The sequence below is a fragment of the Pristiophorus japonicus genome, unplaced genomic scaffold (assembly GCF_044704955.1).
Source record: "Pristiophorus japonicus isolate sPriJap1 unplaced genomic scaffold, sPriJap1.hap1 HAP1_SCAFFOLD_427, whole genome shotgun sequence".
In the NCBI taxonomy this organism is placed as follows: domain Eukaryota; kingdom Metazoa; phylum Chordata; class Chondrichthyes; family Pristiophoridae; genus Pristiophorus; species Pristiophorus japonicus.
Window position 1 is genome coordinate 179,373 of NW_027254168.1, and position 143,299 is coordinate 322,671.

Consider the following 143,299-nt stretch of genomic DNA (forward strand, 5'->3'; position numbering starts at 1 on the left):
CCGGCCAACACCTCCCCAGTCCCAGCTTACATCTCCCTCAGTCCCAGCTAACACCTCCCTCAGTCCCAGCTAACACCTCCCTCAGTCCCAGCTAACACCTCCCTCGGTCCCTCCTCACATTTCCCTCCTAACACCTCCCACAGTCCCAGCTAACACTCCCCCAGTCCCAGCTAACACCTCCCTCAGTCCCAGCTAACACTCCCCCAGTCCCGGCCAACATCTCCCTCAGTCCCAGCTAACACCTCCCTCAGTCCCGGCCAACATCTCCCTCAGTCCCGGCCAACATCTCCCTCAGTCCCAGCTAACACCTCCCCCAGTCCCTCCTCACATCTCCCTCAGTCCCAGCCAACACCTCCCTCAGTCCCAGCCAACATCTCCCTCAGTCCCAGCTAACACCTCCCCCAGTCCCTCCTCACATCTCCCTCAGTCCCAGCCAACACCTCCACAGTCCCGGCCAACATCTCCCTCAGTCCCGGCCAACATCTCCCTCAGTCCCTCCTCACACCTCCCTCAGTCCCGGCTAACACTTCCCCCAGTCCCGGCCAACATCTCCCTCAGTCCCAGCTAACACCTCCCCCAGTCCCGGCCAACATCTCCCTCAGTCCCAGCTCACACCTCCCCCAGTCCCGGCCAACATCTCCCTCAGTCCCAGCTCACACCTCCCTCAGTCCCGGCCAACATCTCCCTCAGTCCCAGCTAACACCTCCCTCAGTCCCAGCTAACACCTCCCCCAGTCCCGGCCAACATCTCCCCCAGTCCCGGCCAATACCTCCCCCAGTCCCGGCCAACATCTCCCCCAGTCCCGGCCAACACCTCCCTCAGTCCCGGACAACACCTCTCTCAGTCCCGGCCAACATCTCCCTCCTCATATCTCCCCCATTCCCGGCCAACACCTCCCTCAGTCCCGGCCAACATCTCCCCCAGTCCCGGCCAACATCTCCCCCAGTCCCGGACAACATCTCCCTCAGTCCCGGACAACACCTCCCCCAGTCCCGGCCAACACCTCCCCCAGTCCCGGACAACACCACCCTCAGTCCCGGACAACACCTCCCCCAGTCCCAGCTAACATCTCCCTCAGTCCCAGCTAACACCTCCCCCAGTCCCAGCCAACACCTCCCTCCTCACACCTCCCCCAGTCCCGGCCAACATCTCCCTCAGTCCCAGCCAACATCTCCCTCAGTCCCGGCCAACATCTCCCTCAGTCCCAGCCAACATCTCCCTCAGTCCCAGCCAACACCTCCCTCAGTCCCAGCTAACACCTCCCCAGTCCCAGCCAACACCTCCCTCCTCACACCTCCACCAGTCCCGGCCAACATCTCCCTCAGTCCCAGCCAACACCTCCCCCAGTCCCGGCCAACATCTCCCTCAGTCCCAGCCAACATCTCCCTCTTTCCCGGCCAACATCTCCCTCAGTCCCAGCCAACATCTCCCTCAGTCCCGGCCAACATATCCCCCAGTCCCAGCCAACATCTCCCCCAGTCCCGGCCAACACCTCCCCAGTCCCAGCTAACACCTTCCTCAGTCCCTCCTCACACCTCCCTCAGTCCCGGCCAACATCTCCCCCAGTCCCAGCCAACACCTCCCCAGTCCCGGCCAACACCTGCCCCAGTCCCAGCTAACACCTCCCCAGTCCCGGCCAACATCTCCCTCCTCACACCTCCCTCAGTCCCAGGCAACACTCCCCCAGTCCCGGCCAACACCTCCCCCAGTCCCGGCCAACATCTCCCTCAGTCCCTCCTCACACCTCCCTCAGTCCCGGCCAACATCTCCCTCAGTCCCAGCCAACACCTCCCCCAGTCCCGGCCAACACCTCCCTCAGTCCCGGCCAACACCTCCCCAGTCCCAGCTTACATCTCCCTCAGTCCCAGCTAACACCTCCCTCAGTCCCAGCTAACACCTCCCTCAGTCCCAGCTAACACCTCCCTCGGTCCCTCCTCACATTTCCCTCCTAACACCTCCCACAGTCCCAGCTAACACTCCCCCAGTCCCAGCTAACACCTCCCTCAGTCCCAGCTAACACTCCCCCAATCCCGGCCAACATCTCCCTCAGTCCCAGCTAACACCTCCCTCAGTCCCGGCCAACATCTCCCTCAGTCCCGGCCAACATCTCCCTCAGTCCCAGCTAACACCTCCCCCAGTCCCTCCTCACATCTCCCTCAGTCCCAGCCAACACCTCCCCAGTCCCGGCCAACATCTCCCTCAGTCCCGGCCAACATCTCCCTCAGTCCCTCCTCACACCTCCCTCAGTCCCGGCTAACACTTCCCCCAGTCCCAGCTAACACCTCCCTCAGTCCCGGCCAACACCTCCCCCAGTCCCAGCTAACACCTCCCTCAGTCCCGGCCAACATCTCCCTCAGTCCGGGCCAACACCTCCCTCAGTCCCAGCTAATATCTCCCTCAGTCCCGGCCAACACCTCCCTCCTCACACCTCCCCCAGTCCCAGCTAACACCTCCCTCAGTCCCAGCTAACACCTCCCTCAGTCCCGGCCAACACCTCCCCCAGTCCCAGCTAACACCTCCCTCAGTCCCGGCCAACATCTCACTCAGTCCGGGCCAACACCTCCCTCAGTCCCAGCTAACATCTCCCTCAGTCCCGGCCAACACCTCCCTCCTCACACCTCCCCCAGTCCCAGCTAACACCTCCCTCAGTCCCAGCTAACACCTCCCCAGTCCCGGCCAACATCTCCCTCAGTCCCTCCTCACACCTCCCCCAGTCCCAGCCAACACTCCCTCAGTCCCTCCTCACACCTCGCCAGTCCCGGCCAACACTCCCCCAGTCCCAGCCAACATCTCCCCCAGTCCCAGCCAACATCTCCCCCAGTCCCAGCCAACACTCCCCCAGTCCCGGCCAACATCTCCCCAGTCCCAGCCAACATCTCCCCCAGTCCCAGCCAACATCTCCCCCAGTCCCGGCCAACACCTCCCCCAGTCCCAGCCAACACTCCCCCAGTCCCAGCCAACATCTCCCCCAGTCCCAGCTAACACTCCCCCAGTCTCAGCTAACACTCCCCCAGTCCCGGCCAACACTCCCCCAGTCCCAGCCAACATCTCCCCCAGTCCCGGCCAACATCTCCCCCAGTCCCAGCTAACACTCCCCCAGTCCCTCCTCACACCTCCCCAGTCCCGGCCAACACCTCCCTCAGTCCCAGCCAACATCTCCCCCAGTCCCGGCCAACATCTCCCTCAGTCCCTCCTCACACCTCCCCCAGTCCCAGCCAACATCTCCCCCAGTCCCGGCCAACATCTCCCCCAGTCCCGGCCAACATCTCCCTCAGTCCCTCCTCACACCTCCCTCAGTCCCGGCCAACATCTCTCTCAGTCCCAGCTAACATCTCCGTCAGTCCCGGCCAACATCTGCCTCAGTCCCGGCCAACACTCCCCCAGTCCCAGCTAACACTCCCCGAGTCCCGGCCAACACCTCCCCCAGTCCCAGCTAACACCTCCCCCAGTCCCAGCCAACAGTCATCCAGTCCCAGCTAACACTCCCCCAGTCCCGGCCAACACCTCCCCCAGTCCCAGCTAACACTCCCCCAGTCCCGGCCAACACTCCCCCAGTCCCGGCCAACACCTCCCCCAGTCCCAGCTAACACTCCCCCAGTCCCGGCCAACACGCCCCCAGTCCCGGCCAACACCTCCCCCAGTCCCAGCTAACACTCCCCCAGTCCCGGCCAACACTCCCCCAGTCCCGGCCAACACTCCCCCAGTCCCAGCCAACACCTCCCCCAGTCCCTCCTCACACCTCCCTCAGTCTCAGCCAACATCTCCCCCAGTCCCGGCCAACATCTCCCCCAGTCCCAACTAACACCTCCCTCCTCACACCTCCCTCAGTCCCAGCTAACACTCCCCCAGTCCCGGCCAACATCTCCCCCAGTCCCAGCCAACACCTCCCCAGTCCCGGCCAACACTCCCCCAGTCCCAGCCAAAACTCCCCCAGTCCCGGCCAACATCTCCCCCAGTCCCACCCAACACCTCCCCAGTCCCGGCCAACACTCCCCCAGTCCCAGCCAACACTCCCCCTGTCCCGGCCAACACCTCCCTCAGTCCCGGCCAACACCTCCCTCACTCCCTCCTCACACCTCCCTCAGTCCCAGCTAACACTCCCCCAGTCCCGGCCAACACATCTCCCCAGTCCCAGCTAACACTCCCCCAGTCCCGGCCAACACATCCCCCAGTCCCAGCTAACACTCCCCCAGTCCCGGCCAACATCTCCCTCAGTCCCGGCCAACATCTCCCTCAGTCCCGGCCAACACTCCCCCAGTCCCAGCCAACATCTCCCCCAGTCCCAGCCAACATCTCCCCCAGTCCCAGCCAACACTCCCCCAGTCCCGGCCAACACCTCCCCCAGTCCCAGCCAACACCTCCCTCCTCACACCTCCCTCAGTCCCAGCTAACACCTCCCCCAGTCCCAGCTAACATCTCCCCCAGTCCCGGCCAACATCTCCCCCAGTCCCGGCCAACACCTCCCCAGTCCCAGCTAACACCTCCCTCAGTCCCTCCTCACACCTCCCCCAGTCCCGGCCAACACCCCCCTCAGTCCTGGCCAACATCTCCCTCAGTCCCGGCCAACACCTCCCCAGTCCCAGCTAACATCTCCCTCAGTCCCAGCTAACACCTCCCTCAGTCCCAGCTAACATCTCCCTCAGTCCCAGCTAACACTCCCCCAGTCCCGGCCAACACCTCCCCCAGTCCCGGCCAACACCTCCCCCAGTCCCGGCTAACATCTCCCCCAGTCCCAGCCAACACCTCCCTCCTCACACCTCCCTCAGTCCCGGCTAACATCTCCCTCAGTCCCAGCTAACACCTCCCTCAGTCCCTCCTCACACCTCCCTCAGTCCCGGCCAACTTCTCCCCCAGTCCCGGCCAACACCTCCCCGAGTCCCGTCCAACATCTCCCTCAGTCCCAGCTAACACTCCCCCAGTCCCGGCCAACATCTCCCTCCTCACACCTCCCCCAGTCCCGGCCAACTCCTCCCCCAGTCCCAGCCAACATCTCCCTCAGTCCCAGCCAACACCTCCCCCAGTCCCGGCCAACATCTCCCTCAGTCCCGGCCAACACCTCCCCAGTCCCAGCTAACACCCCCCTCAGTCCTGGCCAACATCTCCGTCAGTCCCGGCCAACACCTCCCCAGTCCCAGCTAACATCTCCCTCAGTCCCTGCTAACACCTCCCTCAGTCCCAGCTAACATCTCCCTCAGTCCCAGCTAACACTCCCCCAGTCGCGGCCAACACCTCCCCCAGTCCCAGCTAACACCTCCCTCAGTCCCAGCTAACACCTCCCTCGGTCCCTCCTCACATCTCCCTCCTAACACCTCCCACAGTCCCAGCTAACACTCCCCCAGTCCCAGCTAACACCTCCCTCAGTCCCAGCTAACACTCCCCCAGTCCCGGCCAACATCTCCCTCAGTCCCAGCTAACACCTCCCTCAGTCCCAGCTAACACTCCCCCAGTCCCGGCCAACATCTCCCTCAGTCCCAGCTAACACCTCCCTCAGTCCCGGCCAACATCTCCCTCAGTCCCGGCCAACATCTCCCTCAGTCCCAGTTAACACCTCCCCCAGTCCCTCCTCACATCTCCCTCAGTCCCAGCCAACACCTCCCTCAGTCCCAGCTAACACCTCACCAGTCCCGGCCAACATCTCCCTCAGTCCCGGCCAACATCTCCCTCAGTCCCTCCTCACACCTCCCTCAGTCCCGGCTAACACCTCCCCCAGTCCCAGCTAACACCTCCCTCAGTCCCGGCCAACACCTCCCCCAGTCCCAGCTAACACCTCCCTCAGTCCCGGCCAACATCTCCCTCAGTCCGGGCCAACACCTCCCTCAGTCCCAGCTAACATCTCCCTCAGTCCCGGCCAACACCTCCCTCCTCACACCTCCCCCAGTCCCAGCTAACACCTCCCTCAGTCGCAGCTAACACCTCCCTCAGTCCCGGCCAACATCTCCCCCAGTCCCGGCCAACATCTCCCTCAGTCCCAGCTAACATCTCCCTCAGTCCCGGCCAACACCTCCCTCCTCACACCTCCCCCAGTCCCAGCTAACACCTCCCTCAGTCGCAGCTAACACCTCCCTCAGTCCCGGACAACATCTCCCCCAGTCCCAGCCAACACTCCCCCAGTCCCGGCCAACATCTCCCCAGTCCCAGCCAACATCTCCCCCAGTCCCAGCCAACATCTCCCCCAGTCCCGGCCAACACCTCCCCCAGTCCCAGCCAACACTCCCCCAGTCCCAGCCAACATCTCCCCCAGTCCCAGCTAACACTCCCCCAGTCTCAGCTAACACTCCCCCAGTCCCGGCCAACACTCCCCCAGTCCCAGCCAACATCTCCCCCAGTCCCGGCCAACATCTCCCCCAGTCCCGGCCAACATCTCCCTCAGTCCCTCCTCACACCTCCCCCAGTCCCGGCCAACATCTCCCCCAGTCCCAGCTAACACTCCCCCAGTCCCTCCTCACACCTCCCCAGTCCCGGCCAACACCTCCCTCAGTCCCAGCCAACATCTCCCCCAGTCCCGGCCAACATCTCCCTCAGTCCCTCCTCACACCTCCCCCAGTCCCAGCCAACATCTCCCCCAGTCCCGGCCAACATCTCCCCCAGTCCCGGCCAACATCTCCCTCAGTCCCTCCTCACACCTCCCTCAGTCCCGGCCAACATCTCTCTCAGTCCCAGCTAACATCTCCGTCAGTCCCGGCCAACATCTGCCTCAGTCCCGGCCAACACTCCCCCAGTCCCAGCTAACACTCCCCGAGTCCCGGCCAACACCTCCCCCAGTCCCAGCTAACACCTCCCCAGTCCCAGCCAACAGTCCCCCAGTCCCAGCTAACACTCCCCCAGTCCCGGCCAACACCTCCCCCAGTCCCAGCTAACACTCCCCCAGTCCCGGCCAACACTCCCCCAGTCCCGGCCAACACCTCCCCCAGTCCCAGCTAACACTCCCCCAGTCCCGGCCAACACTCCCCCAGTCCCAGCCAACACCTCCCCCAGTCCCAGCCAACACCTCCCCCAGTCCCAGCTAACACCTCCCCCAGTCCCAGCTAACACTCCCCCAGTCCCGGCCAACACTCCCCCAGTCCCGGCCAACACCTCCCCCAGTCCCAGCTAACACTCCCCCAGTCCCGGCCAACACTCCCCCAGTCCCGGCCAACACCTCCCCCAGTCCCAGCTAACACCTCCCCAGTCCCGGCCAACACTCCCCCAGTCCCGGCCAACACCTCCCCCAGTCCCAGCTAACACTCCCCCAGTCCCGGCCAACACTCCCCCAGTCCCGGCCAACACTCCCCCAGTCCCAGCCAACACCTCCCCCAGTCCCTCCTCACACATCCCTCAGTCTCAGCCAACATCTCCCCCAGTCCCGGCCAACATCTCCCCCAGTCCCAACTAACACCTCCCTCCTCACACCTCCCTCAGTCCCAGCTAACACTCCCCCAGTCCCGGCCAACATCTCCCCCAGTCCCAGCCAACACCTCCCCAGTCCCGGCCAACACTCCCCCAGTCCCAGCCAACACTCCCCCAGTCCCGGCCAACATCTCCCCCAGTCCCACCCAACACCTTCCCAGTCCCGGCCAACACTCCCCCAGTCCCAGCCAACACTCCCCCTGTCCCGGCCAACACCTCCCTCAGTCCCGGCCAACACCTCCCTCACTCCCTCCTCACACCTCCCTCAGTCCCAGCTAACACTCCCCCAGTCCCGGCCAACACATCTCCCCAGTCCCAGCTAACACTCCCCCAGTCCCGGCCAACACATCCCCCAGTCCCAGCTAACACTCCCCCAGTCCCGGCCAACATCTCCCTCAGTCCCGGCCAACATCTCCCTCAGTCCCGGCCAACACTCCCCCAGTCCCAGCCAACATCTCCCCCAGTCCCAGCCAACATCTCCCCCAGTCCCAGCCAACATCTCCCCCAGTCCCAGCCAACACTCCCCCAGTCCCGGCCAACACCTCCCCCAGTCCCAGCCAACACCTCCCTCCTCACACCTCCCTCAGTCCCAGCTAACACCTCCCCCAGTCCCAGCTAACACCTCCCTCAGTCCCAGCTAACATCTCCCCCAGTCCCGGCCAACATCTCCCCCAGTCCCGGCCAACACCTCCCCAGTCCCAGCTAACACCTCCCTCAGTCCCTCCTCACACCTCCCTCAGTCCCAGCCAACACCTCCCCAGTCCCGGCCAACATCTCCCCCAGTCCCAGCCAACATCTCCCCCAGTCCCGGCCAACACCTCCCCCAGTCCCGGCCAACACCCCCCTCAGTCCCGGCCAACACCTCCCTCAGTCCCGGCCAACATCTCCCTCAGTCCCGGCCAACATCTCCCTCAGTCCCAGCTAACACCTCCCTCAGTCCCAGCTAACATCTCCCTCAGTCCCAGCTAACACTCCCCCAGTCCCGGCCAACACCTCCCTCAGTCCCAGCTAACATCTCCCTCAGTCCCAGCTAACATCTCCCTCAGTCCCAGCTAACACCTCCCTCAGTCCCAGCTAACATCTCCCTCAGTCCCAGCTAACACCTCCCTCAGTCCCAGCTAACACCTCCCCCAGTCCCGGCCAACACCTCCCCCAGTCCCAGCTAACATCTCCCTCAGTCCCAGCTAACATCTCCCTCAGTCCCAGCTAACATCTCCCTCAGTCCCAGCTAACACCTCCCTCAGTCCCAGCTAACATCTCCCTCAGTCCCAGCTAACATCTCCCTCAGTCCCAGCTAACACCTCCCTCAGTCCCAGCTAACATCTCCCTCAGTCCCAGCTAACACCTCCCTCAGTCCCAGCTAACACCTCCCCCAGTCCCGGCCAACACCTCCCCCAGTCCCGGCCAACACCTCCCCCAGTCCCAGCTAACACCTCCCTCAGTCCCAGCTAACACCTCCCTCGGTCCCTCCTCACATCTCCCTCCTAACACCTCCCACAGTCCCAGCTAATACTCCCCCAGTCCCAGCTAACACCTCCCTCAGTCCCGGCCAACATTTCCCTCAGTCCCGGCCAACATCTCCCTCAGTCCCAGCTAACACCTCCCCCAGTCCCTCCTCACATCTCCCTCAGTCCCAGCCAACACCTCCCTCAGTCCCAGCCAACATCTCCCTCAGTCCCAGCTAACACCTCCCCAGTCCCTCATCACATCTCCCTCAGTCCCGGCCAACATCTCCCTCAGTCCCTCCTCACACCTCCCTCAGTCCCGGCGAACACTTCCCCCAGTCCCAGCTAACACCTCCCTCAGTCCCGGCCAACACCTCCCCCAGTCCCAGCTAACACCTCCCTCAGTCCCGGCCAACATCTCCCTCAGTCCGGGCCAACACCTCCCTCAGTCCCAGCTAACATCTCCCTCAGTCCCGGCCAACACCTCCCTCCTCACACCTCCCCCAGTCCCAGCTAACACCTCCCTCAGTCCCAGCTAACACCTCCCTCAGTCCCGGCCAACACCTCCCTCAGTCCCGGCCAACACCTCCCTCAGTCCCGGCCAACACCTCCCTCAGTCCCGGCCAACACCTCCCCAGTCCCGGCCAACATATCCCTCAGTCCCGGCCAACACCTCCCCCAGTCCCGGCCAACATCTCCCTCAGTCCCGGCCAACACCTCCCCCAGTCCCGGCCAACATCTCCCTCAGTCCCAGCTAACACCTGCCCCAGACCCGGCCAACATCTCCCTCAGTCCCAGCCAACATCTCCCTCAGTCCCAGCTAACACCTCCCCCAGTCCCGGCCAACATCTCCCTCAGTCCCAGCCAACATCTCCCTCAGTCCCAGCTAACACCTCCCCCAGTCCCGGCCAACATCTCCCTCAGTCCCAGCCAACATCTCCCTCAGTCCCAGCTAACACCTCCCCCAGTCCCGGCCAACATCTCCCTCAGTCCCGGCCAACATCTCCCTCAGTCCCAGCTAACACCTCCCCCAGTCCCGGCCAACATCTCCCTCAGTCCCAGCTAACACCTCCCTCAGTCCCGGCCAACATCTCCCTCAGTCCCAGCTAACACCTCCCCCAATCCCGGCCAATACCTCCCCCAGTCCCGGCCAACATCTCCCCCAGTCCCGGCCAACACCTCCCCCAGTCCCGGCCAACATCTCCCCCAGTCCCAGACAACATCTCCCTCAGTCCCGGACAACACCTCCCCCAGTCCCGGCCAACACCTCCCCCAGTCCCGGCCAACACCTCCCTCAGTCCCGGCCAACACCACCCCCAGTCCCGGCCAACATCTCCCTCAGTCCCAGCTAACACCTCCCCCAATCCCGGCCAATACCTCCCCCAGTCCCAGCCAACATCTCCCCCAGTCCCGGCCAACACCTCCCCCAGTCCCGGCCAACATCTCCCCCAGTCCCAGACAACATCTCCCTCAGACCCAGCGAACACCTCCCCAGGCCCAGCCAACACCTCCCTCCTCACACCTCCCTCAGTCCCAGCCAACATCTCCCTCAGTCCCAGCCAACATCTCCCTCAGTCCCGGCCAACACCTGCCCCAGTCCCAGCTAACACCTCCCCCAGTCCCGGCCAACATCTCCCTCAGTCCCAGCCAACACTCCCCCAGTCCCGGCCAACACCTCCCTCAGTCCCGGTCAACACTTCCCTCAGTCCCAGCTGACACCTCCCTCAGTCCCGGCCAACATCTCCCTCAGTCCCAGCTAACACCTCCCTCAGTCCCGGCCAACATCTCCCTCAGTCCCAGCTAACACCTCCCTCAGTCCCGGCCAACATCTCCCTCAGTCCCGGCCAACACCTCCCTCAGTCCCAGCTAACACCTCCCTCAGTCCCGGCCAACACCTCCCTCAGTCCCAGCTAACACCTCCCTCAGTCCCGGCCAACACCTCCCTCAGTCCCAGCTAACACCTCCCTCAGTCCCGGCCAACATCTCCCTCAGTCCCAGCTAACACCTCCCTCAGTCCCGGCCAACACCTCCCTCAGTCCCAGCTAACACCTCCCTCAATCCCGGCCAACACCTCCCTCCTCACACCTCCCTCAGTCCCGGCCAACACCTCCCCCAGTCCCAGCTAACACCTCCCTCAGTCCCTCCTCACACCTCCCTCAGTCCCTCCTCATACCTCCCACAATCCCGGCCAACATCTCCCCCAGTCCTGGCCAACATCTCCCCCAGTCCCGGCCAACACCTCCCCCAGTCCCGGCCAACACCTCCCCCAGTCCCAGCTAACACCTCCCCAGTCGCGGCCAACACCTCCCCCGGTCCCAGCTAACACCTCCCCAGTCCCGGCCAACATCTCCCTCCTCACACCTCCCTCAGTCCCAGCCAACACTCCCCCAGTCCCGGCCAACACCTCCCCCAGTCCCGGCCAACACCTCCCTCAGTCCCGGCTAACACCTCCCCCAGTCCCGGCCAACACCTCCCCCAGTTCCAGCTAACACCTCCCTCAGTCCCAGCTAACACCTCCCTCAGTCCCGGCCAACACCTCCCTCAGTCCCAGCCAACATCTCCCTCAGTCCCGGCTAACACCTCCCCAGTCCCGGCCAACACCTCCCTCAGTCCCAGCCAACATCTCCCTCAGTCCCGGCTAACATCTCCCCCAGTCCCGGCTAACACCTCCCTCAGTCCCAGCCAACACCTCTCTCCTCACACCTCCCTCAGTCCCGGCTAACACCTCCCTCAGTCCCTCCTCACACCTCCCTCAGTCCCGGCCAACATCTCCCTCAGTCCCAGCTAACATCTCCCTCAGTCCCGGCCAACATCTCCCCCAGTCCCGGCTAACACCTCCCTCAGTCCCAGCCAACACCTCTCTCCTCACACCTCCCTCAGTCCCGGCTAACACCTCCCTCAGTCCCTCCTCACACCTCCCTCAGTCCCGGCCAACATCTCCCTCAGTCCCAGCTAACATCTCCCTCAGTCCCAGCCAACATCTCCCTCAGTCCCAGCTAACATCTCCCCAGTCCCAGCCAACATCTCCCCCAGTCCCAGCCAACATCTCCCCAGTCCCAGCCAACATCTCCCCCAGTCCCAGCCAACATCTCCCCCAGTCCCGGCCAACACCTCCCCCAGTCCCAGCCAACACTCCCCCAGTCCCAGCCAACATCTCCCCCAGTCCCAGCTAACACTCCCCCAGTCTCAGCTAACACTCCCCCAGTCCCGGCCAACACTCCCCCAGTCCCAGCCAACATCTCCCCCAGTCCCGGCCAACATCTCCCCCAGTCCCGGCCAACATCTCCCTCAGTCCCTCCTCACACCTCCCCCAGTCCCGGCCAACATCTCCCCCAGTCCCAGCTAACACTCCCCCAGTCCCTCCTCACACCTCCCCAGTCCCGGCCAACACCTCCCTCAGTCCCAGCCAACATCTCCCCCAGTCCCGGCCAACATCTCCCTCAGTCCCTCCTCACACCTCCCCCAGTCCCAGCCAACATCTCCCCCAGTCCCGGCCAACATCTCCCCCAGTCCCGGCCAACATCTCCCTCAGTCCCTCCTCACACCTCCCTCAGTCCCGGCCAACATCTCTCTCAGTCCCAGCTAACATCTCCGTCAGTCCCGGCCAACATCTGCCTCAGTCCCGGCCAACACTCCCCCAGTCCCAGCTAACACTCCCCGAGTCCCGGCCAACACCTCCCCCAGTCCCAGCTAACACCTCCCCAGTCCCAGCCAACAGTCCCCCAGTCCCAGCTAACACTCCCCCAGTCCCGGCCAACACCTCCCCCAGTCCCAGCTAACACTCCCCCAGTCCCGGCCAACACTCCCCCAGTCCCGGCCAACACCTCCCCCAGTCCCAGCTAACACTCCCCCAGTCCCGGCCAACACTCCCCCAGTCCCAGCCAACACCTCCCCCAGTCCCAGCCAACACCTCCCCCAGTCCCAGCTAACACCTCCCCCAGTCCCAGCTAACACTCCCCCAGTCCCGGCCAACACTCCCCCAGTCCCGGCCAACACCTCCCCCAGTCCCAGCTAACACTCCCCCAGTCCCGGCCAACACTCCCCCAGTCCCGGCCAACACCTCCCCCAGTCCCAGCTAACACCTCCCCAGTCCCGGCCAACACTCCCCCAGTCCCGGCCAACACCTCCCCCAGTCCCAGCTAACACTCCCCCAGTCCCGGCCAACACTCCCCCAGTCCCGGCCAACACTCCCCCAGTCCCAGCCAACACCTCCCCCAGTCCCTCCTCACACATCCCTCAGTCTCAGCCAACATCTCCCCCAGTCCCGGCCAACATCTCCCCCAGTCCCAACTAACACCTCCCTCCTCACACCTCCCTCAGTCCCAGCTAACACTCCCCCAGTCCCGGCCAACATCTCCCCCAGTCCCAGCCAACACCTCCCCAGTCCCGGCCAACACTCCCCCAGTCCCAGCCAACACTCCCCCAGTCCCGGCCAACATCTCCCCCAGTCCCACCCAACACCTTCCCAGTCCCGGCCAACACTCCCCCAGTCCCAGCCAACACTCCCCCTGTCCCGGCCAACACCTCCCTCAGTCCCGGCCAACACCTCCCTCACTCCCTCCTCACACCTCCCTCAGTCCCAGCTAACACTCCCCCAGTCCCGGCCAACACATCTCCCCAGTCCCAGCTAACACTCCCCCAGTCCCGGCCAACACATCCCCCAGTCCCAGCTAACACTCCCCCAGTCCCGGCCAACATCTCCCTCAGTCCCGGCCAACATCTCCCTCAGTCCCGGCCAACACTCCCCCAGTCCCAGCCAACATCTCCCCCAGTCCCAGCCAACATCTCCCCCAGTCCCAGCCAACATCTCCCCCAGTCCCAGCCAACACTCCCCCAGTCCCGGCCAACACCTCCCCCAGTCCCAGCCAACACCTCCCTCCTCACACCTCCCTCAGTCCCAGCTAACACCTCCCCCAGTCCCAGCTAACACCTCCCTCAGTCCCAGCTAACATCTCCCCCAGTCCCGGCCAACATCTCCCCCAGTCCCGGCCAACACCTCCCCAGTCCCAGCTAACACCTCCCTCAGTCCCTCCTCACACCTCCCTCAGTCCCAGCCAACACCTCCCCAGTCCCGGCCAACATCTCCCCCAGTCCCAGCCAACATCTCCCCCAGTCCCGGCCAACACCTCCCCCAGTCCCGGCCAACACCCCCCTCAGTCCCGGCCAACACCTCCCTCAGTCCCGGCCAACATCTCCCTCAGTCCCGGCCAACATCTCCCTCAGTCCCAGCTAACACCTCCCTCAGTCCCAGCTAACATCTCCCTCAGTCCCAGCTAACACTCCCCCAGTCCCGGCCAACACCTCCCTCAGTCCCAGCTAACATCTCCCTCAGTCCCAGCTAACATCTCCCTCAGTCCCAGCTAACACCTCCCTCAGTCCCAGCTAACATCTCCCTCAGTCCCAGCTAACACCTCCCTCAGTCCCAGCTAACACCTCCCCCAGTCCCGGCCAACACCTCCCCCAGTCCCAGCTAACATCTCCCTCAGTCCCAGCTAACATCTCCCTCAGTCCCAGCTAACATCTCCCTCAGTCCCAGCTAACACCTCCCTCAGTCCCAGCTAACATCTCCCTCAGTCCCAGCTAACATCTCCCTCAGTCCCAGCTAACACCTCCCTCAGTCCCAGCTAACATCTCCCTCAGTCCCAGCTAACACCTCCCTCAGTCCCAGCTAACACCTCCCCCAGTCCCGGCCAACACCTCCCCCAGTCCCGGCCAACACCTCCCCCAGTCCCAGCTAACACCTCCCTCAGTCCCAGCTAACACCTCCCTCGGTCCCTCCTCACATCTCCCTCCTAACACCTCCCACAGTCCCAGCTAATACTCCCCCAGTCCCAGCTAACACCTCCCTCAGTCCCGGCCAACATTTCCCTCAGTCCCGGCCAACATCTCCCTCAGTCCCAGCTAACACCTCCCCCAGTCCCTCCTCACATCTCCCTCAGTCCCAGCCAACACCTCCCTCAGTCCCAGCCAACATCTCCCTCAGTCCCAGCTAACACCTCCCCAGTCCCTCATCACATCTCCCTCAGTCCCGGCCAACATCTCCCTCAGTCCCTCCTCACACCTCCCTCAGTCCCGGCGAACACTTCCCCCAGTCCCAGCTAACACCTCCCTCAGTCCCGGCCAACACCTCCCCCAGTCCCAGCTAACACCTCCCTCAGTCCCGGCCAACATCTCCCTCAGTCCGGGCCAACACCTCCCTCAGTCCCAGCTAACATCTCCCTCAGTCCCGGCCAACACCTCCCTCCTCACACCTCCCCCAGTCCCAGCTAACACCTCCCTCAGTCCCAGCTAACACCTCCCTCAGTCCCGGCCAACACCTCCCTCAGTCCCGGCCAACACCTCCCTCAGTCCCGGCCAACACCTCCCTCAGTCCCGGCCAACACCTCCCCAGTCCCGGCCAACATATCCCTCAGTCCCGGCCAACACCTCCCCCAGTCCCGGCCAACATCTCCCTCAGTCCCGGCCAACACCTCCCCCAGTCCCGGCCAACATCTCCCTCAGTCCCAGCTAACACCTGCCCCAGACCCGGCCAACATCTCCCTCAGTCCCAGCCAACATCTCCCTCAGTCCCAGCTAACACCTCCCCCAGTCCCGGCCAACATCTCCCTCAGTCCCAGCCAACATCTCCCTCAGTCCCAGCTAACACCTCCCCCAGTCCCGGCCATCATCTCCCTCAGTCCCAGCCAACATCTCCCTCAGTCCCAGCTAACACCTCCCCCAGTCCCGGCCAACATCTCCCTCAGTCCCGGCCAACATCTCCCTCAGTCCCAGCTAACACCTCCCCCAGTCCCGGCCAACATCTCCCTCAGTCCCAGCTAACACCTCCCTCAGTCCCGGCCAACATCTCCCTCAGTCCCAGCTAACATCTCCCTCAGTCCCAGCTAACACCTCCCCCAATCCCGGCCAATACCTCCCCCAGTCCCAGCCAACATCTCCCCCAGTCCCGGCCAACACCTCCCCCAGTCCCGGCCAACATCTCCCCCAGTCCCAGACAACATCTCCCTCAGACCCAGCGAACACCTCCCCAGGCCCAGCCAACACCTCCCTCCTCACACCTCCCTCAGTCCCAGCCAACATCTCCCTCAGTCCCAGCCAACATCTCCCTCAGTCCCGGCCAACACCTGCCCCAGTCCCAGCTAACACCTCCCCCAGTCCCGGCCAACATCTCCCTCAGTCCCAGCCAACACTCCCCCAGTCCCGGCCAACACCTCCCTCAGTCCCGGTCAACACTTCCCTCAGTCCCAGCTGACACCTCCCTCAGTCCCGGCCAACATCTCCCTCAGTCCCAGCTAACACCTCCCTCAGTCCCGGCCAACATCTCCCTCAGTCCCAGCTAACACCTCCCTCAGTCCCGGCCAACATCTCCCTCAGTCCCGGCCAACACCTCCCTCAGTCCCAGCTAACACCTCCCTCAGTCCCGGCCAACACCTCCCTCAGTCCCAGCTAACACCTCCCTCAGTCCCGGCCAACACCTCCCTCAGTCCCAGCTAACACCTCCCTCAGTCCCGGCCAACATCTCCCTCAGTCCCAGCTAACACCTCCCTCAGTCCCGGCCAACACCTCCCTCAGTCCCAGCTAACACCTCCCTCAATCCCGGCCAACACCTCCCTCCTCACACCTCCCTCAGTCCCGGCCAACACCTCCCCCAGTCCCAGCTAACACCTCCCTCAGTCCCTCCTCACACCTCCCTCAGTCCCTCCTCATACCTCCCACAATCCCGGCCAACATCTCCCCCAGTCCCGGCCAACATCTCCCCCAGTCCCGGCCAACACCTCCCCCAGTCCCAGCTAACACCTCCCCAGTCGCGGCCAACACCTCCCCCGGTCCCAGCTAACACCTCCCCAGTCCCGGCCAACATCTCCCTCCTCACACCTCCCTCAGTCCCAGCCAACACTCCCCCAGTCCCGGCCAACACCTCCCCCAGTCCCGGCCAACACCTCCCTCAGTCCCGGCTAACACCTCCCCCAGTCCCGGCCAACACCTCCCCCAGTTCCAGCTAACACCTCCCTCAGTCCCAGCTAACACCTCCCTCAGTCCCGGCCAACACCTCCCTCAGTCCCAGCCAACATCTCCCTCAGTCCCGGCTAACACCTCCCCAGTCCCGGCCAACACCTCCCTCAGTCCCAGCCAACATCTCCCTCAGTCCCGGCTAACATCTCCCCCAGTCCCGGCTAACACCTCCCTCAGTCCCAGCCAACACCTCTCTCCTCACACCTCCCTCAGTCCCGGCTAACACCTCCCTCAGTCCCTCCTCACACCTCCCTCAGTCCCGGCCAACATCTCCCTCAGTCCCAGCTAACATCTCCCTCAGTCCCGGCCAACATCTCCCCCAGTCCCGGCTAACACCTCCCTCAGTCCCAGCCAACACCTCTCTCCTCACACCTCCCTCAGTCCCGGCTAACACCTCCCTCAGTCCCTCCTCACACCTCCCTCAGTCCCGGCCAACATCTCCCTCAGTCCCAGCTAACATCTCCCTCAGTCCCGGCCAACATCTCCCTCAGTCCCAGCTAACAATCCCCCAGTCCCGGCCAACATCTCCCTCAGTCCCAGCTAACATCTCCCTCCTCACACCTCCCTAGTCCCAGCGAACACTCCCCGAGTCCCGGCCAACATCTCCCTCAGTCCCAGCTAACACTCCCCCAGTCCCGGCCAACATCTCCCTCAGTCCCAGCTAACATCTCCCTCAGTCCCGGCCAACATCTCCCCCAGTCCCGGCCAACATCTCCCCCAGTCCCGGCCAACATCTCCCTCCTCACACCTCCCTAGTCCCAGCTAACACTCCCCGAGTCCCGGCCAACATCTCCCTCAGTCCCGGCTAACACCTCCCCAGTCCCGGCCAACACCTCCCTCAGTCCCAGCCAACATCTCCCTCAGTCCCAGCTAACACTCCCCGAGTCCCGGCCAACATCTCCCTCAGTCCCGGCTAACACCTCCCCAGTCCCGGCCAACACCTCCCTCAGTCCCAGCCAACATCTCCCTCAGTCCCGGCCAACATCTCCCTCAGTCCCGGCTAACACCTCCCCAGTCCCGGCCAACACCTCCCCCAGTCGCGGCCAACACCTCCCCCAGTCCCGGCCAACATCTCCCTCAGTCCCTCCTCACACCTCCCTCAGTCCCGGCCAACATCTCCCTCAGTCCCAGCCAACACCTCCCCCAGTCCCGGCCAACATCTCCCTCAGTCCTGGCCAACACTTCCCCAGTCCCAGCTAACACCCCCCTCAGTCCTGGCCAACATCTCCCTCAGTCCCGGCCATCACCTCCCCAGTCCCAGCTAACATCTCCCTCAGTCCCAGCTAACACCTCCCTCAGTCCCAGCTAACATCTCCCTCAGTCCCAGCTAACACTCCCCCAGTCCCGGCCAACACCTCCCCCAGTCCCGGCCAACACCTCCCCCAGTCCCAGCTCACACCTCCCTCAGTCCCAGCTAATACCTCCCTCAGTCCCGGCCAACATCTCCCTCAGTCCCAGATAACACCTCCCTCAGTCCCGGCCAACATCTCCCTCAGTCCCGGCCAACATCTCCCTCAGTCCCAGCTAACCCTCCCCCAGTCCCAGCCAACACCTCCCTCAGTCCCAGCCAACACCTCCCTCAGTCCCAGCCAACATCTCCCTCAGTCCCAGCTAACACCTCCCCAGTCCCGGCCAACATCTCCCTCAGTCCCGGCCAACATCTCCCTCAGTCCCTCCTCACACCTCCCTCAGTCCCGGCGAACACTTCCCCCAGTCCCAGCTAACACCTCCCTCAGTCCCGGCCAACATCTCCCTCAGTCCCTCCTCACACCTCCCTCAGTCCCGGCCAACACCTCCCCCAGTCCCAGCTAACACCTCCCCAGTCGCGGCCAACACCTCCCCCAGTCCCAGCTAACACCTCCCCAGTCCCGGCCAACATCTCCCTCAGTCCCAGCCAACATCTCCCTCAGTCCCTCCTCACACCTCCCTCAGTCCCGGCGAACACTTCCCCCAGTCCCAGCTAACACCTCCCCCAGTCCCGGCCAACACCTCCCCAAGTCCCAGCTAACACCTCCCTCAGTCCCTCCTCACACCTCCCCCAGTCCCGGCCAACACCTCCCCCAGTCCCGGCCAACACCTCCCCAAGTCCCAGCTAACACCTCCCTCAGTCCCAGCTAACACCTCCCTCAGTCCCGGCCAACACCTCCCTCAGTCCCAGCTAACACCTCCCTCAGTGCCGGCCAACACCTCCCTCCTCACACCTCCCCAGTCCCAGCTAACACCTCCCTCAGTCCCGGCCAACATCTCCCTCAGTCCCGGCCAACACCTCCCTCAGTCCCGGCCAACACCTCCCTCAGTCCCAGCCAACATCTCCCTCAGTCCCGGCGAACATCTCCCTCAGTCCCGGCCAACATCTCCCTCAGTCCCAGCTAACACCTCCCTCAGTCCCAGCTAACACCTCCCTCAGTCCCGGCCAACACCTCCCTCAGTCCCGGCCAACATCTCCCTCAGTCCCAGCTAACACCTCCCTCAGTCCCGGCCAACACCTCCCTCAGTCCCAGCTAACACCTCCCTCAGTCCCGGCCAACACCTCCCTCAGTCCCAGCTAACACCTCCCTCAGTCCCGGCCAACACCTCCCTCAGTCCCAGCTAACACCTCCCTCAGTCCCGGCCAACATCTCCCTCAGTCCCAGCTAACACCTCCCTCAGTCCCAGCAAACACCTCCCTCAGTCCCGGCCAACACCTCCCTCAGTCCCGGCCAACATCTCCCTCAGTCCCAGCTAACACCTCCCTCAGTCCCGGCCAACACCTCCCTCAGTCCCAGCTAACACCTCCCCAGTCCCAGCCAACATCTCCCCCAGTCCCTGCCAACATCTCCCTCAGTCCCGGCTAACACCTCCCTCAGTCCCGGCCAACATCTCCCTCAGTCCCAGCCAACATCTCCCTCAGTCCCGGCTAACACCTCCCTCAGTCCCAGCTAACACCTCCCTCCTCACACCTCCCTCAGTCCCGGCAAACATCTCCCTCAGTCCCAGCTAACACCTCCCTCAGTCCCTCCTCACACCTCCCTCAGTCCCAGCCAACATCTCCCTCAGTCCCAGCTAACATCTCCCTCAGTCCCGGCCAACATCTCCCCCAGTCCCGGCCAACATCTCCCCCGATCCCGGCCAACATCTCCCTCCTCACACCTCCCCAGTCCCAGCTAACACTCCCCCAGTCCCGGCCAACACCTCCCCCAGTCCCGGCCAACACCTCCCCCAGTCCCGGCCAACACCTCCCCCAGTCCCGGCCAACATCTCCCTCCTAACACCTCCCCCATTCCCGGCCAACATCTCCCTCCTAACACCTCCCTCAGTCCCGGCCAACATCTCCCTCCTCATACCTTCCCCAGTCCCGGCCAACACCTCCCCCACTCCCGGCCAACATCTCCCCCAGTCCCGGACAACATCTCCCTCACTCCCGGACAACACCTCCCCCAGTCCCGGCCAACACCTCCCCCAGTCCCGGACAACACCTCCCTCAGTCCCGGACAACACCTCCCCCAGTCCCGGCCAACACCTCCCCCAGTCCCGGACAACACCTCCCTCAGTCCCAGACAACACCTCCCTCAGTCCCGGACAACACCTCCCCCAGTGCCGGCCAACACCTCCCCCAGTCCCAGCTAACATCTCCCTCAGTCCCAGCTAACACCTCCCCAGTCCCAGCCAACACCTCCCTCCTCACACCTCCCCCAGTCACGGCCAACATCTCCCTCAGTCCCAGCCAACATCTCCCTCAGTCCCAGCCAACATCTCCCTCAGTCCCAGCCAACATCTCCCTCAGTCCCGGCCAACATCTCCCTCAGTCCCAGCCAACATCTCCCTCAGTCCCGGCCAACATCTCCCCCAGTCCCGGCCAACATCTCTCTCAGTCCCAGCCAACATCTCCCCCAGTCCCGGCCAACACCACCCCCAGTCCCGGACAACATCTCCCTCAGTCCCGGACAACACCTCCCCCAGTCCCGGACAACACCTCCCCCAGTCCCGGCTAACATCTCCCTCAGTCCCAGCCAACATCTCTCTCAGTCCCAGCCAACATCTCCCTCAGTCCCGGCCAACACCTCCCCCAGTCCCAGCTAACACCTCCCTCAGTCCCAGCTAACACCTCCCTCAGTCCCAGCTAACACTTCCCTCAGTCCCAGCTAACACCTCCCTCAGTCCCGGCCAACATCTCCCTCAGTCCCAGCTAACACCTGCCTCAGTCCCGGCCAACATCTCCCTCAGTCCCAGCTAACACCTCCCTCAGTCCCAGCTAACACCTCCCTCAGTCCCAGCTAACACCTCCCTCAGTCCCAGCTAACACCTCCCTCAGTCCCGGCCAACATCTCCCTCAGTCCCAGCTAACATCTCCCTCAGTCCCGGCCAACACCTCCCTCTTCACACCTCCCCCAGTCCCGGCCAACATCTCCCTCCTCACACCTCCCTCAGTCCCGGCCAACACCTCCCCCAGTCCCAGCTAACACCTCCCTCAGTCCCTCCTCACACCTCCCTCAGTCCCAGCGAACACCTCCCTCAGTCCCAGCGAACACCTCCCTCAGTCCCGGCCAACACCTCCCTCCTCACACCTCCCCAGTCCCAGCTAACACCTCCCTCAGTCCCGGCCAACACCTCCCTCAGTCCCAGCTAACACCTCCCTCAGTCCCTGCCAACACCTCCCTCAGTCCCAGCTAACACCTCCCTCAGTCCCGGCCAACACATCCCTCAGTCCCAGCTAACACCTCCCTCAGTCCCAGCCAACGCCTCCCTCCTCACACCTCCCCAGTCCCAGCTAACATCTCCCTCAGTCCCGGCCAACACCTCCCTCAGTCCCGGCCAACATCTCCCTCAGTCCCGGCCAACACCTCCCTCCTCACACCTCCCCAGTCCCAGCTAACATCTCCCTCAGTCCCGGCTAACACCTCCCCAGTCGCGGCCAACACCTCCCCCAGTCCCAGCTAACACCTCCCCCAGTCCCGGCCAACATCTCCCTCCTCACACCTCCCTCAGTCCCAGCCAACACTCCCCCAGTCCCGGCCAACACCTCCCCCAGTCCCGGCCAACACCTCCCCCAGTCCCAGCTAACACCTCCCCAGTCCCGGCCAACATCTCCCTCCTCACACCTCCCTCAGTCCCGGCCAACACCTCCCCCAGTCCCGGACAACACCTCCCCCAGTCCCAGCTAACACCTCCCTCAGTCCCAGCTAACACCTCCCCAGTCCCGGCCAACATCTCCCTCCTCACACCTCCCCAGTCCCGGCCAACACCTCCCTCAGTCCCAGCCAACATCTCCCTCAGTCCCGGCTAACACCTCCCTCAGTCCCAGCCAACACCTCTCTCCTCACACCTCCCTCAGTCCCGGCTAACATCTCCCTCAGTCCCAGCTAACACCTCCCTCAGTCCCTCCTCACACCTCCCTCAGTCCCGGCCAACATCTCCCTCAGTCCCAGCTAACATCTCCCTCAGTCCCGGCCAACATCTCCCCCAGTCCCGGCCAACATCTCCCCCAGTCCCGGCCAACATCTCCCTCCTCACACCTCCCTCAGTCCCGACCAACACCTCCCCCAGCCCCGGCCAACACCTCCCCCAGCCCCGGCCAACACCTCCCCCAGTCCCGGCCAACACCTCCCCCAGTCCCGGCCAACACCTCCCTCAGACCCGGCCAACATCTCCCTCAGTCCTGGCCAACATCTCCCTCAGTCCCGGCCAACACCTCCCCAGTCCCAGCTAACACCCCCCTCAGTCCTGGCCAACATCTCCCTCAGTCCCAGCTAACACTCCCCCAGTCCCAGCTAACACCTCCCTCAGTCCCAGCTAACACTCCCCCAGTCCCGGCCAACATCTCCCTCAGTCCCGGCCAACACCTCCCCAGTCCCAGCGAACACCTCCCTCAGTCCCGGCCAACATCTCCCTCAGTCCCAGCTAACACCTCCCTCAGTCCCAGCTAACATCTCCCTCAGTCCAAGCTAACACCTCCCTCAGTCCAAGCTAACACCTCCCTCGGTCCCTCCTCACATCTCCCTCCTAACACCTCCCACAGTCCCAGCTAATACTCCCGCAGTCCCAGCTAACACCTCCCTCAGTCCCGGCCAACATCTCCCTCAGTCCCGGCCAACATCTCCCTCAGTCCCGGCCAACACCTCCCTCCTCACACCTCCCCAGTCCCAGCGAACACCTCCCTCAGTCCCAGCCAACACCTCACTCAGTCCCGGCCAACACCTCCCTCAGTCCCAGCCAACACCTCACTCAGTCCCGGCCAACATCTCCCTCAGTCCCGGCCAACATCTCCCTCAGTCCCAGCTAATACCTCCCCCAGTCCCGGCCAACATCTCCCTCAGTCCCAGCCAACATCTCCCTCAGTCCCAGCTAACACCTCCCTCAGTCCCAGCTAACACCTCCCTCAGTCCCGGCCAACACCTCCCTCCTCACACCTCCCCAGTCCCAGCGAACACCTCCCTCAGTCCCGGCCAACACCTCCCTCAGTCCCAGCCAACATCTCCCTCAGTCCCGGCCAACATCTCCCTCAGTCCCGGCCAACACCTCCCTCAGTCCCAGCTAACACCTCCCTCAGTCCCGGCCAACACCTCCCTCAGTCCCGGCCAACATCTCCCTCAGTCCCGGCCAACACCTCCCTCAGTCCCGGCCAACACCTCCCTCAGTCCCAGCCAACACCTCCCTCAGTCCCAGCCAACACCTCCCTCAGTCCCGGCCAACACCTCCCTCAGTCCCAGCTAACACCTCCCTCAGTCCCGGCCAACACCTCCCTCAGTCCCAGCTAACACCTCCCTCAGTCCCGGCCAACACCTCCCTCAGTCCCAGCTAACACCTCCCCAGTCCCGGCCAACATCTCCCTCCTCATACCTCCCTCAGTCCCAGCCAACATCTCCCCCAGTCCCTGCCAACATCTCCCTCCCCACACCTCCCCAGTCCCAGCCAACATCTCCCCCAGTCCCTGCCAACATCTCCCTCCCCACACCTCCCCAGTCCCGGCCAACACCTCCCTCAGTCCCAGCCAACATCTCCCTCAGTCCCGGCTAACATCTCCCCCAGTCCCGGCTAACACCTCCCTCAGTCCCAGCCAACACCTCCCTCCTCACACCTCCCTCAGTCCCGGCAAACATCTCCCTCAGTCCCAGCTAACACCTCCCTCAGTCCCTCCTCACACCTCCCTTAGTCCCGGCCAACATCTCCCTCAGTCCCAGCTAACATCTCCCTCAGTCCCGGCCAACACCTCCCTCAGTCCCAGCTAACATCTCCCTCAGTCCCAGTTAACATCTCCCCCAGTCCCGGCCAACATCTCCCCCAGTCCCGGGCAACATCTCCCTCAGTCCCTCCTCACACCTCCCCCAGTCCCGGCCAACACCTCCCCCAGTCCCGGGCAACATCTCCCTCAGTCCCTCCTCACACCTCCCCCAGTCCCGGCCAACACCTCCCCCAGTCCCGGCCAACATCTCCCTCAGTCCCGGCCAACACCTCCCCCAGTCCCGGCCAACATCTCCCTCCTAACACCTCCCCCATTCCCGGCCAACATCTCCCTCCTAACACCTCCCTCAGTCCCGGCCAACATCTCCCTCCTCATACCTTCCCCAGTCCCGGCCAACACCTCCCCCAGTCCCGGCCAACATCTCCCCCAGTCCCGGACAACATCTCCCTCAGTCCCGGACAACACCTCCCCCAGTCCCGGCCAACACCTCCCCCAGTCCCGGCCAACATCTCCCTCAGTCCCAGACAACATCTCCCTCAGTCCCGGACAACACCTCCCCCAGTCCCGGCCAACACCTCCCCCAGTCCCGGACAACACTTCCCTCAGTCCCGGACAACACCTCCCCCAGTCCCGGCCAACACCTCCCCCAGTCCCGGACAACACCTCCCTCAGTCCCAGCTAACACCTCCCTCAGTCCCGGCCAACACCTCCCTCCTCACACCTCCCCAGTCCCAGCGAACACCTCCCTCAGTCCCGGCCAACACCTCCCTCAGTCCCAGCCAACATCTCCCTCAGTCCCGGCCAACATCTCCCTCAGTCCCGGCCAACACCTCCCTCAGTCCCAGCTAACACCTCCCTCAGTCCCGGCCAACACCTCCCTCAGTCCCGGCCAACATCTCCCTCAGTCCCGGCCAACACCTCCCTCAGTCCCGGCCAACACCTCCCTCAGTCCCAGCCAACACCTCCCTCAGTCCCAGCCAACACCTCCCTCAGTCCCGGCCAACACCTCCCTCAGTCCCAGCTAACACCTCCCTCAGTCCCGGCCAACACCTCCCTCAGTCCCAGCTAACACCTCCCTCAGTCCCGGCCAACACCTCCCTCAGTCCCAGCTAACACCTCCCCAGTCCCGGCCAACATCTCCCTCCTCATACCTCCCTCAGTCCCAGCCAACATCTCCCCCAGTCCCTGCCAACATCTCCCTCCCCACACCTCCCCAGTCCCAGCCAACATCTCCCCCAGTCCCTGCCAACATCTCCCTCCCCACACCTCCCCAGTCCCGGCCAACACCTCCCTCAGTCCCAGCCAACATCTCCCTCAGTCCCGGCTAACATCTCCCCCAGTCCCGGCTAACACCTCCCTCAGTCCCAGCCAACACCTCCCTCCTCACACCTCCCTCAGTCCCGGCAAACATCTCCCTCAGTCCCAGCTAACACCTCCCTCAGTCCCTCCTCACACCTCCCTTAGTCCCGGCCAACATCTCCCTCAGTCCCAGCTAACATCTCCCTCAGTCCCGGCCAACACCTCCCTCAGTCCCAGCTAACATCTCCCTCAGTCCCAGTTAACATCTCCCCCAGTCCCGGCCAACATCTCCCCCAGTCCCGGGCAACATCTCCCTCAGTCCCTCCTCACACCTCCCCCAGTCCCGGCCAACACCTCCCCCAGTCCCGGGCAACATCTCCCTCAGTCCCTCCTCACACCTCCCCCAGTCCCGGCCAACACCTCCCCCAGTCCCGGCCAACATCTCCCTCAGTCCCGGCCAACACCTCCCCCAGTCCCGGCCAACATCTCCCTCCTAACACCTCCCCCATTCCCGGCCAACATCTCCCTCCTAACACCTCCCTCAGTCCCGGCCAACATCTCCCTCCTCATACCTTCCCCAGTCCCGGCCAACACCTCCCCCAGTCCCGGCCAACATCTCCCCCAGTCCCGGACAACATCTCCCTCAGTCCCGGACAACACCTCCCCCAGTCCCGGCCAACACCTCCCCCAGTCCCGGCCAACATCTCCCTCAGTCCCAGACAACATCTCCCTCAGTCCCGGACAACACCTCCCCCAGTCCCGGCCAACACCTCCCCCAGTCCCGGACAACACTTCCCTCAGTCCCGGACAACACCTCCCCCAGTCCCGGCCAACACCTCCCCCAGTCCCGGACAACACCTCCCTCAGTCCCGGACAACACCTCCCCCAGTGCCGGCCAACACCTCCCCCAGTCCCGGACAACACCTCCCCCAGTCCCGGCCAACATCTCCCTCCTCACACCTCCCCCAGTCACGGCCAACATCTCCCTCAGTCCCAGCCAACATCTCTCTCAGTCCCAGCCAACACCTCCCTCAGTCCCGGCCAACACCTCCCTCAGTCCCGGCCAACATCTCCCTCAGTCCCAGCCAACATCTCCCTCAGTCCCGGCCAACATCTCCCTCAGTCCCAGCCAACATCTCCCTCAGTCCCGGCCAACACCTCCCTCAGTCCCAGCTAACACCTCCCGCAGTCCTGGCCAACACCTCCCCCTGTCCCAGCTAACACCTCCCTCAGTCCCAGCTAACACCTCCCTCAGTCCCAGCTAACACCTCCCTCAGTCCCAGCTAACACCTCCCTCAGTCCCGGCCAACATCTCCCTCAGTCCCAGCTAACACCTGCCTCAGTCCCGGCCAACATCTCCCTCAGTCCCAGCTAACACCTCCCTCAGTCCCGGCCAACATCTCCCTCAGTCCCAGCTAACACCTGCCTCAGTCCCGGCCAACATCTCCCTCAGTCCCAGCTAACACCTCCCCCAGTCCCGGCCAACATCTCCCTCCTCACACCTCCCTCAGTCCCGGCCAACACCTCCCCCAGTCCCAGCTAACACCTCCCTCAGTCCCTCCTCACACCTCCCTCAGTCCCGGCCAACACCTCCCCCAGTCCCAGCGAACACCTCCCTCAGTCCCAGCGAACACCTCCCTCAGTCCCAGCGAACACCTCCCTCAGTCCCGGCCAACACCTCCCTCCTCACACCTCCCCAGTCCCAGCTAACACCTCCCTCAGTCCCGGCCAACACATCCCTCAGTCCCAGCTAACACCTCCCTCAGTCCCTGCCAACACCTCCCTCAGTCCCAGCTAACACCTCCCTCAGTCCCGGCCAACACCTCCCTCAGTCCCAGCTAACACCTCCCTCAGTCCCGGCCAACATCTCCCTCCTCACACCTCCCCAGTCCGGGCCAACACCTCCCTCAGTCCCAGCCAACATCTCCCTCAGTCCCGGCCAACACCTCCCTCAGTCCCGACCAACACCTCCCCCAGTCCCGGCCAACACCTCCCCCAGTCCCGGCCAACACCTCCCCCAGTCCCGGCCAACATCTCCCTCAGTCCCTCCTCACACCTCCCTCAGTCCCGACCAACATCTCCCTCAGTCCCAGCCAACACCTCCCCCAGTCCCGGCCAACATCTCCCTCAGTCCCAGCCAACACCTCCCTCAGTCCCGGCCAACACCTCCCCAGTCCCAGCTAACACCCCCCTCAGTCCTGGCCAACATCTCCCTCAGTCCCGGCCAACACCTCCCCAGTCCCAGCTAACATCTCCCTCAGTCCGAGCTAACACCTCCCTCAGTCCCAGCTAACACCTCCCTCAGTCCCGGCCAACACCTCCCCCAGTCCCAGCTAACACCTCCCTCAGTCCCAGCTAACATCTCCCTCAGTCCCAGCTAACACTCCCCCAGTCCCGGCCAACACCTCCCCCAGTCCCGGCCAACACCTCCCCCAGTCCCAGCTAACACCTCCCTCAGTCCCAGCTAACACCTCCCTCGGTCCCTCCTCACATCTCCCTCCTAACACCTCCCCCAGTCCCAGCTAATACTCCCCCAGTCCCAGCTAACACCTCCCTCAGTCCCAGCTAACACTCCCCCAGTCCCGGCCAACATCTCCCTCAGTCCCAGCTAACACCTCCCTCAGTCCCGGCCAACATCTCCCTCAGTCCCGGCCAACATCTCCCTCAGTCCCAGCTAACACCTCCCCCAGTCCCTCCTCACATCTCCCTCAGTCCCAGCCAACACCTCCCTCAGTCCCAGCCAACATCTCCCTCAGTCCCAGCTAACACCTCCCCCAGTCCCGGCCAACATCTACCTCAGTCCCGGCCAACATCTCCCTCAGTCCCTCCTCACACCTCCCTCAGTCCCGGCGAACACTTCCCCCAGTCCCAGCTAACACCTCCCTCAGTCCCGGCCAACACCTCCCCTAGTCCCAGCTAACACCTCCCTCAGTCCCGGCCAACATCTCCCTCAGTCCGGGCCAACACCTCCCTCAGTCCCAGCTAACACCTCCCTCAGTCCCGGCCAACACCTCCCTCCTCACACCTCCCCCAGTCCCAGCTAACACCTCCCTCAGTCCCAGCTAACACCTCCCTCAGTCCCGGCCAACACCTCCCTCAGTCCCGGCCAACACCTCCCTCAGTCCCGGCCAACAGATCCCTCAGTCCCGGCCAACATCTCCCTCAGTCCCGGCCAACATCTCCCTCAGTCCCAGCTAACACCTCCCCAAGTCCCGGCCAACATCTCCCTCAGTCCCGGCCAACATCTCCCTCAGTCCCAGCTAACACCTGCCCCAGTCCCTCCTCACATCTCCCTCAGTCCCGGCCAACATCTCCCTCAGTCCCAGTTAACACCTCCCCCAGTCCCGGCCAACATCTCCCTCAGTCCCGGCCAACATCTCCCTCAGTCCCAGCTAACACCTCCCCCAGTCCCGGCCAATACCTCCCCCAGTCCCGGCCAACATCTCCCCCAGTCCCGGCCAACACCTCCCTCAGTCCCGGACAACACCTCCCCCAGTCCCGGCCAACATCTCCATCAGTCCCGGACAACACCTCCCCCAGTCCCGGCCAACACCTCCCCCAGTCCCGGACAACACCTCCCTCAGTCCCGGACAACACCTCCCCCAGTCCCGGCCAACACCTCCCCCAGTCCCGGCCAACACCTCCCCCAGTCCCGGACAACACCTCCCTCAGTCCCGGACAACACCACCCCCAGTCCCGGCCAACACCTCCCCCAGTCCCAGCTAACATCTCCCTCAGTCCCAGCCAACACCTCCCTCCTCACACCTCCCCCAGTCCCGGCCAACATCTCCCTCAGTCCCAGCCAACATCTCCCTCAGTCCCGGCCAACATCTCCCTCAGTCCCAGCCAACATCTCCCTCAGTCCCGGCCAACATCTCCCCCAGTCCCAGCCAACATCTCCCCCAGTCCCGGCTAACACCTCCCCAGTCCCGGCCAACATCTCCCCCAGTCCCGGCTAACACCTCCCCAGTCCCGGCTAACACCTCCCCAGTCGCGGCCAACACCTCCCCCAGTCCCAGCTAACACCTCCCCAGTCCCGGCCAACATCTCCCTCCTCACACCTCCCTCAGTCCCAGCCAACACTCCCCCAGTCCCGGTCAACACCTCCCCCAGTCCCGGCCAACACCTCCCCAAGTCCCAGCTAACACCTCCCTCAGTCCCGGCCAATATCTCCCTCAGTCCCGGCCATCACCTCCCTCCTCACACCTCCCCAGTCCCAGCTAACATCTCCCTCAGTCCCGGCCAACACCTCCCTCAGTCCCAGCTAACACCTCCCTCAGTCCCGGCCAACACCTCCCTCAGTCCCAGCTAACACCTCCCTCAGTCCCGGCCAACACCTCCCTCCTCACACCTCCCCAGTCCCAGCTAACATCTCCCTCAGTCCCGGCCAACACCTCCCTCAGTCCCAGCTAACATCTCCCTCAGTCCCGGCCAACATCTCCCTCAGTTCCAGCTAACACCTCCCTCAGTCCCAGCTAACACCTCCCTCAGTCCCGGCCAACATCTCCCTCAGTCCCAGCTAACACCTCCCTCAGTCCCAGCTAACACCTCCCTCAGTCCCAGCTAACACCTCCCTCAGTCCCGGCCAACACCTCCCTCAGTCCCAGCTAACACCTCTCTCAGTCCCGGCCAACACCTCCCTCCTCACACCTCCCCAGTCCCAGCTAACACCTCCCTCAGTCCCGGCCAACATCTCCCTCAGTCCCGGCCAACACCTCCCTCAGTCCCAGCTAACACCTCCCTCAGTCCCGGCCAACACCTCCCTCAGTCCCAGCTAACACCTCCCTCAGTCCCGGCCAACACCTCCCTCAGTCCCAGCTAACACCTCCCCAGTCCCTGCCAACATCTCCCTCCCCACACCTCCCCAGTCCCGGCCAACACCTCCCCCAGTCCCAGCCAACATCTCCCTCAGTCCCGGCGAACATCTCCCCCAGTCCCGGCTAACACCTCCCTCAGTCCCAGCCAACACCTCCCTCCTCACACCTCCCTCAGTCCCAGCCAACACTCCCCCAGTCCCGGCCAACACCTCCCCCAGTCCCGGCCAACACCTCCCCAAGTCCCAGCTAACACCTCCCTCAGTCCCTCCTAACACCTCCCTCAGTCCCTCCTAACACCTCCCTCAGTCCCGGCCAACATCTCCCTCAGTCCCGGCCAACACCTCCCCAAGTCCCAGCTAACACCTCCCTCAGTCCCAGCCAACACCTACCTCCTCACACCTCCCTCAGTCCCAGCTAACACCTCCCTCAGTCCCAGCTAACACCTCCCTCAGTCCCGGCCAACACCTCCCTCAGTCCCAGCTAACACCTCCCTCAGTCCCAGCCAACACCTCCCTCCTCACACCTCCCCAGTCCCAGCTAACATCTCCCTCAGTCCCGGCCAACACCTCCCTCAGTCCCAGCTAACACCTCCCTCAGTCCCGGCCAACACCTCCCTCAGTCCCAGCTAACACCTCCCTCAGTCCCGGCCAACACCTCCCTCCTCACACCTCCCCAGTCCCAGCTAACACCTCCCTCAGTCCCGGCCAACATCTCCCTCAGTCCCGGCCAACATCTCCCTCAGTCCCAGCTAACACCTCCCTCAGTCCCAGCTAACACCTCCCTCAGTCCCGGCCAACACCTCCCTCCTCACACCTCCCCAGTCCCAGCTAACACCTCCCTCAGTCCCGGCCAACACCTCCCTCAGTCCCGGCCAACATCTCCCTCAGTCCCAGCTAACACCTCCCTCAGTCCCGGCCAACACCTCCCTCAGTCCCAGCTAACACCTCCCTCAGTCCCGGCCAACACCTCCCTCAGTCCCAGCTAACACCTCCCTCAGTCCCGGCCAACACCTCCCTCAGTCCCAGCTAACACCTCCCCAGTCCCGGCCAACATCTCCCTCCTCACACCTCCCTCAGTCCCAGCCAACACTCCCCCAGTCCCGGCCAACACCTCCCCCAGTCCCAGCTAACACCTCCCCAGTCCCGGCCAACACCTCCCTCAGTCCCAGCCAACATCTCCCCCAGTCCCAGCCAACATCTCCCCCAGTCCCAGCCAACATCTCCCTCCCCACACCTCCCCAGTCCCGGCCAACACCTCCCCCAGTCCCAGCCAACATCTCCCTCAGTCCCGGCTAACATCTCCCTCAGTCCCAGCTAACACCTCCCTCAGTCCCTCCTCACACCTCATCCACAGTCCCGGCCAACATCTCCCTCAGTCCCAGCTAACATCTCCCTCAGTCCCGGCCAACATCTCCCTCCTCACACCTCCCTCAGTCCCGACCAACACCTCCCCCAGTCCCGGCCAACATCTCCCTCAGTCCCTCCTCACACCTCCCTCAGTCCCTCCTCACACCTCCCTCAGTCCCGACCAACACCTCCCTCAGTCCCGGCCAACATCTCCCTCAGTCCCGGCCAACATCTCCCTCAGTCCCGGCCAACACCTCCCCCAGTCCCGGCCAACACCTCCCCAGTCCCGGCCAACATCTCCCTCCTCACACCTCCCTCAGTCCCAGCCAACACCTCCCTCAGTCCCGGCCAACATCTCCCTCAGTCCCAGCCAACACCTCACCCAGTCCCGGCCAACATCTCCCACAGTCCCGGCCAACATCTCCCTCAGTCCCAGCCAACACCTCCCCCAGTCCCGGCCAACATCTCCCCAGTCCCAGCTAACACCCCCCTCAGTCCTGGCCAACATCTCCCTCAGTCCCGGCCAACACCTCCCCAGTCCAAGCTAACATCTCCCTCAGTCCCAGCTAACACCTCCCTCAGTCCCAGCTAACATCTCCCTCAGTCCCAGCTAACACTCCCCCAGTCCCGGCCAACACCTCCCCCAGTCCCGGCCAACACCTCCCCCAGTCCCAGCTAACACCTCCCTCAGTCCCAGCTAACACCTCCCTCGGTCCCTCCTCACATCTCCCTCCTAACACCTCCCACAGTCCCAGCTAATACTCCCCCAGTCCCAGCTAACACCTCCCTCAGTCCCAGCTAACACTCCCCCAGTCCCGGCCAACATCTCCCTCAGTCCCAGCTAACACCTCCCTCAGTCCCGGCCAACATCTCCCTCAGTCCCGGCCAACATCTCCCTCAGTCCCAGCTAACACCTCCCCCAGTCCCTCCTCACATCTCCCTCAGTCCCAGCCAACACCTCCCTCAGTCCCAGCCAACATCTACCTCAGTCCCGGCCAACATCTCCCTCAGTCCCTCCTCACACCTCCCTCAGTCCCGGCGAACACTTCCCCCAGTCCCAGCTAACACCTCCCCAGTCCCGGCCAACATCTACCTCAGTCCCGGCCAACATCTCCCTCAGTCCCTCCTCACACCTCCCTCAGTCCCGGCGAACACTTTCCCCAGTCCCAGCTAACACCTCCCTCAGTCCCGGCCAACACCTCCCCTAGTCCCAGCTAACACCTCCCTCAGTCCCGGCCAACATCTCCCTCAGTCCGGGCCAACACCTCCCTCAGTCCCAGCTAACATCTCCCTCAGTCCCGGCCAACACCTCCCTCCTCACACCTCCCCCAGTCCCAGCTAACACCTCCCTCAGTCCCAGCTAACACCTCCCCCAGTCCCGGCCAACACCTCCCCCAGTCCCGGCCAACACCTCCCCCAGTCCCGGACAACACCTCCCTCAGTCCCGGACAACACCACCCCCAGTCCCGGCCAACACCTCCCCCAGTCCCAGCTAACATCTCCCCCAGTCCCGGCTAACACCTCCCCAGTCCCAGCCAACACCTCCCTCCTCACACCTCCCCCAGTCCCGGCCAACACCTCCCTCAGTCCCGGCCAACACCTCTCTCAGTCCCAGCCAACATCTCCCTCCCCACACCTCCGCAGTCCCAGCCAACATCTCCCTCAGTCCCGGCCAACACCTCCCCAGTCCCAGCTAACATCTCCCTCAGTCCCGGCCAACACCTCCCCAGTCCCAGCTAACATCTCCCTCAGTCCCGGCCAACACCTCCCTCAGTCCCAGCCAACATCTCCCCCAGTCCCTGCCAACATCTCCCTCCCCACACCTCCCCAGTCCCGGCCAACACCTCCCTCAGTCCCAGCCAACATCTCCCTCAGTCCCGGCTAACATCTCCCCCAGTCCCGGCTAACACCTCCCTCAGTCCCAGCCAACACCTCCCTCCTCACACCTCCCCAGTCCCGGCAAACATCTCCCTCAGTCCCAGCTAACATCTCCCTCAGTCCCGGCCAACATCTCCCCCGGTCCCGGCCAACATCTCCCTCCTCACACCTCCCCAGTCCCAGCTAACACTCCCCCAGTCCCGGCCAACACCTCCCCCAGTCCCGGCCAACACCTCCCCCAGTCCCGGCCAACATCTCCCTCAGTCCCTCCTCACACCTCCCTCAGTCCCGGCCAACATCTCCCTCAGTCCCAGCTAACACCTCCCCAGTCCCGGCCAACACCTCCCCCAGTCCCGGCCAACATCTCCCTCAGTACCTCCTCACACCTCCCTCAGTCCCGGCCAACATCTCCCTCAGTCCCAGCTAACACCTCCCCCAGTCCCGGCCAACACCTCCCCCAGTCCCGGCCAACATCTCCCTCCTAACACCTCCCCCATTCCCGGCCAACATCTCCCTCCTAACACCTCCCTCAGTCCCGGCCAACATCTCCCTCCTCATACCTTCCCCAGTCCCGGCCAACACCTCCCCCAGTCCCGGCCAACATCTCCCCCAGTCCCGGACAACATCTCCCTCAGTCCCGGACAACACCTCCCCCAGTCCCGGCCAACACCTCCCCCAGTCCCGGCTAACACCTCCCTCAGTCCCAGCTAACACCTCCCTCGGTCCCTCCTCACATCTCCCTCCTAACACCTCCCACAGTCCCAGCTAACACTCCCCCAGTCCCAGCTAACACCTCCCTCAGTCCCAGCTAACATTCCCCCAGTCCCGGCCAACATCTCCCTCAGTCCCGGCCAACATCTCCCTCAGTCCCAGCTAACACCTCCCCCAGTCCCTCCTCACATCTCCCTCAGTCCCAGCCAACACCTCCCTCAGTCCCAGCCAACATCTCCCTCAGTCCCAGTTAACACCTCCCCAGTCCCGGCCAACATCTCCCTCCTCACACCTCCCCAGTCCCGGCCAACACCTCCCTCAGTCCCAGCCAACATCTCCCTCAGTCCCGGCCAACATCTCCCCCCGTCCCGGCCAACATCTCCCTCCTCACACCTCCCCAGTCCCAGCTAACACCTCCCCCAGTCCCTCCTCACACCTCCCTCAGTCCCAGCCAACACCTCCCCCACTCCCGGCCAACACCTCCCCCAGTCCCGGCCAACACCTCCCTCAGTCCCTCCTCACACCTCCCTCAGTCCCGGCCAACATCTCCCTCAGTCCCTCCTCACACCTCCCTCAGTCCCGGCCAACATCTCCCTCAGTCCCTCCTCACACCTTCCTCAGTCCCGGCCAACATCTCCCTCAGTCCCAGCCAACACCTCCCCCAGTCCCGGCCAACATCTCCCTCAGTCCCGGCCAACACCTCCCCAGTCCCAGCTAACACCTCCCTCAGTCCCGGCCAACATCTCCCTCAGTCCCGGCCAACACCTCCCCAGTCCCAGCTAACATCTCCCTCAGTCCCAGCTAACACCTCCCTCAGTCCCAGCTAACATCTCCCTCAGTCCCAGCTAACACTCCCCCAGTCCCGGCCAACACCTCCCCCAGTCCCGGCCAACATCTCCCTCAGTCCCGGCCAACATCTCCCTCAGTCCCAGCTAACACCTCCCCCAGTCCCGGCCAACACCTCCCTCAGTCCCGGCCAACATCTCCCTCATTCCCGGCCAACATCTCCCTCAGTCTCAGCTAACACCTCCCCGAGTCCCGGCCAACACCTCCCTCAGTCCCGGCCAACACCTCCCTCAGTCCCAGCTAACACCTCCCTCAGTCCCGGCCAACATCTCCCTCAGTCCCAGCTAACACCTCCCTCAGTCCCGGCCAACACCTCCCTCAGTCCCAGCTAACACCTCCCTCAATCCCGGCCAACACCTCCCTCCTCAAACCTCCCCCAGTCCTGGCCAACACCTCCCTCCTCACACCTCCCTCAGTCCCGGCCAACACCTCCCCCAGTCCCAGCTAACACCTCCCTCAGTCCCTCCTCACACCTCCCTCAGTCCCAGCTAACACCTCCCTCAGTCCCAGCTAACACCTCCCTCAGTCCCGGCCAACATCTCCCTCAGTCCCGGCCAACACCTCCCTACTCACACCTCCTCAGTCCCGGCCAACATCTCCCTCAGTCCCGGCCAACACCTCCCTCAGTCCCAGCTAACACCTCCCTCAGTCCCGGCCAACACCTCCCTCAGTCCCAGCTAACACCTCCCTCAGTCCCGGCCAACACCTCCCTCAGTCCCAGCTAACACCTCCCTCAGTCCTGGCCAACACCTCCCTCCTCACACCTCCCCAGTCCCAGCTAACATCTCCCTCAGTCCCGGCCAACACCTCCCTCAGTCCCGGCCAACACCTCCCTCAGTCCCAGCCAACATCTCCCTCAGTCCCGGCCAACATCTCCCTCAGTCCCGGCCAACATCTCCCTCAGTCCCAGCTAACACCTCCCTCAGTCCCAGCTAACACCTCCCCCAGTCCCAGCCAACATCTCCCTCAGTCCCGGCCAACATCTCCCTCAGTCCCGGCTAACACCTCCCTCAGTCCCAGCTAACACCTCCCTCAGTCCCGGCCAACACCTCCCTCCTCACACCTCCCCAGTCCCAGCTAACACCTCCCTCAGTCCCGGCCAACACCTCCCTCAGTCCCAGCTAACACCTCCCTCAGTCCCGGCCAACATCTCCCTCAGTCCCAGCTAACACCTCCCTCAGTCCCGACCAACACCTCCCTCAGTCCCGACCAACACCTCCCTCAGTCCCAGCTAACACCTCCCTCAGTCCCGGCCAACACCTCCCTCAGTCCCAGCTAACACCTCCCTCAGTCCCGGCCAACACCTCCCTCAGTCCCAGCCAACACCTCCCTCAGTCCCGGCCAACATCTCCCTCAGTCCCAGCCAACACCTCCCCAGTCCCGGCCAACATCTCCCTCCTCACACCTCCCTCAATCCCGGCCAACATCTCCCCCAGTCCCAGCCAACATCTCCCCCAGTCCCGGCCAACATCTCCCCCAGTCCCGGCCAACACCTCCCCAGTCCCAGCTAACACCTCCCTCAGTCCCTCCTCACACCTCCCTCAATCCCGGCCAACATCTCCCCCAGTCCCAGCCAACATCTCCCCCAGTCCCGGCCAACATCTCCCCCAGTCCCGGCGAACACCTCCCCCAGTCCCGGCCAACACCTCCCCCAGTCCCGGCTAACACCTCCCCAGTCCCAGCTAACACCTCCCCCAGTCCCGGCCAACACCTCCCTCAGTCCCAGCTAACACCTCCCTCAGTCCCGGCCAACACCTCCCTCAGTCCCAGCTAACACCTCCCTCAGTCCCGGCCAACACCTCCCTCAGTCCCAGCCAACACCTCCCTCAGTCCCGGCCAACATCTCCCTCAGTCCCAGCCAACACCTCCCCAGTCCCGGCCAACATCTCCCTCCTCACACCTCCCTCAGTCCCAGCCAACATCTCCCCCAGTCCCAGCCAACATCTCCCTCAGTCCCAGCTGACACCTCCCCAGTCCCGGCCAACACCTCCCTCAGTCCCAGCCAACATCTCCCTCAGTCCCGGCTAACATCTCCCCCAGTCCCGGCGAACACCTCCCTCAGTCCCAGCCAACACCTCCCTCCTCACACCTCCCTCAGTCCCGGCCAACATCTCCCTCAGTCCCAGCTAACATCTCCCTCAGTCCCGGCCAACATCTCCCTCAGTCCCGGCCAACATCTCCCCCAGTCCCGGCCAACATCTCCCTCCTCACACCTCCCCAGTCCCAGCTAACACTCCCCCAGTCCCGGCCAACATCTCCCTCAGTCCCAGCTAACACTCCCCCAGGTCGGCCAACATCTCCCTCCTCACACCTCCCCAGTCCCAGCTAACACTCCCCCAGTCCCGGCCAACATCTCCCCCAGTCCCGGCCAACATCTCCCTCCTCACACCTCCCCAGTCCCAGCTAACACTCCCCCAGTCCCGGCCAACATCTCCCTCAGTCCCAGCTAACACTCCCCCAGTCCCGGCCAACATCTCCCTCAGTCCCAGCTAACACTCCCCCAGTCCCGGCCAACATCTCCCTCCTCACACCTCCCCAGTCCCATCTAACACTCCCCCAGTCCCGGCCAACACCTCCCCCAGTCCCGGCCAACACCTCCCCCAGTCCCGGCCAACATCTCCCTCAGTCCCTCCTCACACCTCCCTCAGTCCCAGCCAACACCTCCCCCAGTCCCGGCCAACATCTCCCTCAGTCCCTCCTCACACCTCCCTCAGTCCCAGCCAACACCTCCCCCAGTCCCGGCCAACATCTCCCTCAGTCCCGGCCAACATCTCCCTCAGTCCCAGCTAACACCTCCCCCAGTCCCGGCCAACATCTCCCCAAGTCCCGGCCAACATCTCCCTCAGTCCCAGCTAACACCTCCCCCAGTCCCGGCCAACATCTCCCTCAGTCCCGGCCAACATCTCCCTCAGTCCCAGCTAACACCTCCCCCAGTCCCGGTCAACATCTCCCTCAGTCCCAGCTAACACCTCCCCCAGTCCCGGCCAACATCTCCCTCAGTCCCAGCTAACACCTCCCTCAGTCCCGGCCAACATCTCCCTCAGTCCCAGCTAACACCTCCCTCAGTCCCGGCCAACATCTCCCTCAGTCCCAGCTAACACCTCCCTCAGTCCCGGCCAACATCTCCCTCAGTCCCAGCTAACACCTCCCCCAGTCCCGGCCAACACCTCCCTCAGTCCCGGACAACACCTCCCCCAGTCCCGGCCAACACCTCCCTCAGTCCCGGACAACACCTCCCCCAGTCCCGGCCAACACCTTCCTCAGTCCCGGACAACACCTCCCCCAGTCCCGGCCAATACCTCCCCCAGTCCCGTCCAACATCTCCCCCAGTCCCGGCCAACACCTCCCACAGTCCCGGCCAACACCTCCCCCAGTCCCGGACAACACCTCCCTCAGTCCCGGACAACACCTCCCCCAGTCCCGGCCAACACCTCCCCCAGTCCCGGCCAACACCTCCCCCAGTCCCGGCCAACACCTCCCCCAGTCCCGGACAACACCTCCCCCAGTCCCGGCCAACACCTCCCCCAGTCCCGGACAACACCTCCCTCAGTCCCGGACAACACCACCCCCAGTGCCGGCCAACACCTCCCCCAGTCCCAGCTAACATCTCCCTCAGTCCCAGCCAACATCTCCCTCAGTCCCGGCCAACATCTCCCTCAGTCCCAGCCAACATCTCCCTCAGTCCCGGCCAACATCTCCCCCAGTCCCAGCTAACACCTCCCTCAGTCCCGGCCAACACCTCCCCAGTCCCAGCTAACACCTCCCTCAGTCCCTCCTCACACCTCCCTCAATCCCGGCCAACATCTCCCCCAGTCCCAGCCAACATCTCCCCCAGTCCCGGCCAACATCTCCCCCAGTCCCGGCGAACACCTCCCCCAGTCCCGGCCAACACCTCCCCCAGTCCCGGCTAACACCTCCCCAGTCCCAGCTAACACCTCCCCCAGTCCCGGCCAACATCTCCCCCAGTCCCGGCCAACACCTCCCCCAGTCCCGGCCAACACCTCCCCCAGTCCCGGACAACACCTCCCTCAGTCCCGGACAACACCACCCCCAGTGCCGGCCAACACCTCCCCCAGTCCCAGCTAACATCTCCCTCAGTCCCAGCCAACATCTCCCTCAGTCCCGGCCAACATCTCCCTCAGTCCCAGCCAACATCTCCCTCAGTCCCGGCCAACATCTCCCCCAGTCCCAGCTAACACCTCCCTCAGTCCCGGCCAACACCTCCCCAGTCCCAGCTAACACCTCCCTCAGTCCCTCCTCACACCTCCCTCAATCCCGGCCAACATCTCCCCCAGTCCCAGCCAACATCTCCCCCAGTCCCGGCCAACACCTCCCTCAGTCCCGGCGAACACCTCCCCCAGTCCCGGCCAACATCTCCCCCAGTCCCGGCGAACACCTCCCCCAGTCCCGGCCAACACCTCCCTCAGTCCCGGCCAACACCTCCCTCAGTCCCAGCTAACACCTCCCTCAGTCCCGGCCAACACCTCCCCCAGTCCCGGCCAACATCTCCCTCAGTCCCAGCTAACACCTCCCCCAGTCCCGGCCAACATCTCCCTCAGTCCCAGCTAACACCTCCCCCAGTCCCTCCTCACATCTCCCTCAGTCCCAGCCAACACCTCCCTCAGTCCCAGCCAACATCTCCCTCAGTCCCAGTTAACACCTCCCCAGTCCCGGCCAACATCTCCCTCAGTCCCTCCTCACACCTCCCTCAATCCCGGCCAACATCTCCCCCAGTCCCAGCCAACATCTCCCTCAGTCCCTCCTCACACCTCCCTCAATCCCGGCCAACATCTCCCCCAGTCCCAGCTAACATCTCCCTCAGTCCCTCCTCACACCTCCCTCAATCCCGGCCAACATCTCCCCCAGTCCCAGCCAACATCTCCCCCAGTCCCAGCTAACACCTCCCCAGTCGCGGCCAACACCTCCCCCAGTCCCAGCTAACACCTCCCCAGTCCCGGCCAACATCTCCCTCCTCACACCTCCCTCAGTCCCAGTCAACACTCCCCCAGTCCCGGCCAACACCTCCCCAGTCCCGGCCAACACCTCCCCCAGTCCCAGCTAACACCTCCCCAGTCCCGGCCAACATCTCCCTCCTCACACCTCCCTCAGTCCCAGCCAACACTCCCCCAGTCCCAGCCAACATCTCCCCCAGTCCCGGCTAACATCTCCCCCAGTCCCGGCCAACATCTCCCCCAGTCCCGGCCAACATCTCCCCCAGTCCCGGCTAACACCTCCCCCAGTCCCGGCTAACACCTCCCTCAGTCCCAGCCAACACCTCCCTCCTCACACCTCCCTCAGTCCCGGCTAACATCTCCCTCAGTCCCAGCTAACACCTCCCTCAGTCCCTCCTCACACCTCCCTCAGTCCCGGCCAACATCTCCCTCCTCACACCTCCCCAGTCCCAGCTAACACTCCCCCAGTCCCGGCCAACATCTCCCTCAGTCCCAGCTAACACTCCCCCAGTCCCGGCCAACATCTCCCTCCTCACACCTCCCTCAGTCCCAGCTAACACCTCCCTCAGTCCCTGCTAACACCTCCCTCAGTCCCTGCTAACACCTCCCTCAGTCCCAGCTAACATCTCCCTCAGTCCCGGCCAACATCTCCCTCAGTCCCAGCTAACACCTCCCCCAGTCCCGGCCAATATCTCCCTCAGTCCCGGCCAACACCTCCCTCAGTCCCAGCTAACATCTCCCTCAGTTCCGGCCAACATCTCCCTCAGTCCCAGCTAACACCTCCCCCAGTCCCGGCCAACATCTCCCTCAGTCCCAGCTAACATCTCCCTCAGTCCCTGCTAACACCTCCCTCAGTCCCAGCTAACACCTCCCTCAGTCCCGGCCAACATCTCCCTCAGTCCCTGCTAACATCTCCCTCAGTCCCAGCTAACACCTCCCCCAGTCCCGGCCAACATCTCCCTCAGTCCCGGCCAACATCTCCCTCAGTCCCAGCTAACACCTCCCCCAGTCCCGGCCAACACCTCCCCCAGTCCCGGCCAACATCTCCCTCAGTCCCGGCCAACATCTCCCTCAGTCCCAGCTAACATCTCCCCCAGTCCTGGCCAACATCTCCCTCCTCATACCTCCCCCAGTCCCGGCCAACATCTCCCTCAGTCCCTGCTAACACCTCCCTCAGTCCCAGCTAACACCTCCCCCAGTCCCGGCCAACATCTCCCTCAGTCCCTGCTAACATCTCCCTCAGTCCCAGCTAACACCTCCCCCAGTCCCGGCCAACATCTCCGCCAGTCCCGGCCAACATCTCCCTCCTCATACCTCCCCCAGTCCCTGCTAACATCTCCCTCAGTCCCAGCTAACACCTCCCTCAGTCCCGGCCAACATCTCCCCCAGTCCCGGCCAACACCTCCCTCAGTCCCAGCTAACACCTCCCTCAGTCCCGGCCAACATCTCCCTCAGTCCCGGCTAACATCTCCCTCAGTCCCGGCCAACACCTCCCTCAGTCCCAGCTAACACCTCCCTCAGTCCCGGCCAACATCTCCCCCAGTCCCGGCCAACACCTCCCTCAGTCCCAGCTAACACCTCCCTCAGTCCCAGCTAACACCTCCCTCAGTCCCGGCCAACACCTCCCTCAGTCCCGGCCAACACCTCCCTCAGTCCCAGCTAACACCTCCCTCAGTCCCGGCCAACACCTCCCTCAGTCCCGGCCAACACCTCCCTCAGTCCCAGCTAACACCTCCCCCAGTCCCGGCCAACACCTCCCTCAGTCCCGGCCAACATCTCCCTCCTCATACCTCCCCCAGTCCCGGCCAACACCTCCCCCAGTCCCGGCCAACACCTCCCCCAGTCCCGGCCAACACCTCCCCCAGTCCCGGCCAACACCTCCCCCAGTCCCGGCCAACACCTCCCTCAGTCCCGGACAACACCTCCCCCAGTCCCGGCCAACACCTCCCCCAGTCCCGGACAACATCTCCCTCAGTCCCAGCCAACATCTCACTCAGTCCCAGCCAACATCTCCCTCAGTCCCAGCCAACATCTCCCTCAGTCCCAGCCAACATCTCCCTCAGTCCCAGCCAACATCTCCCTCAGTCCCAGCCAACATCTCCCTCAGTCCCGGCCAACATCCCCCTCAGTCCCAGCCAACATCTCCCTCAGTCCCGGCCAACACCTCCCTCAGTCCCAGCTAACACCTCCCTCAGTCCCAGCTAACACCTCCCTCAGTCCCGGCCAACACCTCCCCCAGTCCCAGCTAAAACCTCCCTCAGTCCCAGCTAACACCTCCCTCAGTCCCAGCTAACACCTCCCTCAATCCCAGCTAACACCTCCCTCAGTCCCAGCTAACACCTCCCTCAGTCCCGGCCAACATCTCCCTCAGTCCCAGCTAACACCTCCCTCAGTCCCGGCCAACACCTCCCTCCTCACACCTCCCTCAGTCCCGGCCAACACCTGCCCCAGACCCGGCCAACACCTCCCTCAGTCCCAGCTAACACCTCCCCCAGTCCCGGCCAACATCTCCCTCAGTCCCGGCCAACACCTCCCTCAGTCCCAGCTAACACCTCCCCCAGTCCCGGCTAACACCTCCCCCAGTCCCGGCCAACATCTCCCTCAGTCCCAGCTAACACCTCCCCCAGTCCCGGCTAACACCTCCCCCAGTCCCGGCCAACACCTCCCTCAGTCCCGGCCAACATCTCCCTCAGTCCAGGCCAACACTTCCCCCAGTCCCGGCCAACACCTCCCCCAGTCCCGGACAACACCTCCCTCAGTCCCGGACAACACCGCCCCCAGTCCCGGCCAACACCTCCCTCAGTCCCGGACAACACCTCCCCCAGTCCCGGCCAACATCTCCCCCAGTCCCGGACAACATCTCCCTCAGTCCCGGACAACACATCCCCCAGTCCCGGCCAACACCTCCCCCAGTCCCGGACAACACCTCCCTCAGTCCCGGACAACACCTCCCCCAGTGCCGGCCAACACCTCCCCCAGTCCCAGCCAACACCTCCCCCAGTCCCGGCCAACATCTCCCTCAGTCCCAGCCAACATCCCCCTCAGTCCCGGCCAACATCCCCCTCAGTCCCAGCCAACATCTCCCTCAGTCCCGGCCAACACCTCCCTCAGTCCCAGCTAACACCTCCCTCAGTCCCGGCCAACACCTCCCCCAGTCCCAGCTAACACCTCCCTCAGTCCCAGCTAACACCTCCCTCAGTCCCAGCTAACACCTCCCTCAGTCCCAGCTAACACCTCCCTCAGTCCCAGCTAACACCTCCCTCAGTCCCAGCTAACACCTCCCTCAGTCACGGCTAACATCTCCCTCAGTCCCAGCTAACACCTCCCTCAGTCCCGGCCAACATCTCCCTCAGTCCCAGCTAACACCTCCCTCAGTCCCGGCCAACACCTACCTCTTCACACCTCCCCCAGTCCCGGCCAACACCTCCCTCCTCACACCTCCCTCAGTCCCGGCCAACACCTCCCCCAGTCCCAGCTAACACCTCCCTCAGTCCCTCCTCACACCTCCCTCAGTCCCAGCTAACACCTCCCTCAGTCCCAGCGAACACCTCCCTCAGTCCCGGCCAACATCTCCCTCAGTCCCAGCTAACACCTCCCTCAGTCCCTCCTCACACCTCCCTCAGTCCCAGCCAACACCTCCCCAGTCCCGGCCAACATCTCCCCCAGTCCCAGCTGACACCTTCCTCAGTCCCTCCTCACATCTCCCTCAATCCCGGCCAACATCTCCCCCAGTTCCGGCTAACACTCCCCAGTCCCGGCCAACATCTCCCCCAGTCCCAGCCAACATCTCCCCCATTCCCGGCCAACACCTCCCCAGTCCCAGCTAACACCTCCCTCAGTCCCTCCTCACACCTCCCTCAATCCCGGCCAACACCTCCCCCAGTCCCAGCCAACATCTCCCCCAGTCCCGGCCAACATCTCCCCCAGTCCCGGCCAACACCTCCCCCAGTCCCGGTCAACACCTCCCCCAGTCCCGGCCAACACCTCCCCCAGTCCCAGCTAACACCTCCCCAGTCGCGTCCAACACCTCCCCCAGTCCCAGCTAACACCTCCCCCAGTCCCGGCCAACATCTCCCTCAGTCCCGGACAACATCTCCCTCAGTCCCGGCCAACACCTCCCCCAGTCCCGGACAACACCTCCCTCAGTCCCGGACAACACCTCCCCCAGTCCCGGCCAACACCTCCCTCAGTCCCGGACAACACCACCCCCAGTGCCGGCCAACACCCCCCCCAGTCCCAGCTAACATCTCCCTCAGTCCCAGCTAACACCTCCCCAGTCCCAGCCAACACCTCCCTCCTCACACCTCCCCCAGTCCCGGCCAACATCTCCCTCAGTCCCAGCCAACATCTCCCTCAGTCCCAGCCAACATCTCCCTCAGTCCCAGCCAACATCTCCCTCAGTCCCGGCCAACACCTCCCCCAGTCCCGGCCAACACCTGCCCCAGTCTCAGCTAACACCTCCCCAGTCCCGGCCAACATCTCCCTCCTCACACCTCCCTCAGTCCCAGCCAACACTCCCCCAGTCCCGGCCAACACCTCCCCCAGTCCCGGCTAACACCTCCCCCAGTCCCGGCCAACACCTCCCCCAGTCCAAGCTAACACCTCCCCAGTCCCGGCCAACATCTCCCTCAGTCCCGGCCAACATCTCCCTCAGTCCCTCCTCACACCTCCCTCAGTCCCGGCCAACATCTCCCTCAGTCCCAGCCAACATCTCCCTCAGTCCCGGCCAACATCTCCCTCAGTCCCGGCCAACATCTCCCTCAGTCCCAGCCAACACCTCCCCCAGTCCCGGCCAACACCTCCCCCAGTCCCGGCCAACATCTCCCCCAGTCCCGGCCAACACCTCCCTCAGTCCCGGACAACACCTCCCCCAGTCCCGGCCAACACCTCCCCCAGTCCCGGCCAACATCTCCCTCAGTCCCGGACAACACCTCCCCCAGTCCCGGACAACACCTCCCTCAGTCCAGGACAACACCTCCCCCAGTCCCGGCCAACACCCCCCCCAGTCCCAGCTAACATCTCCCTCAGTCCCAGCCAACACCTCCCTCAGTCCCAGCCAACATCTCCCTCAGTCCCAGCCAACATCTCCCTCAGTCCCAGCCAACATCTCCCTCAGTCCCAGCCAACATCTCCCTCAGTCCCGGCCAACACCTCCCTCAGTCCCAGCTAACATCTCCCTCAGTCCCGGCCAACACCTCCCTCAGTCCCAGCCAACATCTCCCTCAGTCCCGGCTAACACCTCCCCCAGTCCCAGCCAACACCTCCCTCCTCACACCTCCCTCAGTCCCGGCTAACATCTCCCTCAGTCCCAGCTAACACCTCCCTCAGTCCCTCCTCACACCTCCCTCAGTCCCGGCCAACATCTCCCTCAGTCCCAGCTAACATCTCCCTCAGTCCCGGCCAACATCTCCCCCAGTCCCGGCCAACATCTCCCTCCTCACACCTCCCCAGTCCCAGCTAACACTCCCCCAGTCCCGGCCAACATCTCCCTCAGTCCCAGCTAACACTCCCCCAGTCCCGACCAACATCTCCCTCAGTCCCAGCTAACACTCCCCCAGTCCCGGCCAACATCTCCCTCCTCACACCTCCCTCAGTCCTTCCTCACACCTCCCTCAGTCCCGGCCAACACCTCCCCCAGTCCCGGCCAACACCTCCCCCAGTCCCGGCCAACACCTCCCCCAGTCCCGGCCAACATCTCCCTCAGTCCGGGCCAACACCTCCCTCAGTCCCAGCTAACACCTCCCTCAGTCCCTCCTCACACCTCCCCCAGTCCCAGCTAACACCTCCCTCAGTCCCTGCTAACACCTCCCTCAGTCCCGGCCAACACCTCCCTCAGTCCCGGCCAACACCTTCCTCAGTCCCGGCCAACACCTCCATCAGTCCCGGCCAACACCTCCCCAGTCCCGGCCAACACCTCCCTCAGTCCCAGCTAACACCTGCCCCAGACCCGGCCAACATCTCCCTCAGTCCCAGCCAACATCTCCCCAGTCCCGGCCAACACCTCCCTCAGTCCCAGCTAACACCTCCCCCAGTCCCGGCCAACATCTCCCTCAGTCCCGGCCAACATCTCCCTCAGTCCCAGCTAACACCTCCCCCAGTCCCGGCCAACATCTCCCTCAGTCCCGGCCAACATCTCCCTCAGTCCCAGCTAACACCTCCCTCAGTCCCGGCCAACATCTCCCTCAGTCCCAGCTAACACCTCCCTCAGTCCCGGCCAACATCTCCCTCAGTCCCGGCCAACATCTCCCTCAGTCCCAGCTAACACCTCCCCCAGTCCCGGCCAACACCTCCCCCAGTCCCGGCCAACATCTCCCCCAGTCCCGGCCAACACCTCCCTCAGTCCCGGACAACACCTCCACCAGTCCCGGCCAACATCTCCCTCCTAACACCTCCCTCAGTCCCGGCCAACATCTCCCTCCTCATACCTCCCCCAGTCCCGGCCAACACCTCCCCCAGTCCCGGGTAACATCTCCCCCAGTCCCGGACAACATCTCCCTCAGTCCCGGTCAACAACCCCCCAGTCCCGGCCAACACCTCCCCCAGTCCCGGACAACACCTCCCTCAGTCCCGGACAACACCTCCCCCAGTCCCGGCCAACACCTCCCCCAGTCCCGGACAACACCTCCCCCAGTCCCGGACAACACCTCCCCCAGTCCCGGACAACACCTCCCCCAGTGCCGGCCAACACCTCCCCCAGTCCCAGCTAACATCTCCCTCAGTCCCAGCTAACACCTCCCCAGTCCCAGCCAACACCTCCCTCCTCACACCTCCCCCAGTCCCGGCCAACATCTCCCTCAGTCCCAGCCAACATCTCCCTCAGTCCCAGCCAACATCTCCCTCAGTCCCAGCCAACATCTCCCTCAGTCCCAGCCAACATCTCCCTCAGTCCCAGCCAACATCTCACTCAGTCACCCCAACACCTCCCCCAGTCCCAGCTAACATCTCCCTCAGTCCCAGCTAACACCTCCCCAGTCCCAGCCAACACCTCCCTCCTCACACCTCCCCCAGTCCCGGCCAACATCCCTCTCAGTCCCAGCCAACATCTCCCTCAGTCCCGGCCAACACCTCCCTCAGTCCCAGCTAACACCTCCCTCAGTCACGGCTAACATCTCCCTCAGTCCCAGCTAACACTTCCCTCAGTCCCGGCCAACATCTCCCTCAGTCCCAGCTAACACCTCCCTCAGTCCCGGCCAACACCTACCTCTTCACACCTCCCCCAGTCCCGGCCAACACCTCCCTCCTCACACCTCCCTCAGTCCCGGCCAACACCTCCCCCAGTCCCAGCTAACACCTCCCTCAGTCCCTCCTCACACCTCCCTCAGTCCCAGCTAACACCTCCCTCAGTCCCAGCGAACACCTCCCTCAGTCCCGGCCAACATCTCCCTCAGTCCCGGCCAACACCTCCCTCTTCACACCTCCCCCAGTCCCGGCCAACACCTCCCTCCTCACACCTCCCTCAGTCCCGGCCAACACATCCCCCAGTCCCAGCTAACACCTCCCTCAGTCCCTCCTCACACCTCCCTCAGTCCCAGCTAACACCTCCCTCAGTCCCAGCGAACACCTCCCTCAGTCCCAGCCAACATCTCCCCCAGTCACGGCCAACACCTCCCCCAGTCCCGGCCAACATCTCCCCCAGTCCCGGCCAACACCTCCCCAGTCCCAGCTAACACCTCCCTCAGTCCCTCCTCACACCTCCCTCAGTCCCAGCCAACACCTCCGCAGTCCCGGCCAACATCTCCCCCAGTCCCAGCTAACACCTCCCTCAGTCCCTCCTCACATCTCCCTCAATCCCGGCCAACATCTCCCCCAGTTCCGGCTAACACTCCCCAGTCCCGGCCAACATCTCCCCCAGTCCCAGCCAACATCTCCCCCATTCCCGGCCAACACCTCCCCAGTCCCAGCTAACACCTCCCTCAGTCCCTCCTCACACCTCCCTCAATCCCGGCCAACATCTACCCCAGTCCCAGCCAACATCTCCCCCAGTCCCGGCCAACATCTCCCCCAGCCCCGGCCAACACCTCCCCCAGTCCCGGTCAACACCTCCCCCAGTCCCGGCCAACACCTCCCCCAGTCCCAGCTAACACCTCCCCAGTCGCGTCCAACACCTCCCCCAGTCCCAGCTAACACCTCCCCCAGTCCCGGCCAACATCTCCCTCAGTCCCGGACAACATCTCCCTCAGTCCCGGCCAACACCTCCCCCAGTCCCGGACAACACCTCCCTCAGTCCCGGACAACACCTCCCCCAGTCCCGGCCAACACCTCCCTCAGTCCCGGACAACACCACCCCCAGTGCCGGCCAACACCCCCCACAGTCCCAGCTAACATCTCCCTCAGTCCCAGCTAACACCTCCCCAGTCCCAGCCAACACCTCCCTCCTCACACCTCCCCCAGTCCCGGCCAACATCTCCCTCAGTCCCAGCCAACATCTCCCTCAGTCCCAGCCAACATCTCCCTCAGTCCCAGCCAACATCTCCCTCAGTCCCGGCCAACACCTCCCCCAGTCCCGGCCAACACCTGCCCCAGTCTCAGCTAACACCTCCCCAGTCCCGGCCAACATCTCCCTCCTCACACCTCCCTCAGTCCCAGCCAACACTCCCCCAGTCCCGGCCAACACCTCCCCCAGTCCCGGCCAACACCTCCCCCAGTCCCAGCTAACACCTACCCCAGTCCCGGCCAACACCTCCCCCAGTCCAAGCTAACACCTCCCCAGTCCCGGCCAACATCTCCCTCAGTCCCGGCCAACATCTCCCTCAGTCCCTCCTCACACCTCCCTCAGTCCCGGCCAACATCTCCCTCAGTCCCAGCCAACATCTCCCTCAGTCCCGGCCAACATCTCCCTCAGTCCCGGCCAACATCTCCCTCAGTCCCAGCCAACACCTCCCCCAGTCCCGGCCAACACCTCCCCCAGTCCCGGCCAACATCTCCCCCAGTCCCGGCCAACACCTCCCTCAGTCCCGGACAACACCTCCCCCAGTCCCGGCCAACACCTCCCCCAGTCCCGGCCAACATCTCCCTCAGTCCCGGACAACACCTCCCCCAGTCCCGGACAACACCTCCCTCAGTCCAGGACAACACCTCCCCCAGTCCCGGCCAACACCCCCCCCAGTCCCAGCTAACATCTCCCTCAGTCCCAGCCAACACCTCCCTCAGTCCCAGCCAACATCTCCCTCAGTCCCAGCCAACATCTCCCTCAGTCCCAGCCAACATCTCCCTCAGTCCCAGCCAACATCTCCCTCAGTCCCGGCCAACACCTCCCTCAGTCCCAGCTAACATCTCCCTCAGTCCCGGCCAACACCTCCCTCAGTCCCAGCCAACATCTCCCTCAGTCCCGGCTAACACCTCCCCCAGTCCCAGCCAACACCTCCCTCCTCACACCTCCCTCAGTCCCGGCTAACATCTCCCTCAGTCCCAGCTAACACCTCCCTCAGTCCCTCCTCACACCTCCCTCAGTCCCGGCCAACATCTCCCTCAGTCCCAGCTAACATCTCCCTCAGTCCCGGCCAACATCTCCCCCAGTCCCGGCCAACATCTCCCTCCTCACACCTCCCCAGTCCCAGCTAACACTCCCCCAGTCCCGGCCAACATCTCCCTCAGTCCCAGCTAACACTCCCCCAGTCCCGACCAACATCTCCCTCAGTCCCAGCTAACACTCCCCCAGTCCCGGCCAACATCTCCCTCCTCACACCTCCCTCAGTCCCTCCTCACACCTCCCTCAGTCCCGGCCAACACCTCCCCCAGTCCCGGCCAACACCTCCCCCAGTCCCGGCCAACACCTCCCCCAGTCCCGGCCAACATCTCCCTCAGTCCGGGCCAACACCTCCCTCAGTCCCAGCTAACACCTCCCTCAGTCCCTCCTCACACCTCCCCCAGTCCCAGCTAACACCTCCCTCAGTCCCTGCTAACACCTCCCTCAGTCCCGGCCAACACCTCCCTCAGTCCCGGCCAACACCTTCCTCAGTCCCGGCCAACACCTCCATCAGTCCCGGCCAACACCTCCCCAGTCCCGGCCAACACCTCCCTCAGTCCCAGCTAACACCTGCCCCAGACCCGGCCAACATCTCCCTCAGTCCCAGCCAACATCTCCCCAGTCCCGGCCAACACCTCCCTCAGTCCCAGCTAACACCTCCCTCAGTCCCGGCCAACATCTCCCTCAGTCCCGGCCAACATCTCCCTCAGTCCCAGCTAACACCTCCCCCAGTCCCGGCCAACATCTCCCTCAGTCCCGGCCAACATCTCCCTCAGTCCCAGCTAACACCTCCCTCAGTCCCGGCCAACATCTCCCTCAGTCCCAGCTAACACCTCCCTCAGTCCCGGCCAACATCTCCCTCAGTCCCGGCCAACATCTCCCTCAGTCCCAGCTAACACCTCCCCCAGTCCCGGCCAACACCTCCCCCAGTCCCGGCCAACATCTCCCCCAGTCCCGGCCAACACCTCCCTCAGTCCCGGACAACACCTCCACCAGTCCCGGCCAACATCTCCCTCCTAACACCTCCCTCAGTCCCGGCCAACATCTCCCTCCTCATACCTCCCCCAGTCCCGGCCAACACCTCCCCCAGTCCCGGGTAACATCTCCCCCAGTCCCGGACAACATCTCCCTCAGTCCCGGTCAACAACCCCCCAGTCCCGGCCAACACCTCCCCCAGTCCCGGACAACACCTCCCTCAGTCCCGGACAACACCTCCCCCAGTCCCGGCCAACACCTCCCCCAGTCCCGGACAACACCTCCCTCAGTCCCGGACAACACCTCCCCCAGTCCCGGACAACACCTCCCCCAGTGCCGGCCAACACCTCCCCCAGTCCCAGCTAACATCTCCCTCAGTCCCAGCTAACACCTCCCCAGTCCCAGCCAACACCTCCCTCCTCACACCTCCCCCAGTCCCGGCCAACATCTCCCTCAGTCCCAGCCAACATCTCCCTCAGTCCCAGCCAACATCTCCCTCAGTCCCAGCCAACATCTCCCTCAGTCCCAGCCAACATCTCCCTCAGTCCCAGCCAACATCTCACTCAGTCACCCCAACACCTCCCCCAGTCCCAGCTAACATCTCCCTCAGTCCCAGCTAACACCTCCCCAGTCCCAGCCAACACCTCCCTCCTCACACCTCCCCCAGTCCCGGCCAACATCCCTCTCAGTCCCAGCCAACATCTCCCTCAGTCCCGGCCAACACCTCCCTCAGTCCCAGCTAACACCTCCCTCAGTCCCAGCTAACACCTCCCTCAGTCCCGGCCAACACCTCCCCCAGTCCCAGCTAACACCTCCCTCAGTCCCAGCTAACACCTCCCTCAGTCCCAGCGAACACCTCCCTCAGTTCCAGCTAACACCTCCCTCAGTCCCAGCTAACACCTCCCTCAGTTCCAGCTAACACCTCCCTCAGTCCCGGCTAACATCTCTCTCAGTCCCAGCTAACACCTCCCTCAGTCCCAGCTAACACCTCCCTCAGTCCCAGCTAACACCTCCCTCAGTCCCAGCTAACACCTCCCTCAGTTCCAGCTAACACCTCCCTCAGTCCCAGCTAACACCTCCCTCAGTCCCAGCTAACACCTCCCTCAGTTCCAGCTAACACCTCCCTCAGTTCCAGCTAACACCTCCCTCAGTCCCGGCCAACATCTCTCTCAGTCCCAGCTAAAACCTCCCTCAGTCCCGGCCAACATCTCTCTCAGTCCCAGCTAAAACCTCCCTCAGTCCCGGCCAACACCTCCCCCAGTCCCGGCCAACACCTCCCTCCTCACACCTCCCTCAGTCCCGGCCAACACCTCCCCCAGTCCCAGCTAACACCTCCCTCAGTCCCTCCTCACACCTCCCTCAGTCCCAGTTAACACCTCCCTCAGTCCCAGCTAACACCTCCCTCAGTCCCTCCTCACACCTCCCTCAGTCCCAGCTAACACCTCCCTCAGTCCCAGCCAACATCTCCCTCAGTCCCGGCCAACACCTCCCCCAGTCCCGGCCAACACCTCCCCCAGTCCCAGCTAACACCTCCCCAGTCCCGGCCAACATCTCCCTCAGTCCCGGCCAACATCTCCCTCAGTCCCTCCTCACACCTCCCTCAGTCCCGGCTAACACCTCCCCCAGTCCCAGCTAACACCTCCCTCAGTCCCGGCCAACACCTCCCCCAGTCCCAGCTAACACCTCCCTCAGTCCCTCCTCACACCTCCCTCAGTCCCGGCTAACACCTCCCCCAGTCCCAGCTAACACCTCCCTCAGTCCCGGCCAACATCTCCCTCAGTCCCTCCTCACACCTCCCTCAGTCCCGGCTAACACCTCCCCCAGTCCCAGCTAACACCTCCCTCAGTCCCGGCCAACATCTCCCTCAGTCCGGGACAACACCTCCCTCAGTCCCAGCTAACATCTCCCTCAGTCCCGGCCAACACCTCCCTCCTCACACCTCCCCCAGTCCCAGCTAACACCTCCCGCAGTCCCTGCTAACACCTCCCCAGTCCCAGCCAACACCTCCCTCCTCACACCTCCCCCAGTCCCAGCTAACACCTCCCGCAGTCCCTGCTAACACCTCCCCAGTCCCGGCCAACATCTCCCTCAGTCCCGGCCAACATCCCTCTCAGTCCCAGCCAACATCTCCCTCAGTCCCGGCCAACACCTCCCTCAGTCCCAGCTAACACCTCCCTCAGTCCCAGCTAACACCTCCCTCAGTCCCGGCCAACACCTCCCTCAGTCCCAGCTAACACCTCCCTCAGTCCCAGCTAACACCTCCCTCAGTCCCAGTTAACACCTCCCTCAGTCCCAGCGAACACCTCCCTCAGTCCCAGCCAACATCTCCCTCAGTCCCGGCTAACATCTCCCCCAGTCCCGGCTAACACCTCCCTCAGTCCCAGCCAACACCTCCCTCCTCACACCTCCCTCAGTCCCGGCCAACATCTCCCTCAGTCCCAGCTAACATCTCCCTCAGTCCCGGCCAACATCTCCCCCAGTCCCGGCCAACATCTCCCCCCGTCCCGGCCAACATCTCCCTCCTCACACCTCCCCAGTCCCAGCTAACACTCCCCCAGTCCCGGCCAACATCTCCCTCAGTCCCAGCTAACACTCCCCCAGGTCGGCCAACATCTCCCTCCTCACACCTCCCTCAGTCCCAGCCAACAACTCCCCCAGTCCCGGCCAACATCTCCCTCAGTCCCAGCTAACACTCCCCCAGTCCCGGCCAACACCTCCCCCAGTCCCGGCCAACACCTCCCCCAGTCCCGGCCAACACCTCCCCCAGTCCCGGCCAACATCTCCCTCAGTCCCTCCTCACACCTCCCTCAGTCCCGGCCAACATCTCCCTCAGTCCCAGCTAACACCTCCCCCAGTCCCGGCCAACATCTCCCTCAGTCCCGGCCAACATCTCCCTCAGTCCCGGCCAACATCTCCCTCAGTCCCAGCCAACACCTCCCCCAGTCCCGGCCAACATCTCCCTCAGTCCCGGCCAACATCTCCCTCAGTCCCGGCCAACATCTCCCTCAGTCCCGGCCAACATCTCCCTCAGTCCCAGCTAACACTCCCCCAGGTCGGCCAACATCTCCCTCCTCACACCTCCCTCAGTCCCAGCCAACAACTCCCCCAGTCCCGGCCAACATCTCCCTCAGTCCCAGCTAACACTCCCCCAGTCCCGGCCAACATCTCCCTCAGTCCCAGCTAACACCTCCCCCAGTCCTGGCCAACATCTCCCTCAGTCCCGGCCAACATCTCCCTCAGTCCCAGCTAACACCTCCCCCAGTCCCGGCCAACATCTCCCTCAGTCCCGGCCAACATCTCCCTCAGTCCCAGCTAACACCTCCCCCAGTCCCGGCCAACATCTCCCCCAGTCCCGGCCAACATCTCCCTCAGTCCCAGCTAACACCTCCCCCAGTCCCGGCCAACATCTCCCTCAGTCCCAGCTAACACCTCCCCCAGTCCCGGCCAACATCTCCCTCAGTCCCGGCCAACACCTCCCTCAGTCCCGGACAACACCTCCCCCAGTCCCGGCCAACATCTCCCTCAGTCCCGGCCAACACCTCCCCCAGTCCCGGCCAACATCTCCCTACTAACACCTCCCCCAGTCCCGGCCAACATCTCCCCCAGTCCCGGCCAACACCTCCCACAGTCCCGGACAACATCTCCCTCAGTCCCAGCTAACACCTCCCCCAGTCCCGGCCAACATCTCCCTCAGTCCCGGCCAACATCTCCCCCAGTCCCGGCCAACACCTCCCCCAGTCCCGGCCAACATCTCCCCCAGTCCCGGCCAACACCTCCCCCAGTCCCGGCCAACACCTCCCACAGTCCCGGACAACATCTCCCTACTAACACCTCCCCCAGTCCCGGCCAACATCTCCCCCAGTCCCGGACAACATCTCCCTCAGTCCCGGCCAACACCTCCCCCAGTCCCGGACAACACCTCCCTCAGTCCCGGACAACACCTCCCCCAGTCCCGGCCAACACCTCCCCCAGTCCCGGACAACACCTCCCTCAGTCCCGGACAACACCACCCCCAGTGCCGGCCAACACCTCCCCCAGTCCCAGCTAACATCTCCCTCAGTCCCAGCTAACACCTCCCCAGTCCCAGCCAACACCTCCCTCCTCACACCTCCCCCAGTCCCAGCTAACATCTCCCTCAGTCCCTCCTCACACCTCCCCCAGTCCCGGCCAACATCTCCCTCAGTCCCAGCCAACATCTCCCTCAGTCCCTCCTCACACCTCCCTCAATCCCGGCCAACATCTCCCCCAGTCCCAGCCAACATCTCCCCCAGTCCCGGCCAACATCTCCCCCAGTCCCAGCCAACATCTCCCCCAGTCCCGGCCAACATCTCCCTCAGTCCCAGCCAACATCTCCCTCAGTCCCTCCTCACACCTCCCTCAATCCCGGCCAACATCTCCCCCAGTCCTGGCCAACATCTCCCCCAGTCCCGGCCAACATCTCCCTCAGTCCCAGCTAACACTCCCCAGGTCGGCCAACATCTCGCTCCTCACACCTCCCCCAGTCCCGGCCAACACCTCCCCCAGTCCCGGCTAACACCTCCCCCAGTCCCGGCCAACATCTCCCTCAGTCCCGGCCAACACCTCCCCAGTCCCAGCTAACACCTCCCTCAGTCCCGGCCAACATCTCCCTCAGTCCCAGCTAACACCTCCCCGAGTCCCGGCCAACATTTCCCTCAGTCCCAGCTGACACCTCCCGCAGTCCCGGCCAACATCTCCCTCAGTCCCAGCTAACACCTTCCCCAGTCCCGGCCAATACCTCCCCCAGTCCCGGCCAACATCTCCCTCAGTCCCGGCCAACACCTCCCTCAGTCCCGGACAACACCTCCCCCAGTCCCGGCCAACATCTCCCTCAGTCCCGGCCAACACCTCCCCCAGTCCCGGCCAACACCTCCCACAGTCCCGGACAACATCTCCCTACTAACACCTCCCCCAGTCCCGGCCAACATCTCCCTCAGTCCCGGCCAACACCTCCCCCAGTCCCGGACAACACCTCCCTCAGTCCCGGACAACACCTCCCCCAGTCCCGGCCAACACCTCCCCCAGTCCCGGACAACACCTCCCTCAGTCCCGCACAACACCACCCCCAGTGCCGGCCAACACCTCCCCCAGTCCCAGCTAACATCTCCCTCAGTCCCAGCTAACACCTCCCCAGTCCCAGCCAACACCTCCCTCCTCACACCTCCCCCAGTCCCGGCCAACATCTCCCTCAGTCCCAGCCAACATCTCCCTCAGTCCCTCCTCACACCTCCCTCAATCCCGGCCAACATCTCGCCCAGTCCCAGCCAACATCTCCCCCAGTCCCGGCCAACATCTCCCCCAGTCCCGGCCAACATCTCCCCCAGTCCCAGCTAACACCTCCCCAGTCCCGGCCAACACCTCCCCCAGTCCCGGCCAACACCTCCCCCAGTCCCAGCTAACACCTCCCCAGTCGCGGCCAACACCTCCCCCAGTCCCAGCTAACACCTCCCCAGTTGCGGCCAACACCTCCCCCAGTCCCAGCCAACACCTCCCCCAGTCCCAGCCAACATCTCCCTCAGTCCCGGCTAACACCTCCCCAGTCCCGGCCAACACCTCCCTCAGTCCCAGCCAACATCTCCCTCAGTCCCGGCTAACACCTCCCTCAGTCCCGGCTAACACCTCCCCCAGTCCCGGCCAACACCTCCCTCAGTCCCGGCTAACATCTCCCCCAGTCCCGGCTAACACCTCCCTCAGTCCCAGCCAACACCTCCCTCCTCACACCTCCCTCAGTCCCGGCTAACATCTCCCTCAGTCCCAGCTAACACCTCCCTCAGTCCCTCCTCACACCTCCCTCAGTCCCGGCCAACATCTCCCTCAGTCCCAGCTAACACCTCCCTCAGTCCCTCCTCACACCTCCCTCAGTCCCGGCCAACATCTCCCTCAGTCCCAGCTAACACCTCCCTCAGTCCCGGCCAACACCTCCCCCAGTCCCGGCCAACACCTCCCCCAGTCCCGGCCAACACCTCCCCCAGTCCCGGCCAACACCTCCCTCAGTCCCTCCTCACACCTCCCTCAGTCCCAGCCAACACCTCCCCCAGTCCCGGCCAACATCTCCCTCAGTCCCGGCCAACACCTCCCCAGTCCCAGCTAACATCTCCCTCAGTCCCAGCTAACACCTCCCTCAGTCCCAGCTAACATATCCCTCAATCCCAGCTAACACCTCCCTCAGTCCCAGCTAACACCTCCCTCGGTCCCTCCTCACATCTCCCTCCTAACACCTCCCACAGTCCCAGCTAACACTCCCCCAGTCCCAGCTAACACCTCCCTCAGTCCCAGCTAACACTCCCCCAGTCCCGGCCAACATCTCCCTCAGTCCCAGCTAACACCTCCCTCAGTCCCGGCCAACATCTCCCTCAGTCCCGGCCAACATCTCCCTCAGTCCCAGCTAACACCTCCCCCAGTCCCTCCTCACATCTCCCTCAGTCCCAGCCAACACCTCCCTCAGTCCCGGCCAACACCTCCCCCAGTCCCAGTTAACACCTCCCCAGTCCCGGCCAACATCTCCCTCAGTCCCGGCCAACACCTCCCTCAGTCCCTCCTCACACCTCCCTCAATCCCGGCCAACATCTCTCCCAGTCCCAGCCAACATCTCCCCCAGTCCCGGCTAACACCTCCCCCAGTCGCGGCCAACACCTCCCCCAGTCCCAGCTAACACCTCCCCAGTCCCGGCCAACATCTCCCTCCTCACACATCCCTCAGTCCCAGCCAACACTCCCCCAGTCCCGGCCAACACCTCCCCCATTCCCGGCCAACACCTCCCCCAGACCCAGCCAACATCTCCCTCAGTCCCGGCTAACATCTCCCTCAGTCCCGGCCAACACCTCCCCCAGACCCAGCCAACATCTCCCTCAGTCCCAGCTAACACCTCCCTCAGTCCCTCCTCACACCTCCCTCAGTCCCGACCAACATCTCCCTCAGTCCCAGATAACATCTCCCTCAGTCCCGGCCAACATCTCCCCCAGTCCTGGCCAACATCTCCCCCAGTCCCAGCCAACATCTCCCTCCTCACACCTCCCCAGTCCCAGCTAACACTCCCCCAGTGCCGGCCAACATCTCCCTCAGTCCCAGCTAACACTCCCCCAGTCCCGGCCAACATCTCCCTCCTCACACCTCCCTCAGTCCCGGCCAACACCTCCCCCAGTCCCGGCCAACACCTCCCCCAGTCCCGGCCAACATCTCCCTCAGTTCCAGCCAACACCTCCCCGAGTCCCGGCCAAAATCTCCCTCAGTCCCGGCCAACACCTCCCCAGTCCCAGCTAACATCTCCCTCAGTCCCGGCCAACACCTCCCTCCTCACACCTCCCCCAGTCCCAGCTAAAACCTCCCTCAGTCCCGGCCAACACCTCCCTCCTCACACCTCCCCCAGTCCCAGCTAAAACCTCCCTCAGTCCCGGCCAACACCTCCCTCAGTCCCGGCCAACACCTCCATCAGTCCCGGCCAACACCTCCCCAGTCCCGGCCAACATCTCCCTCAGTCCCGGCCAACACCTCCCCCAGTCCCGGCCAACATCTCCCTCAGTCCCAGCCAACACCTCCCCCAGTCCCAGCTAACACCTCCCCCAGTCCCGGCCAACATCTCCCTCAGTCCCGGCCAACATCTCCCTCAGTCCCAGCTAACACCTCCCCCAGTCCCGGCCAACAGCTCCCTCAGTCCCGGCCAACACCTCCCTCAGTCCCAGCTAACACCTCCCTCAGTCCCAGCTAACACCTCCCTCAGTCCCGGCCAACATCTCCCTCAGTCCCAGCTAACACCTCCCCCAGTCCCGGCCAACATCTCCCCCAGTCCCGGCCAACACCTCCCTCAGTCCCGGACAACACCTCCCTCAGTCCCGGCCAACATCTCCCTCCTCATACCTCCCCCAGTCCCGGCCAACACCTCCCCCAGTCTCGGCCAACATCTCCCCCAGTCCCGGACAACATCTCCCTCAGTCCCGGACAACACCTCCCCCAGTCCCGGCCAACACCTCCCCCAGTCCCGGACAACACCTCCCTCAGTCCCGGACAACACCTCCCCCAGTCCCGGACAACATCTCCCTCAGTCCCGGACAACACCTCCCCCAGTCCCGGACAACATCTCCCTCAGTCCCGGACAACACCTCCCCCAGTCCCGGCCAACACCTCCCCCAGTCCCGGACAACATCTCCCTCAGTCCCAGCCAACATCTCCCTCAGTCCCAGCCAACATCTCCCTCAGTCCCGGCCAACACCTCCCTCAGTCCCAGCTAACACCTCCCCCAGTCCCAGCCAACATCTCCCCCAGTCCCAGCTAACACCTCCCTCAGTCCCGGACAACACCTCCCTCAGTCCCAGCTAACACCTCCCTCACTCCCGGCCAACACCTCCCTCAGTCCCAGCTAACACCTCCCTCAGTCCCGGCCAACACCTCCCTCCTCACACCTCCCCAGTCCCAGCTAACATCTCCCTCAGTCCCGGCCAACACCTCCCTCAGTCCCGGCCAACATCTCCCTCAGTCCCGGCCAACACCTCCCTCAGTCCCAGCCAACATCTCCCTCAGTCCCGGCCAACATCTCCCTCAGTCCCGGCCAACATCTCCCTCAGTCCCAGCTAACACCTCCCTCAGTCCCAGCTAACACCTCCCTCAGTCCCGGCCAACACCTCCCTCAGTCCCAGCTAACACCTCCCTCAGTCCCGGCCAACACCTCCCTCAGTCCCAGCTAACACCTCCCTCAGTCCCGGCCAACACCTCCCTCAGTCCCAGCTAACACCTCCCCAGTCCCGGCCAACATCTCCCTCCTCACACCTCCCTCAGTCCCAGCCAACATCTCCCCCAGTCCCTGCCAACATCTCCCTCCCCACACCTCCCCAGTCCCGGCCAACACCTCCCCCAATCCCAGCCAACATCTCCCTCAGTCCCGGCTAACACCTCCCCAGTCCCGGCCAACACCTCCCTCAGTCCCAGCCAACATCTCCCTCAGTCCCGGCTAACATCTCCCCCAGTCCCGGCTAACACCTCCCTCAGTCCCAGCCAACACCTCCCTCCTCACACCTCCCTCAGTCCCGGCCAACATCTCCCTCAGTCCCAGCTAACATCTCCCTCAGTCCCGGCCAACATCTCCCCCAGTCCCGGCCAACATCTCCCCCCGTCCCGGCCAACATCTCCCTCCTCACACCTCCCCAGTCCCAGCTAACACTCCCCCAGTCCCGGCCAACATCTCCCTCAGTCCCAGCTAACACTCCCCCAGGTTGGCCAACATCTCCCTCCTCACACCTCCCTCAGTCCCAGCCAACAACTCCCCCAGTCCCGGCCAACACCTCCCTCAGTCCCGGCCAACATCTCCCACAGTCCCAGCTAACATCTCCCCCAGTCCTGGCCAACATCTCCCCCAGTCCTGGCCAACATCTCCCCCAGTCCCGGCCAACATCTCCCCCCGTCCCGGCCAACATCTCCCTCCTCACACCTCCCCAGTCCCAGCTAACACCTCCCCCAGTCCCGGCCAACATCTCCCTCCTCACACCTCCCCAGTCCCAGCTAACACTCCCCCAGTCCCGGCCAACATCTCCCTCAGTCCCAGCTAACACTCCCCCAGGTCGGCCAACATCTCCCTCCTCACACCTCCCCAGTCCCAGCTAACTCTCCCCCAGTCCCGGCCAACATCTCCCTCAGTCCCAGCTAACACTCCCCCAGGTCGGCCAACATCTCCCTCCTCACACCTCCCCCAGTCCCGGCCAACACCTCCCCCAGTCCCGGCCAACACCTCCCCCAGTCCCGGCCAACATCTCCCTCAGTCCCTCCTCACACCTCCCTCAGTCCCGGCCAACATCTCCCTCAGTCCCAGCCAACACCTCCCCCAGTCCCGGCCAACACCTCCCCAGTCCCAGCTAACTCTCCCCCAGTCCCGGCCAACATCTCCCTCAGTCCCAGCTAACACTCCCCCAGGTCGTCCAACATCTCCCTCCTCACACCTCCCCCAGTCCCGGCCAACACCTCCCCCAGTCCCGGCCAACACCTCCCCCAGTCCCGGCCAACATCTCCCTCAGTCCCTCCTCACACCTGCCTCAGTCCCAGCCAACACCTCCCCCAGTCCCGGCCAACACCTCCCCAGTCCCAGCTAACTCTCCCCCAGTCCCGGCCAACATCTCCCTCAGTCCCAGCTAACACTCCCCCAGGTCGGCCAACATCTCCCTCCTCACACCTCCCCCAGTCCCGGCCAACACCTCCCCCAGTCCCGGCCAACACCTCCCCCAGTCCCGGCCAACACCTCCCCCAGTCCCAGCTAACACCTCCCCAGTCGCGGCCAACACCTCCCCCAGTCCCAGCTAACACCTCCCCAGTCCCGGCCAACATCTCCCTCCTCACACCTCCCTCAGTCCCAGCCAACACTCCCCCAGTCCCGGCCAACACCTCCCCCGGTCCCGGCCAACACCTCCCCCAGTCCCAGCTAACACCTCCCCAGTCCCGGCCAAGATCTCCCTCCCCACACCTCCCCAATCCCGGCCAACACCTCCCCCAGTCCCAGCCAACATCTCCCTCAGTCCCGGCTAACACCTCCCCAGTCCCGGCCAACACCTCCCTCAGTCCCAGCCAACATCTCCCTCAGTCCCAGCCAACATCTCCCTCAGTCCCGGCCAACACCTCCCTCAGTCCCAGCTAACACCTCCCCAGTCCCGGCCAACACCTCCCTCAGTCCCGGCTAACATCTCCCCCAGTCCCGGCTAACACCTCCCTCAGTCCCAGCCAACACCTCCCTCCTCACACCTCCCTCAGTCCCGGCTAACATCTCCCTCAGTTCCAGCTAACACCTCCCTCAGTCCCTCCTCACACCTCCCTCAGTCCCGGCCAACATCTCCCTCAGTCCCAGCTAACATCTCCCTCAGTCCCGGCCAACATCTCCCCCAGTCCTGGCCAACATCTCCCCCAGTCCCGGCCAACATCTCCCTCCTCACACCTCCCCAGTCCCAGCTAACACTCCCCCAGTCCCGGCCAACATCTCCCTCAGTCCCAGCTAACACCTCCCCCAGTCCCAGCTAACATCTCCCTCAGTCCCGGCCAACACCTCCCCCAGTCCCGGCCAACACCTCCCCCAGTCCCGGCCAACACCTCCCCCAGTCCCGGCCAACACCTCCCTCAGTCCCTCCTCACACCTCCCTCAGTCCCGGCTAACATCTCCCTCAGTCCCAGCCAACACCTCCCCCAGTCCCGGCCAACATCTCCCTCAGTCCCGGCCAACACCTCCCCAGTCCCAGCTAACACCTCCCCCAGTCCCAGCTAACACCTCCCTCAGTCCCAGCCAACACCTCCCTCAGTCCCTCCTCACACCTCCCTCAGTCCCGGCTAACATCTCCCTCAGTCCCAGCCAACACCTCCCCCAGTCCCGGCCAACATCTCCCTCAGTCCCGGCCAACACCTCCCCAGTCCCAGCTAACATCTCCCTCAGTCCCAGCTAACACCTCCCTCAGTCCCAGCCAACACCTCCCCAGTCCCGGCCAACACCTCCCCCAGTCCCGGCCAACACCTCCCCCAGTCCCGGCTAACACCTCCCTCAGTCCCAGCTAACACCTCCCTCGGTCCCTCCTCACACCTCCCTCAGTCCCGGCCAACATCTCCCTCAGTCCCAGATAACACCTACCTCAGTCCCGGCCAACATCTCCCTCAGTCCCGGCCAACACCTCCCTCAGTCCCTCCTAACACCTCCCACAGTCCCAGCTAACACTCCCCTAGTCCCAGCTAACACCTCCCTCAGTCCCAGCTAACACTCCCCCAGTCCCGGCCAACATCTCCCTCAGTCCCAGCTAACACCTCCCTCAGTCCCGGCCAACATCTCCCTCAGTCCCGGCCAACATCTCCCTCAGTCCCAGCTAACACCTCCCCCAGTCCCGGCCAACATCTCCCTCAGTCCCGGCCAACATCTCCCTCAGTCCCGGCCAACATCTCCCTCAGTCCCTCCTAACACCTCCCACAGTCCCAGCTAACACTCCCCTAGTCCCAGCTAACACCTCCCTCAGTCCCAGCTAACACTCCCCCAGTCCCGGCCAACATCTCCCTCAGTCCCGGCCAACATCTCCCTCAGTCCCTCCTCACACCTCCCTCAGTCCCGGCTAACACCTCCCCCAGTCCCAGCTAACACCTCCCTCAGTCCCGGCCAACACCTCCCCCAGTCCCAGCTAACACCTCCCTCAGTCCCTCCTCACACCTCCCTCAATCCCGGCCAACATCTCTCCCAGTCCCAGCCAACATCTCCCCCAGTCCCGGCCAACACCTCCCCCAGTCCCAGCTAACACCTCCCCAGTCGCGGCCAACACCTCCCCCAGTCCCAGCTAACACCTCCCCAGTCCCGGCCAACATCTCCCTCCTCACACCACCCTCAGTCCCAGCCAACACTCCCCCAGTCCCGGCCAACACCTCCCCCAGTCCCGGCCAACACCTCCCCCAGTCCCAGCTAACACCTCCCCAGTCCCGGCCAACATCTCCCTCCTCACACCTCCCTCAGTCCCAGCCAACATCTCCCCCAGTCCCGGCCAAGATCTCCCTCCCCACACCTCCCCAGTCCCGGCCAACACCTCCCCCAGACCCAGCCAACATCTCCCTCAGTCCCGGCTAACACCTCCCCAGTCCCGGCCAACACCTCCCCAGTCCCGGCCAACACCTCCCTCAGTCCCAGCCAACATCTCCCTCAGTCCCGGCTAACATCTCCCCCAGTCCCGGCTAACACCTCCCTCAGTCCCAGCCAACACCTCCCTCCTCACACCTCCCTCAGTCCCGGCTAACATCTCCCTCAGTCCCAGCTAACACCTCCCTCAGTCCCTCCTCACACCTCCCTCAGTCCCGGCCAACATCTCCCTCAGTCCCAGATAACATCTCCCTCAGTCCCGGCCAACATCTCCCCCAGTCCTGGCCAACATCTCCCCCAGTCCCAGCCAACTTCTCCCTCCTCACACCTCCCCAGTCCCAGCTAACACTCCCCCAGTCCCGGCCAACATCTCCCTCAGTCCCAGCTAACACTCCCCCAGTCCCGGCCAACACCTCCCCCAGTCCCGGCCAACACCTCCCCCAGTCCCGGCCAACATCTCCCTCAGTCCCTCCTCAGACCTCCCTCAGTCCCGGCTAACACCTCCCCCAGTCCCGGCCAACATCTCCCTCAGTTCCAGCCAACACCTCCCCGAGTCCCGGCCAAAATCTCCCTCAGTCCCGGCCAACACCTCCCCCAGTCCCAGCTAACATCTCCCTCAGTCCCGGCCAACACCTCCCTCAGTCCCGGACAACACCTTCCTCAGTCCCGGCCAACACCTCCCTCAGTCCCGGCCAACACCTCCCCCAGTCCCGGCCAACATCTCCCTCAGTCCCGGCCAACACCTCCCTCAGTCCCAGCCAACATCTCCCTCAGTCCCAGCTAACACCTCCCCCAGTCCCGGCCAACATCTCCCTCAGTCCCGGCCAACATCTCCCTCAGTCCCAGCTAACACCTCCCCCAGTCCCGGCCAACATCTCCCTCAGTCCCGGCCAACATCTCCCTCAGTCCCAGCTAACACCTCCCCCAGTCCCGGCCAACATCTCCCTCAGTCCCGGTCAACACCTCCCTCAGTCCCAGCTAACACCTCCCTCAGTCCCAGCTAACACCTCCCTCAGTCCCGGCCAACACCTCCCCCAGTCCCAGCTAACACCTCCCTCAGTCCCGGCGAACATCTCCCTCAGTCCCGGCCAACACCTCCCTCAGTCCCAGCTAACACCTCCCTCAGTCCCAGCTAACACCTCCCCCAGTCCCGGCCAACACCTCCCTCAGTCCCGGACAACACCTCCCTCAGTCCCGGCCAACATCTCCCTCCTCATACCTCCCCCAGTCCCGGCCAACACCTCCCCCAGTCCCGGCCAACATCTCCCCCAGTCCCGGACAACATCTCCCTCAGTCCCGGACAACACCTCCCCCAGTCCCGGCCAACACCTCCCCCAGTCCCGGACAACACCTCCCTCAGTCCCGGACAACACCTCCCCCAGTCCCGGACAACATCTCCCTCAGTCCCGGACAACACCTCCCCCAGTCCCGGCCAACACCTCCCCCAGTCCCGGCCAACACCTCCCCCAGTCCCGGACAACATCTCCCTCAGTCCCAGCCAACATCTCCCTCAGTCCCGGCCAACATCTCCCTCAGTCCCGGCCAACATCTCCCTCAGTCCCAGCTAACACCTCCCCCAGTCCCGGCCAACATCTCCCTCAGTCCCGGCCAACATCTCCCTCAGTCCCAGCTAACACCTCCCCCAGTCCCGGCCAACATCTCCCTCAGTCCCGGCCAACATCTCCCTCAGTCCCGGCCAACACCTCCCTCAGTCCCAGCCAACATCTCCCTCAGTCCCGGCCAACATCTCCCTCAGTCCCGGCCAACACCTCCCTCAGTCCCAGCCAACACCTCCCCCAGTCCCGGCCAACATCTCCCCCAGTCCCGGCCAACACCTCCCTCAGTCCCAGCTAACACCTCCCCCAGTCCCGGCCAACATCTCCCTCAGTCCCGGCCAACACCTCCCTCAGTCCCAGCTAACACCTCCCCCAGTCCCGGCCAACATCTCCCTCAGTCCCGGCCAGCACCTCCCTCAGTCCCAGCTAACACCTCCCTCAGTCCCAGCTAACACCTCCCTCAGTCCCAGCTAACACCTCCCCCAGTCCCGGCCAACATCTCCCTCAGTCCCGGCCAACACCTCCCTCAGTCCCAGCTAACACCTCCCTCAGTCCCAGCTAACACCTCCCTCAGTCCCGGCCAACATCTCCCTCAGTCCCAGCTCACACTTCCCCCAGTCCCGGCCAACACCTCCCCCAGTCCCGGCCAACATCTCCCTCAGTCCCGGCCAACACCTCCCTCAGTCCCGGACAACACCTCCCCCAGTCCCGGCCAACATCTACCTCCTAACACCTCCCTCAGTCCCGGCCAACATCTCCCTCCTCATACCTCCCCCAGTCCCGGCCAACACCTCCCCCAGTCCCGGTCAACATCTCCCCCAGTCCCGGACAACATCTCCCTCAGTCCCGGACAACACCTCCCCCAGTCCCGGCCAACACCTCCCCCAGTCCCGGACAACACCTCCCTCAGTCCCGGACAACACCCCCCCCAGTCCCGGCCAACACCTCCCCCAGTCCCGGACAACACCTCCCTCAGTCCCGGACAACACCTCCCCCAGTGCCGGCCAACACCTCCCCCAGTCCCAGCTAACATCTCCCTCAGTCCCAGCTACCACCTCCCTAGTCCCAGCCAACACCTCCCTCCTCACACCTCCCCCAGTCCCGGCCAACATCTCCCTCAGTCCCAGCCAACATCTCCCTCAGTCCCAGCCAACATCTCCCTCAGTCCCAGCCAACATCTCCCTCAGTCCCAGCCAACATCTCCCTCAGTCCCAGCCAACATCTCCCTCAGTCCCGGCCAACATCTCCCTCAGTCCCGGCCAACATCCCCCTCAGTCCCAGCCAACATCTCCCTCAGTCCCGGCCAACACCTCCCTCAGTCCCAGCTAACACCTCCCTCAGTCCCGGCCAACACCTCCCCCAGTCCCAGCTAACACCTCCCTCAGTCCCAGCTAACACCTCCCTCAGTCCCAGCTAACACCTCCCTCAGTCCCAGCTAACACCTCCCTCAGTCCCAGCTAACACCTCCCTCAGTCCCAGCTAACACCTCCCTCAGTCACGGCCAACATCTCCCTCAGTCCCAGCTAACACCTCCCTCAGTCCCGGCCAACACCTCCCTCTTCACACCTCCCCCAGTCCCGGCCAACACCTCCCTCCTCACACCTCCCTCAGTCCCGGCCAACACCTCCCCCAGTCCCAGCTAACACCTCCCTCAGTCCCTCCTCACACCTCCCTCAGTCCCGGCCAACATCTCCCTCAGTCCCGGCCAACACCTCCCTCTTCACACCTCCCCCAGTCCCGGCCAACACCTCCCTCCTCACACCTGCCTCAGTCCCGGCCAACACCTCCCCCAGTCCCAGCTAACACCTCCCTCAGTCCCTCCTCACACCTCCCTCAGTCCCAGCTAACAACTCCCTCAGTCCCAGCGAACACCTCCCTCAGTCCCAGCCAACATCTCCCCCAGTCCCGGCCAACACCTCCCCAGTCCCAGCTAACACCTCCCTCAGTCCCTCCTCACACCTCCCTCAGTCCCAGCCAACACCTCCCCAGTCCCGGCCAACATCTCCCCCAGACCCAGCCAACATCTCCCTCAGTCCCGGCTAACACCTCCCCAGTCCCGGCCAACACCTCCCCAGTCCCGGCCAACACCTCCCTCAGTCCCAGCCAACATCTCCCTCAGTCCCGGCTAACATCTCCCCCAGTCCCGGCTAACACCTCCCTCAGTCCCAGCCAACACCTCCCTCCTCACACCTCCCTCAGTCCCGGCTAACATCTCCCTCAGTCCCAGCTAACACCTCCCTCAGTCCCTCCTCACACCTCCCTCAGTCCCGGCCAACATCTCCCTCAGTCCCAGATAACATCTCCCTCAGTCCCGGCCAACATCTCCCCCAGTCCTGGCCAACATCTCCCCCAGTCCCAGCCAACTTCTCCCTCCTCACACCTCCCCAGTCCCAGCTAACACTCCCCCAGTCCCGGCCAACATCTCCCTCAGTCCCAGCTAACACTCCCCCAGTCCCGGCCAACACCTCCCCCAGTCCCGGCCAACACCTCCCCCAGTCCCGGCCAACATCTCCCTCAGTCCCTCCTCAGACCTCCCTCAGTCCCGGCTAACACCTCCCCCAGTCCCGGCCAACATCTCCCTCAGTTCCAGCCAACACCTCCCCGAGTCCCGGCCAAAATCTCCCTCAGTCCCGGCCAACACCTCCCCCAGTCCCAGCTAACATCTCCCTCAGTCCCGGCCAACACCTCCCTCAGTCCCGGACAACACCTTCCTCAGTCCCGGCCAACACCTCCCTCAGTCCCGGCCAACACCTCCCCCAGTCCCGGCCAACATCTCCCTCAGTCCCGGCCAACACCTCCCTCAGTCCCAGCCAACATCTCCCTCAGTCCCAGCTAACACCTCCCCCAGTCCCGGCCAACATCTCCCTCAGTCCCGGCCAACATCTCCCTCAGTCCCAGCTAACACCTCCCCCAGTCCCGGCCAACATCTCCCTCAGTCCCGGCCAACATCTCCCTCAGTCCCAGCTAACACCTCCCCCAGTCCCGGCCAACATCTCCCTCAGTCCCGGTCAACACCTCCCTCAGTCCCAGCTAACACCTCCCTCAGTCCCAGCTAACACCTCCCTCAGTCCCGGCCAACACCTCCCCCAGTCCCAGCTAACACCTCCCTCAGTCCCGGCGAACATCTCCCTCAGTCCCGGCCAACACCTCCCTCAGTCCCAGCTAACACCTCCCTCAGTCCCAGCTAACACCTCCCCCAGTCCCGGCCAACACCTCCCTCAGTCCCGGACAATACCTCCCTCAGTCCCGGCCAACATCTCCCTCCTCATACCTCCCCCAGTCCCGGCCAACACCTCCCCCAGTCCCGGCCAACATCTCCCCCAGTCCCGGACAACATCTCCCTCAGTCCCGGACAACACCTCCCCCAGTCCCGGCCAACACCTCCCCCAGTCCCGGACAACACCTCCCTCAGTCCCGGACAACACCTCCCCCAGTCCCGGACAACATCTCCCTCAGTCCCGGACAACACCTCCCCCAGTCCCGGCCAACACCTCCCCCAGTCCCGGCCAACACCTCCCCCAGTCCCGGACAACATCTCCCTCAGTCCCAGCCAACATCTCCCTCAGTCCCGGCCAACATCTCCCTCAGTCCCGGCCAACATCTCCCTCAGTCCCAGCTAACACCTCCCCCAGTCCCGGCCAACATCTCCCTCAGTCCCGGCCAACATCTCCCTCAGTCCCAGCTAACACCTCCCCCAGTCCCGGCCAACATCTCCCTCAGTCCCGGCCAACATCTCCCTCAGTCCCGGCCAACACCTCCCTCAGTCCCAGCCAACATCTCCCTCAGTCCCGGCCAACATCTCCCTCAGTCCCGGCCAACATCTCCCTCAGTCCCGGCCAACACCTCCCTCAGTCCCAGCCAACACCTCCCCCAGTCCCGGCCAACATCTCCCTCAGTCCCGGCCAACACCTCCCTCAGTCCCAGCTAACACCTCCCCCAGTCCCGGCCAACATCTCCCTCAGTCCCGGCCAACACCTCCCTCAGTCCCAGCTAACACCTCCCCCAGTCCCGGCCAACATCTCCCTCAGTCCCGGCCAGCACCTCCCTCAGTCCCAGCTAACACCTCCCTCAGTCCCAGCTAACACCTCCCTCAGTCCCAGCTAACACCTCCCCCAGTCCCGGCCAACATCTCCCTCAGTCCCGGCCAACACCTCCCTCAGTCCCAGCTAACACCTCCCTCAGTCCCAGCTAACACCTCCCTCAGTCCCGGCCAACATCTCCCTCAGTCCCAGCTCACACTTCCCCCAGTCCCGGCCAACACCTCCCCCAGTCCCGGCCAACATCTCCCTCAGTCCCGGCCAACACCTCCCTCAGTCCCGGACAACACCTCCCCCAGTCCCGGCCAACATCTACCTCCTAACACCTCCCTCAGTCCCGGCCAACATCTCCCTCCTCATACCTCCCCCAGTCCCGGCCAACACCTCCCCCAGTCCCGGTCAACATCTCCCCCAGTCCCGGACAACATCTCCCTCAGTCCCGGACAACACCTCCCCCAGTCCCGGCCAACACCTCCCCCAGTCCCGGACAACACCTCCCTCAGTCCCGGACAACACCCCCCCCAGTCCCGGCCAACACCTCCCCCAGTCCCGGACAACACCTCCCTCAGTCCCAGCTAACACCTCCCTCAGTCCCAGCTAACACCTCCCTCAGTCACGGCCAACATCTCCCTCAGTCCCAGCTAACACCTCCCTCAGTCCCGGCCAACACCTCCCTCTTCACACCTCCCCCAGTCCCGGCCAACACCTCCCTCCTCACACCTCCCTCAGTCCCGGCCAACACCTCCCCCAGTCCCAGCTAACACCTCCCTCAGTCCCTCCTCACACCTCCCTCAGTCCCAGCGAACACCTCCCTCAGTCCCGGCCAACATCTCCCTCAGTCCCGGCCAACACCTCCCTCTTCACACCTCCCCCAGTCCCGGCCAACACCTCCCTCCTCACACCTGCCTCAGTCCCGGCCAACACCTCCCCCAGTCCCAGCTAACACCTCCCTCAGTCCCTCCTCACACCTCCCCCAGTCCCAGCTAACATCTCCCTCAGTCCCAGCTACCACCTCCCTAGTCCCAGCCAACACCTCCCTCCTCACACCTCCCCCAGTCCCGGCCAACATCTCCCTCAGTCCCAGCCAACATCTCCCTCAGTCCCAGCCAACATCTCCCTCAGTCCCAGCCAACATCTCCCTCAGTCCCAGCCAACATCTCCCTCAGTCCCGGCCAACATCTCCCTCAGTCCCGGCCAACATCCCCCTCAGTCCCAGCCAACATCTCCCTCAGTCCCGGCCAACACCTCCCTCAGTCCCAGCTAACACCTCCCTCAGTCCCGGCCAACACCTCCCCCAGTCCCAGCTAACACCTCCCTCAGTCCCAGCTAACACCTCCCTCAGTCCCAGCTAACACCTCCCTCAGTCCCAGCTAACACCTCCCTCAGTCCCAGCTAACACCTCCCTCAGTCCCAGCTAACACCTCCCTCAGTCACGGCCAACATCTCCCTCAGTCCCAGCTAACACCTCCCTCAGTCCCGGCCAACACCTCCCTCTTCACACCTCCCCCAGTCCCGGCCAACACCTCCCTCCTCACACCTCCCTCAGTCCCGGCCAACACCTCCCCCAGTCCCAGCTAACACCTCCCTCAGTCCCTCCTCACACCTCCCTCAGTCCCAGCTAACACCTCCCTCAGTCCCAGCGAACACCTCCCTCAGTCCCGGCCAACATCTCCCTCAGTCCCGGCCAACACCTCCCTCTTCACACCTCCCCCAGTCCCGGCCAACACCTCCCTCCTCACACCTGCCTCAGTCCCGGCCAACACCTCCCCCAGTCCCAGCTAACACCTCCCTCAGTCCCTCCTCACACCTCCCTCAGTCCCAGCTAACAACTCCCTCAGTCCCAGCGAACACCTCCCTCAGTCCCAGCCAACATCTCCCCCAGTCCCGGCCAACACCTCCCCAGTCCCAGCTAACACCTCCCTCAGTCCCTCCTCACACCTCCCTCAGTCCCAGCCAACACCTCCCCAGTCCCGGCCAACATCTCCCCCAGACCCAGCCAACATCTCCCTCAGTCCCGGCTAACACCTCCCCAGTCCCGGCCAACACCTCCCCAGTCCCGGCCAACACCTCCCTCAGTCCCAGCCAACATCTCCCTCAGTCCCGGCTAACATCTCCCCCAGTCCCGGCTAACACCTCCCTCAGTCCCAGCCAACACCTCCCTCCTCACACCTCCCTCAGTCCCGGCTAACATCTCCCTCAGTCCCAGCTAACACCTCCCTCAGTCCCTCCTCACACCTCCCTCAGTCCCGGCCAACATCTCCCTCAGTCCCAGATAACATCTCCCTCAGTCCCGGCCAACATCTCCCCCAGTCCTGGCCAACATCTCCCCCAGTCCCAGCCAACTTCTCCCTCCTCACACCTCCCCAGTCCCAGCTAACACTCCCCCAGTCCCGGCCAACATCTCCCTCAGTCCCAGCTAACACTCCCCCAGTCCCGGCCAACACCTCCCCCAGTCCCGGCCAACACCTCCCCCAGTCCCGGCCAACATCTCCCTCAGTCCCTCCTCAGACCTCCCTCAGTCCCGGCTAACACCTCCCCCAGTCCCGGCCAACATCTCCCTCAGTTCCAGCCAACACCTCCCCGAGTCCCGGCCAAAATCTCCCTCAGTCCCGGCCAACACCTCCCCCAGTCCCAGCTAACATCTCCCTCAGTCCCGGCCAACACCTCCCTCAGTCCCGGACAACACCTTCCTCAGTCCCGGCCAACACCTCCCTCAGTCCCGGCCAACACCTCCCCCAGTCCCGGCCAACATCTCCCTCAGTCCCGGCCAACACCTCCCTCAGTCCCAGCCAACATCTCCCTCAGTCCCAGCTAACACCTCCCCCAGTCCCGGCCAACATCTCCCTCAGTCCCGGCCAACATCTCCCTCAGTCCCAGCTAACACCTCCCCCAGTCCCGGCCAACATCTCCCTCAGTCCCGGCCAACATCTCCCTCAGTCCCAGCTAACACCTCCCCCAGTCCCGGCCAACATCTCCCTCAGTCCCGGTCAACACCTCCCTCAGTCCCAGCTAACACCTCCCTCAGTCCCAGCTAACACCTCCCTCAGTCCCGGCCAACACCTCCCCCAGTCCCAGCTAACACCTCCCTCAGTCCCGGCGAACATCTCCCTCAGTCCCGGCCAACACCTCCCTCAGTCCCAGCTAACACCTCCCTCAGTCCCAGCTAACACCTCCCCCAGTCCCGGCCAACACCTCCCTCAGTCCCGGACAACACCTCCCTCAGTCCCGGCCAACATCTCCCTCCTCATACCTCCCCCAGTCCCGGCCAACACCTCCCCCAGTCCCGGCCAACATCTCCCCCAGTCCCGGACAACATCTCCCTCAGTCCCGGACAACACCTCCCCCAGTCCCGGCCAACACCTCCCCCAGTCCCGGACAACACCTCCCTCAGTCCCGGACAACACCTCCCCCAGTCCCGGACAACATCTCCCTCAGTCCCGGACAACACCTCCCCCAGTCCCGGCCAACACCTCCCCCAGTCCCGGCCAACACCTCCCCCAGTCCCGGACAACATCTCCCTCAGTCCCAGCCAACATCTCCCTCAGTCCCGGCCAACATCTCCCTCAGTCCCGGCCAACATCTCCCTCAGTCCCAGCTAACACCTCCCCCAGTCCCGGCCAACATCTCCCTCAGTCCCGGCCAACATCTCCCTCAGTCCCAGCTAACACCTCCCCCAGTCCCGGCCAACATCTCCCTCAGTCCCGGCCAACATCTCCCTCAGTCCCGGCCAACACCTCCCTCAGTCCCAGCCAACATCTCCCTCAGTCCCGGCCAACATCTCCCTCAGTCCCGGCCAACATCTCCCTCAGTCCCGGCCAACACCTCCCTCAGTCCCAGCCAACACCTCCCCCAGTCCCGGCCAACATCTCCCTCAGTCCCGGCCAACACCTCCCTCAGTCCCAGCTAACACCTCCCCCAGTCCCGGCCAACATCTCCCTCAGTCCCGGCCAACACCTCCCTCAGTCCCAGCTAACACCTCCCCCAGTCCCGGCCAACATCTCCCTCAGTCCCGGCCAGCACCTCCCTCAGTCCCAGCTAACACCTCCCTCAGTCCCAGCTAACACCTCCCTCAGTCCCAGCTAACACCTCCCCCAGTCCCGGCCAACATCTCCCTCAGTCCCGGCCAACACCTCCCTCAGTCCCAGCTAACACCTCCCTCAGTCCCAGCTAACACCTCCCTCAGTCCCGGCCAACATCTCCCTCAGTCCCAGCTCACACTTCCCCCAGTCCCGGCCAACACCTCCCCCAGTCCCGGCCAACATCTCCCTCAGTCCCGGCCAACACCTCCCTCAGTCCCGGACAACACCTCCCCCAGTCCCGGCCAACATCTACCTCCTAACACCTCCCTCAGTCCCGGCCAACATCTCCCTCCTCATACCTCCCCCAGTCCCGGCCAACACCTCCCCCAGTCCCGGTCAACATCTCCCCCAGTCCCGGACAACATCTCCCTCAGTCCCGGACAACACCTCCCCCAGTCCCGGCCAACACCTCCCCCAGTCCCGGACAACACCTCCCTCAGTCCCGGACAACACCCCCCCCAGTCCCGGCCAACACCTCCCCCAGTCCCGGACAACACCTCCCTCAGTCCCGGACAACACCTCCCCCAGTGCCGGCCAACACCTCCCCCAGTCCCAGCTAACATCTCCCTCAGTCCCAGCTACCACCTCCCTAGTCCCAGCCAACACCTCCCTCCTCACACCTCCCCCAGTCCCGGCCAACATCTCCCTCAGTCCCAGCCAACATCTCCCTCAGTCCCAGCCAACATCTCCCTCAGTCCCAGCCAACATCTCCCTCAGTCCCAGCCAACATCTCCCTCAGTCCCAGCCAACATCTCCCTCAGTCCCGGCCAACATCTCCCTCAGTCCCGGCCAACATCCCCCTCAGTCCCAGCCAACATCTCCCTCAGTCCCGGCCAACACCTCCCTCAGTCCCAGCTAACACCTCCCTCAGTCCCGGCCAACACCTCCCCCAGTCCCAGCTAACACCTCCCTCAGTCCCAGCTAACACCTCCCTCAGTCCCAGCTAACACCTCCCTCAGTCCCAGCTAACACCTCCCTCAGTCCCAGCTAACACCTCCCTCAGTCCCAGCTAACACCTCCCTCAGTCACGGCCAACATCTCCCTCAGTCCCAGCTAACACCTCCCTCAGTCCCGGCCAACACCTCCCTCTTCACACCTCCCCCAGTCCCGGCCAACACCTCCCTCCTCACACCTCCCTCAGTCCCGGCCAACACCTCCCCCAGTCCCAGCTAACACCTCCCTCAGTCCCTCCTCACACCTCCCTCAGTCCCAGCTAACACCTCCCTCAGTCCCAGCGAACACCTCCCTCAGTCCCGGCCAACATCTCCCTCAGTCCCGGCCAACACCTCCCTCTTCACACCTCCCCCAGTCCCGGCCAACACCTCCCTCCTCACACCTGCCTCAGTCCCGGCCAACACCTCCCCCAGTCCCAGCTAACACCTCCCTCAGTCCCTCCTCACACCTCCCTCAGTCCCAGCTAACAACTCCCTCAGTCCCAGCGAACACCTCCCTCAGTCCCAGCCAACATCTCCCCCAGTCCCGGCCAACACCTCCCCAGTCCCAGCTAACACCTCCCTCAGTCCCTCCTCACACCTCCCTCAGTCCCAGCCAACACCTCCCCAGTCCCGGCCAACATCTCCCCCAGTCCCAGCTAACACCTCCCTCAGTCCCTCCTCACATCTCCCTCAATCCCGGCCAACATCTCCCCCAGTTCCGGCTAACACTCCCCAGTCCCGGCCAACATCTCCCCCAGTCCCAGCCAACATCTCCCCCAGTCCCGGCCAACACCTCCCCAGTCCCAGCTAACACCTCCCTCAGTCCATCCTCACACCTCCCTCAATCCCGGCCAACATCTCCCCCAGTCCCAGCCAACATCTCCCTCAGTCCCGGCCAACATCTCCCCCAGTCCCGGCTAACACCTCCCCCAGTCCCGGCCAACACCTCCCCCAGTCCCGGCCAACACCTCCCCCAGTCCCAGCTAACACCTCCCCAGTCGCGGCCAACACCTCCCCCAGTCCCAGCTGACACCTCCCCAGTCCGGGCCAACATCTCCCTCCTCACACCTCCCTCAGTCCCAGCCAACACTCCCCCAGTCCCGGCCAACATCTCCCCCAGTCCCGGACAACATCTCCCTCAGTCCCGGCCAACACCTCCCCCAGTCCCGGACAACACCTCCCTCAGTCCCGGACAACACCTCCCCCAGTCCCGGCCAACACCTCCCCCAGTCCCGGACAACACCTCCCTCAGTCCCGGACAACACCACCCCCAGTGCCGGCCAACACCTCCCCCAGTCCCAGCTAACATCTCCCTCAGTCCCAGCCAACACCTCCCTCCTCACACCTCCCCCAGTCCCGGCCAACATCTCCCTCAGTCCCAGCCAAAATCTCCCTCAGTCCCAGCCAACATCTCCCTCAGTCCCTCCTCACACCTCCCTCAGTCCCAGCTAACACCTCCCTCAGTCCCAGCGAACACCTCCCTCAGTCCCAGCCAACATCTCCCCCAGTCCCGGCCAACATCTCCCTCAGTCCCGGACAACACCTCCCCAGTCCCAGCTAACACCTCCCTCAGTCCCTCCTCACACCTCCCTCAGTCCCAGCCAACACCTCCCCAGTCCCGGCCAACATCTCCCCCAGTCCCAGCTAACACCTCCCTCAGTCCCTCCTCACATCTCCCTCAATCCCGGCCAACATCTCCCCCAGTTCCGGCTAACACTCCCCCGTCCCGGCCAACATCTCCCCCAGTCCCAGCCAACATCTCCCCCAGTCCCGGCCAACACCTCCCCAGTCCCAGCTAACACCTCCCTCAGTCCCTCCTCACACCTCCCTCAATCCCGGCCAACATCTCCCCCAGTCCCAGCCAACATCTCCCTCAATCCCGGCCAACATCTCCCCCAGTCCCGGCTAACACCTCCCCATCCCGGCCAACACCTCCCCCAGTCCCGGCCAACACCTCCCCCAGTCCCAGCTAACACCTCCCCAGTCGCGGCCAACACCTCCCCCAGTCCCAGCTGACACCTCCCCAGTCCCGGCCAACATCTCCCTCCTCACACCTCCCTCAGTCCCAGCCAACACTCCCCCAGTCCCGGCCAACACCTCCCCCAGTCCCGGCCAACACCTCCCCCAGTCCCGGACAACACCTTCCTCAGTCCCGGACAACACCACCCCAAGTCCCGGCCAACACCTCCCCCAGTCCCAGCTAACATCTCCCTCAGTCCCAGCCAACACCTCCCTCCTCACACCTCCCTCAGTCCCAGCCAACACTCCCCCAGTCCCGGCCAACACCTCCCCCAGTCCCGGCCAACACCTCCCCCAGTCCCGGACAACACCTCCCTCAGTCCCGGACAACACCTCCCCCAGTCCCGGCCAACATCTCCCCCAGTCCCGGCCAACATCTCCCTCAGTCCCAGCCAACATCTCCCCCAGTCCCAGCCAACATCTCCCTCAGTCCCGGCCAACATCTCCCCCAGTCCCAGCCAACATCTCCCTCAGTCCCAGCCAACATCTCCCCAAGTCCCGGCCAACACCTCCCCCAGTCCCGGCCAACACCTCCCCCAGTCTCAGCTAACACCTCCCCAGTCGCGGCCAACACCTCCCCCAGTCCCAGCTAACACCTCCCCAGTCCCGGCCAACATCTCCCTCCTCACACCTCCATCAATCCCAGCCAACACTCCCCCAGTCCCGGCCAACATCTCCCTCAGTCCCAGCCAACATCTCCCTCAGTCCCAGCTAACACCTCCCCCAGTCCCGGCCAACATCTCCCTCAGTCCCAGCTAACACCTCCCCCAGTCCCGGCCAACGTCTCCCTCAGTCCCGGCCAACACCTCCCCCAGTCCCGGCCAACACCTCCCCCAGTCCCGGCCAACATCTCCCTCAGTCCCAGCTAACACCTCCCCCAGTCCCGGCCAACATCTCCCTCAGTCCCAGCTGACACCTCCCCCAGTCCCGGCCAACGTCTCCCTCAGTCCCGGCCAACACCTCTCTCAATCCCGGCCAACACCTCCCCCAGTCCCGGCCAACACCTCCCCCAGTCCCGGCCAACATCTCCCTCCTAACACCTCCCCCAGTCCCGGCCAACATCTCCCTCCTAACACCTCCCCCAGTCCCGGCCAACACCTCCCCCAGTCCCGGCCAACATCTCCCCCAGTCCCGGACAACATCTCCCTCAGTCCCGGACAACACCTCCCCCAGTCCCGGCCAACATCTCCCTCAGTCCCGGCCAACACCTCCCCCAGTCCCGGACAACACCTCCCTCAGTCCCGGACAACACCTCCCCCAGTCCCGGCCAACACATCCCCCAGTCCCGGACAACACCTCCCTCAGTCCCGGACAACACCTCCCCCAGTGCCGGCCAACACCTCCCCCAGTCCCAGCTAACATCTCCCTCAGTCCCAGCTAACACCTCCCCAGTCCCAGCCAACACCTCCCTCCTCACAGCTCCCCCAGTCCCGGACAACATCTCCCTCAGTCCCAGCCAACATCTCCCTCAGTCCCAGCCAACATCTCCCTCAGTCCCAGCCAACATCTCCCTCAGTCCCAGCCAACATCTCCCTCAGTCCCGGCCAACACCTCCCTCAGTCCCAGCTAACACCTCCCTCAGTCCCAGCCAACACTCCCCCAGTCCCGGCCAACACCTCCCCCAGTCCCAGCCAACACTCCCCCAGTGCCGGCCAACACCTCCCTCAGTCCCAGCTAACATCTCCCTCAGTCCCAGCTAACACCTCCCCAGTCCCAGCCAACACCTCCCTCCTCACAGCTCCCCCAGTCCCGGCCAACATCTCCCTCAGTCCCAGCCAACATCTCCCTCAGTCCCAGCCAACATCTCCCTCAGTCCCAGCCAACATCTCCCTCAGTCCCAGCCAACATCTCCCTCAATCCCAGCCAACATCTCCCTCAGTCCCGGCCAACACCTCCCCCAGTCCCAGCTAACACCTCCCCAGTCCCGGCCAACATCTCCCTCCTCACACCTCCCTCAGTTCCAGCCAACATCTCCCCCAGTCCCGGCCAAGATCTCCCTCCCCACACCTCCCCAGTCCCGGCCAACACCTCCCCCAGTCCCAGCCAACATCTCCCTCAGTCCCGGCTAACACCTCCCCAGTCCCGGCCAACACCTCCCTCAGTCCCAGCCAACATCTCCCTCAGTCCCGGCTAACATCTCCCCCAGTCCCGGCTAACACCTCCCTCAGTCCCAGCCAACACCTCCCTCCTCACACCTCCCTCAGTCCCGGCTAACATCTCCCTCAGTCCCAGCTAACACCTCCCTCAGTCCCTCCTCACACCTCCCTCAGTCCCGGCCAACATCTCCCTCAGTCCCAGCTAACATCTCCCTCAGTCCCGGCCAACATCTCCCCCAGTCCCGGCCAACATCTCCCTCCTCACACCTCCCTCAGTCCCGGCTAACATCTCCCTCATTCCCAGCTAACACCTCCCTCAGTCCCTCCTCACACCTCCCTCAGTCCCGGCTAACATCTCCCTCAGTCCCAGCTAACACCTCCCTCAGTCCCTCCTCACACCTCCCTCAGTCCCGGCCAACATCTCCCTCAGTCCCAGCTAACACTCCCCCAGTCCCGGCCAACATCTCCCTCAGTCCCAGCTAACACTCCCCCAGTCCCGGCCAACATCTCCCTCCTCACACCTCCCTCAGTCCCGGCCAACACCTCCCCCAGTCCCGGCCAACACCTCCCCCAGTCCCGGCCAACTCCTCCCCCAGTCCCGGCCAACATCTCCCTCAGTCCCAGCCAACACCTCCCCCAGTCCCGGCCAACATCTCCCTCAGTCCCGGCCAACACCTCCCCAGTCCCAGCTAACATCTCCCTCAGTCCCAGCTAACACCTCCCTCAGTCCCAGCTAACATATCCCTCAGTCCCAGCTAACACTCCCCCAGTCCCGGCCAACACCTCCCCCAGTCCCGGCCAACACCTCCCCCAGTCCCAGCTAACACCTCCCTCGGTCCCTCCTCACATCTCCCTCCTAACACCTCCCACAGTCCCAGCTAACACTCCCCCAGTCCCAGCTAACACCTCCCTCAGTCCCAGCTAACACTCCCCCAGTCCCGGCCAACACCTCCCCAGTCCCAGCTAACACTCCCCTAGTCCCGGCCAACATCTCCCCCAGTCCCTCCTCATATCTCCCTCAGTCCCAGCCAACACCTCCCTCAGTCCCAGCCAACATCTCCCTCAGTCCCAGTTAACACCTCCCCAGTCCCGGCCAACATCTCCCTCAGTCCCAGCTAACACCTCCCCCAGTCCCTCCTCACATCTCCCTCAGTCCCAGCCAACACCTCCCTCAGTCCCAGCCAACATCTCCCTCAGTCCCAGTTAACACCTCCCCAGTCCCGGCCAACATCTCCCTCAGTCCCGGCCAACATCTCCCTCAGTCCCTCCTCACACCTCCCTCAGTCCCGGCTAACACCTCCCCCAGTCCCAGCTAACACCTCCCTCAGACCCAGCTAACACCTCCCTCAGTCCCGGCCAACATCTCCCTCAGTCCCGGCAAACATCTCCCTCAGTCCCTCCTCACACCTCCCTCAGTCCCGGCCAACACCTCCCCCAGTCCCAGCTAACACCTCCCTCAGTCCCGGCCAACATCTCCCTCAGTCTGGGCCAACACCTCCCTCAGTCCCAGCTAACATCTCCCTCAGTCCCGGCCAACACCTCCCTCCTCACACCTCCCCCAGTCCCAGCTAACACCTCCCTCAGTCCCAGCTAACATCTCCCTCAGTCCCGGCCAACACCTCCCTCCTCACACCTCCCCCAGTCCCAGCTAACACCTCCCTCAGTCCCAGCTAACACTCCCCCAGTCCCGGCCAACACCTCCCCAGTCCCAGCTAACACTCCCCTAGTCCCGGCCAACATCTCCACCAGTCCCTCCTCACATCTCCCTCAGTCCCAGCCAACACCTCCCTCAGTCCCAGCCAACATCTCCCTCAGTCCCAGTTAACACCTCCCCAGTCCCGGCCAACATCTCCCTCAGTCCCAGCTAACACCTCCCCCAGTCCCTCCTCACATCTCCCTCAGTCCCAGCCAACACCTCCCTCAGTCCCAGCCAACATCTCCCTCAGTCCCAGTTAACACCTCCCTAGTCCCGGCCAACATCTCCCTCAGTCCCGGCCAACATCTCCCTCAGTCCCTCCTCACACCTCCCTCAGTCCCGGCTAACACATCCCCCAGTCCCAGCTAACACCTCCCTCAGTCCCAGCTAACACCTCCCTCAGTCCCGGCCAACATCTCCCTCAGTCCCGGCCAACATCTCCCTCAGTCCCTCCTCACACCTCCCTCAGTCCCGGCCAACACCTCCCCCAGTCCCAGCTAACACCTCCCTCAGTCCCGGCCAACATCTCCCTCAGTCTGGGCCAACACCTCCCTCAGTCCCAGCTAACATCTCCCTCAGTCCCGGCCAACACCTCCCTCCTCACACCTCCCCCAGTCCCAGCTAACACCTCCCTCAGTCCCGGCCAACACCTTCCTCAGTCCCGGCCAACACCTCCATCAGTCCCGGCCAACATCTCCCTCAGTCCCAGCCAACATCTCCCTCAGTCCCGGCCAACACCTCCCCCAGTCCCGGCCAACATCTCCCTCAGTCCCGGCCAACATCTCCCTCAGTCCCAGCTAACACCTCCCTCAGTCCCAGCTAACACCTCCCCCAGTCCCGGCCAACACCTCCCCCAGTCCCAGCTAACACCTCCCTCCTAACACCTCCCCCAGTCCCGGCCAACATCTCCCTCCTAACACCTCCCCCAGTCCCGGCCAACATCTCCCTCAGTCCCAGCTAACACCTCCCTCAGTCCCAGCTAACACCTCCCCCAGTCCCAGCTAACACCTCCCTCAGTCCCAGCTAACACCTCCCTCAGTCCCAGCTAACACCTCCCTCAGTCCCGGCCAACACCTCCCCCAGTCCCGGCCAACATCTCCCCCAGTCCCGGACAACACCTCCCCCAGTCCCGGCCAACATCTCCCTCCTAACACCTCCCCCAGTCCCGGCCAACACCTCCCCCAGTCCCGGCCAACACCTCCCCCAGTCCCGGACAACACCTCCCCCAGTCCCGGCCAACATCTCCCTCCTAACACCTCCCCCAGTCCCGGCCAACACCTCCCCCAGTCCCGGACAACACCTCCCCCAGTCCCGGCCAACATCTCCCTCCTAACACCTCCCTCAGTCCCGGCCAACACCTCCCCCAGTCCCGGACAACACCTCCCCCAGTGCCGGACAACATCTCCCTCAGTCCCTCCTCACACCTCCCTCAGTCCCGGCCAACACCTCCCCCAGTCCCAGCTAACATCTCCCTCAGTCCCGGCCAACATCTCCCTCCTAACACCTCCCCCAGTCCCGGACAACACCTCCCTCAGTCCCAGCCAACATCTCCCTCAGTCCCGGCCAACATCTCCCTCCTAACACCTCCCCCAGTCCCGGACAACAGCTCCCTCAGTCCCAGCCAACATCTCCCTCAGTCCCAGCCAACACCTCCCTCAGTCCCGGCCAACACCTCCCTCAGTCCCAGCCAACATCTCCCTCAGTCCCAGCCAACATCTCCCTCAGTCCCGGCCAACAACTCCCTCAGTCCCGGCCAACATCCCTCTCAGTCCCAGCCAACACCTCCCTCAGTCCCAGCCAACATCTCCCTCAGTCCCAGCCAACACCTCCCTCAGTCCCAGCTAACACCTCCCTCAGTCCCAGCTAACACCTCCCTCAGTCCCGGCCAACACCTCCCCCAGTCCCAGCTAACACCTCCCTCAGTCCCAGCTAACACCTCCCTCAGTCCCAGCTAACACCTCACTCAGTCCCAGCTAACACCTCCCTCAGTCCCAGCTAACACCTCCCTCAGTCCCAGCTAACACCTCCCTCAGTCCCGGCCAACATCTCCCTCAGTCCCAGCTAAAACCTCCCTCAGTCCCGGCCAACATCTCCCTCAGTCCCAGCTAACACCTCCCTCTGTCCCGGCCAACACCTCCCTCTTCACACCTCCCTCAGTCCCGGCCAACACCTCCCTCAGTCCCTCCTCACACCTCCCTCAGTCCCAGCTAACACCTCCCTCAGTCCCGGCCAACACCTCCCCAGTCGCGGCCAACACCTCCCTCAGTCCCAGCTAACACCTCCCTCAGTCCCAGCTAACACCTCACTCAGTCCCGGCCAACATCTCCCTCAGTCCCTCCTCACACCTCCCTCAGTCCCAGCCAACACTCCCCCAGTCCCAGCTAACACCTCCCCCAGTCCCGGCCAACATCTCCCTCAGTCCCGGCCAACATCTCCCTCAGTCCCTCCTCACACCTCCCTCAGTCCCGGCTAACACCTCCCCCAGTCCCAGCTAACACCTCCCTCAGTCCCGGCCAACACCTCCCCCAGTCCCAGCTAACACCTCCCTCAGTCCCGGCCAACATCTCCCTCAGTCCCTCCTCACACCTCCCTCAGTCCCGGCCAACACCTCCCCCAGTCCCAGCTAACACCTCCCTCAGTCCCGGCCAACATCTCCCTCAGTCCCGGCCAACATCTCCCTCAGTCCCTCCTCACACCTCCCTCAGTCCCGGCTAACACCTCCCCCAGTCCCGGCCAACACCTCCCTCAGTCCCAGCCAACATCTCCCTCAGTCCCAGCTAACATCTCCCTCAGTCCCGGCCAACACCTCCCCCAGTCCCGGCCAACACCTCCCCAGTCCCGGCCAACATCTCCCTCAGTCCCGGCCAACACCTCCCCCAGTCCCGGCCAACACCTCCCCAGTCCCGGCCAACACCTCCCCCAGTCCCGGCCAACACCTTCCCAGTCCCAGCTAACATCTCCCTCAGTCCCGGCCAACACCTCCCCAGTCCCGGCCAACATCTCCCTCAGTCCCGGCCAACACCTCCCTCAGTCCCGGCCAACATCTCCCTCAGTCCCTCCTCACACCTCCCTCAGTCCCGGCCAACACCTCCCCCAGTCCCGGCCAACACCTCCCTCAGTCCCAGCCAACATCTCCCTCAGTCCCAGATAACACCTCCCCCAGTCCCGGCCAACATCTCCCTCAGTCCCAGCCAACATCTCCCTCAGTCCCAGCCAACATCTCCCTCAGTCCCAGATAACACCTCCCCCAGTCCCGGCCAACATCTCCCTCAGTCCCAGCCAACATCTCCCTCAGTCCCAGATAACACCTCCCCCAGTCCCGGCCAACACCTCCCCCAGTCCCGGCCAACATCTCCCTCAGTCCCAGCCAACATCTCCCTCAGTCCCAGATAACACCTCCCCCAGTCCCGGCCAACATCTCCCTCAGTCTCAGCTAACCCCTCCCCCAGTCCCGGCCAACACCTCCCCCAGTCCCGGTCAACATCTCCCTCAGTCCCAGCCAACATCTCCCTCAGTCCCAGATAACACCTCCCCCAGTCCCGGCCAACATCTCCCTCAGTCCCGGCCAACATCTCCCCCAGTCCCGGCCAACATCTCCCTCAGTCCCAGCCAACATCTCCCTCAGTCCCAGATAACACCTCCCCCAGTCCCGGCCAACATCTCCCTCAGTCCCGGCCAACATCTCCCTCAGTCCCAGCTAACATCTCCCTCAGTCCCAGCCAACACCTCCCTCAGTCCCAGCTAACACCTCCCTCAGTCCCAGCTAACACCTCCCTCAGTCCCGGCCAACATCTCCCTCAGTCCCAGCTAACATCTCCCTCAGTCCCAGCTAACACCTCCCTCAGTCCCGGCCAACACCTCCCTCAGTCCCAGCTAACATCTCCCTCAGTCCCAGCTAACACCTCCCTCAGTCCCGGCCAACATCTCCCTCAGTCCCAGCTAACACCTCCCTCAGTCCCAGCTAACACCTCCCTCAGTCCCGGCCAACACCTCCCTCCTCACACCTCCCTTAGTCCCGGCCAACACCTCCCCCAGTCCCAGCTAACACCTCCCTCAGTCCCTCCTCACACCTCCCTCAGTCCCAGCTAACACCTCCCTCACTCCCAGCGAAAACCTCCCTCAGTCCCGGCCAACATCTCCCTCAGTCCCGGCCAACACCTCCCTCCTCACACCTCCCTCAGTCCCGGCCAACACCTCCCCCAGTCCCAGCTAACACCTCCCTCAGTCCCAGCGAACACCTCCCTCAGTCCCAGCCAACACCTCCCCCAGTCCCGGCCAACATCTCCCCCAGTCCCGGCCAACACCTCCCCAGTCCCAGCTAACACCTCCCTCAGTCCCTCCTCACACCTCCCTCAGTCCCAGCCAACACCACCCCCAGTCCCGGCCAACATCTCCCCCAGTCCCGGCCAACACCTCCCCAGTCCCAGCGAACACCTCCCTCAGTCCCTCCTCACATCTCCCTCAATCCCGGCCAACATCTCCCCCAGTTCCGGCCAACACCTCCCCCAGTCCCGGCCAACATCTCCCTCAGTCCCACCTCACACCTCCCTCAGTCCCGGCCAACATCTCCCTCAGTCCCGGCCAACACCTCCCCAGTCCCAGCTAACACCTCCCTCAGTCCCGGCCAACATCTCCCTCAGTCCCGGCCAACACCTCCCCAGTCCCAGCTAACACCTCCCTCAGTCCCGGCCAACATCTCCCTCAGTCCCGGCCAACACCTCCCCAGTCCCAGCTAACATCTCCCTCAGTCCCAGCTAACATCTCCCTCAGTCCCAGCTAACACCTCCCCAGTCCCAGCTAACATCTCCCTCAGTCCCAGCTAACATCTCCCTCAGTCCCAGCTAACACTCCCCCAGTCCCGGCCAACACCTCCCTCAGTCCCAGCCAACATCTCCCTCAGTCCCGGCCAACACCTCCCTCAGTCCCAGCTAACACCTCCCTCAGTCCCAGCCAACATCTCCCTCAGTCCCAGCTAACATCTCCCTCAGTCCCAGCTAACAACTCCCCAGTCCCAGCTAACATCTCCCTCAGTCCCAGCTAACATCTCCCTCAGTCCCAGCTAACACTCCCCCAGTCCCGGCCAACACCTCCCTCAGTCCCAGCCAACATCTCCCTCAGTCCCAGCTAACACCTCCCTCAGTCCCGGCCAACATCTCCCTCAGTCCCGGCCAACATCTCCCTCAGTCCCAGCCAACATCTCCCTCAGTCCCGGCCAACACCTCCCTCAGTCCCAGCTAACACCTCCCTCAGTCCCAGCCAACACTCCCCCAGTCCCGGCCAACACCTCCCCCAGTCCCAGCTAACACCTCCCCAGTCCCGGCCAACATCTCCCTCCTCACACCTCCCTCAGTTCCAGCCAACATCTCCCCCAGTCCCGGCCAAGATCTCCCTCCCCACACCTCCCTCAGTCCCGGCCAACACCTCCCCCAGTCCCAGCCAACATCTCCCTCAGTCCCGGCCAACACCTCCCTCAGTCCCAGCCAACATCTCCCTCAGTCCCGGCTAACATCTCCCCCAGTCCCGGCTAACACCTCCCCCAGTCCCAGCCAACACCTCCCTCCTCACACCTCCCTCAGTCCCGGCTAACATCTCCCTCAGTCCCAGCTAACACCTCCCTCAGTCCCTCCTCACACCTCCCTCAGTCCCGGCCAACATCTCCCTCAGTCCCAGCTAACATCTCCCTCAGTCCCGGCCAACATCTCCCCCAGTCCTGGCCAACATCTCCCCCAGTCCCGGCCAACATCTCCCTCCTCACACCTCCCCAGTCCCAGCTAACACTCCCCCAGTCCCGGCCAACATCTCCCTCAGTCCCAGCTAACACTCCCCCAGTCCCGGCCAACATCTCCCTCCTCACACCTCCCTCAGTCCCGGCCAACACCTCCCCCAGACCCGGCCAACTCCTCCCCCAGTCCCGGCCAACATCTCCCTCAGTCCCTCCTCACACCTCCCTCAGTCCCGGCCAACATCTCCCTCAGTCCCAGCCAACATCTCCCTCAGTCCCGGCCAACACCACCCCCAGTCCCGGCCAACACCTCCCCAGTCCCAGCGAACACCTCCCTCAGTCCCAGCTAACACCTCCCTCAGTCCCAGCTTTCACCTCCCTCGGTCCCTCCTCACATCTCCCTCCTAACACCTCCCACAGTCCCAGCTAACACTCCCCCAGTCCCAGCTAACACCTCCCTCAGTCCCAGCTAACACTCCCCCAGTCCCGGCCAACACCTCCCCAGTCCCAGCTAACACTCCCCCAGTCCCGGCCAACATCTCCCTCAGTCCCAGCTAACACTTCCCTCAGTCCCGGCCAACATCTCCCTCAGTCCCTCCTCACACCTCCCTCAGTCCCGGCCAACATCTCCCCCAGTCCCAGCTAACACCTCCCTCAGTCCCTCCTCACATCTCCCTCAATCCCGGCCAACATCTCCCCCAGTTCCGGCAAACACCTCCCCCAGTCCCGGCCAACATCTCCCTCAGTCCCTCCTCACACCTCCCTCAGTCCCGGCCAACATCTCCCTCAGTCCCAGCCAACACCTCCCCCAGTCCCGGCCAACATCTCCCTCAGTCCCGGCCAACACCTCCCCAGTCCCAGCTAACACCTCCCTCAGTCCCGGCCAACATCTCCCTCAGTCCCGGCCAACATCTCCCCAGTCCCGGCCAACACCTCCCCCAGTCCCGGCCAACACCTCCCCCAGTCCCGGACAACATCTCCCTCAGTCCCGGACAACACCGCCCCCAGTCCCAGCTAACACTCCCTCAGTCCCGGCCAACATCTCCCTCAGTCCCGGCCAACATCTCCCCAGTCCCGGCCAACACCTCCCCCAGTCCCGGCCAACACCTCCCCCAGTCCCGGACAACATCTCCCTCAGTCCCGGACAACACCCCCCCCAGTCCCAGCCAACACCTCCCCCAGTCCCGGCCAACATCTCCCTCAGTCCCGGCCAACACCTCCCCAGTCCCAGCTAACACTCCCTCAGTCCCGGCCAACACCTCCCTCAGTCCCAGCTAACACCTCCCCAGTCCCGGCCAACATCTCCCTCCTCACACCTCCCTCAGTTCCAGCCAACATCTCCCCCAGTCCCGGCCAAGATCTCCCTCCCCACACCTCCCCAGTCCCGGCCAACACCTCCCCCAGTCCCAGCCAACATCTCCCTCAGTCCCGGCTAACACCTCCCCAGTCCCGGCCAACACCTCCCCCAGTCCCTCCTCACACCTCCCTCAATCCCGGCCAACATCTCCCTCAGTCCCGGCTAACACCTCCCCAGTCCCGGCCAACACCTCCCCCAGTCCCTCCTCACACCTCCCTCAGTCCCGGCCAACATCTCCCTCAGTCCCGGCTAACATCTCCCTCAGTCCCGGCTAACACCTCCCCAGTCCCGGCCAACACCTCCCTCAGTCCCAGCCAACATCTCCCTCAGTCCCGGCGAACATCTCCCCCAGTCCCGGCTAACACCTCCCTCAGTCCCAGCCAACACCTCCCTCCTCACATCTCCCTCAGTCCCGGCTAACATCTCCCTCAGTCCCAGCGAACACCTCCCTCAGTCCCTCCTCACACCTCCCTCAGTCCCGGCCAACATCTCCCTCAGTCCCAGCTAACATCTCCCTCAGTCCCGGCCAACATCTCCCCCAGTCCTGGCCAACATCTCCCCCAGTCCCGGCCAACACCTCCCTCAGTCCCGGCCAACATCTCCCTCAGTCCCAGCTAACACTCCCCCAGTCCCTCCTCACACCTCCCCAGTCCCAGCTAACACTCCCCCAGTCCCGGCCAACATCTCCCTCAGTCCCAGCTAACACTCCCCCAGTCCCGGCCAACATCTCCCTCCTCACACCTCCCTCAGTCCCGGCCAACACCTCCCCCAGTCCCGGCCAACTCCTCCCCCAGTCCCGGCCAACATCCCCCTCAGTCCCTCCTCACACCTCCCTCAGTCCCGGCCAACATCTCCCTCAGTCCCAGCCAACACCTCCCCAGTCCCAGCGAACACCTCCCTCAGTCCCGGCCAACATCTCCCTCAGTCCCGGCCAACATCTCCCTTAGTCCCAGCCAACACCTCCCCAGTCCCAGCTAACATCTCCCTCAGTCCCAGCTAACACCTCCCTCAGTCCCAGCTAACATATCCCTCAGTCCCAGCTAACACTCCCCCAGTCCCGGCCAACACCTCCCCCAGTCCCAGCTAACACCTCCCTCAGTCCCAGCTAACACCTCCCTCGGTCCCTCCTCACATCTCCCTCAGTCCCAGCTAACACCTCCCTCAGTCCCAGCTAACACCTCCCTCGGTCCCTCCTCACATCTCCCTCCTAACACCTCCCACAGTCCCAGCTAACACTCCCCCAGTCCCAGCTAACACTCCCCCAGTCCCAGCTAACACCTCCCTCAGTCCCAGCTAACACTCCCCCAGTCCCGGCCAACACCTCCCCAGTCCCAGCTAACACTCCCCCAGTCCCGGCCAACATCTCCCTCAGTCCCAGCTAACACTTCCCTCAGTCCCGGCCAACATCTCCCTCAGTCCCGGCCAACATCTCCCTCAGTCCCAGCTAACACCTCCCCCAGTCCCTCCTCACATCTCCCTCAGTCCCAGCCAACACCTCCCTCAGTCCCAGCCAACATCTCCCTCAGTCCCAGTTAACACCTCCCCAGTCCCGGCCAACATCTCCCTCAGTCCCGGCCAACATCTCCCTCAGTCCCTCATCACACCTCCCTCAGTCCCGGCTAACACCTCCCCCAGTCCCAGCTAACACCTCCCTCAGTCCCGGCCAACACCTCCCCCAGTCCCGGCTAACACCTCCCTCAGTCCCGACCAACATCTCCCTCAGTCCCGGCCAACATCTCCCTCAGTCCCTCCTCACACCTCCCTCAGTCCCGGCCAACACCTCCCCCAGTCCCAGCTAACACCTCCCTCAGTCCCGGCCAACATCTCCCTCAGTCTGGGCCAACACCTCCCTCAGTCCCAGCTAACATCTCCCTCAGTCCCGGCCAACACCTCCCTCCTCACACCTCCCCCAGTCCCAGCTAACACCTCCCTCAGTCCCAGCTAACATCTCCCTCAGTCCCGGCCAACACCTCCCTCCTCACACCTCCCCCAGTCCCAGCTAACACCTCCCTCAGTCCCGGCCAACACCTTCCTCAGTCCCGGCCAACACCTTCCTCAGTCCCGGCCAACACCTCCATCAGTCCCGGCCAACACCTCCCCCAGTCCCGGCCAACATCTCCCTCAGTCCCGGCCAACATCTCCCTCAGTCCCAGCCAACACCTCCCCCAGTCCCGGCCAACATCTCCCTCAGTCCCGGCCAACATCTCCCTCAGTCCCAGCCAACACCTCCCTCAGTCCCAGCTAACATCTCCCTCAGTCCCAGCTAACACCTCCCCCAGTCCCGGCCAACACCTCCCCCAGTCCCGGCCAACATCTCCCCCAGTCCCGGCCAACATCTCCCTCCTAACACCTCCCCCAGTCCCGGCCAACACCTCCCCCAGTCCCGGACAACACCTCCCCCAGTCCCGGACAACACCTCCCCCAGTCCCGGACAACATCTCCCTCAGTCCCGGACAACACCTCCCCCAGTCCCGGCCAACACCTCCCCCAGTCCCGGACAACACCTCCCTCAGTCCCGGACAACACCTCCCCCAGTCCCGGACAACACCTCCCCCAGTGCCGGCCAACACCTCCCCCAGTCCCAGCTAACATCTCCCTCAGTCCCAGCTAACACCTCCCCAGTCCCAGCCAACATCTCCCTCAGTCCCAGCCAACATCTCCCTCAGTCCCAGCCAACATCTCCCTCAGTCCCAGCCAACATCTCCCTCAGTCCCGGCCAACATCTCCCTCAGTCCCAGCCAACATCCCTCTCAGTCCCAGCCAACATCTCCCTCAGTCCCGGCCAACACCTCCCTCAGTCCCAGCTAACACCTCCCTCAGTCCCAGCTAACACCTCCCTCAGTCCCGGCCAACACCTCCCTCAGTCCCAGCTAACACCTCCCTCAGTCCCGGCCAACACCTCCCGCAGTCCCAGCTAACACCTCCCTCAGTCCCAGCTAACACCTCCCTCAGTCCCTCCTCACACCTCCCTCAGTCCCGGCCAACATCTCCCTCAGTCCCAGCGAACACCTCCCTCAGTCCCTCCTCACACCTCCCTCAGTCCCGGCCAACATCTCCCTCAGTCCCAGCTAACATCTCCCTCAGTCCCGGCCAACATCTCCCCCAGTCCTGGCCAACATCTCCCCCAGTCCCGGCCAACACCTCCCTCAGTCCCGGCCAACATCTCCCTCAGTCCCAGCTAACACTCCCCCAGTCCCTCCTCACACCTCCCCAGTCCCAGCTAACACTCCCCCAGTCCCGGCCAACATCTCCCTCAGTCCCAGCTAACACTCCCCCAGTCCCGGCCAACATCTCCCTCCTCACACCTCCCTCAGTCCCGGCCAACACCTCCCCCAGTCCCGGCCAACTCCTCCCCCAGTCCCGGCCAACATCCCCCTCAGTCCCTCCTCACACCTCCCTCAGTCCCGGCCAACATCTCCCTCAGTCCCAGCCAACACCTCCCCAGTCCCAGCGAACACCTCCCTCAGTCCCGGCCAACATCTCCCTCAGTCCCGGCCAACATCTCCCTTAGTCCCAGCCAACACCTCCCCAGTCCCAGCTAACATCTCCCTCAGTCCCAGCTAACACCTCCCTCAGTCCCAGCTAACATATCCCTCAGTCCCAGCTAACACTCCCCCAGTCCCGGCCAACACCTCCCCCAGTCCCAGCTAACACCTCCCTCAGTCCCAGCTAACACCTCCCTCGGTCCCTCCTCACATCTCCCTCAGTCCCAGCTAACACCTCCCTCAGTCCCAGCTAACACCTCCCTCGGTCCCTCCTCACATCTCCCTCCTAACACCTCCCACAGTCCCAGCTAACACTCCCCCAGTCCCAGCTAACACTCCCCCAGTCCCAGCTAACACCTCCCTCAGTCCCAGCTAACACTCCCCCAGTCCCGGCCAACACCTCCCCAGTCCCAGCTAACACTCCCCCAGTCCCGGCCAACATCTCCCTCAGTCCCAGCTAACACTTCCCTCAGTCCCGGCCAACATCTCCCTCAGTCCCGGCCAACATCTCCCTCAGTCCCAGCTAACACCTCCCCCAGTCCCTCCTCACATCTCCCTCAGTCCCAGCCAACACCTCCCTCAGTCCCAGCCAACATCTCCCTCAGTCCCAGTTAACACCTCCCCAGTCCCGGCCAACATCTCCCTCAGTCCCGGCCAACATCTCCCTCAGTCCCTCATCACACCTCCCTCAGTCCCGGCTAACACCTCCCCCAGTCCCAGCTAACACCTCCCTCAGTCCCGGCCAACACCTCCCCCAGTCCCGGCTAACACCTCCCTCAGTCCCGACCAACATCTCCCTCAGTCCCGGCCAACATCTCCCTCAGTCCCTCCTCACACCTCCCTCAGTCCCGGCCAACACCTCCCCCAGTCCCAGCTAACACCTCCCTCAGTCCCGGCCAACATCTCCCTCAGTCTGGGCCAACACCTCCCTCAGTCCCAGCTAACATCTCCCTCAGTCCCGGCCAACACCTCCCTCCTCACACCTCCCCCAGTCCCAGCTAACACCTCCCTCAGTCCCAGCTAACATCTCCCTCAGTCCCGGCCAACACCTCCCTCCTCACACCTCCCCCAGTCCCAGCTAACACCTCCCTCAGTCCCGGCCAACACCTTCCTCAGTCCCGGCCAACACCTTCCTCAGTCCCGGCCAACACCTCCATCAGTCCCGGCCAACACCTCCCCCAGTCCCGGCCAACATCTCCCTCAGTCCCGGCCAACATCTCCCTCAGTCCCAGCCAACACCTCCCCCAGTCCCGGCCAACATCTCCCTCAGTCCCGGCCAACATCTCCCTCAGTCCCAGCCAACACCTCCCTCAGTCCCAGCTAACATCTCCCTCAGTCCCAGCTAACACCTCCCCCAGTCCCGGCCAACACCTCCCCCAGTCCCGGCCAACATCTCCCCCAGTCCCGGCCAACATCTCCCTCCTAACACCTCCCCCAGTCCCGGCCAACACCTCCCCCAGTCCCGGACAACACCTCCCCCAGTCCCGGACAACACCTCCCCCAGTCCCGGACAACATCTCCCTCAGTCCCGGACAACACCTCCCCCAGTCCCGGCCAACACCTCCCCCAGTCCCGGACAACACCTCCCTCAGTCCCGGACAACACCTCCCCCAGTCCCGGACAACACCTCCCCCAGTGCCGGCCAACACCTCCCCCAGTCCCAGCTAACATCTCCCTCAGTCCCAGCTAACACCTCCCCAGTCCCAGCCAACATCTCCCTCAGTCCCAGCCAACATCTCCCTCAGTCCCAGCCAACATCTCCCTCAGTCCCAGCCAACATCTCCCTCAGTCCCGGCCAACATCTCCCTCAGTCCCAGCCAACATCCCTCTCAGTCCCAGCCAACATCTCCCTCAGTCCCGGCCAACACCTCCCTCAGTCCCAGCTAACACCTCCCTCAGTCCCAGCTAACACCTCCCTCAGTCCCGGCCAACACCTCCCTCAGTCCCAGCTAACACCTCCCTCAGTCCCGGCCAACACCTCCCGCAGTCCCAGCTAACACCTCCCTCAGTCCCAGCTAACACCTCCCTCAGTCCCAGCTAACACCTCCCTCAGTCCCAGCTAACACCTCACTCAGTCCCAGCTAACACCTCCCTCAGTCCCGGCCAACATCTCCCTCAGTCCCAGCTAAAACCTCCCTCAGTCCCGGCCAACATCTCTCTCAGTCCCAGCTAACACCTCCCTCTGTCCCGGCCAACACCTCCCTCTTCACACCTCCCCCAGTCCCGGCCAACACCTCCCTCCTCACACCTCCCTCAGTCCCGGCCAACACCTCCCCCAGTCCCAGCTAACACCTCCCTCAGTCCCTCCTCACACCTCCCTCAGTCCCAGCTAACTCCTCCCTCAGTCCCGGCCAACACCTCCCCAGTCGCGGCCAACACCTCCCCCAGTCCCAGCTAACACCTCCCTCAGTCCCTCCTCACACCTCCCTCAGTCCCAGCTAACACCTCCCTCAGTCCCGGCCAACATCTCCCTCAGTCCCGGCCAACATCTCCCTCAGTCCCTCCTCACACCTCCCTCAGTCCCGGCCAACACCTCCCTCAGTCCCGGCCAACATCTCCCTCAGTCCGGGCCAACACCTCCCTCAGTCCCAGCTTACATCTCCCTCAGTCCCGGCCAACACCTCCCTCCTCACACCTCCCCCAGTCCCTCCTCACACCTCCCTCAGTCCCAGCTAACACCTCCCCCAGTCCCGGCCAACGTCTCCCTCAGTTCCGGCCAACACCTCCCTCAGTCCCAGCTAACACCTCCCCCAGTCCCGGCCAACATCTCCCCCAGTCCCGGCCAACACCTCCCCCAGTCTGGGCAACGTCTCCCTCAGTCCCGGCCAACATCTCCCTCAGTCCCGGCTAACACCTCCCTCAGTCCCAGCTAACACCTCCCTCAGTCCCAGCTAACACCTCCCTCAGTCCCAGCTAACACCTCCCTCAGTCCCAGCTAACACCTCCCTCAGTCCCGGCCAACATCTCCCTCAGTCCCAGCTAACACCTCCCTCAGTCCCGGCCAACATTTCCCTCAGTCCCAGCTAACACCTCCCTCAGTCCCAGCCAACACCTCCCTCTTCACACCTCCCCCAGTCCCGGCCAACACCTCCCCCAGTCCCAGCTAACACCTCCCTCAGTCCCAGCGAACACCTCCCTCAGTCCCAGCTAACACCTCCCTCAGTCCCAGCTCACACCTCCCTCAGTCCCAGCTAACACCTCCCTCAGTCCCAGCTAACACCTCCCTCACTCCCAGCGAAAACCTCCCTCAGTCCCGGCCAACATCTCCCTCAGTCCCGGCCAACACCTCCCTCTTCACACCTCCCCCAGTCCCGGCCAACACCTCCCCCAGTCCCAGCTAACACCTCCCTCAGTCCCAGCGAACACCTCCCTCAGTCCCTCCTCACACCTCCCTCAGTCCCAGCTAACACCTCCCTCACTCCCAGCGAAAACCTCCCTCAGTCCCGGCCAACATCTCCCTCAGTCCCGGCCAACACCTCCCTCTTCACACCTCCCCCAGTCCCGGCCAACATCTCCCCCAGTCCCGGCCAACACCTCCCCCAGTCCCAGCTAACACCTCCCTCAGTCCCTCCTCACACCTCCCTCAGTCCCAGCCAACACCACCCCAGTCCCGGCCAACATCTCCCTCAGTCCCTCCTCACACCTCCCTAAGTCCCAGCCAACACCTCCCCCAGTCCCAGCTAACACCTCCCTCAGTCCCTCCTCACACCTCCCTCAGTCCCAGCTAACACCTCCCTCAGTCCCTCCTCACACCTCCCTCAGTCCCGGCCAACATCTCCCCCAGTCCCGGCCAACATCTCCCCCAGTCCCAGCTAACACCTCCCTCAGTCCCTCCTCACATCTCCCTCAATCCCGGCCAACATCTCCCCCAGTTCCGGCCAACACCTTCCCCAGTCGCAGCCAACATCTCCCTCAGTCCCTCCTCACACCTCCCTCAGTCCCGGCCAACATCTCCCTCAGTCCCAGCCAACACCTCCCCCAGTCCCGGCCAACATCTCCCTCAGTCCCAGCCAACACCTCCCCCAGTCCCGGCCAACAACTCCCTCAGTCCCAGCTAACACCTCCCTCAGTCCCGGCCAACACCTCCCCAGTCCCAGCTAACATCTCCCTCAGTCCCAGCTAACATCTTCCTCAGTCCCAGCTAACACCTCCCTCAGTCCCAGCTAACTTCTCCCTCAGTCCCAGCTAACACTCCCCCAGTCCCGGCCAACACCTCCCCCAGTCCCGGCCAACACCTCACCCAGTCCCAGCTAACACCTCCCTCAGTCCAAGCTAATACCTCCCTCGGTCCCTCCTCACATCTCCCTCCTAACACCTCCCACAGTCCCAGCTAACACTCCCCCAGTCCCAGCTAACACCTCCCTCAGTCCCAGCTAACACTCCCCCAGTCCCGGCCAACACCTCCCCCAGTCCCGGCCAACACCTCCCCCAGTCCCAGCTAACACCTCCCTCAGCCCAAGCTAATACCTCCCTCGGTCCCTCCTCACATCTCCCTCCTAACACCTCCCACAGTCCCAGCTAACACTCCCCCAGTCCCGGCCAACATCTCCCTCAGTCCAAGCTAACACCTCCCTCAGTCCCGGCCAACATCTCCCTCAGTCCCAGCTAACACCTCCCCCAGTCCCTCCTCACATCTCCCTCAGTCCCGGCTAACACCTCCCCCAGTCCCAGCCAACATCTCCCTCAGTCCAAGCTAACACCTCCCTCAGTCCCGGCCAACATCTCCCTCAGTCCCGGCTAACACCTCCCCCAGTCCCAGCCAACATCTCCCTCAGTCCAAGCTAACACCTCCCTCAGTCCCGGCCAACATCTCCCTCAGTCCCAGCTAACACCTCCCCCAGTCCCTCCTCACATCTCCCTCAGTCCCGGCTAACACCTCCCCCAGTCCCAGCTAACACCTCCCTCAGTTCCGGCCAACACCTCCCCCAGTCGCAGCCAACATCTCCCTCAGTCCCTCCTCACACCTCCCTCAGTCCCGGCCAACATCTCCCTCAGTCCCAGCCAACACCTCCCCCAGTCCCGGCCAACATCTCCCTCAGTCCCAGCCAACACCTCCCCCAGTCCCGGCCAACATCTCCCTCAGTCCCAGCTAACACCTCCCTCAGTCCCGGCCAACACCTCCCCAGTCCCAGCTAACATCTCCCTCAGTCCCAGCTAACATCTCCCTCAGTCCCAGCTAACACCTCCCTCAGTCCCAGCTAACTTCTCCCTCAGTCCCAGCTAACACCTCCCTCAGTCCCGGCCAACACCTCCCCCAGTCCCGGCCAACACCTCCCCCAGTCCCAGCTAACACCTCCCTCAGTTCAAGCTAATACCTCCCTCGGTCCCTCCTCACATCTCCCTCCTAACACCTCCCACAGTCCCAGCTAACACTCCCCCAGTCCCAGCTAACACCTCCCTCAGTCCCAGCTAACACTCCCCCAGTCCCGGCCAACATCTCCCTCAGTCCAAGCTAACACCTCCCTCAGTCCCGGCCAACATCTCCCTCAGTCCCGGCCAACATCTCCCTCAGTCCCAGCTAACACCTCCCCCAGTCCCTCCTCACATCTCCCTCAGTCCCGGCTAACACCTCCCCCAGTCCCAGCTAACACCTCCCCAGTCCCGGCCAACATCTCCCTCAGTCCCGGCTAACACCTCCCCCAGTCCCTCCTCACATCTCCCTCAGTCCCGGCCAACACCTCCCTCAGTCCCAGCTAACACCTCCCTCAGTCCCGGCCAACACCTCCCCCAGTCCCAGCTAACACCTCTCTCAATCCCGGCCAACACCTCCCTCAGTCCCGGCCAACACCTCCCTCAGTCCGAGCTAACATCTCCCTCAGTCCCGGCCAACACCTCCCTCCTCACACCTCCCCCAGTCCCAGCTAACACCTCCCTCAGTCCCGGCCAACATCTCCCTCAGTCCCGGCCAACATCTCCCTCAGTCCCAGCTAACACCTCCCCCAGTCCCGGCCAACATCTCCCCCAGTCCCGGCTAACACCTCCCCCAGTCCCGGCCAACACCTCCCCCAGTCCCGGCCAACATCTCCCCCAGTCCCGGCCAACACCTCCCTCAGTCCCGGCCAACACCTCCCCCAGTCCCGGACAACACCTCCCTCAGTCCCGGACAACACCTCCCTCAGTCCCGGACAACACCTCCCCCAGTCCCGTCCAACACCTCCCCCAGTCCCGGACAACACCTCCCTCAGTCCCGGCCAACACCTCCCCCAGTCCCAGCTAACATCTCCCTCAGTCCCAGCTAACACCTCCCCAGTCCCAGCTAACACCTCCCCAGTCCCTCCTCACACCTCCCCCAGTCCCTCCTCACACCTCCCCCAGTCCCGGCCAACATCTCCCTCAGTCCCAGCCAACACCTCCCTCAGTCCCAGCTAACATCTCCCTCAGTCCCAGCCAACATCTCCCTCAGTCCCAGCCAACATCTCCCTCAGTCCCAGCCAACATCTCCCTCAGTCCCAGCCAACACCTCCCTCCTCACACCTCCCCCAGTCCCTCCTCACACCTCCCCCAGTCCCGGCCAACATCTCCCTCAGTCCCAGCCAACATCTCCCTCAGTCCCAGCCAACACCTCCCTCAGTCCCAGCTAACACCTCCTCAGTCCCAGCTAACACCTCCCTCAGTCCCAGCTAACACCTCCCCCAGTCCCAGCTAACACCTCCCTCAGTCCCGGCCAACATCTCCCTCAGTCCCAGCTAACACCTTCCTCAGTCCCGGCCAACATCTCCCTCAGTCCCAGCTAACACCTTCCTCAGTCCCGGCCAACATCTCCCTCAGTCCCAGCTAACACCTCCCCAGTCCCAGCCAACACATCCCTCTTCACACCTCCCCCAGTCCCGGCCAACACCTCCCTCCTCACACCTCCCTCAGTCCCGGCCAACACCTCCCCCAGTCCCAGCTAACACCTCCCTCAGTCCCTCCTCACACCTCCCTCAGTCCCAGCTAACACCTCCCTCAGTCCCAGCGAACACCTCCCTCAGTCCCGGCCAACATCTCCCTCAGTCCCGGCCAACACCTCCCTCCTCACACCTCCCCAGTCCCAGCTAACACCTCCCTCAGTCCCTCCTCACACCTCCCTCAGTCCCGGCCAACACCTCCCTCAGTCCCAGCTAACACCTCCCTCAGTCCCTCCTCACACCTCCCTCAGTCCCGGCCAACACCTCCCTCAGTCCCAGCTAACACCTCCCTCAGTCCCGGCAAACACCTCCCTCAGTCCCAGCTAACACCTCCCTCAGTCCCGGCCAACGCCTCCCTCCTCACACCTCCCCAGTCCCAGCTAACATCTCCCTCAGTCCCGGACAACACCTCCCCCAGTCCCGGCCAACACCTCCCTCAGTCCCGGACAACACCTCCCTCAGTCCCGGCCAACATCTCCCTCCTCATACCTCCCCCAGTCCCGGCCAACACCTCCCCCAGTCCCGGCCAACATCTCCCCCAGTCCCGGACAACATCTCCCTCAGTCCCGGACAACACCACCCCCAGTCCCGGCCAACACCTCCCCCAGTCCCGGACAACACCTCCCTCAGTCCCGGACAACACCTCCCCCAGTCCCGGACAACATCTCCCTCAGTCCCGGACAACACCTCCCCCAGTCCCGGCCAACACCTCCCCCAGTCCCGGCCAACACCTCCCCCAGTCCCGGACAACATCTCCCTCAGTCCCAGCCAACATCTCCCTCAGTCCCAGCCAACATCTCCCTCAGTCCCGGCCAACATCTCCCTCAGTCCCAGCTAACACCTCCCCCAGTCCCGGCCAACATCTCCCTCAGTCCCGGCCAACATCTCCCTCAGTCCCGGCTAACACCTCCCCCAGTCCCGGCCAACATCTCCCTCAGTCCCGGCCAACATCTCCCTCAGTCCCGGCCAACACCTCCCTCAGTCCCAGCCAACATCTCCCTCAGTCCCGGCCAACATCTCCCTCAGTCCCGGCCAACATCTCCCTCAGTCCCGGCCAACACCTCCCTCAGTCCCAGCCAACACCTCCCCCAGTCCCGGCCAACATCTCCCTCAGTCCCGGCCAACACCTCCCTCAGTCCCAGCTAACACCTCCCCCAGTCCCGGCCAACATCTCCCTCAGTCCCGGCCAACACCTCCCTCAGTCCCAGCTAACACCTCCCCCAGTCCCGGCCAACATCTCCCTCAGTCCCGGCCAACACCTCCCTCAGTCCCAGCTAACACCTCCCTCAGTCCCAGCTAACACCTCCCTCAGTCCCAGCCAACATCTCCCTCAGTCCCAGCTCACACTTCCCCCAGTCCCGGCCAACACCTCCCCCAGTCCCGGCCAACATCTCCCTCAGTCCCGGCCAACACCTCCCTCAGTCCCGGACAACACCTCCCCCAGTCCCGGCCAACATCTACCTCCTAACACCTCCCTCAGTCCCGGCCAACATCTCCCTCCTCATACCTCCCCCAGTCCCGGCCAACACCTCCCCCAGTCCCGGTCAACATCTCCCCCAGTCCCGGACAACATCTCCCTCAGTCCCGGACAACACCTCCCCCAGTCCCGGCCAACACCTCCCCCAGTCCCGGACAACACCTCCCTCAGTCCCGGACAACACCCCCCCCAGTCCCGGCCAACACCTCCCCCAGTCCCGGACAACACCTCCCTCAGTCCCGGACAACACATCCCCCAGTGCCGGCCAACACCTCCCCCAGTCCCAGCTAACATCTCCCTCAGTCCCAGCTACCACCTCCCTAGTCCCAGCCAACACCTCCCTCCTCACACCTCCCCCAGTCCCGGCCAACATCTCCCTCAGTCCCAGCCAACATCTCCCTCAGCCCCAGCCAACATCTCCCTCAGTCCCAGCCAACATCTCCCTCAGTCCCAGCCAACATCTCCCTCAGTCCCGGCCAACATCTCCCTCAGTCCCGGCCAACATCCCCCTCAGTCCCAGCCAACATCTCCCTCAGTCCCGGCCAACACCTCCCCCAGTCCCAGCTAACACCTCCCTCAGTCCCAGTTAACACCTCCCTCAGTCCCAGCTAACACCTCCCTCAGTCCCAGCTAACACCTCCCTCAGTCCCAGCTAACACCTCCCTCAGTCCCAGCTGACACCTCCCTCAGTCACGGCCAACATCTCCCTCAGTTCCAGCTAACACCTCCCTCAGTCCCGGCCAACACCTCCCTCTTCACACCTCCCCCAGTCCCGGCCAACACCTCCCTCCTCACACCTCCCTCAGTCCCGGCCAACACCTCCCCCAGTCCCAGCTAACACCTCCCTCAGTCCCTCCTCACACCTCCCTCAGTCCCAGCTAACACCTCCCTCAGTCCCAGCGAACACCTCCCTCAGTCCCGGCCAACATCTCCCTCAGTCCCGGCCAACACCTCCCTCTTCACACCTCCCCCAGTCCCGGCCAACACCTCCCTCCTCACACCTCCCTCAGTCCCGGCCAACACCTCCCCCAGTCCCAGCTAACACCTCCCTCAGTCCCTCCTCACACCTCCCTCAGTCCCAGCTAACACCTCCCTCAGTCCCAGCGAACACCTCCCTCAGTCCCAGCCAACATCTCCCCCAGTCCCGGCCAACACCTCCCCAGTCCCAGCTAACACCTCCCTCAGTCCCTCCTCACACCTCCCTCAGTCCCAGCCAACACCTCCCCAGTCCCGGCCAACTTCTCCCCCAGTCCCAGCTAACACCTCCCTCAGTCCCTCCTCACATCTCCCTCAATCCCGGCCAACATCTCCCCCAGTTCCGGCTAACACTCCCCAGTCCCGGCCAACATCTCCCCCAGTCCCAGCCAACATCTCCCCCAGTCCCGGCCAACACCTCCCCAGTCCCAGCTAACACCTCCCTCAGTCCCAGCTAACACCTCCCCCAGTCCCGGCCAACACCTCCCCCAGTCCCGGCCAACATCTCCCCCAGTCCCGGCCAACATCTCCCCCAGTCCCAGCTAACACCTCCCTCAGTCCCTCCTCACATCTCCCTCAGTCCCGGCCAACATCTCCCTCAGTCCCAGCCAACACCTCCCCCAGTCCCGGCCAACATCTCCCTCAGTCCCGGCCAACATCTCCCTCAGTCCCAGCCAACACCTCCCTCAGTCCCAGCTAACATCTCCCTCAGTCCCAGCTAACACCTCCCCCAGTCCCGGCCAACACCTCCCCCAGTCCCGGCCAACATCTCCCCCAGTCCCGGCCAACATCTCCCTCCTAACACCTCCCCCAGTCCCGGCCAACACCTCCCCCAGTCCCGGACAACACCTCCCCCAGTCCCGGACAACACCTCCCCCAGTCCCGGACAACATCTCCCTCAGTCCCGGACAACACCTCCCCCAGTCCCGGCCAACACCTCCCCCAGTCCCGGACAACACCTCCCTCAGTCCCGGACAACACCTCCCCCAGTCCCGGACAACACCTCCCCCAGTGCCGGCCAACACCTCCCCCAGTCCCAGCTAACATCTCCCTCAGTCCCAGCTAACACCTCCCCAGTCCCAGCCAACATCTCCCTCAGTCCCAGCCAACATCTCCCTCAGTCCCAGCCAACATCTCCCTCAGTCCCAGCCAACATCTCCCTCAGTCCCGGCCAACATCTCCCTCAGTCCCAGCCAAAATCCCTCTCAGTCCCAGCCAACATCTCCCTCAGTCCCGGCCAACACCTCCCTCAGTCCCAGCTAACACCTCCCTCAGTCCCAGCTAACACCTCCCTCAGTCCCGGCCAACACCTCCCTCAGTCCCAGCCAACATCCCTCTCAGTCCCAGCCAACATCTCCCTCAGTCCCGGCCAACACCTCCCTCAGTCCCAGCTAACACCTCCCTCAGTCCCAGCTAACACCTCCCTCAGTCCCGGCCAACACCTCCCCCAGTCCCGGACAACACCTCCCTCAGTCCCGGACAACACCTCCCCCAGTCCCGGCCAACACCTCCCCCAGTCCCGGACAACACCTCCCTCAGTCCCGGACAACACCTCCCCCAGTCCCGGACAACACCTCCCCCAGTGCCGGCCAACACCTCCCCCAGTCCCAGCTAACATCTCCCTCAGTCCCAGCTAACACCTCCCCAGTCCCAGCCAACATCTCCCTCAGTCCCAGCCAACATTTCCCTCAGTCCCAGCCAACATCTCCCTCAGTCCCGGCCAACATCTCCCTCAGTCCCAGCCAACATCCCTCTCAGTCCCAGCCAACATCTCCCTCAGTCCCGGCCAACACCTCCCTCAGTCCCAGCTAACACCTCCCTCAGTCCCAGCTAACACCTCCCTCAGTCCCGGCCAACACCTCCCTCAGTCCCAGCTAACACCTCCCTCAGTCCCGGCCAACACCTCCCGCAGTCCCAGCTAACACCTCCCTCAGTCCCAGCTAACACCTCCCTCAGTCCCAGCTAACACCTCCCTCAGTCCCAGCTAACACCTCACTCAGTCCCAGCTAACACCTCCCTCAGTCCCGGCCAACATCTCCCTCAGTCCCAGCTAAAACCTCCCTCTGTCCCGGCCAACACCTCCCTCTTCACACCTCCCCCAGTCCCGGCCAACACCTCCCTCCTCACACCTCCCTCAGTCCCGGCCAACACCTCCCCCAGTCCCAGCTAACACCTCCCTCAGTCCCTCCTCACACCTCCCTCAGTCCCAGCTAACACCTCCCTCAGTCCCGGCCAACACCTCCCCAGTCGCGGCCAACACCTCCCCCAGTCCCAGCTAACACCTCCCTCAGTCCCTCCTCACACCTCCCTCAGTCCCAGCTAACACCTCCCTCAGTCCCGGCCAACATCTCCCTCAGTCCCGGCCAACATCTCCCTCAGTCCCTCCTCACACCTCCCTCAGTCCCGGCCAACACCTCCCTCAGTCCCGGCCAACATCTCCCTCAGTCCGGGCCAACACCTCCCTCAGTCCCAGCTTACATCTCCCTCAGTCCCGGCCAACACCTCCCTCCTCACACCTCCCCCAGTCCCTCCTCACACCTCCCTCAGTCCCAGCTAACACCTCCCCCAGTCCCGGCCAACGTCTCCCTCAGTCCCGGCCAACACCTCCCTCAGTCCCAGCTAACACCTCCCCCAGTCCCGGCCAACATCTCCCCCAGTCCCGGCCAACACCTCCCCCAGTCTGGGCAACGTCTCCCTCAGTCCCGGCCAACATCTCCCTCAGTCCCGGCTAACACCTCCCTCAGTCCCAGCTAACACCTCCCTCAGTCCCAGCTAACACCTCCCACAGTCCCAGCTAACACCTCCCTCAGTCCCAGCTAACACCTCCCTCAGTCCCGGCCAACATCTCCCTCAGTCCAGCTAACACCTCCCTCAGTCCCGGCCAACATTTCCCTCAGTCCCAGCTAACACCTCCCTCAGTCCCAGCCAACACCTCCCTCTTCACACCTCCCCCAGTCCCGGCCAACACCTCCCCCAGTCCCAGCTAACACCTCCCTCAGTCCCAGCGAACACCTCCCTCAGTCCCAGCTAACACCTCCCTCAGTCCCAGCTCACACCTCCCTCAGTCCCAGCTAACACCTCCCTCAGTCCCAGCTAACACCTCCCTCACTCCCAGCGAAAACCTCCCTCAGTCCCGGCCAACATCTCCCTCAGTCCCGGCCAACACCTCCCTCTTCACACCTCCCCCAGTCCCGGCCAACACCTCCCCCAGTCCCAGCTAACACCTCCCTCAGTCCCAGCGAACACCTCCCTCAGTCCCTCCTCACACCTCCCTCAGTCCCAGCTAACACCTCCCTCACTCCCAGCGAAAACCTCCCTCAGTCCCGGCCAACATCTCCCTCAGTCCCGGCCAACACCTCCCTCTTCACACCTCCCCCAGTCCCGGCCAACATCTCCCTCAGTCCCGGCCAACACCTCCCCCAGTCCCAGCTAACACCTCCCTCAGTCCCTCCTCACACCTCCCTCAGTCCCAGCCAACACCACCCCAGTCCCGGCCAACATCTCCCTCAGTCCCTCCTCACACCTCCCTCAGTCCCAGCCAACACCTCCCCCAGTCCCAGCTAACACCTCCCTCAGTCCCTCCTCACACCTCCCTCAGTCCCAGCTAACACCTCCCTCAGTCCCTCCTCACACCTCCCTCAGTCCCGGCCAACATCTCCCCCAGTCCCGGCCAACATCTCCCCCAGTCCCAGCTAACACCTCCCTCAGTCCCTCCTCACATCTCCCTCAATCCCGGCCAACATCTCCCCCAGTTCCGGCCAACACCTCCCCCAGTCGCAGCCAACATCTCCCTCAGTCCCTCCTCACACCTCCCTCAGTCCCGGCCAACATCTCCCTCAGTCCCAGCCAACACCTCCCCCAGTCCCGGCCAACATCTCCCTCAGTCCCAGCCAACACCTCCCCCAGTCCCGGCCAACAACTCCCTCAGTCCCAGCTAACACCTCCCTCAGTCCCGGCCAACACCTCCCCAGTCCCAGCTAACATCTCCCTCAGTCCCAGCTAACATCTTCCTCAGTCCCAGCTAACACCTCCCTCAGTCCCAGCTAACTTCTCCCTCAGTCCCAGCTAACACTCCCCCAGTCCCGGCCAACACCTCCCCCAGTCCCGGCCAACACCTCCCCCAGTCCCGGCCAACACCTCCCCCAGTCCCAGCTAACACCTCCCTCAGCCCAAGCTAATACCTCCCTCGGTCCCTCCTCACATCTCCCTCCTAACACCTCCCACAGTCCCAGCTAACACTCCCCCAGTCCCGGCCAACATCTCCCTCAGTCCAAGCTAACACCTCCCTCAGTCCCGGCCAACATCTCCCTCAGTCCCAGCTAACACCTCCCCCAGTCCCTCCTCACATCTCCCTCAGTCCCGGCTAACACCTCCCCCAGTCCCAGCCAACATCTCCCTCAGTCCAAGCTAACACCTCCCTCAGTCCCGGCCAACATCTCCCACAGTCCCGGCTAACACCTCCCCCAGTCCCAGCCAACATCTCCCTCAGTCCAAGCTAACACCTCCCTCAGTCCCGGCCAACATCTCCCTCAGTCCCAGCTAACACCTCCCCCAGTCCCTCCTCACATCTCCCTCAGTCCCGGCTAACACCTCCCCCAGTCCCAGCTAACACCTCCCTCAGTTCCGGCCAACACCTCCCCCAGTCGCAGCCAACATCTCCCTCAGTCCCTCCTCACACCTCCCTCAGTCCCGGCCAACATCTCCCTCAGTCCCAGCCAACACCTCCCCCAGTCCCGGCCAACATCTCCCTCAGTCCCAGCCAACACCTCCCCCAGTCCCGGCCAACATCTCCCTCAGTCCCAGCTAACACCTCCCTCAGTCCCGGCCAACACCTCCCCAGTCCCAGCTAACATCTCCCTCAGTCCCAGCTAACATCTCCCTCAGTCCCAGCTAACACCTCCCTCAGTCCCAGCTAACTTCTCCCTCAGTCCCAGCTAACACCTCCCTCAGTCCCGGCCAACACCTCCCCCAGTCCCGGCCAACACCTCCCCCAGTCCCAGCTAACACCTCCCTCAGTCCAAGCTAATACCTCCCTCGGTCCCGCCTCACATCTCCCTCCTAACACCTCCCACAGTCCCAGCTAACACTCCCCCAGTCCCAGCTAACACCTCCCTCAGTCCCAGCTAACACTCCCCCAGTCCCGGCCAACATCTCCCTCAGTCCAAGCTAACACCTCCCTCAGTCCCGGCCAACATCTCCCTCAGTCCCGGCCAACATCTCCCTCAGTCCCAGCTAACACCTCCCCCAGTCCCTCCTCACATCTCCCTCAGTCCCGGCTAACACCTCCCCCAGTCCCAGCTAACACCTCCCCAGTCCCGGCCAACATCTCCCTCAGTCCCGGCTAACACCTCCCCCAGTCCCTCCTCACATCTCCCTCAGTCCCGGCCAACACCTCCCTCAGTCCCAGCTAACACCTCCCTCAGTCCCGGCCAACACCTCCCCCAGTCCCAGCTAACACCTCTCTCAATCCCGGCCAACACCTCCCTCAGTCCCGGCCAACACCTCCCTCAGTCCGAGCTAACATCTCCCTCAGTCCCGGCCAACACCTCCCTCCTCACACCTCCGCCAGTCCCAGCTAACACCTCCCTCAGTCCCGGCCAACATCTCCCTCAGTCCCGGCCAACATCTCCCTCAGTCCCGGCAAACACCTCCCTCAGTCCCAGCTAACACCTCCCTCAGTCCCGGCCAACGCCTCCCTCCTCACACCTCCCCAGTCCCAGCTAACATCTCCCTCAGTCCCGGACAACACCTCCCCCAGTCCCGGCCAACACCTCCCTCAGTCCCGGACAACACCTCCCTCAGTCCCGGCCAACATCTCCCTCCTCATACCTCCCCCAGTCCCGGCCAACACCTCCCCCAGTCCCGGCCAACATCTCCCCCAGTCCCGGACAACATCTCCCTCAGTCCCGGACAACACCTCCCCCAGTCCCGGCCAACACCTCCCCCAGTCCCGGACAACACCTCCCTCAGTCCCGGACAACACCTCCCCCAGTCCCGGACAACATCTCCCTCAGTCCCGGACAACACCTCCCCCAGTCCCGGCCAACACCTCCCCCAGTCCCGGCCAACACCTCCCCCAGTCCCGGACAACATCTCCCTCAGTCCCAGCCAACATCTCCCTCAGTCCCAGCCAACATCTCCCTCAGTCCCGGCCAACATCTCCCTCAGTCCCAGCTAACACCTCCCCCAGTCCCGGCCAACATCTCCCTCAGTCCCGGCCAACACCTCCCTCAGTCCCAGCTAACACCTCCCCCAGTCCCGGCCAACATCTCCCTCAGTCCCGGCCAACACCTCCCTCAGTCCCAGCTAACACCTCCCTCAGTCCCAGCTAACACCTCCCTCAGTCCCAGCCAACATCTCCCTCAGTCCCAGCTCACACTTCCCCCAGTCCCGGCCAACACCTCCCCCAGTCCCGGCCAACATCTCCCTCAGTCCCGGCCAACACCTCCCTCAGTCCCGGACAACACCTCCCCCAGTCCCGGCCAACATCTACCTCCTAACACCTCCCTCAGTCCCGGCCAACATCTCCCTCCTCATACCTCCCCCAGTCCCGGCCAACACCTCCCCCAGTCCCGGTCAACATCTCCCCCAGTCCCGGACAACATCTCCCTCAGTCCCGGACAACACCTCCCCCAGTCCCGGCCAACACCTCCCCCAGTCCCGGACAACACCTCCCTCAGTCCCGGACAACACCCCCCCCAGTCCCGGCCAACACCTCCCCCAGTCCCGGACAACACCTCCCTCAGTCCCGGACAACACCTCCCCCAGTGCCGGCCAACACCTCCCCCAGTCCCAGCTAACATCTCCCTCAGTCCCAGCTACCACCTCCCTAGTCCCAGCCAACACCTCCCTCCTCACACCTCCCCCAGTCCCGGCCAACATCTCCCTCAGTCCCAGCCAACATCTCCCTCAGTCCCAGCCAACATCTCCCTCAGTCCCAGCCAACATCTCCCTCAGTCCCAGCCAACATCTCCCTCAGTCCCGGCCAGCATCTCCCTCAGTCCCGGCCAACATCCCCCTCAGTCCCAGCCAACATCTCCCTCAGTCCCGGCCAACACCTCCCTCAGTCCCAGCTAACACCTCCCTCAGTCCCAGCTAACACCTCCCTCAGTCCCAGCTAACACCTCCCTCAGTCCCAGCTAACACCTCCCTCAGTCCCAGCTAACACCTCCCTCAGTCACGGCCAACATCTCCCTCAGTCCCAGCTAACACCTCCCTCAGTCCCGGCCAACACCTCCCTCTTCACACCTCCCCCAGTCCCGGCCAACACCTCCCTCCTCACACCTCCCTCAGTCCCGGCCAACACCTCCCCCAGTCCCAGCTAACACCTCCCTCAGTCCCTCCTCACACCTCCCTCAGTCCCAGCTAACACCTCCCTCAGTCCCAGCGAACACCTCCCTCAGTCCCGGCCAACATCTCCCTCAGTCCCGGCCAACACCTCCCTCTTCACACCTCCCCCAGTCCCGGCCAACACCTCCCTCCTCACACCTCCCTCAGTCCCGGCCAACACCTCCCCCAGTCCCAGCTAACACCTCCCTCAGTCCCTCCTCACACCTCCCTCAGTCCCAGCTAACACCTCCCTCAGTCCCAGCGAACACCTCCCTCAGTCCCAGCCAACATCTCCCCCAGTCCCGGCCAACACCTCCCCAGTCCCAGCTAACACCTCCCTCAGTCCCTCCTCACACCTCCCTCAGTCCCAGCCAACACCTCCCCAGTCCCGGCCAACATCTCCCCCAGTCCCAGCTAACACCTCCCTCAGTCCCTCCTCACATCTCCCTCAATCCCGGCCAACATCTCCCCCAGTTCCGGCTAACACTCCCCAGTCCCGGCCAACATCTCCCCCAGTCCCAGTCAACATCTCCCCCAGTCCCGGCCAACACCTCCCCAGTCCCAGCTAACACCTCCCTCAGTCCCTCCTCACACCTCCCTCAATCCCGGCCAACATCTCCCCCAGTCCCAGCCAACATCTCCCTCAGTCCCGGCCAACATCTCCCCCAGTCCCGGCTAACACCTCCCCAGTCCCGGCCAACACCTCCCCCAGTCCCGGCCAACACCTCCCCCAGTCCCAGCTAACACCTCCCCAGTCGCGGCCAACACCTCCCCCAGTCCCAGCTGACACCTCCCCAGTCCGGGCCAACATCTCCCTCCTCACACCTCCCTCAGTCCCAGCCAACACTCCCCCAGTCCCGGCCAACATCTCCCCCAGTCCCGGACAACATCTCCCTCAGTCCCGGCCAACACCTCCCCCAGTCCCGGACAACACCTCCCTCAGTCCCGGACAACACCTCCCCCAGTCCCGGCCAACACCTCCCCCAGTCCCGGACAACACCTCCCTCAGTCCCGGACAACACCACCCCCAGTGCCGGCCAACACCTCCCCCAGTCCCAGCTAACATCTCCCTCAGTCCCAGCCAACACCTCCCTCCTCACACCTCCCCCAGTCCCGGCCAACATCTCCCTCAGTCCCAGCCAAAATCTCCCTCAGTCCCAGCCAACATCTCCCTCAGTCCCTCCTCACACCTCCCTCAGTCCCAGCTAACACCTCCCTCAGTCCCAGCGAACACCTCCCTCAGTCCCAGCCAACATCTCCCCCAGTCCCGGCCAACATCTCCCTCAGTCCCGGACAACACCTCCCCAGTCCCAGCTAACACCTCCCTCAGTCCCTCCTCACACCTCCCTCAGTCCCAGCCAACACCTCCCCAGTCCCGGCCAACATCTCCCCCAGTCCCAGCTAACACCTCCCTCAGTCCCTCCTCACATCTCCCTCAATCCCGGCCAACATCTCCCCCAGTTCCGGCTAACACTCCCCAGTCCCGGCCAACATCTCCCCCAGTCCCAGCCAACATCTCCCCCAGTCCCGGCCAACACCTCCCCAGTCCCAGCTAACACCTCCCTCAGTCCCTCCTCACACCTCCCTCAATCCCGGCCAACATCTCCCCCAGTCCCAGCCAACATCTCCCTCAGTCCCGGCCAACATCTCCCCCAGTCCCGGCTAACACCTCCCCATCCCGGCCAACACCTCCCCCAGTCCCGGCCAACACCTCCCCCAGTCCCAGCTAACACCTCCCCAGTCGCGGCCAACACCTCCCCCAGTCCCAGCTGACACCTCCCCAGTCCCGGCCAACATCTCCCTCCTCACACCTCCCTCAGTCCCAGCCAACACTCCCCCAGTCCCAGCCAACACCTCCCCCAGTCCCGGCCAACACCTCCCCCAGTCCCGGACAACACCTCCCTCAGTCCCGGACAACACCACCCCAAGTCCCGGCCAACACCTCCCCCAGTCCCAGCTAACATCTCCCTCAGTCCCAGCCAACACCTCCCTCCTCACACCTCCCTCAGTCCCAGCCAACACTCCCCCAGTCCCGGCCAACACCTCCCCCAGTCCCGGCCAACACTTCCCCCAGTCCCGGACAACACCTCCCTCAGTCCCGGACAACACCTCCCCCAGTCCCGGCCAACATCTCCCTCAGTCCCAGCCAACATCTCCCTCAGTCCCGGCCAACATCTCCCCCAGTCCCAGCCAACATCTCCCTCAGTCCCAGCTAACACCTCCCTCAGTCCCAGCCAACACCTCCCCCAGTCCCGGCCAACACCTCCCCCAGTCCCGGACAACACCTCCCTCAGTCCCGGACAACACCTCCCCCAGTCCCGGCCAACATCTCCCTCAGTCCCAGCCAACATCTCCCCCAGTCCCAGCCAACATCTCCCTCAGTCCCAGCCAACATCTCCCCCAGTCCCGGCCAACATCTCCCCCAGTCCCAGCCAACATCTCCCTCAGTCCCAGCTAACATCTCCCTCAGTCCCAGCTAACACCTCCCCCAGTCCCGGACAACACCTCCCTCAGTCCCGGCCAACACCTCCCCCAGTCCCGGACAACACCTCCCCCAGTCCCGGCCAACATCTCCCTCAGTCCCAGCCAACATCTCCCCCAGTCCCAGCCAACATCTCCCTCAGTCCCAGCCAACATCTCCCCAAGTCCCGGCCAACATCTCCCCCAGTCTCAGCTAACACCTCCCCAGTCGCGGCCAACACCTCCCCCAGTCCCAGCTAACACCTCCCCAGTCCCGGCCAACATCTCCCTCCTCACACCTCCATCAATCCCAGCCAACACTCCCCCAGTCCCGGCCAACACCTCCCCCAGTCCCGGCCAACACCTCCCCCAGTCCCGGCCAACATCTCCCTCAGTCCCAGCTAACACCTCCCCCAGTCCCGGCCAACATCTCCCTCAGTCCCAGCTAACACCTCCCCCAGTCCCGGCCAACGTCTCCCTCAGTCCCGGCCAACACCTCTCTCAATCCCGGCCAACACCTCCCCGAGTCCCGGCCAACACCTCCCCCAGTCCCGGCCAACATCTCCCTCCTAACACCTCCCCCAGTCCCGGCCAACACCTCCCCCAGTCCCGGCCAACATCTCCCCCAGTCCCGGACAACATCTCCCTCAGTCCCGGACAACATCTCCCTCAGTCCCGGACAACACCTCCCCCAGTCCCGGCCAACATCTCCCTCAGTCCCGGCCAACACCTCCCCCAGTCCCGGACAACACCTCCCTCAGTCCCGGACAACACCTCCCCCAGTCCCGGCCAACACCTCCCCCAGTCCCGGACAACACCTCCCTCAGTCCCGGACAACACCTCCCCCAGTGCCGGCCAACACCTCCCCCAGTCCCAGCTAACATCTCCCTCAGTCCCAGCTAACACCTCCCCAGTCCCAGCCAACACCTCCCTCCTCACAGCTCCCCCAGTCCCGGCCAACATCTCCCTCAGTCCCAGCCAACATCTCCCTCAGTCCCAGCCAACATCTCCCTCAGTCCCAGCCAACATCTCCCTCAGTCCCAGCCAACATCTCCCTCAGTCCCGGCCAACATCTCCCTCAGTCCCAGCCAACATCTCCCTCAGTCCCAGCTAACACCTCCCTCAGTCCCAGCCAACACTCCCCCAGTCCCGGCCAACACCTCCCCCAGTCCCAGCCAACACTCCCCCAGTGCCGGCCAACACCTCCCTCAGTCCCAGCTAACATCTCCCTCAGTTCCAGCTAACACCTCCCCAGTCCCAGCCAACACCTCCCTCCTCACAGCTCCCCCAGTCCCGGCCAACATCTCCCTCAGTCCCAGCCAACATCTCCCTCAGTCCCAGCCAACATCTCCCTCAGTCCCAGCCAACATCTCCCTCAGTCCCAGCCAACATCTCCCTCAGTCCCAGCCAACATCTCCCTCAGTCCCAGCCAACATCTCCCTCAGTCCCAGCCAACATCTCCCTCAGTCCCGGCCAACACCTCCCTCAGTCCCAGCCAACATCTCCCTCAGTCCCAGTTAACACCTCCCCAGTCCCGGCCAACATCTCCCTCAGTCCCGGCCAACATCTCCCTCAGTCCCTCCTCACACCTCCCTCAGTCCCGGCTAACACCTCCCCCAGTCCCAGCTAACACCTCCCTCAGTCCCAGCTAACACCTCCCTCAGTCCCGGCCAACATCTCCCTCAGTCCCGGCCAACATCTCCCTCAGTCCCTCCTCACACCTCCCTCAGTCCCGGCCAACACCTCCCCCAGTCCCAGCTAACACCTCCCTCAGTCCCGGCCAACATCTCCCTCAGTCTGGGCCAACACCTCCCTCAGTCCCAGCTAACATCTCCCTCAGTCCCGGCCAACACCTCCCTCCTCACACCTCCCCCAGTCCCAGCTAACACCTCCCTCAGTCCCAGCTAACATCTCCCTCAGTCCCGGCCAACACCTCCCTCCTCACACCTCCCCCAGTCCCAGCTAACACCTCCCTCAGTCCCAGCTAACACTCCCCCAGTCCCGGCCAACACCTCCCCAGTCCCAGCTAACACTCCCCTAGTCCCGGCCAACATCTCCCCCAGTCCCTCCTCACATCTCCCTCAGTCCCAGCCAACACCTCCCTCAGTCCCAGCCAACATCTCCCTCAGTCCCAGTTAACACCTCCCCAGTCCCGGCCAACATCTCCCTCAGTCCCAGCTAACACCTCCCCCAGTCCCTCCTCACATCTCCCTCAGTCCCAGCCAACACATCCCTCAGTCCCAGCCAACATCTCCCTCAGTCCCAGTTAACACCTCCCCAGTCCCGGCCAACATCTCCCTCAGTCCTGGCCAACATCTCCCTCAGTCCCTCCTCACACCTCCCTCAGTCCCGGCTAACACCTCCCCCAGTCCCAGCTAACACCTCCCTCAGTCCCAGCTAACACCTCCCTCTGTCCCGGCCAACATCTCCCTCAGTCCCGGCCAACATCTCCCTCAGTCCCTCCTCACACCTCCCTCAGTCCCGGCCAACACCTCCCCCAGTCCCAGCTAACACCTCCCTCAGTCCCGGCCAACATCTCCCTCAGTCTGGGCCAACACCTCCCTCAGTCCCAGCTAACATCTCCCTCAGTCCCGGCCAACACCTCCCTCCTCACACCTCCCCCAGTCCCAGCTAACACCTCCCTCAGTCCCGGCCAACACCTCCCTCAGTCCCGGCCAACACCTTCCTCAGTCCCGGCCAACACCTCCATCAGTCCCGGCCAACATCTCCCTCAGTCCCAGCCAACATCTCCCTCAGTCCCGGCCAACACCTCCCCCAGTCCCGGCCAACATCTCCCTCAGTCCCGGCCAACATCTCCCTCAGTCCCAGCTAACACCTCCCTCAGTCCCAGCTAACACCTCCCCCAGTCCCGGCCAACACCTCCCCCAGTCCCAGCTAACACCTCCCTCCTAACACCTCCCCCAGTCCCGGCCAACATCTCCCTCCTAACACCTCCCCCAGTCCCGGCCAACATCTCCCTCAGTCCCAGCTAACACCTCCCTCAGTCCCAGCTAACACCTCCCCCAGTCCCAGCTAACACCTCCCTCAGTCCCAGCTAACACCTCCCTCAGTCCCGGCCAACACCTCCCCCAGTCCCGGCCAACATCTCCCCCAGTCCCGGACAACACCTCCCCCAGTCCCGGCCAACATCTCCCTCCTAACACCTCCCCCAGTCCCGGCCAACACCTCCCCCAGTCCCGGCCAACACCTCCCCCAGTCCCGGACAACACCTCCCCCAGTCCCGGCCAACATCTCCCTCCTAACACCTCCCCCAGTCCCGGCCAACACCTCCCCCAGTCCCGGACAACACCTCCCCCAGTCCCGGCCAACATCTCCCTCCTAACACCTCCCTCAGTCCCGGCCAACACCTCCCCCAGTCCCGGACAACACCTCCCCCAGTGCCGGACAACATCTCCCTCAGTCCCTCCTCACACCTCCCTCAGTCCCGGCCAACACCTCCCCCAGTCCCAGCTAACATCTCCCTCAGTCCCGGCCAACATCTCCCTCCTAACACCTCCCCCAGTCCCGGACAACACCTCCCTCAGTCCCAGCCAACATCTCCCTCAGTCCCGGCCAACATCTCCCTCCTAACACCTCCCCCAGTCCCGGACAACAGCTCCCTCAGTCCCAGCCAACATCTCCCTCAGTCCCAGCCAACACCTCCCTCAGTCCCGGCCAACACCTCCCTCAGTCCCAGCCAACATCTCCCTCAGTCCCAGCCAACATCTCCCTCAGTCCCGGCCAACAACTCCCTCAGTCCCGGCCAACATCCCTCTCAGTCCCAGCCAACACCTCCCTCAGTCCCAGCCAACATCTCCCTCAGTCCCAGCCAACACCTCCCTCAGTCCCAGCTAACACTTCCCTCAGTCCCAGCTAACACCTCCCTCAGTCCCGGCCAACACCTCCCCCAGTCCCAGCTAACACCTCCCTCAGTCCCAGCTAACACCTCCCTCAGTCCCAGCTAACACCTCACTCAGTCCCAGCTAACACCTCGCTCAGTCCCAGCTAACACCTCCCTCAGTCCCAGCTAACACCTCCCTCAGTCCCGGCCAACATCTCCCTCAGTCCCAGCTAAAACCTCCCTCAGTCCCGGCCAACATCTCCCTCAGTCCCAGCTAACACCTCCCTCTGTCCCGGCCAACACCTCCCTCTTCACATCTCCCTCAGTCCCGGCCAACACCTCCCTCAGTCCCTCCTCACACCTCCCTCAGTCCCAGCTAACACCTCCCTCAGTCCCGGCCAACACCTCCCCAGTCGCGGCCAACACCTCCCTCAGTCCCAGCTAACACCTCCCTCAGTCCCAGCTAACACCTCACTCAGTCCCAGCTAACACCTCCCTCAGTCCCAGCTAACACCTCCCTCAGTCCCAGCTAACACCTCCCTCAGTCCCGGCCAACATCTCCCTCAGTCCCTCCTCACACCTCCCTCAGTCCCGGCCAACATCTCCCTCCTCACACCTCCCTCAGTCCCAGCCAACACTCCCCCAGTCCCAGCTAACACCTCCCCCAGTCCCGGCCAACATCTCCCTCAGTCCCGGCCAACATCTCCCTCAGTCCCTCCTCACACCTCCCTCAGTCCCGGCTAACACCTCCCCCAGTCCCAGCTAACACCTCCCTCAGTCCCGGCCAACACCTCCCCCAGTCCCAGCTAACACCTCCCTCAGTCCCGGCCAACATCTCCCTCAGTCCCTCCTCACACCTCCCTCAGTCCCGGCCAACACCTCCCCCAGTCCCAGCTAACACCTCCCTCAGTCCCGGCCAACATCTCCCTCAGTCCCGGCCAACATCTCCCTCAGTCCCTCCTCACACCTCCCTCAGTCCCGGCTAACACCTCCCCCAGTCCCGGCCAACACCTCCCTCAGTCCCAGCCAACATCTCCCTCAGTCCCAGCTAACATCTCCCTCAGTCCCGGCCAACACCTCCCCCAGTCCCGGCCAACACCTCCCTCAGTCCCAGCCAACATCTCCCTCAGTCCCAGCTAACATCTCCCTCAGTCCCGGCCAACCCCTCCCCCAGTCCCGGCCAACACCTCCCCCAGTCCCGGCCAACATCTCCCTCAGTCCCGGCCAACATCTCCCTCAGTCCCTCCTCACACCTCCCTCAGTCCCGGCTAACACCTCCCCCAGTCCCAGCTAACACCTCCCTCAGTCCCGGCCAACATCTCCCTCAGTCCCTCCTCACACCTCCCTCAGTCCCGGCCAACACCTCCCCCAGTCCCAGCTAACACCTCCCTCAGTCCCGGCCAACATCTCCCTCAGTCCCGGCCAACATCTCCCTCAGTCCCTCCTCACACCTCCCTCAGTCCCGGCTAACACCTCCCCCAGTCCCGGCCAACACCTCCCTCAGTCCCAGCCAACATCTCCCTCAGTCCCAGCTAACATCTCCCTCAGTCCCGGCCAACACCTCCCCCAGTCCCGGCCAACACCTCCCCAGTCCCGGCCAACACCTCCCCCAGTCCCGGCCAACACCTCCCCAGTCCCAGCTAACATCTCCCTCAGTCCCGGCCAACACCTCCCCAGTCCCGGCCAACATCTCCCTCAGTCCCGGCCAACACCTCCCTCAGTCCCGGCCAACATCTCCCTCAGTCCCTCCTCACACCTCCCTCAGTCCCGGCCAACACCTCCCCCAGTCCCGGCCAACACCTCCCTCAGTCCCAGCCAACATCTCCCTCAGTCCCAGATAACACCTCCCCCAGTCCCGGCCAACATCTCCCTCAGTCCCAGCCAACATCTCCCTCAGTCCCAGATAACACCTCCCCCAGTCCCGGCCAACACCTCCCCCAGTCCCGGCCAACATCTCCCTCAGTCCCAGCCAACATCTCCCTCAGTCCCAGATAACACCTCCCCCAGTCCCGGCCAACATCTCCCCCAGTCCCGGCCAACACCTCCCTCAGTCCCGGACAACACCTCCCTCAGTCCCAGCTAACACCTCCCTCAGTCCCAGCTAACACCTCCCTCAGTCCCAGCTAACACCTCCCTCAGTCCCAGCTAACACCTCCCTCAGTCCCAGCTAACACCTCCCTCAGTCCCGGCCAACATCTCCCTCAATCCCAGCTAACATCTCCCTCAGTCCCAGCTAACACCTCCCTCAGTCCCAGCCAACACCTCCCTCAGTCCCAGCTAACATCTCCCTCAGTCCCAGCTAACACCTCCCTCAGTCCCGGCCAACATCTCCCTCAGTCCCAGCTAACATCTCCCTCAGTCCCAGCCAACACCTCCCTCAGTCCCAGCTAACACCTCCCTCAGTCCCAGCTAACACCTCCCTCAGTCCCGGCCAACATCTCCCTCAGTCCCAGCTAACATCTCCCTCAGTCCCAGCTAACACCTCCCTCAGTCCCGGCCAACACCTCCCTCAGTCCCAGCTAACATCTCCCTCAGTCCCAGCTAACACCTCCCTCAGTCCCGGCCAACATCTCCCTCAGTCCCAGCTAACACCTCCCTCAGTCCCAGCTAACACCTCCCTCAGTCCCGGCCAACACCTCCCTCCTCACACCTCCCTTAGTCCCGGCCAACACCTCCCCCAGTCCCAGCTAACACCTCCCTCAGTCCCTCCTCACACCTCCCTCAGTCCCAGCTAACACCTCCCTCACTCCCAGCGAAAACCTCCCTCAGTCCCGGCCAACATCTCCCTCAGTCCCGGCCAACACCTCCCTCCTCACACCTCCCTCAGTCCCGGCCAACACTTCCCCCAGTCCCAGCTAACATCTCCCCCAGTCCCGGCCAACACCTCCCTCAGTCCCAGCTAACATCTCCCTCAGTCCCAGCTAACACCTCCCTCAGTCCCAGCGAACACCTCCCTCAGTCCCAGCCAACACCTCCCCCAGTCCCGGCCAACATCTCCCCCAGTCCCGGCCAACACCTCCCCAGTCCCAGCTAACACCTCCCTCAGTCCCTCCTCACACCTCCCTCAGTCCCAGCCAACACCACCCCCAGTCCCGGCCAACATCTCCCCCAGTCCCGGCCAACACCTCCCCAGTCCCAGCAAACACCTCCCTCAGTCCCTCCTCACATCTCCCTCAATCCCGGCCAACATCTCCCCCAGTTCCGGCCAACACCTCCCCCAGTCCCGGCCAACATCTCCCTCAGTCCCACCTCACACCTCCCTCAGTCCCGGCCAACATCTCCCTCAGTCCCGGCCAACACCTCCCCAGTCCCAGCTAACACCTCCCTCAGTCCCGGCCAACATCTCCCTCAGTCCCGGCCAACACCTCCCCAGTCCCAGCTAACATCTCCCTCAGTCCCAGCTAACATCTCCCTCAGTCCCAGCTAACACCTCCCCAGTCCCAGCTAACATCTCCCTCAGTCCCAGCTAACATCTCCCTCAGTCCCAGCTAACACTCCCCCAGTCCCGGCCAACACCTCCCTCAGTCCCAGCCAACATCTCCCTCAGTCCCGGCCAACACCTCCCTCAGTCCCAGCCAACATCTCCCTCAGTCCCGGCCAACACCTCCCTCAGTCCCAGCTAACACCTCCCTCAGTCCCAGCCAACATCTCCCTCAGTCCCAGCTAACATCTCCCTCAGTCCCAGCTAACAAATCCCCAGTCCCAGCTAACATCTCCCTCAGTCCCAGCTAACATCTCCCTCAGTCCCAGCTAACACTCCCCCAGTCCCGGCCAACACCTCCCTCAGTCCCAGCTAACATCTCCCTCAGTCCCAGCCAACATCTCCCTCAGTCCCGGCCAACATCTCCCTCAGTCCCAGCCAACATCTCCCTCAGTCCCGGCCAACACCTCCCTCAGTCCCGGCCAACATCTCCCTCAGTCCCGGCCAACATCTCCCTCAGTCCCAGCCAACATCTCCCGCAGTCCCGGCCAACATCTCCCTCAGTCCCAGCCAACATCTCCCTCAGTCCCGGCCAACACCTCCCCCAGTCCCAGCTAACACCTCCCCAGTCCCGGCCAACATCTCCCTCCTCACACCTCCCTCAGTTCCAGCCAACATCTCCCCCAGTCCCGGCCAAGATCTCCCTCCCCACACCTCCCTCAGTCCCGGCCAACACCTCCCCCAGTCCCAGCCAACATCTCCCTCAGTCCCGGCCAACACCTCCCTCAGTCCCAGCCAACATCTCCCTCAGTCCCGGCTAACATCTCCCCCAGTCCCGGCTAACACCTCCCCCAGTCCCAGCCAACACCTCCCTCCTCACACCTCCCTCAGTCCCGGCTAACATCTCCTTCAGTCCCAGCTAACACCTCCCTCAGTCCCTCCTCACACCTCCCTCAGTCCCGGCCAACATCTCCCTCAGTCCCAGCTAACATCTCAATCAGTCCCGGCCAACATCTCCCCCAGTCCTGGCCAACATCTCCCCCAGTCCCGGCCAACATCTCCCTCCTCACACCTCCCCAGTCCCAGCTAACACTCCCCCAGTCCCGGCCAACATCTCCCTCAGTCCCAGCTAACACTCCCCCAGTCCCGGCCAACATCTCCCTCCTCACACCTCCCTCAGTCCCGGCCAACACCTCCCCCAGACCCGGCCAACTCCTCCCCCAGTCCCGGCCAACATCTCCCTCAGTCCCTCCTCACACCTCCCTCAGTCCCGGCCAACATCTCCCTCAGTCCCAGCCAACACCTCCCCAGTCCCGGCCAACATCTCCCTCAGTCCCGGCCAACACCTCCCCTGTCCCAGCGAACACCTCCCTCAGTCCCAGCCAACATCTCCCTCAGTCCCGGCCAACACCAACCCCAGTCCCGGCCAACACCTCCCCAGTCCCAGCGAACACCTCCCTCAGTCCCAGCTAACACCTCCCTCAGTCCCAGCTAACACCTCCCTCGGTCCCTCCTCACAACTCCCTCCTAACACCTCCCACAGTCCCAGCTAACACTCCCCCAGTCCCAGCTAACACCTCCCTCAGTCCCAGCTAACACTCCCCCAGTCCCGGCCAACACCTCCCCAGTCCCAGCTAACACTCCCCCAGTCCCGGCCAACATCTCCCTCAGTCCCAGCTAACACTTCCCTCAGTCCCGGCCAACATCTCCCTCAGTCCCTCCTCACACCTCCCTCAGTCCCAGCCAACACCACTCCAGTCCCGGCCAACATCTCCCCCAGTCCCAGCTAACACCTCCCTCAGTCCCTCCTCACATCTCCCTCAATCCCGGCCAACATCTCCCCCAGTTCCGGCCAACACCTCCCCCAGTCCCGGCCAACATCTCCCTCAGTCCCTCCTCACACCTCCCCCAGTCCCGGCCAACATCTCCCTCAGTCCCTCCTCACACCTCCCTCAGTCCCGGCCAACATCTCCCTCAGTCCCGGCCAACACCTCCCCCAGTCCCAGCTAACACCTCCCTCAGTCCCGGCCAACATCTCCCTCAGTCCCGGCCAACATCTCCCCAGTCCCGGCCAACACCTCCCCCAGTCCCGGCCAACACCTCCCCCAGTCCCAGCTAACACCTCCCCAGTCCCGGCCAACATCTCCCTCCTCACACCTCCCTCAGTTCCAGCCAACATCTCCCCCAGTCCCGGCCAAGATCTCCCTCCCCACACCTCCCCAGTCCCGGCCAACACCTCCCCCAGTCCCAGCCAACATCTCCCTCAGTCCCGGCTAACACCTCCCCAGTCCCGGCCAACACCTCCCCCAGTCCCTCCTCACACCTCCCTCAATCCCGGCCAACATCTCCCTCAGTCCCGGCTAACACCTCCCCAGTCCCGGCCAACACCTCCCCCAGTCCCTCCTCACACCTCCCTCAGTCCCGGCCAACATCTCCCTCAGTCCCGGCTAACATCTCCCTCAGTCCCGGCTAACACCTCCCCAGTCCCGGCCAACACCTCCCTCAGTCCCAGCCAACATCTCCCTCAGTCCCGGCGAACATCTCCCCCAGTCCCGGCTAACACCTCCCTCAGTCCCAGCCAACACCTCCCTCCTCACATCTCCCTCAGTCCCGGCTAACATCTCCCTCAGTCCCAGCTAACACCTCCCTCAGTCCCTCCTCACACCTCCCTCAGTCCCGGCCAACATCTCCCTCAGTCCCAGCTAACATCTCCCTCAGTCCCGGCCAACATCTCCCCCAGTCCTGGCCAACATCTCCCCCAGTCCCGGCCAACACCTCCCTCAGTCCCGGCCAACATCTCACTCAGTCCCAGCTAACACTCCCCCAGTCCCTCCTCACACCTCCCCAGTCCCAGCTAACACTCCCCCAGTCCCGGCCAACATCTCCCTCAGTCCCAGCTAACACTCCCCCAGTCCCGGCCAACATCTCCCTCCTCACACCTCCCTCAGTCCCGGCCAACACCTCCCCCAGTCCCGGCCAACTCCTCCCCCAGTCCCGGCCAACATCCCCCTCAGTCCCTCCTCACACCTCCCTCAGTCCCGGCCAACATCTCCCTCAGTCCCAGCCAACACCTCCCCAGTCCCAGCGAACACCTCCCTCAGTCCCGGCCAACATCTCCCTCAGTCCCGGCCAACATCTCCCCCAGTCCCAGCCAACACCTCCCCAGTCCCAGCTAACATCTCCCTCAGTCCCAGCTAACACCTCCCTCAGTCCCAGCTAACATATCCCTCAGTCCCAGCTAACATTCCCCCAGTCCCGGCCAACACCTCCCCCAGTCCCAGCTAACACCTCCCTCAGTCCCAGCTAACACCTCCCTCGGTCCCTCCTCACATCTCCCTCCTAACACCTCCCACAGTCCCAGCTAACACTCCCCCAGTCCCAGCTAACACTCCCCCAGTCCCAGCTAACACCTCCCTCAGTCCCAGCTAACACTCCCCCAGTCCCGGCCAACACCTCCCCAGTCCCAGCTAACACTCCCCCAGTCCCGGCCAACATCTCCCTCAGTCCCAGCTAACACTTCCCTCAGTCCCGGCCAACATCTCCCTCAGTCCCGGCCAACATCTCCCTCAGTCCCAGCTAACACCTCCCCCAGTCCCTCCTCACATCTCCCTCAGTCCCAGCCAACACCTCCCTCAGTCCCAGCCAACATCTCCCTCAGTCCCAGTTAACACCTCCCCAGTCCCGGCCAACATCTCCCTCAGTCCCGGCCAACATCTCCCTCAGTCCCTCCTCACACCTCCCTCAGTCCCGGCTAACACCTCCCCCAGTCCCAGCTAACACCTCCCTCAGTCCCGGCCAACACCTCCCCCAGTCCCGGCTAACACCTCCCTCAGTCCCGACCAACATCTCCCTCAGTCCCGGCCAACATCTCCCTCAGTCCCTCCTCACACCTCCCTCAGTCCCGGCCAACACCTCCCCCAGTCCCAGCTAACACCTCCCTCAGTCCCGGCCAACATCTCCCTCAGTCCCAGCCAACATCTCCCTAAGTCCCGGCCAACATCTCCCTCAGTCCCAGCCAACATCTCCCTCAGTCCCAGCTAACACCTCCCTCAGTCCCAGCCAACACTCCCCCAGTCCCGGCCAACACCTCCCCCAGTCCCAGCCAACACTCCCCCAGTGCCGGCCAACACCTCCCTCAGTCCCAGCTAACATCTCCCTCAGTCCCAGCTAACACCTCCCCAGTCCCAGCCAACACCTCCCTCCTCACAGCTCCCCCAGTCCCGGCCAACATCTCCCTCAGTCCCAGCCAACATCTCCCTCAGTCCCAGCCAACATCTCCCTCAGTCCCAGCCAACATCTCCCTCAGTCCCAGCCAACATCTCCCTCAGTCCCAGCCAACATCTCCCTCAGTCCCAGCCAACATCTCCCTCAGTCCCGGCCAACACCTCCCTCAGTCCCAGCCAACATCTCCCTCAGTCCCAGTTAACACCTCCCCAGTCCCGGCCAACATCTCCCTCAGTCCCGGCCAACATCTCCCTCAGTCCCTCCTCACACCTCCCTCAGTCCCGGCTAACACCTCCCCCAGTCCCAGCTAACACCTCCCTCAGTCCCAGCTAACACCTCCCTCAGTCCCGGCCAACATCTCCCTCAGTCCCGGCCAACATCTCCCTCAGTCCCTCCTCACACCTCCCTCAGTCCCGGCCAACACCTCCCCCAGTCCCAGCTAACACCTCCCTCAGTCCCGGCCAACATCTCCCTCAGTCTGGGCCAACACCTCCCTCAGTCCCAGCTAACATCTCCCTCAGTCCCGGCCAACACCTCCCTCCTCACACCTCCCCCAGTCCCAGCTAACACCTCCCTCAGTCCCAGCTAACATCTCCCTCAGTCCCGGCCAACACCTCCCTCCTCACACCTCCCCCAGTCCCAGCTAACACCTCCCTCAGTCCCAGCTAACACTCCCCCAGTCCCGGCCAACACCTCCCCAGTCCCAGCTAACACTCCCCTAGTCCCGGCCAACATCTCCCCCAGTCCCTCCTCACATCTCCCTCAGTCCCAGCCAACACCTCCCTCAGTCCCAGCCAACATCTCCCTCAGTCCCAGTTAACACCTCCCCAGTCCCGGCCAACATCTCCCTCAGTCCCAGCTAACACCTCCCCCAGTCCCTCCTCACATCTCCCTCAGTCCCAGCCAACACCTCCCTCAGTCCCAGCCAACATCTCCCTCAGTCCCAGTTAACACCTCCCCAGTCCCGGCCAACATCTCCCTCAGTCCTGGCCAACATCTCCCTCAGTCCCTCCTCACACCTCCCTCAGTCCCGGCTAACACCTCCCCCAGTCCCAGCTAACACCTCCCTCAGTCCCAGCTAACACCTCCCTCAGTCCCGGCCAACATCTCCCTCAGTACCGGCCAACATCTCCCTCAGTCCCTCCTCACACCTCCCTCAGTCCCGGCCAACACCTCCCCCAGTCCCAGCTAACACCTCCCTCAGTCCCGGCCAACATCTCCCTCAGTCTGGGCCAACACCTCCCTCAGTCCCAGCTAACATCTCCCTCAGTCCCGGCCAACACCTCCCTCCTCACACCTCCCCCAGTCCCAGCTAACACCTCCCTCAGTCCCGGCCAACACCTCCCTCAGTCCCGGCCAACACCTTCCTCAGTCCCGGCCAACACCTCCATCAGTCCCGGCCAACATCTCCCTCAGTCCCAGCCAACATCTCCCTCAGTCCCGGCCAACACCTCCCCCAGTCCCGGCCAACATCTCCCTCAGTCCCGGCCAACATCTCCCTCAGTCCCAGCTAACACCTCCCTCAGTCCCAGCTAACACCTCCCCCAGTCCCGGCCAACACCTCCCCCAGTCCCAGCTAACACCTCCCTCCTAACACCTCCCCCAGTCCCGGCCAACATCTCCCTCCTAACACCTCCCCCAGTCCCGGCCAACATCTCCCTCAGTCCCAGCTAACACCTCCCTCAGTCCCAGCTAACACCTCCCCCAGTCCCAGCTAACACCTCCCTCAGTCCCAGCTAACACCTCCCTCAGTCCCGGCCAACACCTCCCCCAGTCCCGGCCAACATCTCCCCCAGTCCCGGACAACACCTCCCCCAGTCCCGGCCAACATCTCCCTCCTAACACCTCCCCCAGTCCCGGCCAACACCTCCCCCAGTCCCGGCCAACACCTCCCCCAGTCCCGGACAACACCTCCCCCAGTCCCGGCCAACATCTCCCTCCTAACACCTCCCCCAGTCCCGGCCAACACCTCCCCCAGTCCCGGACAACACCTCCCCCAGTCCCGGCCAACATCTCCCTCCTAACACCTCCCTCAGTCCCGGCCAACACCTCCCCCAGTCCCGGACAACACCTCCCCCAGTGCCGGACAACATCTCCCTCAGTCCCTCCTCACACCTCCCTCAGTCCCGGCCAACACCTCCCCCAGTCCCAGCTAACATCTCCCTCAGTCCCGGCCAACATCTCCCTCCTAACACCTCCCCCAGTCCCGGACAACAGCTCCCTCAGTCCCAGCCAACATCTCCCTCAGTCCCGGCCAACATCTCCCTCCTAACACCTCCCCCAGTCCCGGACAACAGCTCCCTCAGTCCCAGCCAACATCTCCCTCAGTCCCAGCTAACACCTCCCTCAGTCCCGGCCAACACCTCCCTCAGTCCCAGCCAACATCTCCCTCAGTCCCAGCCAACATCTCCCTCAGTCCCGGCCAACAACTCCCTCAGTCCCGGCCAACATCCCTCTCAGTCCCAGCCAACACCTCCCTCAGTCCCAGCCAACATCTCCCTCAGTCCCAGCCAACACCTCCCTCAGTCCCAGCTAACACTTCCCTCAGTCCCAGCTAACACCTCCCTCAGTCCCGGCCAACACCTCCCCCAGTCCCAGCTAACACCTCCCTCAGTCCCAGCTAACACCTCCCTCAGTCCCAGCTAACACCTCACTCAGTCCCAGCTAACACCTCCCTCAGTCCCAGCTAACACCTCCCTCAGTCCCAGCTAACACCTCCCTCAGTCCCGGCCAACATCTCCCTCAGTCCCAGCTAAAACCTCCCTCAGTCCCGGCCAACATCTCCCTCAGTCCCAGCTAACACCTCCCTCTGTCCCGGCCAACACCTCCCTCTTCACATCTCCCTCAGTCCCGGCCAACACCTCCCTCAGTCCCTCCTCACACCTCCCTCAGTCCCAGCTAACACCTCCCTCAGTCCCGGCCAACACCTCCCCAGTCGCGGCCAACACCTCCCTCAGTCCCAGCTAACACCTCCCTCAGTCCCAGCTAACACCTCACTCAGTCCCAGCTAACACCTCCCTCAGTCCCAGCTAACACCTCCCTCAGTCCCAGCTAACACCTCCCTCAGTCCCGGCCAACATCTCCCTCAGTCCCTCCTCACACCTCCCTCAGTCCCGGCCAACATCTCCCTCCTCACACCTCCCTCAGTCCCAGCCAACACTCCCCCAGTCCCAGCTAACACCTCCCCCAGTCCCGGCCAACATCTCCCTCAGTCCCGGCCAACATCTCCCTCAGTCCCTCCTCACACCTCCCTCAGTCCCGGCTAACACCTCCCCCAGTCCCAGCTAACACCTCCCTCAGTCCCGGCCAACACCTCCCCCAGTCCCAGCTAACACCTCCCTCAGTCCCGGCCAACATCTCCCTCAGTCCCTCCTCACACCTCCCTCAGTCCCGGCCAACACCTCCCCCAGTCCCAGCTAACACCTCCCTCAGTCCCGGCCAACATCTCCCTCAGTCCCGGCCAACATCTCCCTCAGTCCCTCCTCACACCTCCCTCAGTCCCGGCCAACACCTCCCTCAGTCCCAGCCAACATCTCCCTCAGTCCCAGCTAACATCTCCCTCAGTCCCGGCCAACACCTCCCCCAGTCCCGGCCAACACCTCCCTCAGTCCCAGCCAACATCTCCCTCAGTCCCAGCTAACATCTCCCTCAGTCCCGGCCAACCCCTCCCCCAGTCCCGGCCAACACCTCCCCCAGTCCCGGCCAACATCTCCCTCAGTCCCGGCCAACATCTCCCTCAGTCCCTCCTCACACCTCCCTCAGTCCCGGCTAACACCTCCCCCAGTCCCAGCTAACACCTCCCTCAGTCCCGGCCAACATCTCCCTCAGTCCCTCCTCACACCTCCCTCAGTCCCGGCCAACACCTCCCCCAGTCCCAGCTAACACCTCCCTCAGTCCCGGCCAACATCTCCCTCAGTCCCGGCCAACATCTCCCTCAGTCCCTCCTCACACCTCCCTCAGTCCCGGCTAACACCTCCCCCAGTCCCGGCCAACACCTCCCTCAGTCCCAGCCAACATCTCCCTCAGTCCCAGCTAACATCTCCCTCAGTCCCGGCCAACACCTCCCCCAGTCCCGGCCAACACCTCCCCCAGTCCCGGCCAACACCTCCCCAGTCCCGGCCAACACCTCCCCCAGTCCCGGCCAACACCTCCCCAGTCCCAGCTAACATCTCCCTCAGTCCCGGCCAACACCTCCCCAGTCCCGGCCAACATCTCCCTCAGTCCCGGCCAACACCTCCCTCAGTCCCGGCCAACATCTCCCTCAGTCCCTCCTCACACCTCCCTCAGTCCCGGCCAACACCTCCCCCAGTCCCGGCCAACACCTCCCTCAGTCCCAGCCAACATCTCCCTCAGTCCCAGATAACACCTCCCCCAGTCCCGGCCAACATCTCCCTCAGTCCCAGCCAACATCTCCCTCAGTCCCAGATAACACCTCCCCCAGTCCCGGCCAACACCTCCCCCAGTCCCGGCCAACATCTCCCTCAGTCCCAGCCAACATCTCCCTCAGTCCCAGATAACACCTCCCCCAGTCCCGGCCAACATCTCCCCCAGTCCCGGCCAACACCTCCCTCAGTCCCGGACAACACCTCCCTCAGTCCCAGCTAACACCTCCCTCAGTCCCAGCTAACACCTCCCTCAGTCCCAGCTAACACCTCCCTCAGTCCCAGCTAACACCTCCCTCAGTCCCAGCTAACACCTCCCTCAGTCCCGGCCAACATCTCCCTCAGTCCCAGCTAACATCTCCCTCAGTCCCAGCTAACACCTCCCTCAGTCCCAGCCAACACCTCCCTCAGTCCCAGCTAACATCTCCCTCAGTCCCAGCTAACACCTCCCTCAGTCCCGGCCAACATCTCCCTCAGTCCCAGCTAACATCTCCCTCAGTCCCAGCCAACACCTCCCTCAGTCCCAGCTAACACCTCCCTCAGTCCCAGCTAACACCTCCCTCAGTCCCGGCCAACATCTCCCTCAGTCCCAGCTAACATCTCCCTCAGTCCCAGCTAACACCTCCCTCAGTCCCGGCCAACACCTCCCTCAGTCCCAGCTAACATCTCCCTCAGTCCCAGCTAACACCTCCCTCAGTCCCGGCCAACATCTCCCTCAGTCCCAGCTAACACCTCCCTCAGTCCCAGCTAACACCTCCCTCAGTCCCGGCCAACACCTCCCTCCTCACACCTCCCTTAGTCCCGGCCAACACCTCCCCCAGTCCCAGCTAACACCTCCCTCAGTCCCTCCTCACACCTCCCTCAGTCCCAGCTAACACCTCCCTCACTCCCAGCGAAAACCTCCCTCAGTCCCGGCCAACATCTCCCTCAGTCCCGGCCAACACCTCCCTCCTCACACCTCCCTCAGTCCCGGCCAACACTTCCCCCAGTCCCAGCTAACATCTCCCCCAGTCCCGGCCAACACCTCCCTCAGTCCCAGCTAACATCTCCCTCAGTCCCAGCTAACACCTCCCTCAGTCCCAGCGAACACCTCCCTCAGTCCCAGCCAACACCTCCCCCAGTCCCGGCCAACATCTCCCCCAGTCCCGGCCAACACCTCCCCAGTCCCAGCTAACACCTCCCTCAGTCCCTCCTCACATCTCCCCCAGTCCCGGCCAACACCTCCCCAGTCCCAGCAAACACCTCCCTCAGTCCCTCCTCACATCTCCCTCAATCCCGGCCAACATCTCCCCCAGTTCCGGCCAACACCTCCCCCAGTCCCGGCCAACATCTCCCTCAGTCCCACCTCACACCTCCCTCAGTCCCGGCCAACATCTCCCTCAGTCCCGGCCAACACCTCCCCAGTCCCAGCTAACACCTCCCTCAGTCCCGGCCAACATCTCCCTCAGTCCCGGCCAACACCTCCCCAGTCCCAGCTAACATCTCCCTCAGTCCCAGCTAACATCTCCCTCAGTCCCAGCTAACACCTCCCCAGTCCCAGCTAACATCTCCCTCAGTCCCAGCTAACATCTCCCTCAGTCCCAGCTAACACTCCCCCAGTCCCGGCCAACACCTCCCTCAGTCCCAGCCAACATCTCCCTCAGTCCCGGCCAACACCTCCCTCAGTCCCAGCCAACATCTCCCTCAGTCCCGGCCAACACCTCCCTCAGTCCCAGCTAACACCTCCCTCAGTCCCAGCCAACATCTCCCTCAGTCCCAGCTAACATCTCCCTCAGTCCCAGCTAACAACTCCCCAGTCCCAGCTAACATCTCCCTCAGTCCCAGCTAACATCTCCCTCAGTCCCAGCTAACACTCCCCCAGTCCCGGCCAACACCTCCCTCAGTCCCAGCTAACATCTCCCTCAGTCCCAGCCAACATCTCCCTCAGTCCCGGCCAACATCTCCCTCAGTCCCAGCCAACATCTCCCTCAGTCCCGGCCAACACCTCCCTCAGTCCCGGCCAACATCTCCCTCAGTCCCGGCCAACATCTCCCTCAGTCCCAGCCAACATCTCCCTCAGTCCCGGCCAACATCTCCCTCAGTCCCAGCCAACATCTCCCTCAGTCCCGGCCAACACCTCCCCCAGTCCCAGCTAACACCTCCCCAGTCCCGGCCAACATCTCCCTCCTCACACCTCCCTCAGTTCCAGCCAACATCTCCCCCAGTCCCGGCCAAGATCTCCCTCCCCACACCTCCCTCAGTCCCGGCCAACACCTCCCCCAGTCCCAGCCAACATCTCCCTCAGTCCCGGCCAACACCTCCCTCAGTCCCAGCCAACATCTCCCTCAGTCCCGGCTAACATCTCCCCCAGTCCCGGCTAACACCTCCCCCAGTCCCAGCCAACACCTCCCTCCTCACACCTCCCTCAGTCCCGGCTAACATCTCCTTCAGTCCCAGCTAACACCTCCCTCAGTCCCTCCTCACACCGCCCTCAGTCCCGGCCAACATCTCCCTCAGTCCCAGCTAACATCTCCCTCAGTCCCGGCCAACATCTCCCCCAGTCCTGGCCAACATCTCCCCCAGTCCCGGCCAACATCTCCCTCCTCACACCTCCCCAGTCCCAGCTAACACTCCCCCAGTCCCGGCCAACATCTCCCTCAGTCCCAGCTAACACTCCCCCAGTCCCGGCCAACATCTCCCTCCTCACACCTCCCTCAGTCCCGGCCAACACCTCCCCCAGACCCGGCCAACTCCTCCCCCAGTCCCGGCCAACATCTCCCTCAGTCCCTCCTCACACCTCCCTCAGTCCCGGCCAACATCTCCCTCAGTCCCAGCCAACACCTCCCCAGTCCCGGCCAACATCTCCCTCAGTCCCGGCCAACACCTCCCCTGTCCCAGCGAACACCTCCCTCAGTCCCAGCCAACATCTCCCTCAGTCCCGGCCAACACCACCCCCAGTCCCGGCCAACACCTCCCCAGTCCCAGCGAACACCTCCCTCAGTCCCAGCTAACACCTCCCTCAGTCCCAGCTAACACCTCCCTCGGTCCCTCCTCACAACTCCCTCCTAACACCTCCCACAGTCCCAGCTAACACTCCCCCAGTCCCAGCTAACACCTCCCTCAGTCCCAGCTAACACTCCCCCAGTCCCGGCCAACACCTCCCCAGTCCCAGCTAACACTCCCCCAGTCCCGGCCAACATCTCCCTCAGTCCCAGCTAACACTTCCCTCAGTCCCGGCCAACATCTCCCTCAGTCCCTCCTCACACCTCCCTCAGTCCCAGCCAACACCACTCCAGTGCCGGCCAACATCTCCCCCAGTCCCAGCTAACACCTCCCTCAGTCCCTCCTCACATCTCCCTCAATCCCGGCCAACATCTCCCCCAGTTCCGGCCAACACCTCCCCCAGTCCCGGCCAACATCTCCCTCAGTCCCTCCTCACACCTCCCCCAGTCCCGGCCAACATCTCCCTCAGTCCCTCCTCACACCTCCCTCAGTCCCGGCCAACATCTCCCTCAGTCCCGGCCAACACCTCCCCCAGTCCCAGCTAACACCTCCCTCAGTCCCGGCCAACATCTCCCTCAGTCCCGGCCAACATCTCCCCAGTCCCGGCCAACACCTCCCCCAGTCCCGGCCAACACCTCCCCCAGTCCCAGCTAACACCTCCCCAGTCCCGGCCAACACCTCCCCCAGTCCCTCCTCACACCTCCCTCAATCCCGGCCAACATCTCCCTCAGTCCCGGCTAACACCTCCCCAGTCCCGGCCAACACCTCCCCCAGTCCCTCCTCACACCTCCCTCAGTCCCGGCCAACATCTCCCTCAGTCCCGGCTAACATCTCCCTCAGTCCCGGCTAACACCTCCCCAGTCCCGGCCAACACCTCCCTCAGTCCCAGCCAACATCTCCCTCAGTCCCGGCGAACATCTCCCCCAGTCCCGGCTAACACCTCCCTCAGTCCCAGCCAACACCTCCCTCCTCACATCTCCCTCAGTCCCGGCTAACATCTCCCTCAGTCCCAGCTAACACCTCCCTCAGTCCCTCCTCACACCTCCCTCAGTCCCGGCCAACATCTCCCTCAGTCCCAGCTAACATCTCCCTCAGTCCCGGCCAACATCTCCCCCAGTCCTGGCCAACATCTCCCCCAGTCCCGGCCAACACCTCCCTCAGTCCCGGCCAACATCTCACTCAGTCCCAGCTAACACTCCCCCAGTCCCTCCTCACACCTCCCCAGTCCCAGCTAACACTCCCCCAGTCCCGGCCAACATCTCCCTCAGTCCCAGCTAACACTCCCCCAGTCCCGGCCAACATCTCCCTCCTCACACCTCCCTCAGTCCCGGCCAACACCTCCCCCAGTCCCGGCCAACTCCTCCCCCAGTCCCGGCCAACATCCCCCTCAGTCCCTCCTCACACCTCCCTCAGTCCCGGCCAACATCTCCCTCAGTCCCAGCCAACACCTCCCCAGTCCCAGCGAACACCTCCCTCAGTCCCGGCCAACATCTCCCTCAGTCCCGGCCAACATCTCCCCCAGTCCCAGCCAACACCTCCCCAGTCCCAGCTAACATCTCCCTCAGTCCCAGCTAACACCTCCCTCAGTCCCAGCTAACATATCCCTCAGTCCCAGCTAACATTCCCCCAGTCCCGGCCAACACCTCCCCCAGTCCCAGCTAACACCTCCCTCAGTCCCAGCTAACACCTCCCTCGGTCCCTCCTCACATCTCCCTCCTAACACCTCCCACAGTCCCAGCTAACACTCCCCCAGTCCCAGCTAACACTCCCCCAGTCCCAGCTAACACCTCCCTCAGTCCCAGCTAACACTCCCCCAGTCCCGGCCAACACCTCCCCAGTCCCAGCTAACACTCCCCCAGTCCCGGCCAACATCTCCCTCAGTCCCAGCTAACACTTCCCTCAGTCCCGGCCAACATCTCCCTCAGTCCCGGCCAACATCTCCCTCAGTCCCAGCTAACACCTCCCCCAGTCCCTCCTCACATCTCCCTCAGTCCCAGCCAACACCTCCCTCAGTCCCAGCCAACATCTCCCTCAGTCCCAGTTAACACCTCCCCAGTCCCGGCCAACATCTCCCTCAGTCCCGGCCAACATCTCCCTCAGTCCCTCCTCACACCTCCCTCAGTCCCGGCTAACACCTCCCCCAGTCCCAGCTAACACCTCCCTCAGTCCCGGCCAACACCTCCCCCAGTCCCGGCTAACACCTCCCTCAGTCCCGACCAACATCTCCCTCAGTCCCGGCCAACATCTCCCTCAGTCCCTCCTCACACCTCCCTCAGTCCCGGCCAACACCTCCCCCAGTCCCAGCTAACACCTCCCTCAGTCCCGGCCAACATCTCCCTCAGTCTGGGCCAACACCTCCCTCAGTCCCAGCTAACATCTCCCTCAGTCCCGGCCAACACCTCCCTCCTCACACCTCCCCCAGTCCCAGCTAACACCTCCCTCAGTCCCAGCTAACATCTCCCTCAGTCCCGGCCAACACCTCCCTCCTCACACCTCCCCCAGTCCCAGCTAACACCTCCCTCAGTCCCGGCCAACACCTCCCTCAGTCCCGGCCAACACCTTCCTCAGTCCCGGCCAACACCTCCATCAGTCCCGGCCAACACCTCCCCCAGTCCCGGCCAACATCTCCCTCAGTCCCGGCCAACATCTCCCTCAGTCCCGGCCAACATCTCCCTCAGTCCCAGCCAACACCTCCCTCAGTCCCAGCTAACATCTCCCTCAGTCCCAGCTAACACCTCCCCCAGTCCCGGCCAACACCTCCCCCAGTCCCGGCCAACATCTCCCCCAGTCCCGGCCAACACCTCCCCCAGTCCCGGACAACACCTCCCCCAGTCCCGGACAACACCTCCCCCAGTCCCGGACAACATCTCCCTCAGTCCCGGACAACACCTCCCCCAGTCCCGGCCAACACCTCCCCCAGTCCCGGACAACACCTCCCTCAGTCCCGGACAACACCTCCCCCAGTCCCGGACAACACCTCCCCCAGTGCCGGCCAACACCTCCCCCAGTCCCAGCTAACATCTCCCTCAGTCCCAGCTAACACCTCCCCAGTCCCAGCCAACATCTCCCTCAGTCCCAGCCAACATCTCCCTCAGTCCCAGCCAACATCTCCCTCAGTCCCAGCCAACATCTCCCTCAGTCCCGGCCAACATCTCCCTCAGTCCCAGCCAACATCCCTCTCAGTCCCAGCCAACATCTCCCTCAGTCCCGGCCAACACCTCAATCAGTCCCAGCTAACACCTCCCTCAGTCCCAGCTAACACCTCCCTCAGTCCCGGCCAACACCTCCCTCAGTCCCAGCCAACACCTCCCTCAGTCCCAGCCAACACCTCCCTCAGTCCCAGCTAACACCTCCCTCAGTCCCGGACAACATCTCCCTCAGTCCCGGCCAACACCTCCCTCAGTCCCAGCCAACACCTCCCCCAGTCCCGGACAACACCTCCCCCAGTCCCGGACAACATCTCCCTCAGTCCCGGCCAACACCTCCCTCAGTCCCGGCCAACACCTCCCTCAGTCCCAGCTAACACCTCCCTCAGTCCCGGCCAACACCTCCCTCAGTCCCGGCCAACACCTCCCGCAGTCCCAGCTAACACCTCCCTCAGTCCCAGCTAACACCTCCCTCAGTCCCAGCTAACACCTCCCTCAGTCCCAGCTAACACCTCACTCAGTCCCAGCTAACACCTCCCTCAGTCCCGGCCAACATCTCCCTCAGTCCCAGCTAAAACCTCCCTCAGTCCCGGCCAACATCTCCCTCAGTCCCAGCTAACACCTCCCTCTGTCCCGGCCAACACCTCCCTCTTCACACCTCCCCCAGTCCCGGCCAACACCTCCCTCCTCACACCTCCCTCAGTCCCGGCCAACACCTCCCCCAGTCCCAGCTAACACCTCCCTCAGTCCCTCCTCACACCTCCCTCAGTCCCAGCTAACACCTCCCTCAGTCCCGGCCAACACCTCCCCAGTCGCGGCCAACACCTCCCCCAGTCCCAGCTAACACCTCCCTCAGTCCCTCCTCACACCTCCCTCAGTCCCAGCTCACACCTCCCTCAGTCCCGGCCAACATCTCCCTCATTCCCGGCCAACATCTCCCTCAGTCCCTCCTCACACCTCCCTCAGTCCCGGCCAACACCTCCCTCAGTCCCGGCCAACATCTCCCTCAGTCCGGGCCAACACCTCCCTCAGTCCCAGCTTACATCTCCCTCAGTCCCGGCCAACACCTCCCTCCTCACACCTCCCCCAGTCCCTCCTCACACCTCCCTCAGTCCCAGCTAACACCTCCCCCAGTCCCGGCCAACGTCTCCCTCAGTCCCGGCCAACACCTCCCCCAGTCCCGGCCAACGTCTCCCTCAGTCCCGGCCAACATCTCCCTCAGTCCCGGCTAACACCTCCCTCAGTCCCAGCTAACACCTCCCTCAGTCCCAGCTAACACCTCCCTCAGTCCCAGCTAACACCTCCCTCAGTCCCGGCCAACTTCTCCCTCAGTCCCAGCTAACACCTCCCTCAGTCCCGGCCAACATTTCCCTCAGTCCCAGCTAACACCTCCCTCAGTCCCAGCCAACACCTCCCTCTTCACACCTCCCCCAGTCCCGGCCAACACCTCCCCCAGTCCCAGCTAACACCTCCCTCAGTCCCAGCGAACACCTCCCTCAGTCCCGGCCAACATCTCCCTCAGTCCCAGCCAACATCTCCCTCAGTCCCAGCTAACACCTCCCTCAGTCCCAGCTAACATCTCCCTCAGTCCAAGCTAACACCTCCCTCAGTCCCGGCCAACACCTCCCCCAGTCCCTCCTCACACCTCCCTCATTCCCAGCTAACACCTCCCCCAGTCCCGGCCAACGTCTCCCTCAGTCCCGGCCAACACCTCCCCCAGTCCCGGCCAACATCTCCCTCAGTCCTGGCCAACATCTCCCTCAGTCCCGGCCAACACCTCCCCAGTCCCAGCTAACACCCCCCTCAGTCCTGGCCAACATCTCCCTCAGTCCCAGCTAACACTCCCCCAGTCCCGGCCAACACCTCCCCCAGTCCCGGCCAACATCTCTCTCAGTCCCAGCTAACACCTCCCTCAGTCCCAGCCAACACCTCCCTCTTCACACCTCCCCCAGTCCCGGCCAACACCTCCCTCAGTCCCAGCGAACACCTCCCTCAGTCCCTCCTCACACCTCCCTCAGTCCCAGCTAACACCTCCCTCACTCCCAGCGAAAACCTCCCTCAGTCCCGGCCAACATCTCCCTCAGTCCCGGCCAACACCTCCTTCTTCACACCTCCCCCAGTCCCGGCCAACATCTCCCCCAGTCCCGGCCAACACCTCCCCCAGTCCCAGCTAACACCTCCCTCAGTCCCTCCTCACACCTCCCTCAGTCCCAGCCAACACCACCCCAGTCCCGGCCAACATCTCCCTCAGTCCCTCCTCACACCTCCCTCAGTCCCAGCCAACACCTCCCCCAGTCCCAGCTAACACCTCCCTCAGTCCCTCCTCACACCTCCCTCAGTCCCGGCCAACATCTCCCCCAGTCGCAGCCAACATCTCCCTCAGTCCCTCCTCACACCTCCCTCAGTCCCGGCCAACATCTCCCTCAGTCCCAGCCAACACCTCCCCCAGTCCCGGCCAACATCTCCCTCAGTCCCAGCCAACACCTCCCCCAGTCCCGGCCAACATCTCCCTCAGTCCCAGCTAACATCTCCCTCAGTCCCAGCTAACATCTCCCTCAGTCCCAGCTAACACCTCCCTCAGTCCCAGCTAACTTCTCCCTCAGTCCCAGCTAACACTCCCCCAGTCCCGGCCAACACCTCCCCCAGTCCCGGCCAACACCTCCCCCAGTCCCAGCTAAGACCTCCCTCAGTCCAAGCTAATACCTCCCTCGGTCCCTCCTCACATCTCCCTCCTAACACCTCCCACAGTCCCAGCTAACACTCCCCCAGTCCCAGCTAACACCTCCCTCAGTCCCAGCTAACACTCCCCCAGTCCCGGCCAACACCTCCCCCAGTCCCGGCCAACACCTCCCCCAGTCCCAGCTAACACCTCCCTCAGTCCAAGCTAATACCTCCCTCGGTCCCTCCTCACATCTCCCTCCTAACACCTCCCACAGTCCCAGCTAACACTCCCCCAGTCCCGGCCAACATCTCCCTCAGTCCAAGCTAACACCTCCCTCAGTCCCGGCCAACATCTCCCTCAGTCCCAGCTAACACCTCCCCCATTCCCTCCTCACATCTCCCTCAGTCCCAGCTAACACCTCCCCCAGTCCCAGCCAACATCTCCCTCAGTCCAAGCTAACACCTCCCTCAGTCCCGGCCAACATCTCCCTCAGTCCCGGCTAACACCTCCCCCAGTCCCAGCCAACATCTCCCTCAGTCCAAGCTAACACCTCCCTCAGTCCCGGCCAACATCTCCCTCAGTCCCAGCTAACACCTCCCCCAGTCCCTCCTCACATCTCCCTCAGTCCCGGCTAACACCTCCCCCAGTCCCAGCCAACATCTCCCTCAGTCCAAGCTAACACCTCCCTCAGTCCCGGCCAACATCTCCCTCAGTCCCGGCTAACACCTCCCCCAGTCCCAGCTAACATCTCCCTCAGTCCCGGCCAACACCTCCCTCCTCACACCTCCCCCAGTCCCAGCTAACACCTCCCTCAGTCCCGGCCAACATCTCCCTCAGTCCCGGCCAACATCTCCCTCAGTCCCGGCTAACACCTCCCTCAGTCCCAGCTAACACCTCCCCCAGTCCCGGCCAACATCTCCCTCAGTCCCGGCCAACATCTCCCCCAGTCCCGGCTAACACCTCCCCCAGTCCCGGCCAACACCTCCCTCAGTCCCGGCCAACACCTCCCCCAGTCCCGGACAACACCTCCCTCAGTCCCGGACAACACCTCCCTCAGTCCCGGACAACACCTCCCCCAGTCCCGTCCAACACCTCCCCCAGTCCCGGACAACACCTCCCTCAGTCCCGGCCAACACCTCCCCCAGTCCCAGCTAACATCTCCCTCAGTCCCAGCTAACACCTCCCCAGTCCCAGCCAACACCTCCCTCCTCACACCTCCCCCAGTCCCTCCTCACACCTCCCCCAGTCCCGGCCAACATCTCCCTCAGTCCCAGCCAACACCTCCCTCAGTCCCAGCTAACATCTCCCTCAGTCCCAGCCAACATCTCCCTCAGTCCCAGCCAACATCTCCCTCAGTCCCAGCCAACATCTCCCTCAGTCCCAGCCAACACCTCCCTCCTCACACCTCCCCCAGTCCCTCCTCACACCTCCCCCAGTCCCGGCCAACATCTCCCTCAGTCCCAGCCAACATCTCCCTCAGTCCCAGCCAACACCTCCCTCAGTCCCAGCTAACACCTCCTCAGTCCCAGCTAACACCTCCCTCAGTCCCAGCTAACACCTTCCTCAGTCCCAGCTAACACCTTCCTCAGTCCCGGCCAACATCTCCCTCAGTCCCAGCTAACACCTCCCCAGTCCCAGCCAACACATCCCTCTTCACACCTCCCCCAGTCCCGGCCAACACCTCCCTCCTCACACCTCCCTCAGTCCCGGCCAACACCTCCCCCAGTCCCAGCTAACACCTCCCTCAGTCCCTCCTCACACCTCCCTCAGTCCCGGCCAACACCTCCCTCAGTCCCAGCTAACACCTCCCTCAGTCCCTCCTCACACCTCCCTCAGTCCCGGACAACACCTCCCTCAGTCCCAGCTAACACCTCCCTCAGTCCCGGCAAACACCTCCCTCAGTCCCAGCTAACACCTCCCTCAGTCCCGGCCAACGCCTCCCTCCTCACACCTCCCCAGTCCCAGCTAACATCTCCCTCAGTCCCGGACAACACCTCCCTCAGTCCCGGCCAATATCTCCCTCAGTCCCGGCCAACACCTCCCTCAGTCCCAGCTAACACCTCCCCCAGTCCCGGCCAACACCTCCCTCAGTCCCAGCTAACACCTCCCTCAGTCCCGGCGAACACCTCCCTCAGTCCCAGCTAACACCTCCCTCAGTCCCGGCCAACACCTCCCTCAGTCCCAGCTAACACCTCCCTCAGTCCCGGCCAACACCTCCCTCAGTCCCAGCTAACACCTCCCTCAGTCCCGGCCAACACCTCCCTCAGTCCCGGCCAACACCTCCCTCAGTCCCAGCTAACACCTCCCTCAGTCCCGGCCAACACCTCCCTCAGTCCCAGCTAACACCTCCCTCAGTCCCAGCCAACACCTCCCTCAGACCCAGCTAACACCTCCCTCAGTCCCGGCCAACATCTCCCTCAGTCCCAGCTAACACCTCCCTCAGTCCCAGCCAACACCTCCCTCAGACCCAGCTAACACCTCCCCCAGTCCCAGCTAACACCTCCCTCAGTCCCGGCCAACATCTCCCTCAGTCCCGGCCAACATCTCCCTCAGTCCCAGCCAACACCTCCCTCAGTCCCAGCTAACACCTCCCCCAGTCCCTCCTCACACCTCCCTCAGTCCCGGCCAACATCTCCCTCAGTCCCAGCTAACACCTCCCTCAGTCCCGGCCAACATCTCCCTCAGTCCCAGCTAACACCTCCCTCAGTCCCAGCTAACACCTCCCTCAGTCCCGGCTAACACCTCCCTCCTCACACCTCCCCCAGTCCTGGCCAACACCTCCCTCCTCACACCTCCCTCAGTCCCGGCCAACACCTCCCCCAGTCCCAGCTAACACCTCCCTCAGTCCCTCCTCACACCTCCCCAGTCCCAGCTAACAAATCCCTCAGTCCCGGCCAACACCTCCCTCAGTCCCAGCTAACACCTCCCTCAGTCCCGGCCAACATCTCCCTCAGTCCCAGCTAACACCTCCCTCAGTCCCAGCTAACACCTCCCTCAGTCCCAGCTAACACCTCCCTCAGTCCCGGCCAACATCTCCCTCAGTCCCAGCTAACACCTCCCTCAGTCCCGGCCAACATCTCCCTCAGTCCCAGCTAACACCTCCCTCAGTCCCAGCCAACACCTCCCTCAGACCCAGCTAACACCTCCCCCAGTCCCAGCTAACACCTCCCTCAGTCCCGGCCAACATCTCCCTCAGTCCCGGCCAACATCTCCCTCAGTCCCAGCCAACACCTCCCTCAGTCCCAGCTAACACCTCCCCCAGTCCCTCCTCACACCTCCCTCAGTCCCGGCCAACATCTCCCTCAGTCCCAGCTAACACCTCCCTCAGTCCCGGCCAACATCTCCCTCAGTCCCAGCTAACACCTCCCTCAGTCCCAGCTAACACCTCCCTCAGTCCCGGCTAACACCTCCCTCCTCACACCTCCCCCAGTCCTGGCCAACACCTCCCTCCTCACACCTCCCTCAGTCCCGGCCAACACCTCCCCCAGTCCCAGCTAACACCTCCCTCAGTCCCTCCTCACACCTCCCCAGTCCCAGCTAACAAATCCCTCAGTCCCGGCCAACACCTCCCTCAGTCCCAGCTAACACCTCCCTCAGTCCCGGCCAACATCTCCCTCAGTCCCAGCTAACACCTCCCTCAGTCCCAGCTAACACCTCCCTCAGTCCCAGCTAACACCTCCCTCAGTCCCGGCCAACATCTCCCTCAGTCCCAGCTAACACCTCCCTCAGTCCCAGCTAACACCTCCCTCAGTCCCAGCTAACACCTCCCTCAGTCCCGGCCAACATCTCCCTCAGTCCCAGCTAACACCTCCCTCAGTCCTGGCCAACACCTCCCTCAGTCCCAGCTAACACCTCCCTCAGTCCCGGCCAACACCTCCCTCAGTCCCAGCTAACACCTCCCTCAGTCCCGGCCAACACCTCCCTCAGTCCCAGCTAACACCTCCCTCAGTCCCGGCCAACACCTCCCTCAGTCCCGGCCAACACCTCCCTCAGTCCCAGCTAACATCTCCCTCAGTCCCAGCTAACACCTCCCTCAGTCCCGGCCAACACCTCCCTCAGTCCCAGCTAACATCTCCCTCAGTCCCAGCTAACACCTCCCTCAGTCCCAGCCAACATCTCCCTCAGTCCCGGCTAACATCTCCCTCAGTCCCAGCCAACATCTCCCTCAGTCCCGGCTAACATCTCCCCCAGTCCCGGTCAACATCTCCCCCAGTCCCGGCTAACACCTCCCTCAGTCCCGGACAACACCTCCCCCAGTCCCGGCCAACATCTCCCTCAGTCCCGGCTAACATCTCCCTCAGTCCCAGCCAACACCTCCCTCAGTCCCAGCTAACACCTCCCTCAGTCCCAGCCAACATCTCCCCCAGTCCCGGCTAACACCTCCCTCAGTCCCGGCCAACACCTCCCTCAGTCCCAGCCAACACCTCCCTCAGTCCCAGCTAGCACCTCCCTTAGTCCCAGCTAACACCTCCCCAGTCCCGGCCAACATCTCCCTCCTCACACCTCCCTCAGTCCCAGCTAACATCTCCCTCAGTCCCGGCCAACACCTCCCTCAGTCCCAGCTAACATCTCCCTCAGTCCCGGCCAACACCTCCCTCAGTCCCGGCCAACATTTCCCTCAGTCCCGGCCAACATCTCCCTCAGTCCCGGCCAACACCTCCCTCAGTCCCGGCCAACACCTCCCTCAGTCCCGGCCAACATCTCCCTCAGTCCCGGCCAACACCTCCCTCAGTCCCGGCCAACATCTCCCTCAGTCCCTCCTCACACCTCCCTCAGTCCCAGCTAACATCTCCCCCAGTCCCAGCTAACACCTCCCCCAGTCCCAGCTAACACCTCCCTCAGTCCCGGCCAACACCTCCCTCAGTCCCAGCTAACACCTCCCTCAGTCCCGGCCAACATCTCCCTCAGTCCCTCCTCACACCTCCCCCAGTCCCAGCTAACACCTCCCTCAGTCCCGGCCAACACCTCCCTCAGTCCCAGCTAACACCTCCCTCAGTCCCGGCCAACATCTCCCCCAGTCCCTCCTCACACCTCCCTCAGTCCCGGCCAACACCTCCCTCAGTCCCGGCCAACATCTCCCTCCTCATACCTCCCTCAGTCCCGGCCAACATCTCCCTCCTCATACCTCCCTCAGTCCCGGCCAACAACTCCCCCAGCCCCTCCTCACACCTCCCCCAGTCCCTCCTCACACCTCACTCAATCCCGACCAACATCTCCCTCCTCACACCTCCCCCAGTTCATCCTCACACCTCCCTCAATCCCGGCCAACATCTCCCTCCTCACACCTCCCCCAGTCCCTCCTCACACCTCCCCCAGTCCCTCCTCACACCTCCCTCAATCCCGGCCAACATCTCCCTCCCCACATCTCCCTCAGTCCCAACTCAATATCCCCCTCAGTCCCTCCTCACACCTCCCTCAGTCCCAACTCACACCTCCCTCAATCCCGGCCAACATCTCCCTCCTCACACCTCCCCCAGTCCCTACTCACACCTCCCTCAGTCCCAACTCAATATCCCCCTCAGTCCCAACTCACACCTCCCTCAGTCCCAACTCAATATCCCCCTCAGTCCCAACTCACACCTCCCTCAGTCCCAACTCAATATCCCCTCAGTCCCAACTCACACCTCCCTCAGTCCCAACTCAATATCCCCCTCAGTCTCAACTCACACCTCCCTCAGTCCCTCCTCACACCTCCCTCAGTCCCTCCTCACACCTCCCTCAGTCCCAACTCAATATCCCCCTCAGTCCCAACTCACACCTCCCTCAGTCCCAAGTCACACCTCCCTCAATCCCAACTCAATATCCCCCTCAGTCCCAACACACACCTCCCTCAGTCCCAACTCAATATCCCCCTCAGTCCCAACACACACCTCCCTCAGTCCCAACTCAATATCCTCCTCAGTCCCTCCCCACACCTCCCTCAGTCCCAAACTCAATATCCCCCTCAGTCCCAACACACACCTCACTCAGTCCCAACTCAATATCCCCCTCAGTCCCAACACACACCTCCCTCAATCCCAACTCAATATCCCCCTCAGTCCCAACTCACACCTCCCTCAGTCCCAACTCAATATCCCCCTCAGTCCCAACTCACACCTCCCTCAGTCCCAACTCAATATCCCCCTCAGTCCCAACTCACACCTCCCTCAGTCCCAACTCAATATCCCCCTCACTCCCAACTCACACCTCCCTCAGTCCCTCCTCACACCTCCCTCAGTCCCTCCTCACACCACCCTCAGTCCCAAATCAATACCCCCCTCAGTCCCAACTCACACCTCCCTCAGTCCCAAGTCACACCTCCCTCAGTCCCAACTCAATATCCCACTCAGTCCCAACACACACCTCCCTCAGTCCCAACTCAATATCCCCCTCAGTCCCTCCTCACACCTCCCTCAGTCCCAACTCACACCTCCCTCAGTCCCAACTCAATATTTCCCCCCATCCCTTCCCACACCTCCCTCAATCCCGGCCAACATCTCCTTTCTCACACCTCCCTCAATCCCGGCCAACATCTCCTTTCTCACACCTCCCTCAGTCCCTCCCCACACCTCCCTCAGTCCCAACTCAATATCTCCCTCAGTCCCATCTCACATCTCCCTCAGTCCCTCCCCACACCTCCCTCAGTCCCAACTCAATATCTCCCTCAGTCCCTTCCCACGCCTCCCTCAGTCCCTCCCCACACCTCCCTCAGTCCCAACTCAATATCTAGCTCAGTCCCTTCCCACACCTCCCTCAGTCCCAACTCAATATCTCACCCAGTCCCTCCTCACACCTCCCTCAGTCCCAACTCAATATCTCCCTCTGTCCCTCCTCACACCTCCCTCAGTCCCAACTCAATATCTCCCTCAGTCCCTCCTCACACCTCCCTCAGTTACAACTCAATATCTCCCTCAGTCCCTCCCCACACCTCCCTCAGTCCCTCCTCACACCTCCCTCAGTCCCTCCTCACACCTCCCTTAGTCCCAACTCAATATCCCCCTCAGTCCCTCCTCACACCTCCCTCAGTCCCTCCTCACACCTCCCTCAGTCCCTCCCCACACCTCCCTCAGTCCCAACTCACACCTCCCTCAGTCCCAACTCAATATCCCCCTCAGTCCCTCCTCACACCTCCCTCAGTCCCTCCTCACACCTCCCTCAGTCCCAACTCAATATCCCCCTCAGTCCCTCCTCACACCTCCCTCAGTCCCTCCTCACACCTCCCTCAGTCTCTCCTCACACCTTCCTCAGTCCCAACTCAATATCCCCCTCAGTCCCTCCTCACACCTCCCTCAGTCCCTCCCCACACCTCCCTCAGTCCCAACTCACACCTCCCTCAGTCCCAACTCAATATCCCCCTCAGTCCCTCCTCACACCTCCCTCAGTCCCTCCTCACACCTCCCTCAGTCCCAACTCAATATCTAGCTCAGTCCCTTCCCACACCTCCCTCAGTCCCAACTCAATATCTCACCCAGTCCCTCCTCACACCTCCCTCAGTCCCTCCTCACACCTCCCTCAGTCCCTCCCCACACCTCCCTCAGTCCCAACTCACACCTCCCTCAGTCCCAACTCAATATCCCCCTCAGTCCCTCCTCACACCTCCCTCAGTCCCTCCTCACACCTCCCTCAGTCCCTCCTCACACCTCCCTCAGTCCCAACTCAATATCTCCCTCAGTCCCTCCCCACACCTCCCTCAGTCCCAACTCACACCTCCCTCAGTCCCTCCTCACACCTCCCTCAGTCCCTCTCCACACCTCCCTCAGTCCCTCCTCACACCTCCCTCAGTCCCAACTCAATATCCCCCTCAGTCCCTCCTCACACCTCCCTCAGTCCCTCCTCACACCTCCCTCAGTCCATCTCCACACCTCCCTCAGTCCCTCCTCACACCTCCCTCAGTCCCAACTCACACCTCCCTCAGTCCCTCCTCACACCTCCCTCAATCCCTCCTCACACCTCCCTCAGTCCCTCTCCACACCTCCCTCAGTCCCTCCTCACACCTCCCTCAGTCCCAACTCAATAACCCCCTCAGTCCCTCCTCACACCTCCCTCAGTCCCTCTCCACACCTCCCTCAGTCCCTCCTCACACCTCCCTCAGTCCCAACTCAATATCCCCCTCAGTCCCTTCCCACACCTCCCTCAATCCCAACTCAATATCCCCCTCAGCCCCTCCTCACTCCTCCCTCAGTCCCAACTCAATATCCCCCTCAGTCCCTCCTCACACCTCCCTCAGTCCCTCCTCACACCTCCCTCAGTCCCTCCTCACACCTCCCTCAATCCCAACTCAATATCCCCCTCAGTCCCTCCTCACTCCTCCCTCAGTCCCAACTCAATATCCCCCTCAGTCCCTTCCCACACCTCCCTCAATCCCAACTCAATATCCCCCTCAGTCCCTCCTCACACCTCCCTCAGTCCCAACTCAATATCCCCCTCAGTCCCTCCCCACACCTCCCTCAGTCCCAACTCAATATCCCCCTCAGTCCCTCCTCACACCTCCCTCAATCCCAACTCAATATCTCCCTCAGTCCCTCCCCACACCTCCCTCAGTCTCAACTCAATATCCCCCTCAGTCCCTCCTCACACCTCCCTCAGTCCCTCCTCACACCTACCTCAGTCCCTCTCCACACCTCCCTCAGTCCCTCCTCACACCTCCCTCAATCCCAACTCAATATCCCCCTCAGTCCCTCCTCACTCCTCCCTCAGTCCCAACTCAATATCCCCCTCAGTCCCTTCCCACACCTCCCTCAATCCCAACTCAATATCCCCCTCAGTCCCTCCTCACACCTCCCTCAGTCCCAACTCAATATCCCCCTCAGTCCCTCCCCACACCTCCCTCAGTCCCAACTCAATATCCCCCTCAGTCCATCCTCACACCTCCCTCAATCCCAACTCAATATCTCCCTCAGTCCCTCCCCACACCTCCCTCAGTCTCAACTCAATATCCCCCTCAGTCCCTCCTCACACCTCCCTCAGTCCCTTCCCACACCTCCCTCAATTCCAACTCAATATCCCCCTCAGTCCCTCCTCACACCTCCCTCAGTCTCAACTCAATATCCCCCTCAGTCCCTCCTCACACCTCCCTCAGTCCCAACTCAATATCCCCCTCAGTCCCTCCTCACACCTCCCTCAATCCCAACTCAATATCTCCCTCAGTCCCTCCCCACACCTCCCTCAGTCCCAACTCAATATCTCCCTCAGTCCCTCCTCACACCTCCCTCAGTCCCAACTCAATATCTCCCTCAGTCCCTCCTCACACCTCCCTCAGTCCCTCCTCACACCTTCCTCAGTTCCTCCTCACACCTCCCTCAGTCCCTCCCCACACCTCCCTCAGTCCCTCCTCACACCTCCCTCAGTTCCTCCTCACACCTCCCTCAGTCCCTCCCCACACCTCCCTCAGTCCCTCCTCACACCTCCCTCAGTCCCTCCTCACACCTCCCTCAGTCCCTCCTCACACCTCCCTCAGTCCCAACTCAATATCCCCCTCAGTCCCTCCTCACACCTCCCTCAGTCCCAATTCCACACCTACTCAATGACTGAGCCTCCACAGATCTCTGAGGTCGAGAAGTCCAAGAATTTGCCTCCCTGTGAGTGAAGGAATTTCTCCTCATCTCAGACCTAAATGACTGTGAATAATTGCTCCCCGCCCTCCGTCTCTCCGTGTCCCACATTCCAGCAGGGACCA